At 38.1% G+C, this 144179-nt stretch overlaps 9 protein-coding genes and 1 pseudogene across 12 annotated transcripts; 3 read left to right on the top strand and 7 right to left on the bottom strand.

Annotated features, from left to right (window-relative positions):
- The first annotated feature begins 2445 nt into the window (after positions 1–2445).
- On the top strand, positions 2446–2949 carry LOC138869624 (uncharacterized). Its single transcript, XM_070147257.1, has one exon. It carries the CDS (start codon positions 2446–2448, stop codon positions 2947–2949), a length of 504 nt encoding a protein of 167 aa, XP_070003358.1.
- A 24164-nt stretch (positions 2950–27113) lies between these two features.
- Positions 27114–29324, bottom strand: LOC104235707 (uncharacterized). Of its 2 annotated transcripts, XM_009789519.2 has the most exons (5): positions 29245–29324; positions 28677–28790; positions 28365–28444; positions 27443–27567; positions 27114–27277 (listed from the first exon to the last, which is right to left on the bottom strand). In XM_009789519.2, exons 1-5 carry the CDS (start codon positions 29295–29297, stop codon positions 27206–27208), a joined length of 444 nt encoding a protein of 147 aa, XP_009787821.1. In that variant the 5' UTR covers positions 29298–29324; the 3' UTR covers positions 27114–27205. The 2 variants fall into 2 exon arrangements, with proteins under 2 accessions (XP_009787821.1, XP_009787820.1); XM_009789518.2 differs by lacking the exons at positions 27114–27277; positions 27443–27567 and adding an exon at positions 27658–28082.
- Positions 29325–31078: 1754 nt separating this feature from the next.
- Positions 31079–35013, top strand: LOC104235706 (protein FLOWERING LOCUS D). Its single transcript, XM_009789517.2, has 4 exons — positions 31079–32950; positions 33255–34016; positions 34152–34197; positions 34318–35013. The coding sequence occupies exons 1-4, from the start codon at positions 31225–31227 to the stop codon at positions 34718–34720; spliced, it is 2937 nt and encodes a 978-aa protein (XP_009787819.2). The 5' UTR covers positions 31079–31224; the 3' UTR covers positions 34721–35013.
- Positions 35014–46858: 11845 nt separating this feature from the next.
- LOC104235704 (uncharacterized) lies at positions 46859–51830 on the bottom strand. Of its 2 annotated transcripts, XM_009789515.2 has the most exons (3): positions 51694–51796; positions 50035–50107; positions 46859–47927 (listed from the first exon to the last, which is right to left on the bottom strand). In XM_009789515.2, exons 2-3 carry the CDS (start codon positions 50040–50042, stop codon positions 47114–47116), a joined length of 822 nt encoding a protein of 273 aa, XP_009787817.1. In that variant the 5' UTR covers positions 50043–50107; positions 51694–51796; the 3' UTR covers positions 46859–47113. The 2 variants fall into 2 exon arrangements, with proteins under 2 accessions (XP_009787817.1, XP_009787818.1); XM_009789516.2 differs by lacking the exon at positions 50035–50107 and having other exon boundaries at positions 51694–51830.
- Positions 51831–63680: 11850 nt separating this feature from the next.
- Positions 63681–67891, bottom strand: LOC104235703 (U11/U12 small nuclear ribonucleoprotein 31 kDa protein-like; annotated as a pseudogene).
- Positions 67892–72955: 5064 nt separating this feature from the next.
- On the top strand, positions 72956–74008 carry LOC138869623 (uncharacterized mitochondrial protein AtMg00810-like). Its single transcript, XM_070147256.1, has one exon. It carries the CDS (start codon positions 72956–72958, stop codon positions 74006–74008), a length of 1053 nt encoding a protein of 350 aa, XP_070003357.1.
- Positions 74009–79382: 5374 nt separating this feature from the next.
- LOC104219905 (serine carboxypeptidase-like) lies at positions 79383–89418 on the bottom strand. 2 transcript variants are annotated; one of them, XM_070145628.1, is made up of 9 exons: positions 89227–89418; positions 83775–83943; positions 81929–82048; positions 81067–81211; positions 80840–80990; positions 80559–80650; positions 79978–80236; positions 79759–79892; positions 79383–79681 (listed from the first exon to the last, which is right to left on the bottom strand). In XM_070145628.1, exons 2-9 carry the CDS (start codon positions 83792–83794, stop codon positions 79553–79555), a joined length of 1050 nt encoding a protein of 349 aa, XP_070001729.1. In that variant the 5' UTR covers positions 83795–83943; positions 89227–89418; the 3' UTR covers positions 79383–79552. The 2 variants fall into 2 exon arrangements, with proteins under 2 accessions (XP_070001729.1, XP_070001728.1); XM_070145627.1 differs by lacking the exon at positions 89227–89418 and adding an exon at positions 85140–86404.
- On the bottom strand, positions 86535–90301 carry LOC104219907 (U11/U12 small nuclear ribonucleoprotein 31 kDa protein-like). Its single transcript, XM_070145629.1, has one exon. It carries the CDS (start codon positions 90231–90233, stop codon positions 89445–89447), a length of 789 nt encoding a protein of 262 aa, XP_070001730.1. The 5' UTR covers positions 90234–90301; the 3' UTR covers positions 86535–89444.
- A 2910-nt stretch (positions 90302–93211) lies between these two features.
- LOC104224936 (serine carboxypeptidase-like) lies at positions 93212–99561 on the bottom strand. The gene is made up of 9 exons (XM_070145626.1): positions 99122–99561; positions 97602–97770; positions 95755–95874; positions 94893–95036; positions 94666–94816; positions 94385–94476; positions 93807–94065; positions 93588–93721; positions 93212–93510 (listed from the first exon to the last, which is right to left on the bottom strand). The coding sequence occupies exons 1-9, from the start codon at positions 99433–99435 to the stop codon at positions 93382–93384; spliced, it is 1512 nt and encodes a 503-aa protein (XP_070001727.1). The 5' UTR covers positions 99436–99561; the 3' UTR covers positions 93212–93381.
- A 9014-nt stretch (positions 99562–108575) lies between these two features.
- On the bottom strand, positions 108576–113544 carry LOC104224935 (uncharacterized). The gene is made up of 6 exons (XM_009776663.2): positions 113486–113544; positions 112826–112899; positions 110494–110674; positions 109470–109557; positions 109099–109165; positions 108576–108961 (listed from the first exon to the last, which is right to left on the bottom strand). Exons 3-6 carry the CDS (start codon positions 110615–110617, stop codon positions 108908–108910), a joined length of 333 nt encoding a protein of 110 aa, XP_009774965.1. The 5' UTR covers positions 110618–110674; positions 112826–112899; positions 113486–113544; the 3' UTR covers positions 108576–108907.
- Positions 113545–144179: the final 30635 nt, after the last annotated feature.

Genomic DNA, 144179 nt, shown 5'->3' with positions numbered 1-144179 from the left:
CTGACACAATATGGGAAACTGCAGAAGAAGAAGCACTAGCTGGGCTAAAGGATCTATTTTTGGAAGACGATGACATGTATTGTTGTGCCATAATTGAGGAGGAGGAGAAGGAAGAAGGCCTCACCATTTAGATTGTGGAAAAGGGAGATATTCTTAAAAACTGGACCGCCACACCATCCTGAGCCCGTAGAGTCCTTGAGTAGCTTGGCAGGATTTACTTCTATAGCCGTTTTAGGCATTTAAGATTTTCTGTAGTTTCGTTTTAATCTTTACTTGTTTCAAAATAAATGCTCGATTCATCGAGCCCTGTTTTGTCTGAACAATTTCTCAAGTTTAACCAAATGCATTTGCTCTTTATTATTCACTACTATCTTTTCTCTTTCCACAATGCTATTATTACTTTTCCTGATAAACCAGTAATTGTGACATGTAATGAGGCAACACAACATGAGAATAGTGACTTAGAGGAGGAAGATGAGATACCCAAGGAAATTGTCAGGGAGGTTGAGAATTTTGAGAACAAGCCTAAATCCAATTTGGACGAAACTGAAGCAGTAAATTTGGGAGATGCCGAGATCGTCAAGGAGACCCGCATCAGCATTCACTTGTCGCCAACAGAGAAAGAAGAGTACATTCATTTTCTAAAGGAGTATGAGGACATTTTCGCCTGGTCATATGATGACATTACCGGTTTGAGCACTTCCATAGTGGCTCACAAGTTGCCTACTAATCCCATGTGTCCGCCAGTCAAGCAGAAACTTAGAAAATTAAAACCAGACATGAGTTTGAAGATCAAGGAGGAAGTTACCAAGCAGATTAAAGCCAAAGTTCTCAGGGTGGTTGAGTACCCAACCTGGTTAGCTAACATTGTGCCAGTTCCGAAAAAAGACGGGAAGGTCAAGGTATGTGTTGATTATCAGGATTTAAACAGAGCAAGTCTCAAGGACGATTTTCCACTGCCAAATATACCTATCTTGATTGATAACTGCGCCAAGCATGAACTCCAATCCTTTATAGATTGCTTCACAGTTTATCACCATATTTGGATGGATGAAGATGTAGAGAAGACAACTTTTATTACACCATGGGGTGTATAATGTTACAAGATGATGTCGTTCGATCTGAAGAATGCTGGGGCCACCTACATGAGAGCCATGACAACCATCTTCCATGATATGATACACAAAGAAATAGAGGTGTATGTGGACGACGTCATTATCAAATCCAAGAGGGCCGCAGATCACATAACAGACTTGAGGAAATTCTTCGACAGGTTAAGGAGGTACAATTTGAAATTGAACCCCGTAAAGTGTGCATTCGGGGTTCCCGCAAGAAAGTTACTGGGATTCATTGTCAGTCGATGAGGGATCGAACTGGACCCGACTAAAGTCAAGGCTATTCAGGAGTTACCACCACCTAAGAGCAAAAAGGATGTGATGAGCTTCTTAGAGCGTCTCAACTATATCAGTCGCTTCATAGCACAGTCCATAGTCATATGTGAACCCATCTTCAAGATGCTAAGAAGGGATGTCGAAACGAGCTGGACCAAGGATTGCCAAAAAGCTTTTGATAAGATTAAAGAGTACCTGTCCACACCACCAATTGTAGTCCCACCAGAACCAGGACGACCTTTGCTACTCTATTTGTCTGTATTGGATGGAGCTTTCGGATGTGTTCTGGGACAACATGATGAGACAGGAATAAAGGAGCATGCCATATATTATTTGAGCAAGAAGTTCACACCCTATGAAGAATAGTATTCTCTGCTTGAACGCACTTGCTATGCTTTGACCTGGACAGTCCATAAATTGAGGCATTACATCTGTGCCTACACTACATACCTCATATCAAGGATGGATCCTCTGAAGTACATATTTCAGAAACCCATGCAGACTGGAAAGTTGGCCAAATGGCAGATACTGCTAAGTGAGTTCGATATCGTCTATGTAACTCAGAAGGCGATCAAGGGACAAGCATTGGCAGATCACCTTGCTGAAAATATGATGGGAGGAGAATATGAACCCTTGAAAACGTATTTTCCTGATGAAGAAGTATCATCTGTAGGAGAAGACATTACTGAAGCATATGATGGTCGGAGGATGTTCTTTGACGCAGCCGCAAATTTCAAAGGCATCAGAGCAGTTCTGGTATCAGAAACGGGTCAACATTATCCGATATCCCTATACCAACAACATGGCAAAGTATGAAGCTTGTATACTAGGGCTCAACATGGCAGTCGACATGAACATTCAAGAGTTATTGGCGATCGGTAACTCAGATTTGCTTGTGCACCAAGTACAAGGAGAGTGGGCCACCAAGAATTCCAAGATATTGCCATATCTGCACCATGTGAAGGAATTGAAAAGGAGGTTCACAAAGATAGAATTCTGACACGTGCCCAAAATTCAGAATGAGTTTGCCGATGCATTAGCCACTTTGTCATCCATGATACAACATCCAAATAAGAACTACATTGATCCCATCCCGGTGAGGATCCATAACCAGTCGGCGTATTGTGCTCATGTCGAGGAAGAAACAGATGGAAAGCCTTGGTTCCATGACATCAAAGAGTACTTATCAAAAGGAGAATACTTGGAGCATACAAATCACATTAAAAAACGCACGCTCTGGAGATTGTCGAATCATTTCTTCCATAGCGGAGGTAACTTGTACAGAAGAACTCCTGATTTGGGTTTACTAAGATGTGTCGACGCAAAGGAAGCCTCTCAGCTACTAGAGGATGTGCACGCTGGGACCTATGGTCCACACATGAATGGTTTCATTCTGGCTAAGAAGATACTCAGGGCAGGTTACTTTTGGATGACCATGGAGACGGATTGCATTCAGTATGTCCACAAATATTTTCAATGTCAAGTGCACGCTGACATGATAAAAGTGTCGTCAAATAAGCTCAATGCAACAAGCTCACCTTGTCCATTCGCCGCCTAGGGAATGAATGTTATTGGTCCGATTGAGCCCACTACTTCAAATGGACACATGTTTATTCTGGTAGCCATTGATTACTTCACAAAATGGGTAGAAGCTGCATTTTACAAAGCTTTAACCAAGAAAGTCATCGCAGACTTTGTCAAGGATCGTATTGTCTACCGATTCGGAGTTCCTGAGTCCATTATTACTGACAACGCCACCAATATCAATAGTGATCTAATGAAATCTATATGTGAAGCTTTCAAAATCAAGCACAAGAATTCTACAGCCTACAGACCTCAGATGAATGGAGCCGTAGAAGCCCCCAACAAAAACATTAAAAAGATACTAAGGAAAATGGTAGAGAACCACAAATAGTGGTATGAGATGTTACCCTTTGCTTTGTTAGAGTACTGCACCACAGTTCGCACGTCAACCGGGGCAATCCCCTATATGTTGGTTTATGGTAACGAGGTTGTCATCCCAATCGAGGTAGAAATTCCTTCTTTAAGAATCATACAAGAAGTTGAACTCAGCGATATAGAGTGGATAAGGAGCCGCTATGAACAATTGGCCCTTATTGATGGAAAGAGAATGAACGTAGTGTGTTACGACCAACTTTATTAGAACAGAATGTCCAGAGCTTTCAACAAAAAGATCAAACCAAGACAGTTCGCACCAGGGCAGCAGGTATTGAAGAAAATCTTCCCACATCAAGATGAAGCCAAAGGGAAATTCTCTCCCAACTAGCAAGGTCCGTACATGGTTCACAGAGTACTAATAGGAGGAGAACTCATACTTGCAGAAATGGACGTGGAGGTCTGGCCAAAACCGATCAATTCAGACGTAGTCAAGAGATACTATGCTTAGATACTTTACATTTCCTCTTCTGGTATAATTGAACTATGCTTGACCTGATTCCCGTTTAAGAGGGGATACGTAGGTAGCCTTATGGGTTCGATCATATCATAATAAAATTTTCATTTCCCCAAAAATCAGAAACTGGGGCGGAATTTTGAGGAGGGTCCTCAAAATTCCGGAGCAAGTCCAGCCAACACAATCACATGCCAGGAAGTCAGTAATCAGTCAAGGACTGGGGCAGAATTTTGAGAAGGATTCTCAAAATTTTGAAGAAGATTCAGCTGGGTACGTCATTCGCAAATGGTCAAAGATCATCTACCAAATTGGGGCAGAATTTTGAGGAGGACCCTCAAAATTCCAACAAGAGATAGCTGCAATGCCTTTGAAATATGTCACGGTCACTAGTTCATCAAAAAATTACTTGATATATCAATACGTTTCCAAAACAACTCTATTTTTTTATCAATAATTGCATATTTTCGAAAACTCTATTTCCATAAATAGTCAGGTGCTACCTAGGGGAGCTCGAAGTGGCTTTCAGAACAAAGCAGAGCAAGGCCAGCAGACGAAGCAAGAACCAACCTCCCCTTATAAAACTTACGATTTTCTTTGAGTGCAGGCACATTTGACGTAACGGTAGCATTCGCGAAACATGTATACACAAAGAAAATTCACTATCCATCCGGCCATCAGACACTGAATATATCTCTAGCTAAGTCATACACTACCCTTATCTGCTATTCACTCTTTACATGGGACTAATCATGTCCCCCCATATTTGCATAGGACTAATCCCTGGCCCCCACATTTGCATGAGGCTAATCCTTGCCTCCATATTTGCATGAGTCTAATCCTGGACTCCATATTATCCCTGACTCCACATTTTCATGAGGCTAATCCTTGCCTCCATATTTGCATGAGTCTAATCCCTGACTCCATATTTGCATGAGGCTAATCCTTGCCTCCATTGCGTGAGTCTAATCCTTGACTCCATATTTGAATGAGGCTAATCTTTGCCTCCATATTTGCATAAGTCTAATCCTTGACCTCATACTAGCATGAGGCTAATCCTTGCCTCCATATTTGCATGAATCTAATCCCTGACTCCATATTTGCATGAGGCTAATCCTTGCCTCCATATTTGCGTGAGTCTAATCCTTGACTCCATATTTGCATGAGGCTAATACTTGCCTCCATATTTGCATAAGTCTAATCCTTGACTATACTTGTATGGGTCTAATCCCTGACTCTATATTTGCATGAGGCTAATCCTTGCCTCCATATTTGCATAAGTCTAATCCTTGACTCCATATTTGCATGAGTCTAATCCTTGATTCCATACTTGCATGAGTCTAATACCTAATTCCATATTCGCATGAGGCTAATCCTTGCCCCCATATTTGCATAAGTCTAATCCTTGACTCCATATTTGCATGAGTCTAGTCCTTGACCTCATATTTGTATGAGGCTAATCCTTGCCTCCATATTTGCATGAGTCTAATCCTTGACTCCACATTTGCACGAGGCTAATCCTTGCCTCTCCATTTGCATAAGGTTAATCCTTGCCTCCCCACTTTCACGGGACTAAGCATTGTCCCTTTTTGCACAAATATTGCTCTATTTCTACTACTATCTATTTGTTTTTCAATCGGGCTAAGCTCTATCCTCTATTTCACAAGACTAAGCATTGTCTTGATCACATCATATTATTGCATATCATGGGCTAAAACTTCGCCAATCTATCCGAAGGCGTCATAGTCCAAAGGCATCATTCTCATAGTCGTAAGACACCATGTCATGGCCTGAGGATCTCTCGAACTTGCATATCATTATTCAAAGGCGTCATGGTTCGGAGGCACCATCTTCATGGCCCGAGAACATCATTTCATGGCCTGCAAATCCCTTATCATACGCTTCATGGCCCAGGACGTCATGGTCCAAGGACGTCATCTTTAATCGTCCAAAGACAACCCTCATGGTCCGAAGGGAATTTGCATCATGTTTAAAATTTTGCAAAATACGTTTGTAGCATCTTTTATATGCAGGTAACCAGTAAGCAACTGCTATCCTAGCATGAGAAATCTCACTCTAGTTCCCTCCAACTATCCCGAGCCTCAACCGCTCACCATAGCCACTTCCGCATCTCATGTCCGTTCTTGCAATAATTTCATCGGCATACTCCGCGGTTGAATCCAGAACTACACATGGACTGATTCTTGTAAAATCAGGGATATGTAGGCAACTCGAAAACCAAAGTTCGGTCTCTGTCTTTCAAAACATCCAGTCCAGTCAAAATTGGCCATCATTTCTTTACTCGAAAACTCTTTCATCCTTCCCGGGTAAAGAGGTGCAACTGTTGATACCCAATTTTTCCCTGTATATTTTTATATGCATAAATACCTTTAAAATATCATATAAGTGCATATATAAGCATGCACAAGGTTTTTATAATTTTTTCCATAATTTTAAGGATTTAAATTGATTTATTTCCTTCCCTTTTATTCATAAAATCCCTAATAATTATTTCCAAAATTATTGTTATAGTGATTTATTCATTTAATCTCTATACTTATGCTAAAATATGGTTAAAATATTTTTTATGCATTTTTATAATTGCATTTGGTATTTTTTAAGCTAAATTGCATATAATTGCAATGTTAGCCCATTTAATGGATAATTACATTTTATATGCGTAAAATTGGTCCCTATATTTTTAAAATGATAAATATATATTTTAAATTATTTTTGTACATAAAATTATTTTTCATAATTGTGTATTATTTATTATAAATTAAATAGGGAAAAATTGGTTATTTAAATTATGGCCAGATTTGGCTTTCAATTGTAGCCTAAATTGAACCCAACCCCAGCCCAATTTACTACTAAATTACCTGACCCAGACCCTATATACATTTTTCCAAACCCGGAACCCATTTACCCGATCCAACCTAAATCAAATCCTGGTTGTTGATCTTCTAGATCAACGGCCCATATGATTCCTTTCCTTTTTTAATCCCTAAGACCCCCTAACCCTACCTCATTTCCAAAAGACCGCCACCCTCATATTCTCTCATCTCCTCTGTTCTCTCAACCTAACCCTAAACCCCTTTCAACTGCCTCCCTTCTCCGGTCTTCTCTGGTGACCATCCTTCAACCCCAAGCCTCCAATGGCTCCTCCGTTGCCTTGGTCATCTTTTATGAGGCCTTCAAGGGCCCTGGGCCGTGACGACTTATATCTAGGGTTTGTGGTTTGGCTGTTCATGGCTACTCCGGTGTGATTTCGAGCAAAATTGCACTATATTTGTTATGATCTTTGAAGTTCTAAACATGTTCTTCATCTCTATTTGGGTTTCCTTTGAAACCCTAATATTTGTTTGCATCTCTTAGATCTGTGCTATTTTTAAATGATTCAAGTCTGTTCCTTCTATGTTTTGCACTGTTCTCGAACTTCTTTTGCAAAAATCATCGATTTCAAGTGGTTTTACTTTCTTTTAAAGTTAGGGTTTTTTTGGAACATCTTATACACTTTGGTTAAATCGATTCTTTATGTTTTAACTTCTAACCTTTGCATATCTTGACTGATTCTATGTTTTTACTCCCTTTTCAACTCGCCTATGTGGAAAACCCTAATTTTTTAGTTCCAATCTTGGGTTTCTGGGTTCTGTTTAATAATGTGTTCAGTAAATCTGTATGTTTCTATGATTCTATGACTTTTTGCCCTATCTTTGCTTGTTATGGTTCTTAATTGTGGTTATCCCTGCCTATTGTGTGATTTTGCCTTATTTGGTTCACCAATGTTTCTGATTCTTCACTTCAGGATCATGCTTAGCTTACTAATTCAGACTATGCTCTACATGAATCCCTAATTTTATATGTGATTCATGTCCTACTCGACCTCTTAGGGTTCTGATTTTGCTTACAATGTGCTTGTTCTTATAGAATGGTGCTCAATCAATGCTACCTCCTATTCTTGCATCCTTGAATCTTTGTGATTGATTTTTCACTGATTCCGTGTGTTATTTATGCTGATTTTTACCTTGTAGAATGCTTTCTGACCTTATTCTATGGTCAATCATGCTATTAATTGATTTCTTAAGACTTTCCTTGATTGAAATGTGTTAAACCTAGCCTTTATTACCTATTGTGTATTTGTACTATGCAGAAAATATTTACTTATTTGTCATGTTCAGCCTTATACGATTTCTTTCCTTACTTGTTATGTGTCTATGACCGTTTGAGGTTAACTCCTCAATTAAAGGGAGTACTTGCCTTGATTTTCTGATTGACTGATTCTGAGTTCCATAATTACTAATGGACTTTGATTTTTACCTTATTTACTACCTTCTTTCAAACTATAAGTACACTAGTCTTTCATTAGCACAACACACGAACTCTTGGTTCAAAAACTATTTCTCACTCTCAAACTTTTTGTTCTCTCTTTTGTACTACTTGCTACTACTTTAAGTTAGCCGGCTGCAAGCCAAGGCTAACCATTATGTTTTCTTGTTCTTTCATTCTGCTCACTGTCCTCTTTACTGGTATGTTCTAGTTTCAATTCAAAGTCCCAACAACAATATGATTTTCTTATTGCTTCAGTTCATTTTGTTTCTAGTTTGCTTCTACTTGTGGTTTTGTTGTGAAACATGTAGTTGATGGTTACATTATTAGCATATTATTATGTCTTTCCCTTCCTTGAGATCAATCTACTCCCCCTTATGTGTGTTTCTAAGCATGTCTTACCAATCATCTCTTACTTGTTATGTGTTTACCACCATGAATCCCCAAATCCCTATCACCCCCCCCGGTAAGTGATCTTGTCCTATGTGTCTGGTTTTGTGACTATGCATGTTCAACTATTTCTGAGCATGTCTATACCAATTCCTAGACCTTTGCTTGATTATGTGCTTGCAATCAAGTGTTCTATGTATCTCAAACCCCTTGACCCATGTTTGTGACTACTGAATTTACTTTGGTTTTGTGACTACTGGCTATGTACAAACCTATCCTAAGGTGTTTGGACTTATGTTCATTTCTTGAATCTCTTTCCAAACAGTCTCTGTTGTTTTACTACATTACTTTCAAACAGACTTCCTCTTTTAATACAGTTTTTACTAAAACCTCTCAACTTATGTCAATCACTTTCACTCTACTCTTAGTCAATAAGTTATTTCCCCTCCAGTATGTGTACTGCCTTGGGATCCTTTTGAGAACCCTCTGAACTCTGGCATACTGAGGCTAGCCTTTCCACACTGCACTTGTTCAATTTTTGGTTACCAAGTCTAGGTGTAAGCACTGCCCGGGATCCTTGAGATCCTTAGGGAACTTTGATGCACCTAGACTATGTCATTGTCTGAATTGAGGCATTTGAGGCCATTGGAGGCTTTGGGAAATCTGGGCCTAATCGGAGGCTCTCTATAGAATAGCTTCTTGATTTTTCTTTTACTTATGTAATTCATTCATTGTTCTGTAATAACTTGTAAATAGATATTGGGGTATTTAGTGAAAAGGGTGGGTATATACATGTTTATGGGGTAATTCGGGTAGAAATCATGTTCGTAAGACTTTACATTTAATCTAATTGCTTTACTAAGTAGAAATCATGTTTATAAGGCTTTACATTTTGTCATGTTTAGAAACCATGCCTATAGGTTCCAAATAATCATGCCTTCAAGGTCTTAAAATCGGATTAACTAATAGATGTCATGCCTATAGGACTTAATTCAGATTCTGTTACAATGAGTGTTATGTATGTTTGCATGCCTGCAAGTCTTTAAAATCAGTATCAAACGTAGATATCATGCTTATAGGAAATCATACTCGAATTCCTGCCTATTAATCTAAGCTAGTCTGAATAATTTAACTTAGTCCACGCTTAGTTCATTTCTGAATTGGTTTAACTAAGTATTCCATATTTCCTGAAACGAGACTTTTAAAACTACCTCAATCTCATTAGATATCATGCCTATAGGTGTTACAGAAAATCCGTTTAAAACCTGCTTTGTTTCACTATACAAATGTGCTAATCAATGCTTCGCGCATAGGCAAGCCCTTAGGGCGTTTTCAAAACTGCATTTCTGAAAACTGTTTCTATTGCTTAGTGTTTTCTGATCCTAATAGGCTTTAAAAAATCCATAGGCAACTGCTAGGGTCACTACTCCTGAGTTTCTAAAAAATAAGTTGTTTGTTTCTGCATATTCACCTAGATATCCTGCCTTAGGACAATGTCTGATAAAAGCCCTAAATTGTTCTTGAGTCGTGTTGTTATGTGCTTATTTGAGGAGGAAATTTTGAGCCTTTAATTGCTTCTTTCTATGTGCTGAAAGTCCTAAGTGTTTTGCTTGTCGCCTTAGAATTTTTGCCTTTTAAAATCTTAGGGGTCCGTCTAGAACCACTTATAGGTAGAGGTCCTAACTCCCTCTAGGACCATTAAGACGGGACGGGTAGCAGCACGCAATAGAGATTGCTGACCAAACACTCGCTTTGCATGACCAATAAGGGGATGAGAAGGGTAGAAATGGGATATGATGACTACACGCTAATGTCACGTATAGCCCCTCATTGAGGAGTGTTTACCGGACATTGTGTGGGGTCATCCTATAGGATAACCAACCTAGGACCCCTCTTTTACCAAAACTCCCTTTAAAAACTTTGTTTTACAATTTGCCCCAATCTTTATCTTATAACTTGAGTTATCCAATGTGCTTTACTTGCAACCTATTTGATTCAATTGTTTACTTGTAATGGACTAATTTGTGAATATAATTTCGACCGGGACCCACAGTTGTGGACCAAGAGGGGTGCCTAACACCTTCCCTTCGAGGTTTCTTCGAGCCCTTACCCTAATCTCTGGTAATGCAAACAAACCCAAGAATTACTCACTCTAGGTGCCCTAACGCACTATAATCCATTAGGTAGCGACACTTCAAATACCCAATTCCCAAAAGAAAATGAGTTATTACACTCCAAGGAATGTCAGAACCCGGACTTCCCCGTCAGGAAGGGGAAAAAAGGGGTGCAACAAAGGCTGTTGGTGTGATTCTTCTGATGTGGCCGCACCTATGGATTGGGAGCCACTGGTGCAATGATTGCAGGTGCGGAGGCTAGTCTAGGTGCAGATATTGGAGGTCTGGGGACTTCTCACAGAAGCGGATGTATGGCCGAACCTGCAAGCTCGAGGGTGCGGAGAGTCGATCGCAGGTGCGGACTGGGGCCTTAAGTGAAGATCGCAAATGCAGACATTTGGTCATAGATGCGGAGACCACAGACACAGTATTTAGATTGCAGATGCTGAACCCCTGGGAAGAAAGGGATATAAGAACCCCCCCCCCTCGCGAATTTTAGCCATTCTTCATCATTTTCATACGGGTTTGGAGCTTGTGGGAGAAATTTGAAGAGGGATTCAAAGGGGTGTTTATGGAGGTAAGCTGCTTGAACCTAAAACTTGATTATATGGTAAATTTTAACTGATTAAGCATGAAATTTGTGGGATTTAAGGGTGAAAATTTGGGAAATTAGGGGTTGAAACTTGAGACTAAGAATAGTGTGATTGAGGGGTCAAATGAAGTTAGTTTTTGATGAATTTAGTATGTATAGACTTGTGAGAGGATAAAGATTATGCTTTTGTAATTGTTATCAGATTCCAAGACATGGGCCTGAGGGTCGGGTTTGGCCAATTTTGGGGTTTTTGATGTAATTTGAGTATTTTGGCGTGGGTTTTGTCCCTTTAGCGTATATTGATGATATGAATCTGATTTTAAATAGATTCGGGGTGATTTGAGGCCGAGTCGAGCGGTAAGGGCATCATGGAGTAGATTCTTGTTCGGATTGAGATAAGTAATGATTGTAAATCTTGTCCTAAGAGTATGAAACCCCGAATTTCACATCGTTTCACTAATTTAAGTGGTGCACATGCTAGATGACGAGCATGTGGCGTGCACCGTTAGGGATTATGACTTGGTCTATCCCGTAACAAATGTAAGTTGCGTATTTGTCTGGAAACTATATGATATTTTGTATTTTTGAAAGTTTTACTATGTTTTGGGCTGAATGTCATATTTGGGCCTCGTGCCAAGTTATTTGGACCCTTAGGAGCTTTCTACTACTATTTCCTCATTGTTATGTTTTAATATTTGCACTCAGTCATACCATGTTTTCACTGATTGCATAACTCAGTCTTATTTACTCCATTTTGTTGCATAAAATGATATTTAGGGCTGAGCACTCTGTTTTATTGACAGCCCGAGTGGCTTGAGAGGTTTTTGACTAAGTGAGGTCGAGGGCCTGTGTTGTGAGGATATCAAGGGATCGGGCTATGTGCCACAACATGTTGTACTATTTTATGATATATGAGAGGCCACAGGCCTGATTGGTTATGCCACGAGATGGCATGTTCTAGCGTTTGGGTTGTCAGAGCACCTACAGAGTTTGTACACCCCAAAGAGCGCAGGTACCTACTGAGTGTGAGTGCCGAGTGACGAGTGACGAGTGATTGGGAGGCATGAATGGTTCTGAGGTTGCCCCAGGGACTGATTATGAGTGATTGTGAGGTATGCCCGAGGGGCTGATTCTGAATGATGTTATGCCCGAGGGGTGGTTTATGACACATGTTTTGTCCGAAATGCTATTTATGATTATTATTATTTTTACTCTAAACTTCTTGAATTTCTGTTGAAACTACTAGAAAAAAATTCTCAAATGATTTTTACTGAAATCGGCTTTTAAGCGTGAGGATTTGACATATATACTATTGGAAAAAAAGGTTGCACTTATTGTGAATTTATGACGTGTATTTATGTGTTTCTTACTGCTTAGACCTTATTTACATTTATTACTTACTGAGTTGGCATACTCACATTACTCAATGCACCTTAGGTGCATATCCAGGTATTTCTGACCTAGTAGCAAGTTTTGATTACTTAGTAGCAGGTCCATCAGAGTTAGTAAGGTTGCTTCCTGGCAATCGCAGCCCTGCTTTTCTCCCTCCTTATCCTCCCTTAGTTGTATTCAGTTACTTCCAGGCTATGTTAGTCTTGATGTTGTCAAATAGTTGTAGTAGATGATCATGACTAGTGACACCCCGATGTTGGGCTTTCTTTCCGCACTTTTGTTTTGATTTAAACTCCTTATGCAGGTTTATTGTTAAATAGGTTTGGTTTTATCTTAAAAATGAAAATATTGATTAGTTTTGGTAGTGTGTCGACTTTCCTAGTACCACGTTAGGCGCCATCACGACAAGGTCAGTTTTGGGTCGTGACAAGTTGGTATCAGAGCCTAGGTTACATATGTCTCATGAGTCATGAGCAGGTTTAGTAGAGTCTTGCGGATCAGTATGGAGACGTCTGTACTTATCTTCGAGAGGCTGCAGAACCTTTAGGAAATCTCACCTTCTTAAATTCTTATCATGCGACATTGATTCAGTTTGAAATGTAACTCTTGAAATTCCTTCCACACATTTGTATGCGCAGGTGAATGCTCGGTATCAATTGTGCATCGACGGCTTGTGATTTCCATAGGTGAGGTGTGAGATGTGATTTTAGCATGTTGATAATGGACCAGTATGGAGGACTTGAGGATGAGTTTTGTCTGTAGCTTGAGTGGTAAGATTTCGATTGTGTGAGTACGTGTATTTGGGACTTATATGTCCGTTTGTGTCCTTATTGGTGGGGTTTTGTGACTGGATGACTATGTGGTGAGTGATTTGATGGTGAGATGTGTTCAAATGTTTGATTATGACAAAAAGAATTGGTTTGGGATGTAACAAGAACTATTGAGTGTTTGACTTCTGCCTTGAGTTGGCATATGGCCTCTAGTTTTGAGTGTATTGAAGGACCTCTCATGCAGTTTAGTTGTGGAGCGAAGTGGATCTTCCTGTTGTGTTATGAGTTCCTGGTGATGTCTTTTGGGTTGGCCAATTCCCAAGTAGCGTTCATGTATTTGATTGATAGTGTATTTCAGTCATATTTGGATTCCTTCGTTATTATGTTCATTGATGACATCTTGGCATTCTCTTGCGGCCAGGAGGAGCATGGTCAGCATTTGAGAGTTGTATTGCAGAGATTGAGGGAGGAGAAGCTTTATGCAAAGTACTCCTAGTGTGGATTTTGGCTTAGTTCAGTAGCATTCTTGGGGCACGTGAAGTCCAATGAAGGTATCTAGGTGGTCGGATGATATGTGGAGAGAGCTTTCAGAAGCTCAAGATTGCTTTGACCACAACTCCAGTGTTAGTTCTGCCATCAGCTTCCGGTTCTTATATCGCGTATTGTGATGCCTTGAGGGTAGGCATTGGTTGTGTTTAAATGTAGGAGGGTAAAGTGATTGCATAACAACTATGATGTTTGGAAGGGTATAGAGAGATATCAGTTTGAGACTAAGCAGGCGGGGTTATTTCCTGCGGGGTGTCCTGGGGTTGTGTGATCCTTATGTGGTTTTGGTAGCAAGTCCTCCCTTATCAGTAAATGATATATGTCGCAATTTTAGTTTAGATCGCTTATGGAAGTTGGCACAATTATTACAATGGCGAATGAGAGATTTGCAGATGAATGAGATATTAGATGGTTTATGTTATATGAACTTATGAAGGATTTAGTTCAATCTCACCATAGTATTATGGCAGCAATAGAGTATGGTCATTGTGAGTTTTTGTGTATTTTGACCTATGGCTTTGAGCTAAGTAGGGGAGTCTACTATTGATAAGTTGGTTGCATGGCTAAGTGTCATATCAATTTTAGTTTGAGGTATACTGGCGAATCAGTTGTGGCTTACAGGGGTTGAGTTCGAGGATGACTCAAGTAAAGGAAATTTTGGATAGGGATTGTGTTATGCTTTATGGGTGTATAAGAATCATGGAATGACTTGAGTTGTTATTGGTAAAGGATGTAATGTGCATGGAGCAGGAATTTATTTGGTTGCATTAAGGTGGGATTACTTCCTGGGGTATTGGAGTACTAATGGAGCATAGATCATTTGGCCCGTTTGGTCAATCTAATTAAGGTTTGAGCAGAGCGGGTGACTTCTGAGAATGGTTCTAATGGATTCAAGATGTATATATAACAATTTGGGGATCTTCAGGATGTGTAATTGGCTAGAAACTGAGGTTTACATTGGAGGGTGTCAAGACTTATGGCATTTCTATATCATTATGGATTCTACATATCAGTATCAGGAAGGTGGAGGTAATGGCTTTAGATTCGTAGGAAGTATCTTTAGGGTAAGTATTTTGAATGTGGTTCTTGTGAGGATATTTGAGAGAGTATTCAGTGGCTTATGAGCCTTAGACTATGTGGTTTAATGCTTGGGTCTCGTGAGGTGAGTCTGGATTGAGGATTGTGGTATTATGGCAAGGAGAAGTATTAATTCGAAGGTAATTCAGAAGGAACTTGGATAAATATGACATCTTGGTAGTAGTTTGGATCGGTATGGTAAGGGATATAATTAGTTCTTTGGGTGCTTGTGAGGTAATGAGTTTCTACTGATTCGTGGCAATGCTCTTGGGTTTTGACAGCCCGCGTAGTTTAGTTGAGTTAGAGGGATTCCGTCTTGACGGATTAGTTCACTACAATAGGTTTCTGAGGATTCTTGATGGTCTCTACCATAGTTGAGATGTATATTTCCTATTAGTGCGTGGGGCATGTGGCATATTGTAATTTTCTCCAAAACAAAAATCAAAATGGAAAGTCTTAGCTGATTGAGTACGCAGTTGCTTGTGGCTCGGGATGGATTATGAATTTCTCATATTTATTGTAGGATGGCATGGTGTATGCGGTATGTTGTGTAGGGTTGAGATTTACATGTGTGAGGTCATAGTTCAGTTTTGGAAGGAAGGTCATAAATTCTTAGGCAGCATGAGCAGTTTCAAATGACTAGGTAAATGATATCACTAATTGGTGTGCCTTGATGAGGGTATACATTTCAGAAAGAGCAACGTGTTTGAGTTAAGGGTGCTTCATTGGTATTGCGGCGCTTTCTTATTGGATCGACTGCTAATATTCAAGTTTGCTTGGTCGCACAGAAGAATTATCGGGGTATCCTTAGTGGAATGATTGAGTATTAGAGTTGTGTTATATATTCGAGTGGTGGAGTTGGGATCAGATATGGTGATTCGTGCACTTCATGGCTTCAAGACTGAGAGTTCTCATAAATAGGTAATTTTATGGTTGTGGACTGTGAAGATGAGAGCATAGCTAGTCAGATGTTAGTATGTGTCATGATTAAGTCATTGTGAACTTTTGGAGAGTTATCTATCCATTACGGGTGACCAGAGTTGATTTAGGGTTCATTGGTAGGCCCAATATGGGTGTGTGTTCTGCACCGGGTCAGAATTGTTGACTCCGAATTGCTATTATTGAGGGATATACCATTCGATTGTCATTGAGCTTATTTGTGTTCTAGAGTGATCTATGAGTTACCCTTTAGTGTTGCGAGGAGTTGTAATTGTTGGTTATATGCATATATGGTGCGGTTCTATTTGGGCTTTATAGCGAGATTGGGTAAGGTAAGTAATTGGGTATTGCAGGATTGAGACGTATTGGTTATGTTCATTCAGGTTCGTGTGTCATGGTATCGTCCGATTCCCCATAGTTATGGCAATGTACTTTGAGTACTTTATGTCGAATTGCGCATGGTTATTGATTTGAGCAAGGTGGCTTGAAGTATTTCATGTGGACCAGCGTTTGGATGGGGTTACACATTGTAGCGGAGTTATGTATAGGTATGAAACTTGGTGTCGAATTCACGTGTTTTGGTTCTACGATGTGTGCTAGGCTCTTAGCAGGGTGTTGTGATACTTGTTAAGCTGGCGGGATCGTCCTCTCATGTGAATCTTTTCTATGATTTGAGTATGTTGGGATGTTGCTATTAGGTGCACGAGTTGCACAGGTTATGGCTTTGGATTGTATTGATGTGTCATGTCATCAGAGTGGTCGTGTTGGATGAGAAGAGGTCATTGGACCTAGAATGAATACTATCAGAATTGACTACAACATGGTTGGAAGGACAATATCGGAAGTCGGCTTAGAAATCTGCTATGGTCCTTGCCGAAGGAGAAGGAACTTCATGACTGGTTGATCTGAGGATTGATTATGACTTTTGCGTGTTTCTTTTATCATAGGTAGTACACAGAAGTGTTGGAATGAGGCCTTGTTGGTTAAGAGGTTCATTACCCATATTGGGTTGTTTGAGTAGCTGTTGTGATTAGAAGTTATCACTACTAGTGTTCGAGATATGTGGTATATCATGTGATTACATCTTGGTATATGGATATGGTTTGATTCAGCTTGTACGAACTTATGCAGTATATAAACGTGAGATTTTGATCTTATAGATAATTTTGACAGTGGAAATTTGGCTCTAAGATTTATGGGCTAGGATGGATTGCGAAATTTTCAGCTATGTTGTGCTATTGGACTTATATGGTATAGGGTGACAATTTTGATGGTTTTTGGAACAGCTCTAGGCATGTTTGAGGACGAATGTATGTTTAAGTGAGGGAGAATGTAACGACCCGAACGGTCATTTCGAGGGTTTTAGCCTCGTTTCCCCGTTTCTGCTTCATTATATGTGGTTCAGCTCTATTATGTCGTGTTAGGTTGGTTGGCACGGGTTCAGAGTGTTTTTGGAGGGAAATGAGACACTTAGTCTCTTAAGTTGGTTAATTAGTTGGAAAAGTCAACCGGAAGTTGACTTATAGGTAGATAATGTTAGAATTTGGTTTTTATGGTTCGAATAGAATCGTTAGGTGGTTTGGGACTTAGGAGTGTGTTCGGAATGTTATTCAGAGGTCTGTGGTAGAATTAGGCTTGAATTGGCAAAAATGGATTTTTTGGCAATTTCCGATCGGCAGTGGAAAATTAGATACCGGGATCGGAATGGAATTCTGGAAGTTGGAAGAGGTTCTTAGTGTCGTTTGTGACGCATTTGCAAAATTTTAGGTAATTCGGACGTGGTTTGGTTGGTTTCGGCATCGTTGGCAAATTTTAGAAGTTTAGAAATCCTTGGGCTTGAATTTCGGATTGATTTGGTGTTTTGATGTTTTTGAGTGTTCCGAGGGTTCGACTAAGTTCGTGGGATGATGTATTGGTGTATTTGGTTGAGGCCCCGAGGGGCTCGGGATTGATTTTGGATGGCTAACGGAAGTTGAAATTTGGAAAAATGCAGCAAAAAGGTTGCTGGTGTGATTCTTCTGTTGTGGTTGCACCTGCGAATGGGGAGCCGAAGGTGCGAAGGCTAGTCGCAGGTGAGGATGTTGGAGGTTTGGGGACTTTCCGCAGAAGCGGATGTGTGGCCGCACCTGCGAGCCCGCAGGTGCGGAGGGTCGATCGCACGTGCAGATTGGGCGCCTTAAGTGAAGACCGCAGATGCGGACATTTGGTCGCAAATGCGGGGACTACAGATGCGGTATTTGGACCGCAGATGCGAAACCCCTAGGTAGAAAGGTGTATAAGAACCCCCCCCCCCCACCACGAATTTTAGCCATTCTTCATCATTGTCATACGGGGTTGGAGTTTTTGGGAGTAATTTGAAGAGGGATTCAAATGGGTGTTCGTGGAGGTAAGCTGCTTGAACCTAAAACTTGATTCTATTGTAAATTTTAATTGATTACGCATGAAATTTGTGGGATTTAAGGGTGAAAAGTTGGGGAATTAGGGCTTGAAACTTGAGACTAAGAATTGGGTGATTGAGGGACCAAACGAAGTTAGTTGTTGATGAATTTAGTATATATGGACTCGTGAGAGAATAAGGACCTGGTGTTGTGTTTTTATCGAATTTCGAGACATGGGCCCGGGGGTCAGGTTTGGCCAATTTTGGGATTTTGATATAATTTGAATATTTTCGCGTGGGTTTTGTCCCTTTAGCGTATATTAATGATATGAATCTGATTTTGAATAGATTCAGGGTGATTTGAGACCAAGTCGAGCGGCAAGGGCATCACGTAGTAGATTCTCATTCGGATTGAGGTAAGTAATGATTGTAAATCTTGTCCTGAGGGTATGGAATCCCGAATTCCACATTGTTTCACTATTTTAAGTGGATCCCCTCCGGAGTCTGTATATCCTCAGTGAGTGCAGGTACCTACTGAGTGCGCGTGCCGAGTGACGAGTGATTGGGAGGCATGAGTGGTTGTGAGGTTTCCCGACAGACTGATTATGAGTGATTGTGAGGTATGCCCGAGTGGCTGATTCTGAGAGATGTTAAGGTCAAGGGGCGGTTTATGATACATATTTTGTCCGAGAGGCTATTTATGATTTTTTTGTCATTTTCACTCTAAACTTCTTGAATTTTTGTTGAAACTGTTGGAAAAATATTCTCAAATGATTTTTACTGAAATCGGCTTTTAAGCGTGAGGATTTGACATATATACTGTTGGAAAGAAAGGCTGCACTTATTGTGAATTTATGACGTGTATTTATGTGTTTCTTAATGCTCAGACCTTATTTATATTTATTACTTACTGAATTGGTGTACTCACATTACTCCCTGCACCTTGTGTGCAGATCCAGGTATTTCTGAACCCGGTAGCAGGTGTTGATTACTCAGTGGCAGGTCTATCGGAGTTAGTAAGGTAGCTGTCTGGCGATCGCCACCCAGCTTTTCTCCCTCCTTATCCTCCCTTAGTTGTATTCAGTTATTTCCAGGCTATGTTAGTTTTGATGTTGTCAGACAGTTGTAGTAGATGCTTATGACTAGTGACACCCTGATGTCGGGCTTTCTTTCTGCACTTTTGCTTTGATTTAAACTCCTTATGCAGGTTTATTGTTAAATATCTTTGGTTTTGTCTTAAAAATAAAAATATTGATTGGTTTTGGTAGTGTGTCGGCTTTCCTAGTACCACGTTAGGCGCCATCACGATAGGGTCAGTTTTGGGTCGTGACATTTCCTTCTTTATTAGACTTTTGCAAAATTAGTCACTTTAGACTCAAACTCTAATTAAATCCAATTTTAACCTATTCAATCTAGTTTACCACATTCTTAATTAACATTTCAAAACATCATGCAAGAAATGTCTAAAGTATTTGGCATTTCATATCTTAATAATGCAATTAATATGCAATTAGATGCTAAAAATGCAATTAAAGTCTAAAAATATAAAAGATGAAAGACAAAATATTTTCGACTCTTTTCATGATTTAAATGCCTTTAATTGTGCTAAAATGCAAGTAAATGCCATAAAAATGCAAACACTAAAAATAGAGAAACATCTTTAAAATTTCTATAAATCATAAATTAGAAAATTATTTTTAAAAATTTAGGAGAGCCTTTATGCAAGAAAAAAATTACGTGCTCACGCACTCCTTTCACTTCAATAATCAAAGACAATTAATTATTAAATAAATCAGAAGATGAGTAAAACATAATGGATGACATAATTAATTTACTTTGTTGAATGGCTGGCACATCCATAATATGCTCCTAGGACCATTTCTTCGTAAGCATATCTTGGCCTAAGTCTGCAAACTGACCAGTTTTCATCAAAATTCTAGGCATCATGAGTGCGAGGGGTTGTACCAGTTCTTCTAGTTTACCATCATCATACAAACTGACATTGTATCATAAATTCAAATCAAACGCTCTGCCAAGTGGAAAACAATAGGCTCAAAATATTTATTATCAATTTGTCACGCACAGTACAACAGCTTAACCTTGCACAACTCCACACCACCAGATTTTGACATACTTCCTTGAGGATATAACATTAGGGGTGTAAGGCACAAGTCTTGACAATCATCACATATCTCACAAAATTCCAAATCCTTTCCCTCTTTACTGGCATCCTTCTTGATCTTATCTCATGCAGTGCACATGCTGTTGCATAATGCAATATCCATAATAACATGACTTCGGGCATAAAGGCATGGACGTATTATGTTTCGTATACATATCAATGCCAAAAGTTCCTTCACAATGGTAAATATTATAAAAAATTATGTGTTAAATATGGAATTACTAAAAAAAGGAATATACGTGATTAAGGGACTTACAAAATTAAAATGGACGGGTTAGTATCGCACAACTGCTCCAAAAAAAATTTAGTTCTAGCTGCCAGTCAAGAAGTTTTTGGAAAACTTCTCCTTCTTGTCAAACCATTCACACAATAATTTCTTATCTTCCTCCAAAACTAGTTTGAGTATGTCTACCTTTGGTTTCCTCTTCTTTCTCTATTTCAGACTCTCAGCTTCCTCTTCTTGCTTGCAAAAATTAGAGCATTCCACAATCCACTTTGCAATCTTGTAACTTTGTACCAAGGTGACTCAACTTCTTTAGAAGGGCTCGTATTCTGATTTTCCATCTCCCCAAGGATCTTCAACACCTTATTCAATTTCTCGTTCACAGCCTTTAACTCTTACATCACGTCTGTATCACTTGGCTGAGCATTGCACATCCTGCATGGTCCTCCTCTACTGATATCAGAAAAAATACCAACTAATGGTGAACCAGGAATACTCCTCCCCAAAAGGTCATCATGAGCAATGTCAGCTCTATTATTAGTCTCCAAGCTCATTGTACCGGGTGCCTTTTTAATGTCAGCCACTCATTTCAAATCAATTGCTAGCCAGTCTATTATAGGATCTGCTAACTCTTCATCGTATGATACCAAATTCTTCATGTAGTCCATATCCATCTCACGTAGGATAGGAATAAGGTAAAGGTGCAACTCCTGAAATATAACATAGATAGAAGTCATTATTGCACTCCGTATATTACCAAACCAGGGTCATTAACTCTATGCTTAAAAGGATCCCAATAAAGGTCATATGTCACTTTCTTACTTTGTCATCTCAACATCCTTGGCAGCAGTAGTAGTACAACATTTGATTTCTCGGCACTACGACTAAATAACGGAATTGCTTCGTACGTCGATGTCTATATTTTTTCATGAACCAAAAAGTATTAGTTTTTTTCTGTAGTAAATAAAATAATAATACTCAACTACAAAGAAATTTTTAGAAGGTTTTTTTAATACTCACCATGAATGCCTGTGGGAAGTCGTACAGGGCATAACTAGCCGGTTTGGACTTTTTACCGAAGATATTATTTTCCTTCCTCTAACTAACATATGATTTGTACATTGGAAACATGTACTTTTTCAAGTGCTCAATTGTAAGCTCAAAATATTCCTTGCCCCATGGATATTTCATGAAAAATTTTAGATTGTCAGCCATACAAATTCACTTTTTATCGACATGTGCTATGTTATCCCTTGAAAGCAAGACAAAATAGACAGACTACAGCAATGCAATCTTAAACCTCTCGATTATGTCAAACCTCTTGGACTTTAACTATTTCAAAGCAGCTCTGCATCCACCCATTTCTTGCTAGACTGGCAAACTTTTTCGTAGAATGGTTGGCCATCATCCATCACTTTCTTCATAGCTTGTTTATTAGGTTTGGTGCCACAGTTCAATCCAGTCATCATAGCAAATTCCTTAAATCAACATGCTTGTCTCTAACTAAAAAAACCACAACTCGTGCTTCTTCGCTCAATAAATTCGGCGAATCAGTAGGAAATGGACAAATTATTCATTGAATTGTGTCTAGTGCTCTGAAAGTTTTGCAAACTGACCAAAACATCTACTATTGAACTTTTTCATTAATTTGATTGTTCTAAGTTTATCCTTGAACTCGTGGAATGCATTGATCCTAGGCCTCACATTTATCTTGGCCGAAAAATGTCTATGTTTTCTTTAAAAAGTCTTAAATTTATATTTGGATGTGTCGATCCCTCTTACAAGCACAAGAATTGATAGAGCATCATGGTCACCTTCAACTGCTGCTGTTTCACTTTCCAGTCCACCTTTACCATCTTTATCAACCTCCTGAGAAGCATCGTCACCATGTCATCATCTTCCACACCTAAATCTTTATCATTATTATTTTTTTCTTCGTCAACAATTATTTTTTCATATACATGTTCTTCCATTTGAGTTTGTGCTGCATTTATGCCCAAGTCTTCTTCCTCCTCCTCATCAACACCCTCTAATACTAACCTCCTTAAAACAGATTTTTTACTAACATGTATGTCCTCATCAACTAATCTAGACTTTGATCTTTTTTTTTTTTAATTATAGATTTTGATGGCTCTTTGTTCTTTTTTCTCCTATTATGCTTAGAAATCTCAGCATTTCCTTTACTATGGGAAGCTTTAGAAGTACCTACATTTCTTTTTTCTAGTAGCAGTTTTTGAAGGCTCGGCAATTACTTTGCTTGGTGATGCTTCTTTTTCTGCATTTTCTTTCCTGTTTGAAGGCTTTGAAGGCTGCGAAGGATTTGAAGGTTTTGTCAAATGAATATGCTTCTTTGCAACTTATTTCTTCCTCATGTACCTACATGCAAATATGCAATGGCACATTAATAATTATGATCATAATAAGAGAAATAAGCCAAATTCCAACAAACATCTATGACCAGAAAAATAATCGACCACAGGTTTATCATTAAATATTAGGTTGGCAGTTATGACGAAATTCTAAAATACAGAGCATAGAGGTAGTCCAAGAAGCAAATATAACTATCCACGCCATATAAGATATGGTTATTCACATCCCAATCGATCTTGAACATGCACATGAACAAATCACTCTACAAAACCTGAAATAAAAAATGTAAGAAACAAAAAAAAAAATTAGGATTTACCTTGACGCTTTTGAGCTTTAATACAGTACTTGATGGGTCTATAAAGACAATTACACCCAAAATTGAAGCTTGATTCTTGTCCTTTCTTGGCGGAAACCACCTTGGTCGATGTGGTTGAGTGACAGAGAGAAGAAGCAACAGAGAGAATAGAGATATGAGAGAGAAATGGGCCAAAAAATGAGAGGGAAGTAATGTTTTTCAAACTTTATTTGTGACCCACAAATTTTTAAAATGTTAAAAAGGCCCCATCCACCATAACTCACTCATTTAATCATTTTCCAACTCAAAAGAAATTGAGAAAGAAAATGGAAGGTCACTTGGCCAATTCAAGTATTGAGAAGGTCTTCTTGACAATTTCCCTCCTGTAACTTGCCCAAAAGCTTTTTACTTCTTAAAATTCTTATGATCAGTTTTGGGTGATTTGCACAAATAGCATCATTTTACGCCGTAATGTAAATTTTGTCTCCATTTAAAATAATTAGTGTAAATATAACTTCGGGTATAATTTTGGTACACAAATTTTGTAGGATGACAAACATTATTCACTAGTTACGCCAAATGGGGGCATACCTTTACTACAAAATATCTATAACTTTCACTAGATGGGCAAAACTTATCTTGTTAGTTAATTATAATAGGCGGATATATTTTTGGTACAAACTATTCATAAATTATGTTGGATTAGCAGAATTTGCCTGTATTGTTTAATTATTTACAAGTTTATTAGACTAGCAAGGCTTTATAATATCTCCATTCTAAATATCTTAATAAATTGTTTACAAAGTTTTGACAAATTAACAAAACTTGCCTCAGTTTTTCATATCTTTAATCAAGTTCTTTTATGTTCCACACATATTATTAGTCAATCCCAATGTTCACTTCATCGTCTACATCAAACGATTAGTTTTATCTAGTTCAACTGTTCAAGTAAGATAAATTGAAATCAACATCGGTTTGTAGTAAAAAATGAGACAAAAACAAAATTTAAGTACTTGCCATTATGAAAGAAAATCAGAAGGACGAATATGTAGCAATAAAATAGAAGAACTAGGAAAAGATTGAGTATTATATCCCCAATTGCTTAAACTTTTTTCTGGTTCGGATTGCTTAATCAACTTTGTGATAATTATACAAATTATTCAAAGATGTTTGAATAACTATAATGAAAATGATGAAAGAAACTTCTCTTATTTATGCTTAAATTTTAACCTATAAGTATTAATCGAATGATGACTTAGATAACATCAACCGGTATAAATAAAAATCTAATAGTTCATCATGTGGAAAAATCATAAATTAGACCATGCAGCCAAATTATTCCATAAATCCACATTCGCCGCCAACTTAAATTTTCAATTATTGTCCATTTTCTATTTTCTATCAGCATTTTCTATATACAAATATAGGATTTATCGTAAGCTATAAATATCCTTTAATTTTTATTTCTTTCATACAACAACTTAACTCTCTAAGTTGGTGATTGGAATTCACCATTCATATTTTAACACCTCTATTTACGTTCAATTTTTGCAATTTAGGACGATGCATTTGATATGTTATTTGTTTTTCTACAACGGCAACATGGTCTTGTTCACGATATTTTGTTTCTCAAAAGTTGACAAATATTAGGAAATTATTTAATTTTAATATTTATCAGTAATCAATTTGAATGGCAAACAATAACCAACACAATTTGATTAATAATAATAAAAAAACTCATAGGATAAAGGAATTAATGACTCGAGATATCTAAATGAGCAAAGAACTCAATGTAAATTGTGTAAGAATTTTTAATAAACATTTGAACGTGGTCATGCAGGAACAAGAACCTTAATTCGACATAGCTATTAAACTTTAAATGGAACACTCTTGAAGAAAATTCTTATTTTGTTCATGTACAAGGTACATTAACTATAAACTAGTCATTTGTCAAATTGGCGAACTCCATTATTGTTGATGCCGTTACCTTTTATTTTATGCTCAATTAACAGTTTTGACGGAATATGTTATCTATCCATCCACTGAGCTGTCAGTATCGAGACAAGTTCAGAATATTGACTAAGCGTAGACTAGCCTGTTCAGGGCAGTCACAGGTTTGTTAAAGCTAAAAAAACGGAAGTTAGCTTATCACTGACTACATCAAAAGCGAAATCCTCAACTTCAAATATAATGCGAGTTGGAACAATGATCTCAGATATATAGTTAAACGGAAAAGGGCCAAATATATCTCTCTACTTTTATTTATTGTTCAATCTCATCCCCCGTTATACTTTCCGTTCATATATATCTCTGTCATCCAACAAAGTTTTATATTTACCCTTATTTTAACGGATATGACACGTGGCATCCTTTAAGCACAAGACCTGACCCACAACTTAAAAAACCCATACCCACTTAAAAGTTAAAACTCACGACCAAAGTACCGCATTAAAGAATTCGGGTCGCGTTGGACACTTATGCTCTGAGATTTCTCCGATGACTAGTGATAGTCGTTTCCTTTATCTTGTGGGTTTTGGGGGACTGTGAAGGGGAGTAGAGGAGAGAGTGGGGCTAGACAGGGTCGGTTATTGACTGGAAATAATGGAGGATCAGTGGCTTTTCGAGTGATGGTGGTCGTTTCCCGGCCAGGTAAATGCCGGAAAAGAGGTGGAGGAAACGATGGACGCATAATACGACGTCGTTTTTGAAATTTTCACACTCTCAATGGGCTAATCTTCCTCCACTAACGGTCCGATTTTAGAGCCCTGTAAACATCGTAATTTCACTGGGTTGCTACTGCTCTTAATTCTCTTGAATGGGGTTGTCTATTTTATGTAAAGTTTTTGACTTAATTGTTTAATTGGATTGTTTCCTTCTTTAACTATTTGTTTGCTAGGTTTATCTGATTTTAATTTAGTCTTTTAGTTCATGATTTGTATTAATTTATTTGAAAAATTGGAAGATTAGTATATTACATGTTTGATCCTTATTTACTCACTAAATCTGATACTTTAATTATTGAAAGATTACAGTTTCGATCTGATGTTTTCTTAAGGTTGCAGCTCATTATAATGGTTGTTTTGGGGGGACTTGGGGGGGGGGGAATGAGTTTGAGTTTTAATTTTAGGAAAATTTTTAAAAGGGGAACCGGGTCGGATGGGTTATATTTTTTTGTTTTGTTTTAGGATTGGTTCTTTCAATTAGATGGTGCCACATGTCATGTCCGTTAAAATAGGGATAAATATAGAACTTTGTTGGACGGCAGGGGTATATATGAATGGAAAGTATAACAGGGGATGAGATTGAACAATAAACAAAAGTAGAGAGATATAATTGACCATTTTCCGATAGTTAAATCCAATGTTGCTAGATAAACTTTGAAACATTACTTGATCAAGTGAAATATTAGCCAATCTTACGGGCAAAGTAGCACTGATATCTAACATGAGTCGCATAAACACATGTTTAGGCACTGTGTATTACTTTTTTTTGTAAGAGGGGAAACCTACCGCCGCTATAATTTCTGCCACAGTCCTTGCTCTTCGGATGAGCACTCTGTGATAATCACTTTATGCGTAATATACAAAAGTTTGTTTAGGCATTTTATGATATGCCCACAACGAGTACGTAATAAACGCAAGACTTTAGAACTAACTAATGCTAAAACTATAAAAAGATTAAATTAAAAAATTCAATAACTTGAAATCCAATTTCGCGTTTATGCAAATGTGATAATGTTAGGATACTAAACGTTGCTAAAACCATAGCTGCCACTGCTGAAACAAGTGAGGCAGGTTGAGGCGCTAATCACTCATAACTCTAATGGCGGTTTTAATCTCACAAGTCTTTTTATTCTGTCTTTCTCTGTATTTTCGAGCAACCCCTTCAAAATACAAAAGGTAAACATATTAATTAGAAAACATTATGACACAATAAATGAAATAACAAACTCAAGTCTTTTGTAATTTATTCTATTACCACTTGCCAAAATAGAGAACATTAACTATTCAAATATATCTTTATTTGTATAAATTATGTGAAAACTTACCATACAAACAATTTCATCTAAACACAAGCATATTTTTCCATACTTGTCTAGGAAGAGACGTTCACTTGGAGGCTTTCCGCATGCATCTCTCACAATTGAAGTAATTACGTAGATTACTTCTGATACTTCAAAAGAAATCACAATATTAATTAAATGATAATCACATTGAAACTTTAATAACTTGGACAATAAAAATGGCTTTTGGTTCACTAGAATATTCGTGTACAACTAGAAACATTGAATAGTAAGTCATGTTTCATTAAAAATGGTTTAGTAATATGTTGGGTGAACGAATAAAGTCTCACGCTAATAGTTGAAAAGAGACATTTTAGGGAAATTGTATGGGTTTGGCCCAAAACGGACAATATCACACTATGCTAAAAGTATTTTTGTGCTGGTTTAGCTCAACAACTGATGTCAGAGCCCAGGTTCGATGGACGAGTACGACGGCAAAGTAATGTCATGGAGCTCGGTTTACTTCCCCTTACGGGCTTAGAGACGTACAAAGAAACAAAAGAAGCTAGTTTCGGGCTTCGGCTATCATAAATATTCTGATGAAGTGGGTACCACATACTAAATCTCGAAAGTTGGCACGTGGATCGTGGTAATGACCACGTGAAGCTTGGTTCAAGAGGGAGACCTGCAAATTGTGGTAGTGGGCCACGTGAAACTTAGTTCAATGGGAAGATTATTGGATGTGCGAACAAAGTCCTACACATTGGGAACTAAAAAATTGGGAACCTACATATAATGTGTAAAGATTTCTTAACGGTGTGAGATTTTTTGAGAAAAATCGTACATGTTTAGTTTAAAACGGACAATATCACACCATATTAAGCGTAACTTTAGGTTGATTAATTTGGACCCTAACAAAATGAAATGAAGCACAATAAATGATTAATACGAAGCTTAATATACTTACAAACAAGTTCATCGTATTCTTCTTTGCCAACCACATATATGCTGACACCTCCTAATATAGTGTATACCACAAAAACTGATCTGAAGAAGAAATAAAATTTTAAACATAAGCCATGTAAAATTAAAGACTAGTTGTAAATCTTCAAAATCTCTTTACATTAATTATTGTATTGCTGGAATATCGATAACATTGGTTAAATTAATAAATACCATATTATATAGAGTAACTAATTTGCAAGCAATCAATACTTAATTAATCTATTAAATTTAATGTCGTAAAATTAGGCAGAAAAATTGTTTAAATTTTACATACTTGTGACAAGCTACAAGAAGCTCTTCATTTTTGACCCCTTTAAGATTTTCTGCTCCCAATCTAACTAAGAAAGATCGCCAATGTAGACTTTCTTCTGTTGGAACTCCACTGAAACTGCATGCAAATAAAAGGATATAAATCGGACTTGTGTTAAATTAAGTGATTATTTCTTTGTTTACGAAGAAAAAGAGTTGCATTATAGTTGCTCAATGAGAAATAAAAATAAAAATTATTAGAATTGAAATTGATGAATGCCACATAAAATTACCTATACCCCATTCTATTGTTAAATTAAAGTTCATGTCTTTTTTTTTCTTAGATAATTTATTGTTTTGGGCGAGATGGACTGGTAATGTAAGGGAAAGGGAGAAGAAGAAGAAGAGGGAAAAATCATAAGATCGAACCCTACAAATTAAGATTTAAGATAAGCGATTTAAATTATCAATACAATAAGAGAACTGTATATTTTAAATGTTCATAAGGGAGAAAAACGAAAAGAAGAGAAGTTTATTACAAAATTGTTACCGTAAATTAACATGCAAAGAAAGAAGAGATTGAAGTTAATTACCGTTCTACAAGTATATTACCCTCAGAATTGGCTATTAGTATAGCAAGTAACATGTTGCTTCTTCTTCTTTCTTTCGAAAAAGAAATAAAATAACCAAAACTAGTAAAAAATTAAGGAGGAAATTGTCGCGTAACTTTTTATTTAATCTTCTATTTCGGATCAAAGTATTTCAAATCAACAGAATAAGACCAAGTCATCAGCAAGAGAGTAGGAAATTTTTTTTGTGTTAGACAGGTATAAATTTCATTATGGAGTGCAAAAATATAACAATTGAATTCTATAGGTCAAAAAACTACTATTTCTAAAACAATTTGGTTCCCTAATTTGCTATCGAATGCTCATATTGTACTTCTTTAATTTTGATTGTATCAAATACCATCGTTATATCTCTTTTCGCTTACAAGAAATAAAATTTAAACGAGTTTTCCTGATATGTGAAAGTGAGCGTAGAAAATGTTCAAAATATATAGAGTATACTTTAATATATAGCCATTGATCATTTTGATTTGCTTGTCCTTGGAAATATTTAATTTTATGGTCTAGGCATCGTAGAGAATTCAGAATTATTGTTTTAATTCTTTCAATTTAAATGGCATCGATAAAAATTTAGTATTTTGTAATGAAAACAATGTATAAAATTATAGCCAACTTTTGTGTTCCTCTTCTTGCTAATTTTTCTATATTTTTTTATATTTTTATTTTCTTTAAAAAATCTATTTTTGAAATAATAATATAATTGGAATAAGAAAGAAGCAGGAAAGACGCGCCTGCACACACATACATACAGTTTTCCTTAACTAACCTATAATAATAAATAATCCTAAATAGATTCCCTGATAATAGATGCTCATTTATCCTAAAATCGATCAAATATAATCTTTTGATCTTCTAGAGTATTATAACGTAAAATTAGGTTTATCAGGATTAGACATTTATCTATATCTCCAACGATCAAAGAAGAATAGATTTTCATGAAAGCAGAAAGTCTTGAACATTAGTTTGTCTTTAAATGCGGGAAGGGTGAATATTCAATTCGATGAACACATAATTCAACACATTAATTTGAATTGATTGATTGAATTATTTTATATAATCAAATTCGAAAATCAGTTCTATTTTGATCATTTCTTGGATTTTATCAATTTGCATTAAATTCATTTTCGATTTTAACGCCAACAGTTACCGATATACACAACCACTCTACCCTTGCTCTAGTCAGCTCTATCTTTTTCTCCAACCTTCGATGATCCTTCTGTGCGCAAACCATCAAAGTCAAGAAGAAGTGATGAAGACCGATCTTTTGGTATCGATATCAAACATCTTGCATAGATTTCCATAATCCTTTTATACCCCTAGCACTCTCCGTGTCAACATCATGCGTAGATTTCCAAATTCAATTTGTAACCCTAGCACTGTACACCCTACTCTAGTCAGGAATCTATCTCTTTCTCCAAACCTTTGATGATCCTCCTGCGCGCAAACCATCAAAGTCATGAAGAAGTACGAAGAATGATCTTATAATATCGGTGTCAACATCTTGCATAGATTCCAGAATCACTTGTAGCACTCTCCATGTCAACCAAACTAAAAATCACAGAATCATTGGTAAACAACAAATGAGTTACATCTCGAGTTTTTCGTGCTAATCTTAATCTATATAAATTTTTAACCATTTTAAAATGATTTAACAAAGCTGAAAATCCTTTTATGCTGAACAAGAAAGATAAAATTATTATATATTGCTTCATCTAATCAATGAAAGTACAATCAAAACCCATTTTTACCGTAATGCCATATACATATCTCATTCAACTTTATTATATACTTGTCACATATCCAACGTATGATTTTTTGCTTTCCTATGAATTGGTTTTTAAACCATTTGATATTGGATCACCCGCTCAAACCCGAATATATTTTCTTCATCGTCTCTCTTCTCTTTCCCAGTACTGTAACTGTTGCAAAAATACAGTAACAGCCATGGATTCTTCAAATGATAATTCTCCTCAATCTGTACCGTATATTACTAGTAACAATCCTCTTCAATTCACCATTCATTTGCCCAATTTAAACCCTAATTCTACTCCCAATTTCACTCCAATTTCAAACCCTAACCCTAATTCTAATTCAATTTCAGACGAGCTTCTTTCTCTCTCTATCCCGAGGAAAAGGAGACGAGGTAGGCCCCGAAATTTGCCTTTGAATCAGGTATATCACAATTTTCCCAATTCCTCAAACAACTTAATAAATTCGAATTTTGTGGGTAATTTAAATGCTGTTAGAACGATTACTGCTAATGATACTTTGGATGAGATTATTGTAATTAATAAAGAGGCAACGACTGAGGCGTTAATCGCTTTAACGGCTGGTTTTCCAGCTGATTCTTTGACTGATGAGGAAATTGAAGCTGGGGTTGTTTCTGCAGTGGGTGGTATTGAACAGGTTAATTATATTCTTATTAGGAACCATATAATTTCCAAATGGCGGGAAAATGTGTCCACTTGGATAACAAAAGAGATGTTCATCGATGTTATACCTAAGCATTGTAGTGGTCTGTTGGATTCTGCTTATAATTATGTGGTGTCGCGTGGGTATATTAATTTTGGAGTTGCACCGGTTGTGAAGGATAGGATTCCGGCTGAGCCGAGTAAGGGTAGCGTGATTATTATTGGGGCGGGACTTGCGGGGTTGGCTGCAGCGAGGCAGTTGATGTTGTTTGGGTTTAAGGTTACGGTTCTGGAGGGAAGAAAGCGTGCCGGTGGAAGGGTGTATACGAAAAAGATGGAAGGCGGGAATAAGGTGGCTGCTGCTGATTTAGGAGGTAGTGTGTTGACGGGGACGCTAGGGAATCCATTAGGTCTCTTGGCACGACAGCTATCTTACACGCTTCATAAGGTTAGAGACAAATGTCCACTTTATCGTGTGGATGGGAAGCCAGTTGATCCTGATTTGGATCAGAAGGTGGAGGCTGCTTATAACCTACTCTTGGAGAAGGCAAGCAAGCTCAGGCAGTTAATGGGAGAAGTTTCTCAGGATGTTTCTCTTGGAGCAGCATTGGAGACATTCCGTCAGGATTATGATGATGGAGTGAATGAAGAGGAGATGGGTTTATTTAATTGGCATCTTGCTAATCTGGAATATGCAAATGCAGGTCTGATTTCTAAGCTTTCTTTAGCATTTTGGGACCAAGATGACCCCTTTGACATGGGAGGGGATCACTGCTTCCTGCCCGGAGGAAATGGAAGACTAATTCAGGCATTGGCCGAAAATGTACCTATTCTTTATGAAAAAATTGGGCATACCATTCGTTATGGCAGCGATGGAGTACAGGTTGTCGCTGGGGGACAAGTATTTGAGGGAGATATGGCACTGTGCACTGTTCCCCTTGGAGTTCTGAAAGGTGGTTCTATTAAGTTCATTCCAGAGTTGCCTCAGCAGAAGCTTGATGGAATAAAAAGATTGGGATTTGGATTGTTAAATAAGGTTGCAATGCTTTTCCCATATGTGTTCTGGGGCACTGATCTCGATACCTTTGGGCATCTTACTGATAATTCTAGTAGCAGGGGTGAATTCTTTCTGTTCTATAGCTATGCAACTGTTGCTGGCGGTCCCTTATTGTTAGCTCTAGTTGCTGGAGAAGCTGCACACAAGTTTGAGACCATGCCTCCGACCAACGCAGTGACAAAAGTTCTTCAAATTCTAAAAGGTAAAATGCATTTTTTGTTGCAATTTTTTTCCATAATCTTGAAATTAAATTTCTCATTCTGTTATAAGGATATAATGCGGCATAGTAACAAGAAGAAAAGAACAATAATTTCAGGGCAGAAAGAATAAGAAAATTTTAGGAGATAATGTTATTTTCTCTTGGTTGTTTTGGTTAGGAAGAGATAGACATAGTAAAGCTTGTTGGAGATAATGTTACTTTTCAAAAGGCATTCTTGATACATGGAGCTTGCTGTTAAGGTTCTCGTTTCTGATGTATTAATGATAACTTTGAAAATTGCTATCAGGTATATATGAACCGCAAGGTATTGAAGTGCCGGAGCCGATCCAAACTGTCTGTACAAGATGGGGAAGTGATCCTTTCAGCTTGGGTTCTTACTCTAATGTTGCAGTAGGGGCATCAGGAGATGACTATGATATTTTAGCAGAAAGTGTGGGCGATGGCAGACTTTTCTTTGCTGGCGAGGCCACTAATAGGCGCTATCCAGCCACTATGCACGGAGCTTTTCTTAGTGGGCTTAGAGAAGCTGCGAATATGGCCCACCATGCTAAGCTCAGAACCATGAGTTTGAAGGTTGAGAAAAAGCCATCAAGGAATGCTTATTCTTATGCTTCTGTTCTGGCGGATTTATTTAGGGAGCCAGACTTGGAATTTGGTAGCTTTTCTATAATTTTCGCTAGAAAGAGTTCTGATCTCGAGTCACCGGCAATTTTGAGGGTGACTTTCAGTGGAACCCAAACGAGGAGTCATGATGGGATAAGGCCTAATCGACATCTTTCTAACAAGTTACTCTTTCAGCAGCTTCAGTCCCACTTCAATAACCAGCACGAGCTTCACGTTTATGCCTTGTTATCCAAGCAACAAGCCCTTGAGCTTAGAGAGGTCAGAGGTGGTGATCAGATGAGGCTGAATTTCCTTTCTGAGAAGCTTGGGGTGAAACTGGTTGGTAGAAAAGGTTTGGGTCCATTGGTTGATTCTATAATTGCCTCAATTAAGGCTGAGAGAGGCAGGCGCAAACCTGGGTCCAGGTGTCTTACACTTAAATCTGGTGAAATCATCTCTCTCTCTCTCTCTCACACACACACACACTCTCAATACAGAGGAAAGAGCAAGTAGCTTTATTGTTTCTTGTATTGAAGCCGTAGCACATATCAATTTAAGCGTAACAATTTTCCTTAAACAGGTGTCATGAAGTCAAAAGCCACCACTCTCAGGCAGAAAATAGTTCGGTATGAGCACCCACCCTTTCCTTTTCTCCTTCCTCTATTTATCTCTCTAGTTTGTTCTTTTCTTTTCTTGTTGGCAGTGAATCTCAACTTTTTCTGGATCCTGTTTTTGAATTGTTTCAGAAAGGCTAAAATAGTAGGGATAGGCAATAGAACCACTTCTTCCACTGCAGAGAGCAGCAGGATTAAAGCAGTTGGCAACAGCTCTACCTCGATCCCTCCAACAAATGTTACTTTGGAATCTAAACCAGTTTGCACTATTGAATTTATAGCTTCTCCAAGTTTGAATATTGGTGTAAATGACAACACGGGGTCAAATTCAGTGGGTAGTAGTTACCTATATCTGCTTCCGAATGCAGGCATTGGTGATAAGTTAGAGAGTAATATTGGTAATTCTACCCCTCCCTTTTTGGATGCTGGAGAAAAGACAGCAAGCAATATTAATGGCCCTATTTATGCCCAGAGTACATATGATGATAGCACGAATACATGTGCTCCGCCTCCCGGTGGAAATTCAGCTAGTTAGTACACAACATGTTGTAGTAGCAGACAACTATTGAAGCTATTGAGAGAACATCAAATGCCGATAGTGGTAAAGGCAACTGATGTTGGTGGACGTGGAGTCGATGACTTTTGAAGTACTAGAAGAGTTTATCCGCAAGAAATGTAACTCTCATCTGGAAGAGTCATCACATAAGAGTCTTAATGGAGTTTATTAGTTTGAAAATGAAAAAGAAAACTTTATAGAATGCATTGAGAAAAAGAGTTGCAAAACTCGACCAAGTTAAGTAAAAGAAATCTAAGTAAACACTTTCTTTAGAGTTGCGCAAGGTGTTGACCACAAGTAATGGCAGAGTCGATTGAACATTTTCTATCGGAAGCCTAAAGTAATTAAAAATATTGACAACAAAATTAGTAAAAATATATAAATTTTGACTGAATATATTGAAAATTTTATAAAACATGAGAAATTTTACTACCTAAAAACACACACACAAAAAGTAAACAAAAGAAAAAAAATGCTACCCCCCGTCGCCCCTCCCGCCTAGGTTGGTTCTTAGTTTTAAGATAAAATAAGTGATTTGGTTAAAGAATAGAGTAACCATTTCCCGTCCAACTTTACGTAAAAGATAGGGTGAAAATCATTTCCCTCCAATATTTCGATTAACTTTGAACAATTCACATTTTCTCTTATATCATACAGAACGTCTATCGCATAGCCTATGCCCGACTCTAAGTAATATTTTTTATTATATTTATATTTTTCACCTAGGTGCTTTAGCTATAATTTGAGAAAACTACATTAGTGTCTTGTGTTAATTATCTGACTTTTTCAATTAATAGAAAAAACTTCATTAATTTCTTGAATGGTGACAATAGCAATGCAGTTCTCCTTCCAAATTTTTATTTTTATTCCAATTTCTCAACTTTTTGGTAGTAGAACTTTACCTAATATTTAAGACTTTGAATTAAAAATTAAACCTTCATATATGTGGATAAAGTTTTTCTTACAAAAAGAACCAAGGTAGGGTATTGTAACACATTGTTAATATTTGTTAACTTGAAGTAAATCATACCATTACAAATAAAATAGGAAATTTCACCTCCTATAGCAAAGCTTTATACTTTATTTATTATAAATAAATATCCTTTTAAAATATTATTTTCTATAGCTACTTTTTAGGTTTTATAGCAAAACTAGTATACTTACCCGCGATGCACGGATCATTTCAAAGGAAAAAAGAGGGGGGGGGGGGATATTAGAAACAAAAATAAATTGCAGACTACATTTAGCAACCACAATCAGAGGAATTAAACCAAAAAAACAAATAGATGAATTTAATCGGGTTTTCTCTATAAAATTATTGATAGGGACCATCAATTATCAAGAGATGCTACATCATACTGGGGTAATGCTACACCATTACTTGGCTTTAAAAGCATTAGTCCACCTGAGAATACAAAAAAAAATTATCTCAAGTTGTGATCAGCAAAAACAAAAAACAGTTAAAAATATGTATAATCACAATAATTAAGGCATCACCTTCAGTTGTTTTGTACTTTGGATCAGAAGTATATGAGCACATGAGCAAATCAATCATGTTGGTCGATGATACAAATGAAGAATCATATCGATAACAAAAATCCTAGAAATACCTAATCCTTGTTAGCAAAATCTACAGTAAGAACATTAATTCTCATCAAGATTATGTGTCAATTACTGATATAGCAACCATCATATTGTTCCAATCGAAAACACCATCATTAGAAGCTACTTATTCCTTTACAGTCGAGGAACAAAGTTCCATGTTGCATACTTAAGGTAAGTTATTGCTACCTGTAGAAACAGATGTATATTGCAAACTATTAGATGAATTGATGGGTAAAATATTTGTTCCTCTTTCCTCTTTAATATTGGTCACCCTAGCGTGTGCTGCTAAATTTAGTATCTAATAAAAGAAATGCTAATAAGGGTATGTCATGCTGTAAAACCAGGTATCAACAAAGGCAAAAAAACAATGTTACCCAACTATAAGGCAATAAAAAGCTCTCTATTTATTAGCAAAAGACAACGATGTATTGGATTACTTGAACACAAAAACTTCAAGGCAAATACATTAAAAGGAACTTCTATCTTATGCACTTATGTAAAGATACGACTATAAAATTTGTCTCAAATTCAAAATAAAATCAACATAGATAATCAAAAAAAGGATATTCTTACATTCCCCATAAAAGGGTCTCAATCCAAAAGCAAAGCAACACCTCAACCTCACTATAGCCTCTAGTTGTGGTACAGTAAGTATTACTATTGTTTCCCTAGTTTCATTTGACTGCCGCCTCATATTCTGAAGTAGATAACAAAAGAAGTAAATATCAGTGAGAGATGTACAATATTTTTACAATTAAGAAAGTCTTGTACTGTTGCTGGAAATCTAATTCTGGACAATCCCCATAATGAGCTTGTTGATATACTTACCTACCTAATTTTGACATAACTTTGTTGTAACATTGAGGCTACAGAATATGAAAGTCGCGGATGACAATTGGTTGTACAATATTATATGTATCTGCAACAGGAACTCATTTGCTTCAACATGTAGACTATTAAAAATAAGATCGTTGCTTTATCATAACAACAACGTAAGACCATAAATAGGCTACATGGCAAAATAGGCTATTTCAAACTCAACAATTAAACCCTTTGATTGGTAAATTTTTCCTCTGAATCAAATGCAAAAACTTAATTTAGGCACATATATTTATGATAAAAAACTTGAGCAATAGCTCTCATGATTAGTGGATTCCACAGATTATTCCTCATTGATATAGGCACCTTTTTTCCGCCTGCTTGTTTTGCGCAAGCACGTCCTACTGGGGTAAATGTAGCACCCCATTTTTCTGCACTTGAGGATTTCACAACTTGCAAATTACTATAAAATATGACTATACGACATGACAACCTTTAAATTGTATATTGATTTGAAGTTATCACATTATTCCAAAAAAATAATATGAGTCTTGAAGTTGAAATTTTGCATTTAAACGCATATTACGCAAAGAAAAACTGAAAAAAATCTAGACAGACCATATTATGCATCATCAATAGCAACAGTAGCAACGAACAATAGATGGAAACAGAGGCAGATGGGCACAGAACTTTTGAGAATTGATGAGATTACAACTTTCAAAATATTTTCTTTAATCTCTCAAAAAATCTATTCCTTATTGATAGAAAGAAGATAATTACAATTCAAATACTGATTTGTGATGCAATTCTAATTTTGGCCATACCAGAATAAAGAGAAAAAAATGTTCTGTGGAGTTCCTGTGATCCAATAGATTGTTGCTCCGGCTCCGACAACTGAATCCCAAAAAGGGGGAAACCCAATATAAGGCTTGCTATGGAAAAAATGAAAAAAAAAAAGAATTTTATACAGAGATACATGACGTAAGCATGAAACTTTATACCTTCAAATCTTTATCACACTAGGTAAAACTCTCTCCCTTATTGATTTCTTCTCGCCCTTGGATTTAGCGATTTTAGGTTTTGGTTAAACGATTGTGGGGTTCAAACACATACTTAAATTATGAGATTCTTTTAAGTTTTGATTTAAGATAAGACACACTTCCACAACGTCAAGACAAAAACATGCTAGTATTACTGTTGATAATGTTAATCTCAACAAAAAATAAAAAGATACGTGCAATAAATCTCTAAGTCTCTTTGTGGCTGAAAGTTACCCGTAAAGGAGGCAGAATCTTGGCGTAGCAGAGGATTAATCGGAAAAGAAAATGTAGAGTTGAAGAGGATCTTAGAGAACAGTTATATGGATCCCGTCAGTTATATAACGCTTTGTTTTCCTACAATTACTGAGATCGTGCAGATTGTGGGAATTGGGATGTGTGTGTCCAAATTCACTTCAATTCCACGTATTTACACCTCAAGCTAGAGATTACTACTGTGTCTGTTAGCGTGTTTGTAGGTATAATAATATACGACAACAAATGTCAATGTCCGTACATGATGATTGTTCGTATGAAAAGGAAAAGAACCGATTAGTCGAAGTTACTTGCCGGAGTACACTCGCTCCTTACTTAAATCTGTAACTCCATTTTTTCTCTCTTCTTCTTCATCACCGTTACCACTGCCATCGCTGCCTCCACAGCCAATCTTTAACCTAAACCTTCTATAGAGCAAAATTATACCATCTCTTCGGATCTGAACAAATGTGAGAGAAAGAGGGGAAAGAGAACAGACACAGAGGTAGTATAATTTTGAGAAATCTTCAAAAGAATATATGTATTCAATGTATTGTAGAATGTATTCATATATATTTTTTAATTAATATAATTTATGTGTTCAGATGCATATATGTATTCAAATGTATCTGCAGTATGTATTCATATGTTTTTGCACTATAGATGACCTACTATGCTTCATGTATTCAATGTATTGTATGTATTTAATTGTATTCAATGTAATTATATAATTGCAATATATAAATCTATTTGTAAAGATACCACTAAAAAATATTTTAGTAAAGATACTACTAAAAAAAGAAAGGATGGATTGAATCTCTGAAGATTCCTCTGTTTTTGGGGGGGTTTCGGCCGAGAATCTTTTCTATAACTGAAAATACAAATTTTGCATGTTATAATTGAGTTTGTTGAGTTATATTAGGAGTCTATCGTATTAATTGATTCGCTTACTGTTTTTAAACAGCTGAAGACCTTTTTTTTTTGCAACTTTCCGTTACTGTATTCACGAATACAGCTCGCGTATACATTTGAATACAGTATATGTTTAGCTAGACTTTCTTGTTTTCCGCCGAGTTTTGCTACCGTATTCATGAATACAGTAGCTTGAATACATCGAATACACTCTAACAAGTGAAAACATAGCTATAGGAAGTAATTAAGTAACAAGTTAATAGCCAGGGGCGGACCCAAGTGGTGAAAGTGGGTTCAACTGAAACCGCTTCGTCAAAAAATAATATTGTGTATATGTATAAATTATGGCTAAAGCAAAGTAAATTTTGTATAGAAATTAATTTTGAACCCGCTTATACGGCTTATACCGCTTATGCTAGTTATGGACTTCTCCGACTGAACCCGCTTGCACAAAATCGTGGATCCGTAACTATTAATAGCAACTAAATAATAGTTGAAAATTTCTCAATAAAATATTACTTGCAAGTGTCCATCGTGAAGCTAAAGGTATTATGCGTTGTAGAGAATATAACGCTATACGCAATAAGAAAGACGGTCTAAGTTTTCTTATATTTGGATTTCTATTTTATAACCCAAACAAATTAGAAATTTAATTATTATATCAGGTTCAAAATAAACAGAGTTTCTTATCTAGACAATAAAGAACTACTCAAGAAATTATTTTATTCTAGCAATAATAAATTTATCTGCACGAAGATATTCCAGTCTACGTACCTAGAGACTAGTCAGATAAAGCTCATGCATAAGCTATACAATAAACCAAGAAAAAAAATGGATAAGAGATTACCATTGATCGTGCGTAACTATGCCTCCTAAGAGGTCTACTGGAGGTTGCAAATATAATCCGGTTTACAAGTCCGGAGTCGAATTCCACGTGAAATTAACGTAATAAATATAATAACTAGTTTTGCACGAATTCAAGTAATCAACCTTTAGAGATATTAAATAACGATTTGAATGTTTACTGATGATAGGATATAATTACGTATTTTAGTCGCTTATTACACTCTAATTTACTGCACTTTAATTGAGTTTGAGCTTTAATTGCTAGTCTTTGGCACTAATTGTATGTTTTATTCCTTGTAGGAGTGATTCCGAGTTATGTATATGTTATGGAATAAATTCAAGTGATTTGGAGCTTTGAAATCAAAGTAAAAGCCCAAGGAATTAAGCCGGGATCGTATTCAGGGATCAACGGATGATAGTTAAGAACGAACGAAGAATCGAGCAGGCATATTGCGCACTGTCTACTAAACTACATATAACTTTTTGTTCATAACTCCGTTCGGGCTACGCAATATAAATTTGGAAAGCTAATTCAAAGAGCTACAACTTTCATGTTTTACGTTTTTTCAAATTCCCAATAGAAGAGGGTGAAAAATGCGTGCAAGTTCGCGGCCGTGCACTGATCGCACATATGGGGCAGAAAGTGTGAAAAGTGCGCGGCCAAGTGCGCGGGCACACTTCCAGGTGCGCAACCGCACACGTTTTGTCCGGGAAAAGTGTCTTTTTTTGCGTAGGAGAAGATATAATTGTTTGGGCCCGATCTACTTGGTATATATACATGGTAAAACGGTATTTTAAGCACCTTGGACATAATTTTGACCTAAGGAGGTTAAGGAGAACTTTGGATGAGATCAGAGATTCGAACCTTAGGAGGCAAGAACACACTAGGAGCAAGGCGGAGAATTCTTCTACGAGTTTTTTACTTCTTTCTTCCTATTTCCATTATTGGTTTTGAATTTTAGTATTGTAGTTATGCATACTATTATGAATAACTAATTTGTTATTTAAGGTTTTGATGGAATCTATTGGAGGATGATTTTCTTGTTACGTTAATATAGATTTGCTGTAGTATTTTCTCTATTTATTCAACTATATTATTATTGTAGTTGGTTGAAGAGCTCTCAATCGACTGTGCCTATTTAGTGTGTATTACTCGGGAGAGAGTGCATATTTAGGTAGTTGTTGAACAACATCACTCCTAACGTATATGATGGATCAATACGGAGGATTTAAAGGTGGGATTAGGGATAACAAAATCTTGGTGCGATCCGAGTGAGCTGTACTTAATGCCAGCTATCGTAATTCAGGAGAATATGTCTAGTAAATTGTGGTTGTTACTCGGGAGAGAATTACAACACTCAGAGCACTCATGGTCGGTAGAGAAGACTTAGACAAATTTATAAAAAATATAGCGGAAAGGATTCAGATAATAGGGGAAATCATAACTCTAGACCTCCTAATCTTGTCTCTAACCCTTAGTATTTTTAGTTATTAATTTACTATTTTAATTTGTTAGTTAATTAGTTAAACACAAGAATCTTAATATCTATAAGTTAGGAATTGTTTGAGCTTGCCTTCTTAGTAATAGTCAATAATTGTAGCTAAGCCTTAGTTCTCTGTAGGATTTGACTCTGAATTTGTAAACCAGATTATATTTGCAACGACCGCTTAGTCCTTTTTATAAGGCATAGTTGGGCGTGATCAAATTCTGGCATCGTTGCCGGAAAACTAATGGTGTAGCTTTAGTTGTACATATTGCTAGGTTTCAAGCATGAACTTCTTCTTTTTTTTAGTATTTGATTATTTTTTAATTTTTTTTTGACTTGAGAGACATGGCATGTTGGAATTATGAGAGTTTTAATATTGGTAATTCTACTTTTGATCCGCCTTATGTATATAGTGGAGGAAACCACCCATGGCAAAATTATCAAAATATTCTCTACAGCGAGTTATGTGCACCAACTCAATCTTATGTGTGAAATGTGTGTGATATGTGTGGTAGTCAAGATGGTCAATTTCATGGTTGTGATTATATGTTTTGTCCTCTCCTAACCCCTTATTATGATGGTTCTACTTTTTCTTGTGAGGATAACAGGAACAAAAAACCTAGGGAAGCTGACCTGAAGGAGATCAAAGATATGTTAAAGTGCCATGTGGAACAATATGATGAGAAACCACGGCAGATACAAAGGCAAGAGGAAACTATTCACCACTTGGAGGCTCAAGCGAATAAACTAATTGAACCTTGTAAAACGCAACAAGCTTACACTGTGGATAGTAGCCGAGAAGAGCATGAATTGGCTGCAAAAATTGCCATTATAATGGAGGTTTAAAAATAAATACGAGGAGGTTCTAGTGGAGAAGGCCAGAGTATAACACCAATAAGCAACCGAACTAGATTTTGAGGATACCGATGTTGTAGAAGAGATACTAGAGTCAACCAAGGACATTGATGATACATGTTTAGTTGACTCTAGTGTCATTGGTATTGAGGATGTTGACAATCCTAATGTTCATGTAGTTGAGCGTATTGGTCCACACTCCAAGCATTTTTCCACATTGTGTTTGGATGATGATATAGAAATAGAGTCATCTGAGTCACTTGAGGAGTCAAGGAATAATGAACAAGATGCCTACATTCTGGAATTCTTCTTGCCATAAAGTCGGGAATACACATCTCATCTAAAGGCCAAGAAGTGCAGAATACTACATTATTTTATTGGGCCAGTCAGATTCGTTCCACCACCCCAGGAGCATGATCATAGAGCAAAATCAAAACTTGGGGTCCAATTCATAAGTTCAAAGTGGAGGCAGAAAGTGATTCATGCCGTGCCGCGACGTTAAATCAAGCGCTTGTTGGGAGGCAACCCAGCTTTACTACTTTATTTTATTTTTTTAATTGTATTATGTTTGTAGTATCGATTTTTGATTTTCTAGGAGCATAGAAAGCAAAGCTATTGGAAGGATGCAACAACAAATCAGATAGGTGGAACTAAGTGTGAGGTACCCGCACGAAGGACCAGGCATGTGAGAAGTCTGAGTACCCCATGAGCTGCTAGTACTTCGGCATTTGGCCTATCAGGGAGTTTGTGGGTGAGTTGTGAATAATGTGTGGTACTTGTAAGTCTGTTGAGGTGAAGATGTTACACTTTTGTGCTTAGTCTATTTTAAATAATCTTGGTGTGATGAGTTAGGAGAATTATTTAAAGAGGTCGTGTCTATATAAAGTATAGTTTGATTGCTAGAGGACGAGCATTGGTTTAGTGTGGGGTATTGATAATAGGCTATAATTACGTATTTTAGTCGCTTATTACACTCTAATTTACTGCGCTTTAATTGAGTTTGAGCTTTAATCGTTAGTGTTTGACACTAATTGTGTGTTGTATGCCTTGTAGGAGTGATTCCGAGCTATGTAGATATTATGAAATGAATTCAAGTGATTTGGAGCTTTGAAATCTGAGTAAAAGCCTAAGGAATTAAGCCGGTATCGTGTTCGGGGATCAACGGATGATAGTTAAGAACGAACGAAGAATCGAGCAGGCATACTGCGCACTGTCTACTAAAATACATATAACTTTTCGCTCAGAACTCTGTTTAGGCTCGACAATATTCTTTTGGAAAGCTAATTCAAAGCGCTACAACTTTCATGTTTTACGTTTTTTTAAATTCCCAACAGAAGAGGGTGAACATTGCACGGAAAATGCGCAGTCGCACACTAACCGTGCATATGGGGCAGAAAGTGTGAAAAGTGCGCGGGCACACTTCCAGGTGCGCGGCCGCGCACGTCCTGTCCTGAAAAAGTATCATTTTTTGCGTAGAAGAAGGTATAATTGTTTGGGCCCGACCCTACTTGGTATATATACATGGAAAAACAGTATTTTGAGGACTTTGGACATAATTTTGACCTAAGGAGGCTAAGGAGAACTTTGGAGGAGACCGAAGATTCGACCTAAGGAGGCAAGAACACACTAGGAGCAAGGCGGAGAATTCTTCTATGAGTTTTTCACTTCCTTCTTCCTATTTCCATTATTGGTTATGAATTCTAGTATTGTAGTTATGCATACTATTATGAATAGTTAATTTGTTATCTAGAGTTTTGATAGAACCTTTTGTAGGATAAATTCTTTTATGTTTTTATATTATTGAGCCGTAGCTTTTTCTCAAAAAAACAAAAACTAGTTTTGCACGAATTCAAGTAATCAACCTTCAGAAATATTAAATAACGATTTGAATGTTTACTAACTAAGAGCAAAATAATTGAAATGTAGTAATTTATTACTAACAGAGCAAATGTTGTCTATAAGATTTGGAAAAGTCTAGGGTTCTGATTTTTCCTATTGTAGGAATCCTCCCGGCTACATTTTCTATAAATTCGCCTAAGTATTCTCTACCGATCGTGAGTACTTTGGTGTCGTAATTCTCTTCCGAATAACTACCACAATTTACTAGACGTATTCTTCCGAACTACGCTAGCTGACATTAATTTACCGCTCACTATGATCACACCAAGGTTTCACTATTCCTAATCCCACCTTTAAACTTTTCGTAGTGATTCCTCATATACGTTAGGAGTGATGTTGTTCAACAACTACCTCGATGTGTACCTTTTTTCAAGCAATACACACTAAATAGGCACAGTCAATTGAGAGCTCTACAATCAATCATAATGAAAACATAGTTGAACAAGTAGAGAAAAATCAAAGGCTAATTTATATTAAACGTAATAGAAAATCATCCTCCAATAGGTTCCATCAAACCCAGATTGGAGAGTTTAGCTACTCATAAATGTATCAACAATCATCCTGATGTTCAGAGACATTAAACTACAAAGTAAAGAGATAAACGGAGGGAAAACTCGTTTGATTCTTGCTCCACAGTGCTCTGTAGCCTTTTTCTTCTCCAAAATAGTGTCCAACCCTTTTCCCACTCATTTAGGGAGATTTATATGTTAGGGCTGAAGTACTTGAGTCCAAATCCGGGTGGAGTCTCTTAACCCGCAACTTTTGATCACCGGGCTATAGACCTCGCGAGGCCAGGCTTATAGCGCGGTCAACCTGGATACAGAGCTGGCTACGCCTAGCCTGTAGCGCGGTCAAGCTGGCTATAGAGCTGGCTATACTTGACCTGTAGCACGGTAAAACGGGCTATAGAGTTGGCCATGCTTGGCCTGTAGCACGACTTGGGTACTTGGTGATTTGTTTGCTCTTTTCTTGCATTATCGTCCTCTTTTCGTGTAATTTTTATTCGACTCGTTCTTCCGATGCTCCTACACATAAAACAACATAATTTAGCTCAAATATCGTACAATTAATAACTAGACCAACAAAATGTAAGTAATATACTAAAAGTATAGCATTTTGGCCAAATATCAACCACCATCAGTGTTCTTTGATGTGAAAGTGTCCCGAGAATAGATTATTTCAACTAAAATTTCAGTTACGATACCAAAAGACCTAACTTACACTTCATACAGTATAAGTCATACCGTTCTATTCACTTCATTTACTGTATGATTTCATACTTCTTTCTGAGGAAAAGTAAAAACAAAAATCTAAGTATATCAATGGCTCAAGAGATGCAACCACGCTATGGAGGATCTTCTTTGCTGGTCTTATCAACCAAGGAATTTAAAAATCTTCCACTATACTATCAACTTCTATTTCTCCATTGTGTCTATTTCATTTCTTCATTTTTTTTGATAGGTATGATCTGCTTTCCTTATAACAATTAAAAATAAATAAATTCATAGATGCACAACCACTGTCTTGATTCAAAATTACTCGATCTTTCAGTCTTGCAAAAACTATTTCAAAGTTTGGACTAACACGAATACCTCATACACGAATGACTTTCAATGCATTTTAAGGCAGTGTTCGATATTGTTCACCTGCAACAAAATCATCAAGACATGGCGACAATGTTCCTTCATCCCAGACTCGAATGTTAGTGTGCAAATGCAAATAATACCCACACCCACACCATATGTTAACGCTAAACAAAATTCTACCACAATTTCCTCGGTTATTTGAAACTTGACCGTTTCAAAGACATATTTCGGATTGCTCCATCAACTTCAAGAAAATATAGCAGTGGATAACATATGAAGATACATATATATATCATGTGGTTTAATAGAGACCATTTCGCTTCTCTAGCTGATATGGATATGGTAAAGCTTGTAATGTAGGACAAGATCTTTGGGTCCCAACTTATCCTTTTTTTCTTGAAAACAGTGGTGTCTAGGCCGGAAAGGGGTGATTTAGGGGGCGCAAGGGTGATCACCCGAATCCCCTTAGCCGAAAAATTACACTGTGTATACAAGGCAAAATCTGGTTTTTGCCTCTATATATTATGTTTTGAATCCTCTTCACATAGCCCAAAAGCATGGCTTAGTGGTCAAAGGGGTTCAAAACTATTATGAGGTCATTGGTTCAATTCCCCCACTAGCTACAATCTCTTTAAATTTTTTAACTTATTCCTTTTTGAACCCCCTTAGCACTTAGCAAAAGTCCTGCCTCCGCCAGCTTGCACGCACCTAGACTAATTCATCCCAACCTTACATTTGAACTTTGATTAATGAGCCAATGCCCCATATTTAGAGACTAAATTCATAGGGGAGGGCCTAAAAAATGGCATAAGCTACTTGTAGATCACAACCATGGGAATCAGCTAATAGCAGTTTAAGTTTGCAAACAATACATTCCTCAGTGTACAAACACAACTTGAATTGTCATAAATTCAAGACTGTATTTTTTTCTTTTTCCTGTCTGCTATAAACGCCTCTACATTTATTCATCTAGTATAAAGTATATGAATCATAATACAAGAGAAGTTTCGTTCATAAGAATAGTGTCGTTGAGGTCATAGATTTATCAAGCTAAAGGACTTCACAAATTCCTTATTCTCCCAACCACTCTTCTAATTTCGCCTCTTTATCAGCTTTAAATTCTTCAAAGTTTTCAGATAAAGACAGCAGGTGATCATGAGACATGCTTTTGTTTACCTGTCCTTGTTGTATCTCATCAGCAGTTTGCCTTGACAAGCTTAAGTCTTCACTATTGGCCTGTCCAAGTGAGGAAGAAGAGCTCGCATCTGCAGCTAATAGCGTGTCATTTGTATGCGTTATAGATGGCTCATCCCTGTCCGATAAAGATGGTTCGCTCTTGGCTGGTCGAGATTCTCCAGACTCTAACTGAGGCCACTTGAAATTACTAGCCTTTTGTTTTGCTGACCTGAAAACAGTTGAAAGATAACCAGCAGCCCTCTCATCATCGTCTTCTGTACCTGTATTGCGACCCCAAGTAGCAGGACTCCAAGGGGTAGTAATACCTACTGGGAAACTTGAACGGGGTCCGCTAATTAATCCTTTTTTTGGTTGCTTCTTTGAAATGACAGCTAGACTATGTTTGAGATCTTTAATCATCTCGTTAGCAATCGGAAGGCCACACTCTTTCATTGACCCAATCACGATGATGGAATCCTCTAAGTCTTCTGTGTGCAGAGTCATTTCACGGGATTTCTCCTCAATATTGTTTTTGAGATTTACAAGGTTGGGCGCTGCTTTCTGGGTGTGCTGTTGAATATAGAAAAGCCCCACAGCAGGCTCGTTTGCAATGAACTTTATCATGTCTGTCAAGGATTCAGTTATCTCTACAAAGCCATCCACTGTGGAAAATTCATGCATTTTTTTGAAGTCCAACAGTTCATCATCACTGGTGGGGCAAGAAAATAATGAGAGAGCTTCTTCTTAATGAATAATCCAGCAGTTGGAAATGGAAAATTTTCTAACATGTAAGAATGAGAATAATTGAAGTTGGTGGTCAGAAAAAATAATTTTGCAGATATATACATGCAGGTATTAAATGTATCAAATGCCTATGGTAAATTTGCTTGTTCCTTGTAAATATGGGGGACTACACACCCTTTGTGTAGTTTGTTATAAATATACAAATATGTTACCTTCTCAAAAAAAAAAAAAAAAAAATTTGCTTGTTCCATTTGATGTAATAAATTTAACCCAACTTTTGTGGGCAAAAGTAATTTTTTTTCCTTTCATTTCTCTGGTAAACGGAGCAAATAAATATAGGTCGGAGTTACAGTAAACATGGCCGGTTCAAATACACAGCAATCAGGCAACCATATTAACTTCAATCCATAAGGCAACCTAATTTAAATTACTCATAGGACATCCCTGATCTTTATGAGTAAGTTGACAAGATAACGTAGTGGTTTGAATCACAAGCTGTGAAGTGCCATAAGTTCTTTCCGACTGGGATTAGGGGAGTTATGATATGGAAGAAATCTCAAACGTACTAATAGGAAAAGTTATGGCGCACCAGTCTTCAATGGTCAGCAACAGAGACAAACTGCTTCCCTATATATAATTGTTCCAAAAAGGAAACTCTAAATATTTCTTCTCTACAATAAAAAGTCATGCTAACTCAGGCTCTTTCTGCACACCAGAGGTAATATGAAATGCACTTTCCTGTCCCTAGCACGTAGCATTACAACTATCGGTTTTGCAGATCACTAATCTTTCACCAGCTCAAGACACCATGAACGAATATGGGCATCATCGATATAGCATACTAGTCGGTTACCACCAATGGAAAGGAGAGAGATGAGACTCTCCCATCAGCACGTTAACTTAAGACAGCTAAGTTCTATTCTGCTCAATCCAACATCTTTTTCAGGCAAAGAAAGCAGGAATTAAAAATATATGCAATTTTGAGTGATAGATTTAACTGGGGTAGCAACTAGATAACACATCCTGAAGAAAAAATGCATCAAAGAATGGAGTGGACTGGTAAGTAAGATCCAGAATTTAAGATCTATGATCCCGCAAAAAGAAAGCAGAAAAGACAATACACATGCACTCTTGACATTCTTTTGACAGATCCAACTGATCTAAGGAACAAGTACACCTAAAAGAAGGAAGTGATGAGATAAAACCACGGAAGACTTAAAGAAGCTACAGAAAATAGACATGACGTGCCAGATCACTTCAAGTTTCCTTTCCACATAAATAACCCCCAAAGTCATTTTCATTACAACTTTCTATTTGCTGCACTCTTTTGTCTCCTTCAATATCAGCTAGTAACCTTGAGACGGGTTTCTCTCTTGGCAGTTTAGCAGATAGACCAAGTAATATGAATTACAGGCACTTCTAAGAGGAGATTGAGAATAAGACGTGAAAATAGACTGTGATAACCACATACCAAAACGCTGATGAGAGAAACCACAAGGACAATGAATTGAAATCAACTTGTCAATGAAAAGAAATATAAAAGAAAACTGAAACAATACCCCTCCCCCCCCCCCCAAACCATAGAGAAGAAAACCATCCTTAGAATCATCAGCTATACCATGACAGACAAAGGATTACAGGGTTCAATTAACCAAAGCATAAACAACGCCCAAACAATTGTTTTATCTACCTCGAGAGCAATATATGTTTATATGTCTTGGTTCTTTCAATTTGAACATAAGTTACAGTCTCAAAACATCAGGAGCTTGAAACTTGATCAGAGTAGCATTTGACTTTACTATTGCAATTTGACTTGTTTCCATTTATTAACATTTCTATTTTTCTTTAGATCTTTAGATATTCATAAGCTGCATATGCAGTTGCATTTTTTTCCTTATCTTGTAAGAACATATTATGTATTCTTGGCACAACAACGAGCAATAACAGATAACTTTTATACAATGCAACTTATGGTCTAATAGAAATCTCAATTAAGTAAATATTTCCTAACCAAAAGTAAAAAGAGAGAAAAAGGATTATAGTTCCTAATTTTTTTCCCACAAGTATCTTACTTGAACATAGATCATGTCCACCGAATACTGACAAGCTGATTTGAGGTTGATAAAATACTATTATTTGCACAACCTGCAGAACAAAGTAGGTAACCATCATTTTAACATCCATAATTCATACTCCATTCGGTCAAATTTGGAAATATTTCCTTAAATATGCAGAGAGAAGAAACTGCAGGTGTTACATAACAAGGTCATCGATTCAGCACAGCTAATTCTACTATTCCAGTTTTTGCAAGAATCCACTTAGAACTGTTCTGGAAAGAAAACTAGCTGAGAGTAAAGTAACATAAAAAGAGATCTTTTTAAGAGGAGAAGGTTGAGATGGTTCGGACATATTAAGAGGAGAAGCACAGATGCCCCACTCCGGAGATGTGAGAGGTTGGCCTTGAGAGGTGAGAGGAGGGGTAGAGGTAGGCCAAAGAAGTCTCGGGGAGAGGTGATCAGGCGGGACATGACGCAGCTTGAGCTAACCGAGGACATGACCCTAGATAGAAGGGTGTGGAGGTTGAAGATTAGGACAGAAGATTAGTAGGTAGTCGTGCGTTTACCTTTGTCTTCTCTAGTTCGATATTATTAGTGCTAGTACGGTACCCTTTTTTTCCTTAGTTTGCTATTCACATGTCTTGTTCCGTTATTACTTGCTATCGGTAATTCCATAGTTTGCTAACAGTACTTCGTTCATATTCTCGTTTGCTGCCTTGGATTTAGTTTTCTAAATATATTATCTTGCTATTACTTGCTATCAGTACCCCTTTCCTATTCTCTGTTGCTATCTTCGATTTAGTTTTCTAATTATTTGTCTTGCTATCAGGGTTTCTTTCACCTTCTTTAGCCCCGAGAGTCTATCGGAAGCAGTCTCTCTGCACTTCCAAGGTAGGGATAAGGTTGTGTACATCCTACCCTCCCCAGACCCCACTTGTGGGATTATACTGGGTGGTTGTTGTTGTTGTTGTTTCTGCTTTGTTTACACCTTAAATTCAAGGTTTTTAAAAAAAACAAAGACAATACAAGTACAAAAGAACCAACAACAACTCAATGTAACCCCACAAAGTGGGGTCAGGGAGGGTAGAGTGTATGCAGACCTTACCCCTACCCAACGACAATAGAGAGACTGTTTTTGATAAACCCTCGTCTCAAAGAAAAATGAAAAAGAAACAGAAAAAACAAGCAGTAACAATAGCAAGCAAGATAAGATGATAGAGTAACTGAAGGGAAAGAAACAACATATAGTAAAAGAAATTTGCGGATACGAAGATACGAGACTAATACCAATGCTACGGGCAATGTACCGTTCACTGATTCTAAATTAGATCCTTTTTAGATTACATTCTTGATTTTTCCTCTATCAATGCAAATCTATAGCCTGTAAAACTGAAAGAGGAAGAAAAAGAAAAAACCAAGATTCTATTTGACCTCGAGAAAACCTAAATTACCACAAAAAACAAGTGAACAGTACACCTCAATTAATCAATCAATCAACGAATATCCAACAAAATATAACAGAAATCCACTTCGCAAAAAACAATTTTTTAGCTCAAATTTTCTATCAATTAGCCCAAATAAACAAAAACAACACAAGAATATTATCCTCTCTTTCCCTAAACTCCCATAGATAGCAGAATATATCAAAATAAAGTGTAAAGTCATATAACTTACAGATCAAACTAGAAAAGAATAAGCTAATCTGAATCTTCCTTCAGCCCGTTGATGCAACGTACAATTGTATATGTCTGTTTAATTAATGTAGTATTATTATTATATGTACAGAATTAGGTATTTGTCTGTACTTTGACGCAAGTGAAAATATCAGATTTTGAAACTTAACCCGAAAAGGACAGCTACTTTTCCTTTTCCTTTTCCTTTCTGGTCGTTGTTTTGATTACCGTTCCAAAATCCAAACTAGGATTTACATTCAACGGCTTTTTTACCGTCCATTGGTATCATTGTTGAGATAGGACTTTGAATAATAGGGTACAACCCAAATAGCCTAATGTACTGTAGCTGATTAGCTGGTTGACATTTTTGTTGAATGTCAATAATGGCCCCTGACTTGTAATTTATTAGTCAAAATTCCAACTATATACGAGGTAATATAACAAAACCACGGGATCAAATGGTTTTTCGGCTCTTTATAAACTTGTTTTTAGTTTTATAATTCTGTATTTTGTTTTTTTATACATAGGAGATTTACTTTTACACGTAAGAGATCTGTCTTTTACATAAAAGAGATCTAAAAATATCATTTTTTTAAATTTAAAATTATAAATGAGCATGATGTATAAATAGTACCACGCAACTGTGTGATGAAATGATAAATGTCTATTTGAAGTTAACCAATGTACTCGAGCTCGGGAATAGAGTTTCTTTTGACATGTAACGTTTTATCATATTTCCACGTTAAGTGATATCTAACAATGTTATAAAGTATAAGTTTTAATAGTACAAAAATGTAATTTTACAAAACAGTTGTATATTGCATGCCAAAATCTATACAAACAATGGTAACATTACTAGTTTGTATCCTTTGTAATGAAAGATGTAGAGGTGCATGCCACACTCACGAGGGCAGAGAAGTTGACGAAGCAGCGTGTTATAAATGAAGATAATCTCATGATGGGCACATTGAAAAAATTAGCAAATTACATATGGGACCCGACACGTGAAGAAGGGATTGGGCAAATGGAGAACTAATAAAATAGTAGTAGGCTAGATGAAATTAGGTATGCCATTATTGATAGAGTTGTTTTTGTTTCTCATCCCCTATTTATTTGACCAAAAGGCGTCGAGCTTTTTGTTAAATTAATTAATAATGAAATAGAGAGTGAATCTTAGTTAAACATAATAAATTCTAGATCTAATACTGGAAAACACCAACGATATGGACAATGTTTAAAAATAATGAATATCGGGTATGAGCTCAATGATTGTCAATAAATATATGATAAGAACATGCAATAAATGTAGACAATTGCAATAAATATAATAAGAGGGGATTTATCACCCAAATATTATATGACTTGGATGATTCTTCCACCTGACAGTAGCATGGAAGGATGGGAAATGAGGATGGATAAGGAATCTTTGGATCTTACAAATGTGGATTGAATAGCAAATGTTGAGCAATGTCGTCAGTGAACAAGACAACTTTTGTATATTATTTATAGTCAACCCTTTACAATGTGCTCTTATCAAAAAGTGAAGACCCCCCCCCCTCCTTTGTTCACTATCTCTTCCTATTTATAAGGGATTCCACAAGAAACCCTAAAAAATACAACATGTTTGTTTCTAATTCTATCCTACCGTTGATTCTTTATTCCATTCACTCGACCTCGGCAATACCCTTTCTGAAGGAGACTCCTCGCCATTGTGCCGTGGTCGACCACGTCCTCGGCCTTGTTTATACGCAGTTGTCAATCCGCCCAAATTTAAACCAATACAGTTAGTCCCTCCGCTTGTTGAGGTCGTGATCTTGCACGTCCTCGATAAGTGGACCCAGTCTGCATCTATTTAGAAGAAATTTGGTCGTGTTGAATAAGTCGAACCGGCCTAAGTCATCAAAATGACGTGGCTAGCAGGGCTGCGGTTGGTGTGGCTAACGTGGGTTGACGTCATGGCCACGCACGTCATCATTACGTGTCTTCCCGATGCAGTGTCTGTGCTTCTGTTGCTTCAATTTTTGTGCCATTGACGGTCCGTTGCTTCGATTCTGGTGTCACCCAACCCTATAAATAGATGGAGGGGGCTTCATTTTTGAAAATTTTCATCATTTTCCATTTTGCATGTGTGTTGCTCTTCTTTGGTCTTCTTCTCTGATCTCGGCTTTCATTTCCTTGCATCCTCTTCGATTCTAGTCCCTGACCTCCTACCCAGTTAATATCTTCTTCAGATTTTGTTGCACACATTTCGTTACGAAAATATTTCATAATCCCTTCATATTCACGACGAGGTCTCTGATGCCAATACTCCTTTATCAGTGGCCCTTCCTCTCGGCGGTGAGGAATTCATGATTGAAGAGGATGAAAGCTTCCCCACCGCGGAGGAGGTAGTCCCTAAGAACCCTTTGGTCAGACATGACTTTCCAAAGGAACCTGCTCCTGCTCCTACTCAGAAGCTTTCTGAGATGGGATTGCCTCAAATAACCGACCTTCGGTCTAAATATCGCATTCCTCCTCATGTCGAAATTGTTCCGTCCGGGGGTGACATCGTTGAGGTTCACCAACCGGGGTACTGTGCTTTCTACGTTTAGCCATTCTTAATTGGTTATTCTCTTCCTCTCCCCCATTAGCAGAGGAGTTTTGCCAATTTTATAATGTATGTCTGGCGCAACTCTCCCCTTATTTGTACAAAGTGTTTTTGATGCTGGCGAAATACGTAGAATTGGCCGGCTATAAGGTCAATGTTCGTCATTTGCTGCATATATTTTCGCCTAGGTTTTATAGAGGTACGTTGATACACCTGTGGTATCAAGGGATAAAAGGGTTGGTAGCCGGGATGGATGATAAAACGAATCAGCAGTTTTGGCAAAAGTACTTCTTCAGCAAGACCGAACACCTAGTGACGAATCCGACCGGATTTCCTGAACAATGGAATTACAATTGTAAGTACCTTGTTGTATACTCGTTTTTTTCTTTCTTTCATTACCAACTCATTCGCGGCTTTCTTGTTTTTAGCTAAGAGGCATGCGCCTTCTCCCATTTTTGACATTGAAGATTGGGTGACTCGCGTGTTACCCCACACCGTGGGAATTCACAATTGGGCGTCCTTTCACAAACGTTTCGGGCCCAAGACCCTATCCAGTAAGTGTTATTTCTAGCCTTCGACTTATTGCCGTTTACCATCGTTTTTTGATACGACCTCCCTTTGGTGTCAGGTCGACGAATTTCTAAAAAGGCGAAGGCTCCAGTGCCCGTATTTCGCCAAGTTATCACATCGACTGGCATGCAATTTGCCTTAGCTGAGTCCGCTTGAGGAGGTCGAACTCAAGTTCCGCCGACGAGGGACTCTGCCCCTCAAACTGTTGCCGTGCCGGATGAGATCTCTTCCTAGCACATATATCATCTTGTAGACGAACCATCTAATGGCTAGGAGACACCATCGAGGAAAAGCCGACGGGTAGAAACCAGGAAAGCCATTGTCGCTGACGTCGAGCCGGAAAAATTCATTGCTTTGGAAGCGGAATCTGCGCCTACACCAGACGTAGGGTCCGTTTCCACGGCAGGTGCCATTATGGAGAGGAGACCCTCTGAGGTTGAGGGGGTTCGTGATAGCAGAATGCTTACATGGGCCGTAGAAAGTGGCTCATCATCGGCGGCCCGGGGAAGTAGAACGGTCCATGCGGGGGACGACAACTCTAGCTCGAACATCGACCCTGAGGAGGCACGAACCTTCTTGGAGAGGAATACTCATATGGAGATAAGGACGGAGGGTCCTAATCGGCACATAGTCATTTTCGTGGACGGCGACCTTGTGGCCAACTCAGAACGGGCGGTGCCGGTATTTGCTCCCCTGTGTGCGGCTTCTGAAAATGCGGCGCTACAGGCGATGAACGATGCAGATCTGTCGTTGGGTATATCCGGCATGGCTCTACGAGTAAGTGTTTTTCTATGTTAGGATTTGTTTCGTATGCGTAATTTGCTTACACTGACTCCTCGTTTTGCATGCCAGACTCTTATCATGGGGATCGAGCATGACCGGCGAGAGGAGCGGTGGACGACCATTTTTAAGAAAATGACCTCCAAGTACAAGGAGTATCGTACTAAGCACTAAACGCTGGCCGACTTCCTTAGCCAGGATGGTGAATTTCAGTCGCTTCGTGATGGGCTCAAATAGAAGGACGATGAGCTGACGAAGAAGGATGAAGAGATAAGGGAAAGGGAAGATGAGCTTATGAGGGCCATCAGTAGGTGCAACGAGCTTGAGGCTGCACTAAAGGCCAAAGAGGATGAGCTCGAGGTAAGTAAAGGGGTGATGGCTGAGAACGTCGGCTTTCGGGTGCAGGTGGCATCCTTAACGGCTGAACTCGGGCAGAGGGAGGCAAAGGCTGTCGATCTAAGGAGTGAGCTGAGTGCCAAGGTCGAAGAATTGAGTCAGGGTGAGAAAGGCAGAATGGCCGCTATGGCTAAAGCGGCGGCCCTAGAAGACCCCCTCCGTGTTTGCAGGTCCGAGCGGGTTAATGAGGTGGAGACATCGGCGTTTAAGGTGGCGAGGTTGGAAGAATGGATCCAGGGTTTGGAGGCGGAGTTGTGGGTTAAACGAGTAAGTTGTTATCTTGAGGGCCGAGGAGACTCGAAGGCAGTCACAGCCGTCTACATCTCATACTTCTGCAGATCCCGGTGTGCCGCAGGAGTTGTATAAGATGTGGGTCCATGCCGAGGCTCAACTTGACGTGTGCAAATCTCTGAAGGCTGTCGGGAAAGTTTTCGAGGCGGAGCTTGAGGGCGTCTGTGTCAAGGCACGTGCAACCCGTGAAGCTTGTGGTTACGACCCTGGTACGCCTGGCGGGGATGAGGATGACGATGCCGCAGATAGGCTTGCCTCTGATCCTTGGTATGATGATGAATACGCCGATGGGGATGATGTGGCGTGAAGCTGTTGCACTTAGTTTTTTTTTTTGCTTTGTTATTTTTGTGAGGGCGTCCTCGAGCCCTTTGTAAAAAGTTTTGTAATCCGATAATTGAAATGGAACAATTCCCTTTTTGCTATGTATTTCTGGATTCCCTTTCTCTTTTCCTTGTTTTTGTTTTGCTATGTGGGGAAGCCCCTGATTTTTTGATTGTTTGTATATGTTTGATATTGGTTGAGTCGAACATAGACTGACTTGAGGTCGAGGTTTGATGAGGTCAAAACTCAAATGATTCGAGCGAGGTCAAATATAAAGTAATTCGAGCGAGGTCGAATGTAAAGTAATTCGAACGAGGTCGAATGGAAAGTAATTCAAGCGAGGTCGAATGTAAAGTAATTTGAGCGAGGCCGAATGTAAAATGTAAAGTGACTTGGTGGAGTGCAAAGATGCTGCTTTATTTCATTCATTGGAGAATATTACATGTTTCTGTTTGTTCCATGCATATATTGGAGAAGTTCCAGTGTACCTAGTCCCTTCATCGTTCGGCCTGGAGAAGTAGTCCGCAGGCGGGGTGATGAATTATACTTGAAATTCAAGACGTCCCCTTCGTCGCCTCATTAAAAACCTTCACGAGAAAATCCAATTGGGACAAAACCCGGGCGAGGGAAAAAAAGTACGACTTGAAGGGCGTACATTTTTAGAAGTTGAAGTATTTGAGGTGGGAGACGTTCCAATTGTTTTGTAGTAGCTTTCCCTCCATTGTTTCTAGTTGGAATGATCCTTTGTTTGCTGCTGTTGTGATTTTGTATGGCTCGTCCCAGTTGGTTCCTAGTTTAGCTTCTCTTGAATCTTTGCTCGCCTGTGTTTTGGCCTTGAGTACATAGTCTCCAATTTTGAGTAGTCGTACTTTGGCTTTTTTGTTGTAGTACCGTTCTGCTTGCTATTTTTAGGCTATCATTCTTATGTAAGCCATATCTCTTCGCTCCTCTGCTTCGTCGAGGTCTTGTTTCCTTTCCTCGTCGTTGCTTGGTCCACTTTCATTGGAGTATCTCAAACTAGGTTCTCCGACCTCGACTGGTATCATGGTGTCAATCCCATAGACTAGTGAATATGGCGTTTCTCTTGTCCTTGTTTTTGGCGTGGTGTGGTATGCCCACGGTACTTCTGGTAGCAATTCCAGCCATAGTTCTTTGGCGTCCTCAAGCTTTTTCTTCAAGATATTTAGTATTGTTTTGTTGGAGGATTCGTCCTGACCGTTACCAACAGGGTGATATGGCGTGGAGAGTATTCTCTAGATGTGTCATTTTTCGAAGAATTCGACGGTCTTTTTTCCAATGAATTGGGGTCTGTTGTCACAACTGATTTCTTTGGGTATGCTAAAGTGGCATATGATGTTTCTTCATATGAATGTGATAACTTCTTGTTCGTGTATTTGGGCGAATGCACCTACTTCTACCCACTTGGAACAATAGTTAGTTAAAACCAAAAGAAATTATATATTACCTCACCCAGTTGGAAGGGGTCTGACAATGTTCATTCCCCATTTGATGAACGGCCATGGCGATGTAACTAAGTGGAGGTGCTCACCTTTTTGGTGTATCATTGGAGCGTATTTCTGGCACTGCTCGCACTTTTTGACGTAGTCGGCGGCTTCCTTCTTCATTGTGGGCCAATAATAACACGCCCGAATGAGGCATCTGATGAGGGCTCAGTTGCCAGTATGGGCAACGCAGTGGCCTTCGTGTACTTCCTCGAGGACACATCTTGTTTGGTCTGGCCCTAGGCATTTTGCCAAGGGGCCTCCAAACGTTCTTTTGTATAGGTCATGGTTTATGATGTTATACTTGGTTGCCTGCATTCGAAGCTTTTTTGCTTCTTTTTTGTCTGATGGGAGTATTCCCTCCTGCAAGTATGTTATAATACGGTTGCGCCAGTCCCAAGTCAAAATTACAAAGTGGACCTCAAGTTGGTTTATTGATGAGTGGAGAAGGGTGGCCACGTTTTCTCTTGTAATATTTTTGGTGGCCGCTGCTAACTTGGCGAGGCCGTCTGCCTCGTTGTTTTGTGCTCGAGGTATCTGGTCGAGTCGACATTCATCAAATTATGGTAGTAGTTTATGAATTTCTGCCTAGTACTTTTGTAGCCTTTGTTATTTGATTTGGAAAGTCTATGTGACTTGGTTGACAATGAGTTGTGAGTCGCATTTGAGGATGACTCGTCGTGCTCCGTATTTGAGAGCTAGCTTTAGTCTTACAATTACGGCCTCATACTCGGCCTCATTGTTAGTCATATCGGGGCACTGTATGGATTGGCGGATGACTTCGCATGTTGGGACCTTGAGTACGAGTCCTAGTCCAGATCCTGATGCGTTGGAAGTGCCATCGGTGTATAAGACCCATAGGTCGGGTAACCTATGAGCGGTACAAGAAGTTTACTGCTTGACTTCGGGCATTATTTTGGCATTGAAATCGGCGACAAAGTCGGCGAGTACTTGCGATTTTATCATTGTTAGCGGTTGATATGCTATATCGTGCTCGCTCAATTATATGGCTCACTTGGCCAATCTCCCCGACAGTTTGGGTTTAGGTAGGATGCTCCTTAGGGGAAAGGTCATCACTACCGATTTGGGGTGGCATTGAAAATAGGGTCTAAGCTTTCGTGAAGCTATGACCAATGCCAAGGTCAATTTTTCGAGGTGGGGGTACCTTGTCACGGCGTCGACCAGGGTTTTGCTAATATAATAGATTGGAAATTGTGTACCTTTGTTTTCACAGACCAATACTACGCTTACTGCGACATCTAATACTGCTAAGTATATCAGGAGGCGCTCGCCAGGTTTTGCTTTGGCGAGTAGGGGGTGAGAACAAGTACGCCTTTAGTTCTCTTAAGGCCTCGATGCATTCTGAATTCCATTGGATCTCGTTGTCCTTTGTGAGCACGTTGAAGAATTTATGGCATCTGTCGGAGGATCGTGAGATGAACATCAACAGGTCAGCTATGGGGCCTGTTAGTTTTTGCACCTGTTTTTTGTTGTTCAATACTTCATGTATTCCCTCGATGGCCTTGATTTGGTCGGGGTTGACCTCGATGCCTCTTTGTGATACCAAGAAGCCGAGGAACTTGCCCAAAGTTACGCCGAAGTCACACTTTTCGGGGTTCAGCTTCATGCCGTATTGCCTTAGTATACCGAAGGCCTCTTTCAGGTGGTCGATATTGTCTTCCTTCCTTTTTGATTTGACCAACATATTGTCTGTGTAAACTTTCATTGTTTTGCTGAGTTGGTCCTTGAACATCTTGGTGACCAACCTTTGATAAGTCATCTCTACGTTCTTCAACCCGAATGGCATGACTCTGTAACAGTATATTCCCTGATGGGTGATAAAAGTAGTCTTTCCATGATCCTCCTTCTCCATGAGGATTTGGTTGTAACCTGAGTAGGTGTCCAAGAAGCTCAACAACTCGTGCCTTGCTGTTGCGTCGATGAGCTGATCAATATGAGGCAACGGAAAAGAGTCTTTCGGGTAGGCCTTGTTTAGGTCCGTGAAATCCATGCACATTCGCCAGTTCCCATTTTTCTTTTTCACCATGACTATGTTAGCAACCAATTGAGGGTATTTTGATTCTCAAATGGAACTGTTAGCGAGTAGCTTATCCACCTCATCGCTGATGGTCGCGTTGATTGCGGCGTTGAATTTTCTTCTTACTTGCCGTATTGGAGGGTAGAGTGGATCGATGTTCAACTTGTGTATGGCAACATCTTTCGGGATGCCTGGCATATCTGCATGGGAGAAAGTGAATAAATCGACGTTTTCAATTAAAAATTTATGAAATCTACCTGGATTTGAGAGTTTATGGCCAATGTAAGCCTTTTGTTGTTGTTGCTAATTGCTATTGTCTAGTTGGATGGGATCGAGGTCCTCTACCGTTGACCCAGCGGCTTCCATGTCGTCGGGGTCCCTGATGACGTCTTTTTGTTCGTTGAGTTCGGCCCCCGGTTTTGGTAATTGCTACGCTTCTGAGTTGTTCCCTTTAACTGTTGAGTGTATGTACAATCCTCAGCGATGCGATAGCATTCTTGGGTTGTGCGTTGTTCACCACGGATGCTAAATATCCCACATGGAGTAGGGAACTTGATTACTTGATACAGGCTGGACAGGATGACCCTCATGACGTGTATCCATGGTCGCCCTATGATGGCGTTGTAAGTTGTGTCCTGATTTATGACATGGAATGTTGTTTCTAGGGTGACGCCCCCGGCCAGAATGGGTAGCGTTATCTCTTATGAGGTTCACTCAACTACATTGTTAAAACTTATTAGTGTTATGCAATGTGGTACTATCTTGTCCTCGAGTCTCATCTGTGTGAGAACTCGAGGGTGGATAATACACGCGCCGCTTCCTCTACAATTATTCTTTTTACATCAGTATCTGAATACGTAAAGTAGTGACAAGAGCATCGAAGTGAGGAAAAGACAAATCGTGGGTATCTAACTTATCGAAGATGATACTGTCTTCGAGGTAATCATACCGTTCGTGGGTGATCGACCGCTTCAGTTTATGTGTGGTGGTAAATTTCACATGGTTGATTACTGCTTCATCGCCCCTACTAATGATCATTTGGATGGCACGGGCGGGGGAGGGTGGCTTTGGAGGGCCTTGGTGTTGTTCTCGTCCGCGGCCAAAGTTGGCTCGTCCTCGATCACTCATTAGCTTCGTCAGGTGCCCTTGGTGAAGCATGTTCACTACTTCTTGCCGTAGGGCTATGCAGTCTTCGGTTTTGTGTCCCCGCTCTTGGTGAAATTCATAGAGGACGTTCGACTTTCGGGTACTTGGGTCGGACTTCATTTTTTGTGGCAACTTCATCTTTGTGCCAAGCTTCTCTAGTGCATACACTATTTCTGAAGGGAAAACAAAAATATTGTGAGCAGATAAGAGTGGAGGCATACCTCTTTAGTTTCGGTGAGTCCCTGTATGCGGCCTGGACGCCCTTCCGCATGGCAAGGGGATGATGGGATGACTATTCTGACATATGGTTGATGCATGTCTCGGTTGAAGCATGGACCTGATTAGTCTCTTTGACCGTCATTACGACGGTCCCTCATCGACTCTGTTTGGACCGACGTTAACCATTAGGTTGGACCGTTAAGGTCATCCTCGTCTGCTCTCACCTTGGGGTAATAGGCGTTGTAAATTTCTTCCCAAGTGATGGGAGGGTATTTCATGAGCCGGCTTAATAACTTTCTGGTCGCTCTCAGCCCATTCATGTTCAATCCATTTTGGAAAGCTACCACCGCTATCCCTTCTGATACATTTGGTAAGCTTATTCTTACTCTGTTAAACCGAGTGAGGAAGTCCCTGAGTCCCTCGCAGGCGATTACCTAATGGCAAATATATCATTCACTCTGGCCTCTGCCTTCTTAGCCCCGACGTGGGCGGTGACGAACTTGTCGGCCATTTCTTCGAATGTTGTTATTGAACGTGCTGGTAATTGTGAGTACCAGGTTAAGGCTCCCCCCATTAGAGTCTCGCCAAACTTTTTCAGTAACACTGATGGTACATGCTCCTTTTAAAGGTCGTTGCCTTTTACTGTTGTGATATAATTAATGATGTGATCTTCGGGGTTTGTGGTATCGTCGTATATCTTCAAATACGATAGCATTTTAAAGGTCTTGGGTATGGCATATGGGATGTCTCCTCGTTGTACGGTTGTTCGACGAATCGGCCGACATCCCGTTTTGGTAGAAGTTTTGGGGCACCCGGTATCTTATTGACTCTTTCTTGATGTTCCCTCATCTGGTTGTGGAGTTATTTGTTCTCGTTTTTTATTTCTTCCATTTTCCTTAGAATGGCCGCATGTGCATCATTACCCATATCAACAACGGTGTGAGTGTTACCTGTTGGGGGAGCGGGTTGTTCGCCAACGACCGTTGTGGTATCTTCTGGCGCAGCGTTTCTATTCGCCCTTTGAACGGGTTTGTCGAGTATGTTATTTAGAGTAGTTGTCAGCCACTCCTCCAGTAATTTTTTCACTATTGGTGGCGCTTCCTCAGCTGTGGACGTGGAAGCTCCCCTTTCGCGTGAAGCGGTTACACTTCCATGAGGGGGAGGTAAATCACTTCGCCTGGGTGTAGCACTCGACGTCACATTCTCATCGTCTTCTATGTCATCCTTGTTGATGGTGTTTAAGATGTTGGTAATGACACCCACTATTGCTTTCTGTCTTTCATCTCCTTTTCCTGCCATTGTTAGTTCGTGCAAACGAGGAAAAGATGGATGTCCTTCTTTATGATCTAGAAGAAACTAAAATTTTACCTAAAACCTCCCCACAGACGGCGCCAAATTATTTGACCAAAAGGTGTAAGCTTTTTGTTAAACTAATTAATAATGAAATAGAAGTGAATCCTAGTTAAACATAATAAATTCTAGATCTAATACTGGAGAACACCAACGGTATGGACAATGTTTAAAAATAATGAATATCGGGTATGAGCTCAATGATTGTCAATAAATATATGATAAGAACATGCAATAAATGTAGACAATTGCAATAAATATAATAAGAGGGGATTTATCACCCAAATATTATATGACTTGGATGATTCTTCCACCTGACAGTAGCATAGAAGGATGGGATGTGAGGATGGATAAGGAATCTTTGGATCTTACAAACGTGGATTGAATAACATATGTTGAGAAATGTCGTCAATGAACAAGACAACGTTTGTATATTCTTTATAGTCAACCCTTTACAATGTGCTCTTATCAAAAAGTGAAGATCTCCCCTCCTCCCCCCTTTGTTCTCTATCTCTTCCTATTTATAAAGTATATCCCCAAGAAACCCTAAAAAGTACAACAGAAGGAATATTCCTTGTGTGTATTTCTAAATCTATCCTACTGTTGATTCTTTATTCCATTCACTCGACCTCGGCAATACCCCTTCTGAAGGATACACCTCGCCATTGTGTCGTGGCCGACCACGTCCTCGAACCTGTTTATCCGCAGTTGTCAAGCCGCCCAAATTTAGACCAATAACATATATGAAATTAGCAATTGATAGGTGAAGAAAACATAGGAACCATCCATATCATTAAGTTTAACAATTGACTATCTTTAATCATAAGACAATGATTACAACGGTTGAATTCCAGAGGAGTAAATGTATATAGTTCCATGTTGCTTTAGGCGTTTAGTTTCACACAGAACAAACCTGTAGGAAGTCATACAAGTCGTCGCTAACACCTGCTTCACTGTGACGGATGTCATGTCTGTCAGAACTGTAACTAAAGCAAGTACCTGTAGGTTGGTCCACATAGATAAGGTTTGATACCTGCAGAAATAACATGTCAATATCATTTCTTCAGGGTTGGAAAATCTATTAAGGTATTCAAGTGTCCTTGTAGGAGAAAAAGGAAAATTGATAATAAAAAAGAAAAATCTACTTCACAAGGAACAAATGTAAAACACAGGGCAAACTTGACACCGTAGGAGTCAGCAATAAAAGACCCAAACCACAAAAACCAAAACTCAAGGTCCTATGGAACATAAAGCACTTTCCTCTCTGCAGTCTTGAATTGCCATGCAGGAAAAATAAGTAGAACATTAAAACAGACAGAAGCATGACATGAAATCAGGGAAGTGCACTATCAGAGGTCTAATGAAAAAAATATGGGTGACATGTTTCCTTTGCAAAGCAATAAAACTTCAGTTAAAACACAAGGCCCCTTCTGGAAAAAAAGATTTTTGCAGTCTAGTTGATAATAACTACATAAATACTGAAAGTGTAACTATCTAAATGCTAAAACGGATAATTTCTCCTGACAGATGTATCATGTGCAAGAAAGAAATGGTCCCCACAGATTTTCTTCACATTGATGAAGTATCAATTTGTGGCTGTGAATTGGTTGCATTCATTTCAGGTTGATTACTGGTACATCTCGAAGAAGGATAATGATGAAGCTTGGATTATCAAAGCTTAATCACAAACCATACTAATGATTCTTCGACTTTTCGCAGCATTAAACTAGATATAGACATGTTATTAAATTTTATCTTAATTTTCTTTTCAAATAATCTTTTCAAAATTAAAAATGATAATAACAAGGACATGAGTTTCTTTCACTTTCTTACTTCAACATGGCATTATCTTTACTCGTATAAGCTTAGAAGATGATCAATCTAGACGAGATAATAATACATTAAAGTTCCATGAAGATGGTATGATCTTCAGTGCATAAAAATTTTGCATTTTGTCTCCCCAGACCCCACTTGTGGGATTATACTGGGTCGTTGTTGTTGTTGTCTTCTGGTAAATCTGAAGTTACATGCAACAAAAATGAGTGGAGGGAACACGACTTAAGGAAAGATATTCTAACTTCTAGTGTGTCCTGGATCTTACTCAGTGACGGTTTTTACATTCCAATGAAGATAACTTTGAACCGATTCTGAAACTTAGGAATGGACCTTAGAAACTTTGCCAGCTCCAATTCCCTGACCCAAAATGATGAGAATAAGGGATATAAGAAAGGCAACAACATGTTGCAACATCAAGAATTAAATTTCTATGCTCCTCCAGAATCAGATGAATCCAAATTCTTCACCACCAACCTCGGGTTCTAGCTATCCTACTTCTAAAACTAAGATCTTCCACATTGCCTCTCCTTACTAGCAAAAAGAGAAACAAGCAACTTGATAAGAAAACTCCCTTGCCTCCAGATGTAAACACAGAAGTAATGAATAGATCCCCTCAATCTGATGAGCTGAATGACAAGGAATATGAAGGTATAACATATACTAACAGATAACCAACAGAGAATGCAAAATGAGACATGTCAAGGTCATGTGTTCACAGGAAGGGTAAAGGGGCAAACTCTGGAAAGAGCATTAAAAAGTGACACCAAGACAAGCAATTGCTGACCACGCCTACTTTGGGATTGAGGCGTAATTGTTATGTCTTGTTGGTGGTTCCTTTTCTAACTTATTTTGCCCTCGAGGTTTCCAAGAGAAGTAAGGATAAGAAATAATGTTGAAGTCAAATGCACCGCCACACTTAGAGGACTTAGAATTCTCAAATGTTTCAACTTTCATCTAAGGCTCCAATAGAAGACCACAGGACAGATTCAATAATATATACCAAGGGACGACTCCACTGTAACAAAAAAAAGTGATCTTGCAATTCAACTTCAGGAGAGTTTGGTGCGCTAAAAACCAGTTAGAGAACTTAATTAAAGACCCAAGAAATCATGGTCAAAACCTGACTACCAAAAGCAACAGATTTCAATTCAATATGGGGGGGGGGGGGGAGCTGAGCTTGTAATCTCTACTTTTCAGAACCACATGAGTCCTTCAATAATGCTAGCATGATTTAGTTAGACCTAAACATGACATAATTCCAACTAGTTGGAGCAGGAGTCTTGGCACTTAGGAGCAACTTGAACTCCAAACTCATATGTAAAGAGGGACAAGTAAACAGAACCACATTGTCTATAAAGCTGAAACTTTTACCAAGTATAACATCTTGCCAGCAAGATACAGCTTATAACTAAATTAGTTCTATAATGCTACATACATACAACTACGATCTAGTTTAAAAATCAAAGATATCGGAGCATCATACTGATATTTACCAACAAAATCACACTATACTCAACAATTACCTTAACTGCACTTACATCATTTTATAGTTTAAGAAAGTAACACAACACACCAAATGAAAGGAGTGAATGCAAAACTTTCAATACCTTCAATTAACACTATAGAAAATCATTCCTCAACTAAATAAAGCTAAAAGCTCCTTTTTTTAAGACTGAGAAATCCATCTAGGGCCAACTCTTAGTACCAACCGCACCCTTCGAAACTCGGGATAATGGGCCCTCCCTTCTACCCTTCTTGACTTAAATACCAAACTTACTTAGCATGGTAAGCTATGGGGCAAAAAGATCCCATCTTTAATCAATCATCACTTTCATCATTAAAATAAACCTTCCTCTTTTTCTCCCTCCTTTTCTCCTTCTTAAATTCCTCATTATCATCTCCCTTCAATAACCTCTCTTCTGCTCCTCTATCCACTACTGAAGCCCAATTCTCATCATCAAAACCCTCTCCCCCTTCATCATCCCCCTCCCCATCCTCCTCCAACTCCCCACCCCCACCACCCCACTTCCCACCACCACCTCTCCGCCCTTTCTTTGATGGCTCGGGCCTTTCCCTAGGTCCAAACACATTCTTATGACACTCATACGATACATGCCCTTCTTCTCCACACTCATAACACCTACTCTTATCCTTATAAATCTTCTTCCTTATAAACTCCGCTGCACGGCCGTTATCCGAGGCGATTGACGCCGTTAGGGTTCGGCCATTAAGGACCTTTTTGTCAATTCCTTTCACGACTTTAGTTGCGTCTTCTCTTGAAACGAAGAGGATGAATGCTACTCCGCGGCTCTTACGTGTCACCCGGTCTTTAACGACGGTTACTTTAGCGACCTTGCCGAAAGTGGAGAAGATTGTGTGGAGGTCGGAGTTTGTGAGGGTATAATCGAGATTACTCGCTTACACTGTTGATTTTGATGGAGCTAGTCTGCCGTTGCCGCTGCCGCGCGAAGTGGAAGAGGTTTTGGATGTGGCGGAGGACGACGACGCCGGTAAAGGTACGGAGGAGTAGCGGTAGTAGAAAGTGTCGTCTTCTTCTTCGTCGCTGTACTTTTGCTTCCTTGACATTTTTACGATTTGTTTCCAAAAGGAATAACAGTTAACTACGGGGAGTAAGCCTTATTAGGGAATAAAAGGAAAATAATTAAACATTATAGGAATTTAACAAGAAAAGGACCGAATTTTACCAAAAGTGTATGACAATTATCAACTAATACGTTCAAAAAATAATTTAATTGATTATGTTTATATGTTAGGATGTGTTAATGGTCCAAAACTTAACAAACGACACTATTAAAAAGGATTAAAAATAATCACATACAATAAATTGTTGAAAGATTTGAGATTTTTACCCCGCATGAAACGTATCCAAAATCACATGAAAAGAGATTATCTTGAAAGATTAAAATTCCTCGACATCAATCCAAAACTAAGCTAAGAATGGAGCAAAATGAAAAATAGGAAGTTCATATTGACTGTCCTAACTAGTTCCAAACGATGTAATCTTTTTAGAAGAAAAACTTAAACTTATACATGTTTGGACATAGATTTCTAAATATTTTTTGAAAAAACTGATTTGGACGAGGTTGGATGTGAAATTAAAAAGAGATGTTTTTAATTCTATACACTATTGGAAACTTTATTATCCTAAATGTTCATGTTTAGTAAATTATCCTACCTACACAAGTTTTGTTTACAAAATATATACATTTCACCTTAAAAGACTCTCAGTCCATTATTAGTGCCTTCAATTAAGAGATTTAGTTACACCATTTTCCTTTTTTTGTCCTCTCTCCCCTCTTCTCTCATGATTTTGTTTGTTATACCCTTAATATCTAAGATCTTTTCTTCTCTTTGAATTTTCGATGTAAATTACTTCCTCTGAGTTTTTCTTACGTTTTCTTCGTGCTTGACGCCAAAAAAAGATGGACAATTAAAATCAAATCGTCAGTATATTGAATGGAAAAGTTTATTTATTGTAGAATATTTTTAAAATGATGATAATTAGCCCTTGACGCAAATTGGTGAAGAAAGTCGAGTCAAGTTCATGTCAGTTCTTGAAGCTAGCAGTAGTGCATATCACTTGGAAGGACAAAATCATGTAAAGAAAATACATGAGAATGGGAGTTACAGATACACAACAGTATCTTCTAAAGAGTTGTTCTGGGAAGCTGTGCTGAACAGTTTTGCTCTTTTTCTTCTAAAAAGGAAAGTTCTGCATTTAACCCAAAACTCTTTAGGTCTTTACTTTTAGCCATTCAAAAGGCCGGTGACGAAGGTCTTAAATACAACAACAATTGCAACTTAAATATATAATTTTTATACAAATTTTATACAATATGTCTTTTGTATATTTAGTATCTGATTTATACATAATAAAAACAAATTTTAGACAACTAATTGTATATTATACAATTTATCTATAACTTATCTACAATTTATATATATTATTTCTACTTAGTTATATATAACTACAACATAATACCACTTAAATACAAATTTTATACAATATGTCTTTTGTATATTTTGTATCTAATTTATACATAGTAAAAACAAGTTTCATACAACTAATTATATATTATACAATTTATCTATAACTTTCACACATTATTTTTACCCAGTTAAATACAACTACAATAACATACAACTTAAATACAAGCTTTATACAATATGTCTTTTGTATATTTTGTATCTGATTTATACATATTAAATAAATTTCATACAACTAATTATATATTATACAACTTATCTACAATTTTCGTATATTATTTCTACTCAGTTATATACAACTACAATATCATACAACTTAAATATAATTTTTATACAATATTGTTCAACTTCCATACAATAGTTAAATGAATACAAGAAAAATAAATAAACAATAGAATACAATTTTTCTACAATTTTACTACAATTCCTGCAATATAATGTATGTCATGTCTTCTTCTTCTTCGAGTTACAATCTGAAATTCAGCCAAAATCAAGTCTAATCTTCACCAAAACCTCTCAAAATTGAGATATAAACTCTGTTGACATACAAGCTGTCTATCACATGTATACACATGTACTACATCATAGCTAGCACATGTATATGAGTTGTATAGTAGGTGTAATTAGGTGTATGGCAACTAATAGATTAGGTGAATTAGTATTATAAATAGGCCTTGTAATCTTCTCTTCTAGATATGAAATATAAAACTTCTTTGGTTTCTAACATGGTATCAGAGCATTGAAGTTTTTTTATCAGTTTGTTGTTGGGAATTTTTTTTTCCCCATTTGAATTATTTTTGTTCAGAACAGTCTTTCGCTGTTTTGATTCTATTTCACTATTTCCGGCCATTTTTTGCCCCGACCGCTTCTTTACAGATTTTTCTACTCACTATTCCGACCAAAGTGGTACTGTCAGATTTTTTTTTTCCTGGCAACTCAAATTTTCCAAGATCACTGTTCCGGCACTATTCACTGTACTGCTCGCTGTTCACTGCACTGTTCACTGTTCAAATATTACTATTCACTATTCATTGTACTGTTCAAATATCACTGTTCACTATTCATTGTATTGTTCAAATATCACTGTTCATTGTTCACTGCACTGTTCAAATTTCACTGCACTGTTCTTGACTATTTGATTATGCTATTATTCGGGTGCAAGATGACTGAAACGAAACCTACCATTGATGTCATTCCGGTTATGTCCAAAATTACGGAGAATAAGTTCATGGGTTCCAATTACATGGATTGGAGTAAGACGATCTATCTCTATTTGCGGAGCATCGACAAAGAGAACCACTTGGTTGATGATCCACCCAAGGATGAGACTAAATCAGTCTGGTTAAAGGAGGATGCAAAATTGTTTCTCCAAATCAAGAATTCGATGCACAGTGAGGTAAATGATCTAGTTTCTCATTGTGATTATGTGAAGGATCTAATGGATTATTTAGATTTTTTGTACTCTGGCAAAGGAAACTTGTCTCGCATGTATGATGTGTGCCAGGCATTTTACCATCCATCCATGCAAGATCGCTCTCTCACCACTTACTTCTCAGAGTTTAAGAAGGTGTATGATGAGCTTAATGTTATATTGCCGTTTAGTCCAGATGTGAAGGTACAACAGGCTCAGCGTGAACAACTGGCGGTCATGAGTTTCTTTTCTAGTCTTTCTCCCGAATTTGAAGGGGCCAAATCGCAGATTTTATCTGGGACTGCTATCTCTTCCTTGAAAGAGGCCTTTACAAGAGTGTTGTATACTGAAAAGTCTCATCCAGGTCCGACAGCCACGATCGATAGTGGTGCTCTGCTTAGCCGCGTCCAAAAGAATAAGAGTCATAGTAATCGCAATCGGAGTAGTGATAGTCGAGACCTAAAGCAATGGGAAGTTAAATGTTTTTATTGTCATGAGCTCGGTCATATCATACGTTATTATGTGAAGCTTCAGAATAAGAACAAAAGATCTCAGTATGCCAACATCGCCACTTCCGAGACTATTTCACCATCTTAGTCATGATCTCCTCCGATCAATACTATCCTCGAGTCAGGTAAAACCACTAAGTGTCTCCTCTCTTCATCATCCAAATGGGTCATTGATTCTGGTGCCACAGATCATATGACAGGTAACTCTAAACTCTTTTCCACTTTTCAGTCACATACCCAATGTTCCACAGTTACTTTAGCCGATGGGTTTACCTCATATGTTTTAGGGTCTGGCACTGTTAACCCAACATCTTCTCTTTCCCTTAGTTCCGTCTTAAATTTGCCTGATTTTTCTTTCAATCTAATATCTGTCAATAAACTTACTCGTACTCTAAATTGTTGTGTCTCATTTTTTCCCAATTATTGTCTTTTTCAGGATCTTACGACAAAGCAGATTATTAGTAAAGGTTCTGAGTCTGGGGGTCTCTATGTTCTTGAATCACAGGTACCGAAATCCATTTCTTGTTCAACTGTGTTGTCTCCCTTTGATGTACACTGTCGATTGGGTCATCCATCCTTGTCTAGTTTGAAGAAGTTATATCCTCAGTTTCAGAGTATTTCCTCTTTAGATTGTGAGTCATGTCAGTTTGCTAAACACCATCGCCTTCCTAAAGTTTCTAGAGTCAATAAACGGGTCGACTTACCTTTTGAGTTAGTTCACACCGATGTTTGGGGTCCATGTCCTATTATCTCTAAAACTGGTTTTAGATATTTTGTTACCTTTGTGGATGATCATTCTCGTGTTACTTGGTTATATTTAATGAAAAATCGTTCGGAGTTGTTTTCAATTTTTTGTGCTTTTTGTGCTGAAATAAAAACTCATTTTAATGTTTCCGTTCGTAATTTAAGGAGTGACAATGCAAAAGAATATTTTTCGGATTTGTTTAAAGATTATATGGCTACAAATGGTATTCTACATCAATCTTCTTGTGTTGACACCCCTTCTCAAAATGGGGTTGCGGAACGAAAAAATAGACATCTTCTTGAAGTAGGCCGAGCACTCCTCTTTCAAATGAAAGTGCCAAAATATTTTTGGGCTGATACCGTCTCTACAGCTTATTTTTTAATAAATCGTATGCCATCTTCTGTACTTCATGGTAATATTCCTTACAACATTCTTTTTCCTCTAAGCCATTATTTCCTATTGAACCCAAAATATTTGGTTGTACTTGTTTTGTTCGTGATGTTCGTCCACAGGTAACTAAATTAGATCCAAAGGCCCTTAAGTGTGTGTTCTTAGGGTACTCACGTCTTCAGAAAGGTTATCGGTGTTATTCTCCAGATCTCAAAAGGTACTTAGTGTCTGCCGATGTCACATTCCATGAAAATTATCCGTTCTTTTCTTCATATGTTTATAACAGTCCTGAGGAAGAAGATGATACTTTGGTCTACACTGTCACACATCCAGTTAGTTCTCCAACACCTCTTCCTCAGTCACCCGTTTCCCTCGATCGACCATCCGAGCAGCCACCTGTTCTTCGTGTGTATACCAGGCAACAACAAACCTCAGAACCCGATCCTTTACCTACTTCTGCTTCGTCGGTAGATCCAACCTCCTGTGTTTCAGATTCTAGTTTGGATCTTCCTATTGCCATTCGTAAAGGTACACGACAATGTACTTATCCTATTTCTTCTTTTGTGTCTTATGACCATTTGTCTACTTCTTCTAGCTCGTTTATTGCATCATTAGATTCTGCTAGGATACCTAAAACTGTTTATGAAGCATTGTCCCACCCAGGTTGGCATGATGCAATGATAGAAGAGATGATGGCTTTAGATGAGAATGGTACTTGGGAGTTGGTCGATCTGCCCACTAACAAAAAGGCTATTGGGTGCAAGTGGGTATTTGCTGTTAAGTTTAACTCCGATGGGACAGTAGCTCGCCTTAAGGCACGCCTTGTTGCAAAAGGGTATGCACAGACCTATGGAGTCGACTATTTGGATACTTTTTCCCCGGTCGCCAAGTTAGCTTCTGTTCGATTATTCATTTCCATGGCAGCTACTTATGATTGGCCTCTGCATCAGCTTGATATAAAGAATGCTTTTCTACATGGAGATATTCAGGAATAAGTATATATGGAGCAACCACCTGGGTTTGTTGCTCAGGGGGGAGTGTGGAAAGGTATGTCGTCTTCGAAAATCTCTTTATGGGCTGAAACAGAGTCCCCGTGCTTGGTTTGGTAGATTTAGTGAGACTGTTCTAGAATATGGGATGAAGAAAAGCAATTGCGATCATACGATGTTTTATAAAAAGTCTAATGATGGTATTCTTTTATTGGTAGTATATGTTGATGACATCGTTATTACTGGAAGTGATATTACAGGAATTTCAACTCTAAAGTCTTTCCTTCACAATCAATTTCAGACGAAAGATTTAGGGCAACTAAAGTATTTTTTGGGAGTTGAAGTTACACGGAGCAAGAAAGGCATCTTCTTGTCCCAAAGGAAATATACTCTTGACTTGTTAGCTGAAACTGGAAAGTTGGGATCTAAACCATGCAGCATGCCAATGGTTCCTAACACACAACTCGTGAAAGAAGACGGTGAGTTATTCGAAGATCCAGAGAAATATAGGAGATTGGTTGGGAAACTGAACTATCTTACAGTAACTCGTCCCGATATCGCATACTCTGTCAGCATTGTGAGTCAGTTTATGTCTTCCCCAATAGTCAGGCATTGGGCGGCTCTGGAGCAGATTCTTTGTTATCTAAAGGGATCTCCAAGACGGGGTCTAGTATATAAGAATAATGAACACACTAACATTGAGTGTTTCACATATGCAGATTGGGCAGGGTCAAAAGCCGATAGGAGATCCACGACAGGATATTGCATTTTTGTTGGTGGAAACTTGATTTCGTGGAAGAGTAAGAAACAAAATGTCGTATCTCGATCTAGTGCGGAAGCAGAATACAGAGCTATGGCACAATCTGTGTGTGAGGTTGTATGGGTACATCAACTATTAAGTGAAGTTGGCTTCCAAACTACATTGCCAGCAAAGTTGTGGTGTGATAATCAAGCTGCTCTTCATATCTCCTCTAATCCTGTATTTCACGAAAGGACTAAGCACATTGAAATAGATTGTCACTTTGTTCGTGAAAAGATTCAACAAAAGCTCATCTCTACAGGTCATGTTAGAACTGGAGATCAATTGGGAGACATTTTCACAAAAGCTTTGAATAGAGCTCGAGTTGAATATATCTGTAACAAGTTGGGCATGATCAATGTATATGAGTTGTATAGTAGGTGTAATACAAGTTGTGTAGCACATGTATACACATGTACTACATCATAGCTAGCACATGTATATGAGTTGTATAGTAGGTGTAATTAGGTGTATGGCAACTAATAGATTAGGTGAATTAGTATTATAAATAGGCCTTGTAATCTTCTCTTCTAGATATGAAATATAGAACTTCTTTGGTTTCTAACAAACTCCAAACCATATTCCCAATTATTTGCAACAACACCCAATCCAAACAAATAATGATTTTTGAAAACCCAAATTCGAATTCAAAGCTTTTTAATTGCGGTCAATGGTGGAATTGCTGCTCTATTTTCCTTTGCTTTATATTACTGAAATTTGGGATTGAGAAACAGAGAGATACGTAGAGAGAATTCTCAATTCTTTGCAACATCCAATCCAAACAAACAATGTCTTTTGAAAACTCAAATTCGAATTCAAAGCTTCAAAGCTTTTTAATGGTTGTCAATGGTGGAGGGGTTACAGATTTTTGCTGGTTTTAGAAGAGGAAATCATAGGGTATGGTTTGATTCGTGGGTGAGGGGGTGGGATTTGGAGAGAGAAAGTTGGGGGAGTGGGAATATACGGTAGATTATCAAGCGCAATCGGTTGCCTTTCGCCCCTCGCGTTCGACGTGCGGGGTGAACCAAAAGCTGTAGTTGTGTCCCAGGTCGTCCTTGCTTTGCCTTGCGATGGCTTGGTCCATGACTAGTATGCTCGGACTCTCGGATTCGGTAAACGCAATGGGCATGGGGCCTTCATTGGCTCCTATTTGCCCAAAGAATGCTCCTTACGAATGACGGTCGTGCTCGTCTTGGACTTGGCGGTGCCCTTTGGGTCGGCCATGCTCATGCGATGCCGGCGTCAATAAGGAATGCTACCTGGTTGATCCTGCCAGTAGTCATATGCTTGTCTCAAAGATTAAGCCATGCATGTGTAATGTCATGGGCTGCTTTCCAGACATGCCCCATGACCCCTTGGCCGCGCCCCATGGCGGCCTAGCAAGCCTCACAATGCCTAGCGCCATGGTCGGCCCCGTGGTCTTGGCTGCGCCAAGTGACAAGCGCGCATGTGCCTCTGTCGCCCCACCGATGCCTCTCGCCAGCGCCCAAGGGCTGGCCAATGACAACAGCGCCGCGTGCCCTGACAATGCCGCGCGCGCAGATCCTAACCCGCAAGACAAAGTTGCTGCCATCGGACTTAGTTTTACCTTGTAATAATCTAAGTCCTTTTCATTGTAATCATAGGCTAGTTTTCATCATTTTCATTTCAGTGTGCTTCTACAGCTTTATTAGGGCTAGTCTTGTAATGTTGGTTTATTTTTTTTAAGCATTATTAAGGGGGACCAAACAATCAAACATTTCAATCAGCATTTTCTGGTGTCTCTCCCCCTCGACACCGCATCATTGTAATCATCATTTTCAGTCATCAATAAAATCATCATCAGCATTCAAAACCCAATTCTCTCTCAGCTTCCGCAATTGCTCACGACATTGGTTTTCCCGCACGGCACTGACAATCTAGTCTAGCGTGCGGCGAGGACCTCATTGGCGGACAGCAACCGCACTGACATCGGTTGCTTAGCCTTACGTTGCCCTTCCAAAGATCATCAGGAAGGCGTTGCGTAACAGTTGGTATCAGAGCCTAGGCTCGACATCGGACGAGGGAACACATTTGCCATCATCACCATTTCTGACCATGGTGAATCATGGGGAGCGTCTAGCATCCCTAGAAGAGACGGTTGACCGATTACGACCCATCGTGGATACGGTGCCTGATCAAAACAACAACCTAGTGCAAAGGTTGGACGACCTGGACCGCCGAATGCGGCAGGCCGAAAATGACATTGCAAACATCAGTCGTGACTCTGACGACGACCGACAAACGGCAGCCATCGAAACTGCCAATATTCATGGCAAATTTGAGGACCTCCAACAGGAGCATGCCGACGATTTAGCCCATCAGCAACAGGAGGCAGACAGACTGACTGCCATGCAGCAAACCATAAACGACTTGACTGACAAGCTCAACGTTGTCAATGCTGCCTTACAGAGCCTACTTCGAGAAGGCAACCATCACATCAGGGGTGCAGCAGACCTCACCCCCATTCCACAAAAGCTTAAGATACCGGAGCCAAAGCCATACGACGGATCCCGGGATGCTAAAGAAGTGGAAAACTTCATCTTCGACATCGAACAATACTTCGATGCCGTGGGCCATTTGGAGGAATCCAAAAAGGTAGCGACTGCTGCCATGTATCTTCAGGGCGATGCCAAACTTTGGTGGCGGGTCAAACACGAAGCCATCAAGGCCGGTGAAGATACTCTTCAGACATGGGACGAATTGAAGGTAGCCATACGCCTGCAGTTCTTTCCCGAAAATGTGGAATACAATGCAAGGAGAAAGCTACGGGACCTCCGCCACACCAGATCAGTGAGGGAGTACGTGCGCGAATTCTCCGCACTCATGCTAAACATACGCGACATGGGGGACAAAGACAAACTCTTCGCATTCATAGAAGGTTTGAAACCTCATGCCCGTATGGAACTACAGCGACAACGGGTAGACACCCTGCCCAAGGCCATTCAAGCTGCAGAATGCCTTGGCGATTATCATTTGGGAACTCAGAACGACAGGCCCCAGCCGTCTGTCCGAGGGGGATTCAACGGGCACCATCCCAGCAATGGTGGCCCAAGCAAAAGTGGGGGAGATCGGAGTGCATCCAAAACTAAGACTCCTCCCTCCAACAGCAACAGTGCTGCATCCATCAACAACAATCAGGGGAGAAAGCCTCCCTCAGAATGCCGTCATTGCGGCGGGGCACATTGGAACAATGAATGCCCAAACATCAAGGTCAATGCTCATCAGACTGTCGAGGATGAGACAGATGCATCAGACACATCAGAAGACGACCAGGTAGGCGCCTTCAATGCAATTGTTGGCTCTATCCCACATGCCTTAGCGGGGACCAGTGCATGTCCTCCTAAGAAAACATCAGTCCCGATCACCAAGAAAGGGAAAGAAAAGATGGACGAGAGACCTCCTAAACAAGCGAGGACCCTAATGTTCGTCGAATTGAAAGTGAACGGCAAGCCCCTTCATGCCTTGATAGACACGGGTGCCACCCACAACTACTTGTCATCAACGCAAGTAGAGCGCCTAGGTCTTGTTGTGCAAAAGAGCAAAGGCCGCGTCAAGGCTATCAACTCACCACCTCAGACATTGGGTGGAACAGCTACAAATGTCCCAGTGAAACTTGGCCCATACAAAGGAAGCATCGACATGCGCATCGCAATCATAGATGACTTCGACATCATAGTGGGTTTGGAGTTCATGAGGCAAACCAACACCATACCGGTACCATATGCCAACATGCTCCTGATGATGGGAGAAAAAGGGGCCAAGCTCTGCACCATACCATGTTTTCCCATAAAGATGGCCGCTGAAAACATCTCGGCCATGCAGTTGGAGAAGGTAGTCGAAAGACATGAACCCCTGGTTCCGACTACCCTTCGCAGCAACAATCAATCATCATGTCATCGGCCTCAAAAGACTGGTGACGCTCATCATCATGTGAAGACTTGTCAGCCATGCCACAAGGACAAGTCGGATCACTCATCACAGCCGGGACCCTCGCAGCCATTACATGTCCCTCAGAGACCATGGGAAAGTGTTTCCCTCAGATTCATCACGGGATTGCCCCAAGTCGGCAATCTTGCATCCATCATGGTTGTCATAGATCAGTTCTCAGACTATGCAACTTTCATAGCAGCCCCGCAAAACATCTCAGCAGAAGATACAGCTCGACTCTTCTTCTCGCACATTGTCAAACATTGGGGCCTGCCCAAAAACATTGTTAGTAGGCGCGACTCACGCTTCACTAGCAACTTTTGGACCCATCTCTTCAGGTGCTTTGGGTCAACATTGAGTCACAACACAGACATCCATCCACCATCGGATGGCCAGACAGACCGGTTCGATGACATGCTGGAGGAATATCTCCGCAACTTCGCAACCGGATCACAGAAGCATTGGGTGAAGCTCCTGGATGCTGCTCAACTGTGTTTCAATTCTCAAAAGAGCCATCATACAAACAAGAGCCCTTTTGAAATTGTTACCGGACAGCAACCGCTTCTCCCGCAAACGGTGAATGCCTCAACAGCGGGCAAAAAGGTTCACCGAACAAAAGCTTTGTTTTGCCCAACATCAACCAGGGGACAAAGTAATGCTATGCATCCCAAAGCGGTACTTGTTTGCAGAAAGGACCCATGACCCTCGCCTGCAACAAAAATACATCGGGCCCCTGCCCATTGAAAAACGCATTGGGAAGTCCACATACCAGGTAAAAACTCCATCCTGGTGGAAGATCCATCCAGTCTTCCATGTCAGCCGCATGAAATCATTGCTTCGCTACAACAGCAAGCTCAAACAACAGAGGGGCGCAGACCTCCCATCCAACAACCATCAGAAACATCATCATCATCATCATCATCATAAGGCTCCGAGGACGGCGCCAACTCAGGTGGGGGAGAATGTCATGGGCTGCTTTCCAGACATGCCCCATGACCCCTTGGCCGCGCCCCATGGCGGCCTAGCAAGCCTCACAATGCCTAGCGCCATGGTCGGCCCCGTGGTCTTGGCTGCGCCAAGTGACAAGCGCGCATGTGCCTCTGTCGCCCCACCGATGCCTCTCGCCAGCGCCCAAGGGCTGGCCAATGACAACAGCGCCGCGCGCCCTGACAATGCCGCGCGCGCAGATCCTGATGCCTCGCCAGCGCCCAGATGCTGCCATCGGACTTAGTTTTACCTTGTAATAATCTAAGTCCTTTTCATTGTAATCATAGGCTAGTTTTCATCATTTTCATTTCAGTGTGCTTCTACAGCTTTATTAGGGCTAGTCTTGTAATGTTGGTTTATTTTTTTAAGCATTATTAAGGGGGACCAAACAATCAGCATTTTCTGGTGTCTCTCCCCCTCGACACCACATCATTGTAATCATCATTTTCAGTCATCAATAAAATCATCATCAGCATTCAAAACCCAATTCTCTCTCAGCTTCCGCAATTGCTCACGACATTGGTTTTCCCGCACGGCACTGACAATCTAGTCTAGCGTGCGGCGAGGACCTCATTGGCGGACAGCAACCGCACTGACATCGGTTGCTTAGCCTTACGTTGCCCTTCCAAAGATCATCAGGAAGGCGTTGCGTAACAGTAAGTATGAACAAATTCAGACTGTGAAACTGCGAATGGCTCATTAAATCAGTTATAGTTCATTCATATAGTTGAATCTAGCTTAATTTGGGAATTGGGACTATAACGTAGTGTGATTGATTGTTTTATCACACTACTTCAACAGTACATAAGGAGGAGAACGCTAGGCAATATAGATATCTTCTTAGATATCCCACAATAATATATGCATATTTTCTAAATGCGTCTTCAGAATTTTATCATATCTCCAGAAAGTTTTAGTCATTGCTTTCATTCAAAAGTACAGTGGCAAAGAAAGTTTGGACAAGGCCACCAATCCTCAGTGGCTGCTAAAGAGGCCATCTAACATGAGGATGAGAGTAATATTTACATATATCAGAAATCATATTGAAGCAACCAAGTCTTCGGTCTCAGTCGTCTGCTGAGAAAGGGTGCCTCCAATCCATCTCTTCAGCATCTCTAAGGCAGCTTTAGGTTGATCCATTGGAACCATGTGTCCAGCATCGTGAACCTATTATACGACAAAACACAGTTAGCTCAAACACCCATCACTAGAAATTGAACAATAACATCGACAAAGAAAGGCACCTTAAGGAAACTCAGAGGCCCGTGGCTTTTCAACAACCCAGCTTCAGCACTGTCAACTTCAAAAGGGACATCGGGAGATGCTACAAACTCTTTCTGACCACTCCATTCCATAGCCTGAACCCATCTTGAGTTACCTGGTAAAGGAGATGTGTTACGACATATGAAATGTTTATGTGAAAAGTTTCCATCATTAAGCTTAAGAGTTGAGTCAAAGCTTACCAAGCCAGTTGCAAATAAGATCATATTCTCCAGCATAGACAAGCAACTTTATTCCATCCTCAAGCAAGGTTGGAATGCCAGCCTCAAGATTTCTCATCCAATCAACAAGCATGGCCTGGTACACAGTAGTACTGCATGAGAAAAACTCTATATCCTCAACTCCAAGAGCCTGCTTAACAGAATGCATATTCAGCAATTTCTCCATGTTTGAGAAGTCATAGCAGAGTGCTCCGACGCATTTCTTTCTGATGTCATAATGCTGCAGGTGAAAGCTCAATGGATCAGAAACATAGTTATTCAGTCATTTGTTCCAAACTTTGGAAGGCATGCCAAGGACAACGTCACCTTTTTTTTTTTTTTTTGAAAAGGTAACATATGGGACAATGTCACCTCTTGAGCAATTTAACATATTCAACATGAAATGATATGGGGTAGCAATTTAGGAAAAATAAATTTCTGGGATTATTTCTACTATTTCTGAGGCTAGTAACACCTATTTCTCTACGAAGTACAGAATAAGTATCACAGGCACTAGAATTAGTAGAAAATGGGAACACAGACAGAAGTGGCTGATAACTTACATTGATGTCAGCCCCAGCACGTGCACGAACAGCAGAGAATATAGAATTGCAAACAAAATAGGCAGCCAAGCAAGAGATTTTCCCATCAGTACCTAAAAGGATAAAAACAGACAGAGAAACTGAGAAGAAAACAAAGTACCGAGAATTGATTTGCTGTGGTCAAAGAACATCCAATTACTTCATCAGTCCCCTTCCCTTTTCTTTTTCACCCAGGCAAAGCTCGAATGAGTCAATTGATATGGAGGAAAGACAGATAGTAAACAGGAAATAAAATAATGTACCACAAAGGTTTATTGCAACTTCACAAACTGGAAGTATTTTGTTGATACGATCATGATCAGACTTCGAAACTAATCCCATGTCCAATGCATAGTCAGTATACGCAGCGTATTGTATTTTGGGATCCGTAAGCCCATTCCCAATGGCAAAACCCTGTTCAAATACTTTCAATGAAGTAAAGACACGTGAATAAGGAAATAAAAATTCAATAACTGAGGAAATGAGGTACCTTTAAGTTTATATGTAATCCTTCTTTAGCCTTGTTTCCCTTGTGTACTCTAGCAGCAAAAGCAGGAATATAGTGCCCAGCATAAGATTCTCCGGTTATGTAGAAGTCATTCTTCACAAGCTCAGGATGCTCTTCAAAAGAAAGCCTAAACCATTATTAATGATCACACCAACAAAAACAAGTCAGGATCGTATTGTCTCAGTTACACGTCAATTTAGAAAAATGCTCACTGCATCACATAGAAGAACGAAACTAAAATAGCCAATGCGCCACAAATGCTCAAGAGAATTCATAATCAAACTACATTCAGGAATGCCAATGTGTCACAAATGCTCAAGAGAATTCATAATCAAACCACATTCAGGAATGCCAATGTGTCACAACTGCAACAATAATGATTTTACTTAACGGAAAGGAATATCCGGAAACAGCCTCTCTAACCCCCCCCCCTCCCGGCAGGGGTAAGTTCTGCATACACTCTACCCTCCCCAGACCCCCACTAGTGGGATTATTACTGGGTTGATGTTTTTGTTGTTGTACTTAATGGAAAGGAATGCCATAAATGAATTTGTATCCTTGAGGATGTTCACAACCAGGACTGAAGTTGCTTCCACCTTTTTTCCATGTGAAATGTTTATTGCCCGTTAGAAGCAGGACAAATTGTCCGGTGCAAACCTCATGAATAACATACATGAAACTAGCAATTGATAGGTGAAGAAAACATAGGAAACCATCCATATCATTAAGTTTAACAATTGACTATCTTTCATCATAAGACAATGATTACAACGGTTGAATTCCAGAGGAGTAAATGTATATGGTTCCATGTTGCTTTAGGCGTTTAGTTTCACACAGAACAAACCTGTAGGAAGTCATACAAGTCGTCGCTAACACCTGCTTCACTGTGACGGATGTCATGTCTGTCAGAACTGTAACTAAAGCCAGTACCTGTAGGTTGGTCCACATAGATAAGGTTTGATACCTGCAGAAATAACATGTCAATATCATTTCTTCAGGTTTGGAAAATCTATTAAGGTATTCAAGTGTCCTTGTAGGAGAAAAAGGAAAATTGATAATAAAAAAGAAAAATCTACTTCACAAGGAACAAATGTGAAACACAGGGCAAACTTGACACCGTAGGAGTCAGCAATAAAAAACCCAAACCACAAAAACCAAAACTCAAGATCCTATGGAACATAAAGCACTTTCCTCTCTGCAGTCTTGAATTGCCATGCAGGTACTTTATTTCAGTAATGAGCAAAAAGAAGTAGAACATTAAAACAGACAGAAGCATGACATGAAATCAGGGAAGTGCACTATCAGACGTCTAATGAAAAAAATATGGCTGACATGTTTCCTTTGCAAAGCAATAAGATTTCAGTTAAAACACAAGGCCCCTTCTGGAAAAAAAAAAGGGTTTTGCAGTCTGGTTGATAATAACTACATAAATACTGAAAGTGTAACTATCTAAAGGCTAAAACGGATAATTTCTCCTGACAGATGTATCATGTGCAAGAAAGAAATGGTCCCCACAGATTTCTTCACATTGATGAAGTATCAATTTGTGGCTGTGAATTGGTTGCATTCATTTCAGGTTGATTACTGGTACATCTCGAAGAAGGATAATGATGAAGCTTGGATTATCAAAGCTTAATCACAAACCATACTGATGATTCTTCGACTTTTCGCAGCATTAAACAAGATATAGACATGTTATTAAGTTTTATCTTAATTTTCTTTTCAAATAATCTTTTCAAAATTAAAAATGATAATAACAAATAGGAACATCCACAACGAACAAGCTTTTTCACTAATTGGCACTTTGCAAATAAATTAGCAGTCTGCCAAACTACTTATCATGACTGGATAAAGGACATGCATAAGATGTTGTCAATGCAAAATCTAATAATCTATATGCCCATGCACCATTAAATTCTTAACTTTCACGTGCCATCGAGTAAAAGCAAGAGAAAATCTTCTTCTATCGAGCTGAATCATCTACTGAATAGCAAAGAAGGTAAACTGCTACTATTGCTTAAGCAAAACCATGTTCACATACCACAATAAACTGCTGTTAAATAGCGGAAACCATTACGTCTACGGCAAAGGGCCAAATATACCTCTGTACTATGAGAAAAGTTTTAAATATACCCTTCGTTAAACTTTAGGTCCAAATATACCCCTGCCGTAATACTATTGGTTCAAATATACCCCTCTTCTGTTAAGTTTGTCCAAGATGGACATCCAATCCTACGTGTCACTAATATTTGATGAGGTGGATGCCACATGGCATGCCACCTCAGCACCTCTAATCCATATATAAAAGATTAAAATTTGAAATATAATATTTTTCATGGTAGCGGTAATGGTGGCAATAATGGTGGAGGGGAATAAAATTTAGTGGTGGAAAAAAAATAGAAAGGAGGGGTAAAATGGGTTATGGGCATTGAGGTGGCAACCCATGTGGCATCTACCTGTGTCACGTAGTATTGGATGTCCACTTTGGGCAAACTTAATGGAAAAGGGGTATATTTGAACCAATAGTATAACGAGAGGGGTATATTTGGACTCAAAGTATAACGAGAGGTACATTTAAACCTTTTCTGATAGTACAGGGGTATATTTGGCCCTTTTCCGTTACGACAATAAGGTGATCTTAAAGTTAGTCGATTAGCTTTTTTTTTTATAAGGTAAAGTTAGTTGATTACCTTGTCCCACCCATATTCATTCAGCACAAGTGACAAATTATTTGCAATTGAGAAAGGTCCATTTTCATAGAAAAGGGCCAACTCACTGCTGCAACCAGGTCCTCCGCTCAACCAGATGACAACAGGATCGTCCTTACTGCCTTGTGATTCAAAGAAGAAATAGAACAACCTACAAAATGAAAGATAACACAGTTCAAGCTAAATAAGATCCCAACCAACAAATAAGGAGAAGCTAGTTGATACATTAGACAGGAAGACAAAGATATAAAGCCTAATTACTCCGGAGATGTATATTTTGGTAAATGCTCACGAAAGAGAAATATTTTAAATGAAACAATGTTGCAGCATTCCTTTCAATATTTCAACTGATTCGGCAACTTCTTAAGCGCATTGATTGACTTAAACAGATAAGTGGTCAAACTGTAAAAATCTGATGGTTCCCCACAAAAGCTACGTGTAATGACACTTGAAGGTAAGTGAAGCATACAGAATATTCTCCATTAATCAACCAGTCAAACACTTCCAAATTAATTGGGGTTGACTAAATGAATACTCTATAACAATTCTGCTATATTTAAATCCATTTTATCGCAATATCAAATAAACATCCTTTGAATTCATTTTAACACCAGTTACAACCGTTGTATTCGAATTTCCGAAGGGGAAAGTGAACTTGTAGGAGGATAGAGGAGCATGCAGGGGTCCACTGCATGATAGAAGACTACTGAGAGATTGCCTACATTCTGTAGATAACAAAAACCTATTGCACCACAATGCATTGTTGGACTTACAGTATTTTAATATAAGAGAAAAGAAAAAAACTGAAACTACAATTTGGTTGGATACCTATGATAATACAAATCGGTACAAGAATCACAAAAACCAGGAAGTGTATGAAGCAACAAATATGGTACTAGTCTGTTCCAAGTTGACGAACTTTCTATTTTGGGACGTCCGAGAACATTTGACACCATTTTGCTAGTATCTTCGCAATTTTCAAGATACTCTAATTCCTTTTTTTGAAAAGAATATAGACTTTGGACCTAACTCAACCTCAAAAGCTCGCTCATAAGGTGATGGTTGTTTATTCACTATATAAGGAGACAACAGTCCGCTCTCTCCACCAATTTGGGACACTTTAACACTGCCACATGCTGAGGCAGTGGACGCCTGGAGTGTGGATAACATAACATGCGGGCCCAACTTGGAGAAACACAAAGTCGACCTTACCCTACCACAACCTCAAGAACTAGCTCACGAGGTGAGTAACTGAGGATTGCTTGATACCATAGGAGAAAACACTTCATTCCCTCAACCAATGTGCGACACTATAACATTATCTGATAATCCTTTTTATCAAATTACCTTTTAAAGGTCTTGGGTATGGCATGTGGGATGCCTCCTCGCTGTACGGTTGTTCGACGAATTGGCTGATATCCCGTTTTGGTAGCAGTTTTAGGGCACCCGGTATCTTATTGACTCTTTCTTGATGTTCCCTCATCTGGTTGCAGAGTTATTTGTTCCCTCATCCCGAATGGCCGCAAGTGCATCATTACCTATATCAACAACGGTGTGAGTGTTACCTGTTGGGGGAGCGGGTTGTTCACCGACGGCCGCTGTGGTATCTGTTGGCGCGGCGTTTCTATTCGCCCTTTGAACAGGTTTGTCGAGTATGTTATTTAGAGTAGTTGTCAGCCACTCCTCCAGTAATTTTTTCACTGTTGGTGGCGCTTCCTCAGCTGTGGACGTGGAAGCTCCCCTTTCGCGTGAAGCGGTTACACTTCCATGAGGGGGAGGTAAATCACTTCGCCTGGGTGTAGCACTCGAGGTCACATTCTCATTGTCTTCTATGTCATCCTCGTTGATGGTGTTTAAGATGTTGGTAATGACACCCACTATTGCTTTCTGTCTTTCATCTCCTTTTCCTGCCATTGTTAGTTCGTGCAAACGAGGAAAAGATAGTTGTCCTTCTTTATGATCTAGAAGAAACTAAAATTTTAACTAAAACCTCCCCACAGACGGCGCCAAATTATTTGACCAAAAGGTGTCAAGCTTTTTGTTAAACTAATTAATAATGAAATAGAGAGTGAATCCTAGTTAAACATAATAAATTCTAGATCTAATACTGGAGAACACCAACGATATGGACAATGTTTAAAAATAATGAATATCGGGTATGAGCTCAATGATTGTCAATAAATATATGATAAGAACATGCAATAAATGTAGACAGGTGCAATAAATATAATAAGAGGGGATTTATCACCCAAATATTATATGACTTGGATGATTCTTCCACCTGACAGTAGCATGGAAGGATGGGATGTGAGGATGGATAAGGAATCTTTGGATCTTACAAACGTGGATTGAATAGCATATGTTGAGCAATGTTGTCAATGAACAAGACAACTTTTGTATATTCTTTATAGTCAACTCTTTAAAATGTGCTCTTATCAAAAAGTGAAGATCCCCCCCCCTTGATCTCTCTCTTCCTATTTATAAAGGATGGAATATTCCTTATGTCTATTTCTAAATCTATCCTACTGTTGATTCTTTATTCCATTCACTCGACCTCGGCAATACCCTTTCTGAAGGAGACTCCTCGCCATTGTGCCGTGGTCGACCACGTCCTCGAACCTGTTTATCCGCAGTTGTCAAGCCGCCCAAATTTAGACCAATACACTATTATGTATGCTCTGCATTCTCATCCCCTTCTTCTAGGTTACTATTCTTCTATCTTTCTGTAACTTTCCTTCTGTATTTTGGTTATTAATTGAACAATCAATCATCTTCTTTCATTGTGAGTGTTCATATTTGGAGGTTGTTACATAGCGAGTTAAATGAGAGGCTATATACTGTCAAAGGCAAGCCAATGAACTTCTCAATTAATAAAGAGACTCCCTTGATGTGAGCAGAATTATATGTTTGAATTATTAAAAAAGCAACGTGAACATCATTGACTTTGATCCTAAGGGTGGAAGGAGAATCACATCCAAACGGCCAGCGAATCTTGACCAAGTTGCTGGAAGAATGTTGTAGCTCAGTAAGAGATAAATTCAAGCAATCTTATGAATACATGAGTTAGCTCAAATTTATTGTTTCAATTTGGACTTATATAAATTTAGTAGGGTACTGTTCAATCAATTTTGTGGATGTTGTGCCTTGCTGAACTTTGCGTTTTATGTCAGTTTTGCCCCGTCGGTACCTAGAGATGTATTGCGGCAAAATTATTAAGCAAGCGGCTCTTCGTTCCTGCTTTGAGGAGTAGATTGAAGGGCTTATCGCTTCTCCTACTGCAAAGTAGGGTTAGGTATCAAATTTGCTGATAGAAATATGACTATTTCTTGTCAACTACTTACATTTCCATTTCTAAGGTTTCTAACAAAGAGACTTGTTACATACAATGGACTGAGTCAGGACCTAAATTATAGTTGTAAGCATGGATATGAGTTTCTTTCACTTTCTTACTTCAACATGGCATTATCTTTACTCGTATAAGCTTAGAATATGATCAAGCTAGACGAGGTAATAATACATTAAAGTTCCATGAAAATGGTATGATCTTCAGTGCATAAGAAATTTTGCATTTTGTCTTCTGGTAAATCTGATGTTATATGCAACAGAAATGAGTGGAGGGAACACGACTTAAGGAAAGATATTCTAACTTCTAGTGTGTCCTGGATCTTCCTCTGTGACGGTTTCTCCATTCCAATGAAGATAACTTTGAACCGATTCTGAAACTTAGGAATGGACCTTAGAAACTTTGCCAGCTCCAATTCCCTGACCCAAAATGATGAGAACAAGGGATATAAGAAAGGCAACAACATGTTGCAACATCAAGAATTAAATTTCTATGCTCCTCCAGAATCAGATGAATCCAAATTCTTCACCACCAACCTCGGGTTCTAGCTATCCTACTTCTAAAACTAAGATCTTCCACATTGCCTCTCCTTACTAGCAAAAAGAGAAACAAGCAACTTGATAAGAAAACTCCCTTGCCTCCAGATGTAAACACAGAAGTAATGAATAGATCCCCTCAATCTGATGAGCTGAATGACAAGGATTATGAAGGTATAACATATACTAACAGATTACCAACAGAGAATGCAAAATGAGACATGTCAAGGTCATGTGTTCACAGGAAGGGTAAAGGGGCAAACTCTGGAAAGAGCATTAAAAAGTGACACCAAGACTAAGCAAACTGCTGCAAAATTGGGGATGTTAGATTAAACTAAAACCCGGTTATAAATGCAAGAGCATCATCATATTCTGCATACTTATTTCTTGCAGGACTGGTGTCACGGGCATTTTCTGAGTGCTAGAAAGTGCAACATGAGGCGAAACAAACATTAACTCTGAATTACAGCCAACCTGCTCTACTCATTGTTGGATCACAATTATTTGCAAATAGTAAAATGTAAGTGGATGCAAATGCATCAGCTATAGATATATATATAGAAAATGAAATTCCAATGCCAATACTATTCTCCACCACCAGGAAAAAAAAGTCTACTCTGTAGAGCTATTAAGAATACTCATATGAACTCTCTGAATGTTGGGCTCGAATGGAATAAAATATATAAAGGATTCATATTGCTGACCACGCCTACTTTGGGATTGAGGAGTAATTGTTATGTCCTGTTGGTGGTTCCTTTTCTAACTTATCTTGCCCTCTCTATCACTACTTAATAAGTAAAAAAATGAGGACGACGTTTCCAAGAGAAGTAAGGATAAGAAATAATGTTGAAGTCAAATGCACCGCCACACCTAGAGGACTTAGAATTCTCAAATGTTTCAACTTTCATCTAAGGTTCCAATAGAAGACCACAGGACAGATTCAATAATATATACCAAGGGACGACTCCATTATAACAAAAAAAAGTGATCTTGCAATTCAACTTCAGGAAAGTTTGGTGCGCTAAAAACCAGTTAGAGAACTTAATTAAAGACCCAAGAAATCATGGTCAAAACCTGATTGCGAAAAGCAACAGATTTCAATTCAATATGGGGGAAAAACTGAGCTTGTAATCTCTACTCTTCAGAACCACATGAGTCCTTCAATAATGCTAGCATGATTTAGTTAGACCTACACATGACATAATTCCGACTAGTTAGATCAGGAGTCTTGGCACTTAGGAGCAACTTGAACTCCAAACTCATATGTAAAGAGGGACAAGTAAACAGAACCACATTGTCTATAAAGCTGGAACTTTTACCAAGTATAACATCTTGCCAGCAAGATACAGCTTATAACTAAATTAGTTCTATAATGCTACATACATACAACTACGATCTAGTTTAAAAATCATAGATATCCGAGCATCATACTGATATTTACCAACAAAATCAAACTATACTCAACAATTACCTTAACTACACTGACATCATTTTATAGTTTAAGAAAGTAACACAACACACCAAATGAAAGGAGTGAATGCAAAACTTTCAATACCTTCAATTAACACTATAGAAAATCATTCCTCAACTAAATAAAGCTAAAAGCTCCTTTTTTTAAGACTGAGAAATCCATCTAGGGCCAACTCTTAGTACCAACCGCACCCTTCGAAACTCGGGATAATGGGCCCTCCCTTCTACCCTTCTACCCTTCTTACTTAAATACCAAACTTACTTAGCATGGTAAGCTATGGGGCAAAAAGATCCCATCTTTAATCAATCATCTTCATCACTTTCATCACTAAAATAACCCTTCCTCTTTTTCTCCCTCCTTTTCTCCTTCTTAAATTCCTCATTATCATCTCCCTTCAATAACCTCTCTCCTGCTCCTCTATCCACTACTGAAGCCCAATTCTCATCATCAAAACCCTCTCCCCCTTCATCATCCCCCTCCCCATCCTCCTCCAACTCCCCACCCCCACCACCCCACTTCCCTCCACCACCACCACCACCTCTCCGCCCTTTCTTTGACGGCTCGGGCCTTTCCCTAGGTCCAAACACATTCTTATGACACTCATACGATAAATGCCCTTCTTCTCCACACTCATAACACCTACTCTTATCCTTATAAATCTTCTTCCTTATAAACTCCGCTGCACGGCCGTTATCCGAGGCGATTGACGCCGTTAGGGTTCGGCCATTAAGGACCTTTTTGTCAATTCCTTTCACGGCTTTAGTTGCGTCTTCTCTTGAAACGAAGAGGATGAACGCTACTCCGCGGCTCTTACGTGTCACCCGGTCTTTAACGACGGTTACTTTAGCGACCTTGCCGAAAGTGGAGAAGATTGTGTGGAGGTCGGAGTTTGTGAGGGTATAATCGAGATTACTCACGTACACTGTTGATTTTGATGGAGCTAGTCCGCCGCTGCCGCTGCCGCTGCCGCGCGAAGTGGAAGAGGTTTTGGATGTGGCGGAGGACGACGGCGCCGGTGAAGGTGCGGAGGAGTAGCGGTAGTAGAAAGTGTCGTCTTCTTCTTCGTCGCTGTGCTTTTTCTTCCTTGACATTTTTACGATTTGTTTCCAGACGAATAACAGTTAGCTGCGGGGAGTAAGCCTTATTAGGGAAATAATTTAACATTATAGGAATTTAACAAGAAAAGGACCGAATTTTACCAAAAGTGTATGACAATTATCAACTAATACGTTCAAAAAATAATTTAATTGATTATGTTTAGATGTTAGGATATGTTAATGGTCCAAAACTTAACAAACAACACTATTAAAAAGATTAAAAATAATCATATACAATAAATTGTTCATAACAGATAAAAAAATTGAGATTTTTACCCCCGTATACAACGTATCCAAAATCACATGAAAAGAGATTATCTTGAAAGATTAAAATTCCTCGACATCAATCCAAAACTAAGCTAAGAATGGAGCAAAATGAAAAATAGGAAATCCATATTGACTGTCCTAACTAGTTCCAAACGATGTAATCTTTTTAGAAGGAAAACTTAAACTTATATTTTTGGACATAAATTTCTAAATATTTTTTGAAAAAACTGATTTGGACGAGATTGGATGTGAAAGTAAAAAGAGATTTTTTTAATTTCTGTATACTATTGGAAACTTTATTACCCTAAATGTTCGTGTTTAGTAAATTATCCTACCTACACAAGTTTTGTTTACAAAATATATACATTTCACCTTAAAAGACTCTCAATCCATTATTAGTGCATTCAATTAAGGGATTTAATTACACCATTTTCCTTTTTTTTTGTCCTCTCTCCCCTATTCTCTCATGATTTTGTTTGGTATACCCTTAATATCTAAGATCTTTTCTTTTCTTTGAATTTTTGATGTAAATTACTTCCTCTGAGTTTTTCTTACGTTTTCTCCGTGCTTGACGCCAAAAAAAGATGGACAATTAAAATCAAATCGTCAATATATTGAATGGAAAAGTTTATTTATTGTAGAATATTTTTAAAATAATGACAATTAGCCCTTGACGCAAATTGGTGAAGAAAGTCGAGTCAAGTTCATGTCAGTTCTTGAAGCTAGCAGTAGTGCATATCACTTGGAAGGACAAAATCATGTAAAGAAAATACATGAGAATGGGAGTTACAGATACACAACAGTATCTTCCAAAGAGTTGCTCTGAGAAACTGTGCTGAACAGTTTTGCTCTTTTTCTTCTAAAAAGGAAAGTTCTGCATTTAACCCAAAGCTCTTTAGGTCTTTACTTTTAGCCATTCAAAAGGCCGGTGACGAAGGTCTTAAATACAACAACAATTACAACTTAAATATATAATTTTTATACAATTTTATACAATATGTCTTTTGTATATTTTGTATCTGATTTATACATAGTAAAAAAAACATTCAGACAACTAATTGTATATTATACAATTTATCTATAACTTATCTACAATTTATATATATTATTTCTACTTAGTTATATATAACTACAACATAATACCACTTAAATACAAATTTTATACAATATGTCTTTTGTATATTTTGTATCTAATTTATACATAGTAAAAACAAATTTCATACAACTAATTATATATTATACAATTTATCTATAACTTTCACACATTATTTTTACCCAGTTAAATACAACTACAATAACATACAACTTAAATACAAGCTTTATACAATATGTCTTTTGTATATTTTGTATCTGATTTATACATGGTAAAAATAAATTTCATACAACTAATTATATATTATACAACTTATCTACAATTTTCGTACATTATTTCTACTCAGTTATATACAACTACAATATCATACAACTTAAATATAATTTTTATACAATATTGTTCAACTTTCATACAATAGTTAAATGAATACAAGAAAAATAAATAAACAACATAATACAATTTTTCTACAATTTTACTACAATTTTTGCAATATAATGTATGTCATGTCTTCTTCTTCTTCAAGTTATAATCTGAAATTCAGCCAAAATCAAGTCTAATCTTCACCAAAACCTCTCAAAATTGAGATATAAACTCCAAACCATATTCCCAATTATTTGCAACAACACCCAATCCAAACAAATAATGATTTTTGAAAACCCAAATTCGAATTCAAAGCTTTTTAATGGCGGTCAATGGTGGAATTGTTGCTCTATTTTCCTTTGCTTTATATTACTGAAATTTGGGATTGAGAGACAGAGAGATACGTAGAGAGAATTCTCAATTCTTTGCAACATCCAATCCAAACAAACAATGTCTTTTGAAAACCCAAATTCGAATTCAAAGCTTCAAAGCTTTTTAATGGTTGTCAATGGTGGAGGGGTTACAGATTTTCGCTGGTTTTAGAAGAGGAAATCATCGGGTATGGTTTGATACGTGGGTGAGGGGGTGGGATTTGGAGAAAGAAAGTTGGGGGGAGTGGGAATATACGGTAGAGTTAAATTAGGAGACTAATTAATACCATTAAAACCCCTAAAATGTACATAAATGGTAATTAGGTATATAAAAGGTAATTATATTAGTAAAAGTTAAGCATTGATGGTAATATAGTTTACTATATGGCATAGGAAGGTAAATATCCCGATTAAAAATGTGCTTGGACATAAATTTTGATGCAAGTGTTGACATGTTAAAAAGTCCTATTTTCAACTAAAAAGTCTAAAATGGTCATCATTTGGCCCAAAAAGTATCTCAAGCTATATTTTGGCATTTGAAGTTTGGTTTTCAAAATCTCCCAATTCTATAAACAAATACATGTTGGAATTTATTTATTTTTTGGAAAAAATATGGCCAAACGCCTACTTAGATTGAGCGCAAGAATTATACAAGGACATATATAAGAATGTCTACGCAAGTTAGTATTGGATGCAACAAATTTGAATCGAACAGAATTGACTGTAGATCATTCATATAGTTGAATCTAGCTTAATTTGGGAATTGGGACTATAACGTAGTGTGATTGATTGTTTTATCACACTACTTCAACAGTACATAAGGAGGAGAACGCTAGGCAATATAGATATCTTCTTAGATATCCCACAATAATATATGCATATTTTCTAAATGCGTCTTCAGAATTTTATCATATCTCCAGAAAGTTTTAGTCATTGCTTTCATTCAAAAGTACAGTGGCAAAGAAAGTTTGGACAAGGCCACCAATCCTCAGTGGCTGCTAAAGAGGCCATCTAACATGAGGATGAGAGTAATATTTACATATATCAGAAATCATATTGAAGCAACCAAGTCTTCGGTCTCAGTCGTCTGCTGAGAAAGGGTGCCTCCAATCCATCTCTTCAGCATCTCTAAGGCAGCTTTAGGTTGATCCATTGGAACCATGTGTCCAGCATCGTGAACCTATTATACGACACAACACAGTTAGCTCAAACACCCATCACTAGAAATTGAACAATAACATCGACAAAGAAAGGCACCTTCAGGAAACTCAGAGGCCCGTGGCTTTTCAACAACCCAGCTTCAGCACTGTCAACTTCAAAAGGGACATCGGGAGATGCTACAAACTCTTTCTGACCACTCCATTCCATAGCCTGAACCCATCTTGAGTTACCTGGTAAAGGAGATGTGTTACGACATATGAAATGTTTATGTGAAAAGTTTCCATCATTAAGCTTAAGAGTTAAGTCAAAGCTTACCAAGCCAGTTGCAAATAAGATCATATTCTCCAGCATAGACAAGCAACTTTATTCCATCCTCAAGCAAGGTTGGAATGCCAGCCTCAAGATTTCTCATCCAATCAACAAGCATGGCCTGGTACACAGTAGTACTGCATGAGACAAACTCTATATCCTCAACTCCAAGAGCCTGCTTAACAGAATGCATATTCAGCAATTTCTCCATGTTTGAGAAGTCATAGCAGAGTGCTCCGACGCATTTCTTTCTGATGTCATAATGCTGCAGGTGAAAGCTCAATGGATCAGAAACATAGTTATTCAGTCATTTGTTCCAAACTTTGGAAGGCATGCCAAGGACAACGTCACCTTTTTTTTTTTTTGAAAAGGTAACATATGGGACAATGTCACCTCTTGAGCAATTTAACATATTCAACATGAAATGATATGGGGTAGCAATTTAGGAAAAATAAATTTCTGGGATTATTTCTACTATTTCTGAGGCTAGTAACACCTATTTCTCTACGAAGTACAGAATAAGTATCACAGGCACTAGAATTAGTAGAAAATGGGAACACAGACAGAAGTGGCTGATAACTTACATTGATGTCAGCCCCAGCACGTGCACGAACAGCAGAGAATATAGAATTGCAAACAAAATAGGCAGCCAAGCAAGAGATTTTCCCATCAGTACCTAAAAGGATAAAAACAGACAGAGAAACTGAGAAGAAAACAAAGTACCGAGAATTGATTTGCTGTGGTCAAAGAACATCCAATTACTTCATCAGTCCCCTTCCCTTTTCTTTTTCACCCAGGCAAAGCTCGAATGAGTCAATTGATATGGAGGAAAGACAGATAGTAAACAGGAAATAAAATAATGTACCACAAAGGTTTATTGCAACTTCACAAACTGGAAGTATTTTGTTGATACGATCATGATCAGACTTCGAAATTAATCCCATGTCCAATGCATAGTCAGTATACGCAGCGTATTGTATTTTGGGATCCGTAAGCCCATTCCCAATGGCAAAACCCTGTTCAAATACTTTCAATGAAGTAAAGACACGTGAATAAGGAAATAAAAATTCAATAACTGGGGAAATGAGGTACCTTTAAGTTTATATGTAATCCTTCTTTAGCCTTGTTTCCCTTGTGTACTCTAGCAGCAAAAGCAGGAATATAGTGCCCAGCATAAGATTCTCCGGTTATGTAGAAGTCATTCTTCACAAGCTCAGGATGCTCTTCAAAGAAAGCCTAAACCATTATTAATGATCACACAAACAAAAACAAGTCAGGATCGTATTGTCTCAGTTACACATCAATTTAGAAAAATGCTCACTGCATCACATAGAAGAACGAAACTAAAATAGCCAATGCGCCACAAATGCTCAAGAGAATTCATAATCAAACTACATTCAGGAATGCCAATGTGTCACAAATGCTCAAGAGAATTCATAATCAAACCACATTCAGGAATGCCAATGTGTCACAACTGCAACAATAATGATTTTACTTAACGGAAAGGAATATCCGGAAACAGCCTCTCTAACCCCCCCCCCCTCCCGGCAGGGGTAAGTTCTGCATACACTCTACCCTCCCCAGGCCCCCACTAGTGGGATTATTACTGGGTTGATGTTTTTGTTGTTGTACTTAACGGAAAGGAATGCCATAAATGAATTTGTATCCTTGAGGATGTTCACAACCAGGACTGAAGTTGCTTCCACCTTTTTTCCATGTGAAATGTTTATTGCCCGTTAGAAGCAGGACAAAATGTCCGGTGCAAACCTCATGAATAACATACATGAAACTAGCAATTGATAGGTGAAGAAAACATAGGAAACCATCCATATCATTAAGTTTAACAATTGACTATCTTTCATCATAAGACAATGATTACAACGGTTGAATTCCAGAGGAGTAAATGTATATGGTTCCATGTTGCTTTAGGCGTTTAGTTTCACACAGAACAAACCTGTAGGAAGTCATACAAGTCGTCGCTAACACCTGCTTCACTGTGACGGATGTCATGTCTGTCAGAACTGTAACTAAAGCCAGTACCTGTAGGTTGGTCCACATAGATAAGGTTTGATACCTGCAGAAATAACATGTCAATATCATTTCTTCAGGTTTGGAAAATCTATTAAGGTATTCAAGTGTCCTTGTAGGAGAAAAAGGAAAATTGATAATAAAAAAGAAAAATCTACTTCACAAGGAACAAATGTGAAACACAGGGCAAACTTGACACCGTAGGAGTCAGCAATTAAAGACCCGAACCACAAAAACCAAAACTCAAGATCCTATGGAACATAAAGCACTTTCCTCTCTGCAGTCTTGAATTGCCATGCAGGTACTTTATTTCAGTAATGAGCGAAAAGAAGTAGAACATTAAAACAGACAGAAGCATGACATGAAATCAGGGAAGTGCACTATCAGAGGTCTAATGAAAAAAATATGGCTGACATGTTTCCTTTGCAAAGCAATAAGATTTCAGTTAAAACACAAGGCCCCTTCTGGAAAAAAAAAGTTTTTGCAGTCTGGTTGATAATAACTACATAAATACTGAAAGTGTAACTATCTAAATGCTAAAACGGATAATTTCTCCTGACAGATGTATCATGTGCAAGAAAGAAATGGTCCCCACAGATTTTCTTCACATTGATGAAGTATCAATTTGTGGCTGTGAATTGGTTGCATTCATTTCAGGTTGATTACTGGTACATCTCGAAGAAGGATAATGATGAAGCTTGGATTATCAAAGCTTAATCACAAACCATACTGATGATTCTTCGACTTTTCGCAGCATTAAACTAGATATAGACATGTTATTAAGTTTTATCTTAATTTTCTTTTCAAATAATCTTTTCAAAATTAAAAATGATAATAACAAATAGGAACATCCACAACGAACAAGCTTTTTCACTAATTGGCACTTTGCAAATAAATTAGCAGTCTGCCAAACTACTTATCATGACTGGATAAAGGACATGCATAAGATGTTGTCAATGCAAAATCTAATAATCTATATGCCCATGCACCATTATATTCTTAACTTTCACGTGCCATCGAGTAAAAGCAAGAGAAAATCTTCTTCTATCGAGCTGAATCATCTACTGAATAGCAAAGAAGGTAAACTGCTACTATTGCTTAAGCAAAATCATGTTCACATACCACAATAAACTGCTGTTAAATAGCGGAAACCATTACGTCTACGGCAAAGGGCCAAATATACCTCTGTACTATGAGAAAAGGTTTAAATATACCCTTCGTTAAACTTTAGGTCCAAATATACCCCCTGCCGTAATACTATTGGTTCAAATATACCCCTCTTCTGTTAAGTTTGTCCAAGATGGACATCCAATCCTACGTGTCACTAATATTTGATGAGGTGGATGCCACATGGCATGCCACCTCAGCACCTCTAATCCATATATAAAAGATTAAAATTTGAAATATAATATTTTTCATGGTAGCGGTAATGGTGGCAATAATGGTGGAGGGGAATAATATTTTATTGGTGGAAAAAAAATAGAAAGGAGGGGTAAAATGGGTTATGGGCATTGAGGTGGCAACCCATGTGGCATCTACCTGTGCCACGTAGTATTGGATGTCCACTTTGGGCAAACTTAATGGAAAAGGGGTATATTTGAACCAATAGTATAACGAGAGGGGTATATTTGGACTCAAAGTATAACGAGAGGTACATTTAAACCTTTTCTGATAGTACAGGGATATATTTGGCCCTTTTCCGTTACGACTATAAGGTGATCTTAAAGTTAGTCGATTAGCTTTTTTTTTTATAAGGTAAAGTTAGTTGATTACCTTGTCCCACCCATATTCATTCAGCACAAGTGACAAATTATTTGCAATTGAGAAAGGTCCATTTTCATAGAAAAGGGCCAACTCACTGCTGCAACCAGGTCCTCCGCTCAACCAGATGACAACAGGATCGTCCTTACTGCCTTGTGATTCAAAGAAGAAATAGAACAACCTACAAAATGAAAGATAACACAGTTCAAGCTAAATAAGATCCCAACCAACAAATAAGGAGAAGCTAGTTGATACATTAGACAGGAAGACAAAGATATAAAGCCTAATTACTCTGGAGATGTATATTTTGGTAAATGCTCACAAAAGAGAAATATTTTAAATGAAACAATGTTGCAGCATTCCTTTCAATATTTCAACTGATTCGGCAACTTCTTAAGCGCATTGATTGACTTAAACAGATAAGTGGTCAAACTGTAAAAATCTGATGGTTCCCCACAAAAGCTACGTGTAATGACACTTGAAGGTAAGTGAAGCATACAGAATATTCTCCATTAATCAACCAGTCAAACACTTCCAAATTAATTGGGGTTGACTAAATGAATACTCTATAACAATTCTGCTATATTTAAATCCATTTTATCGCAATATCAAATAAACATCCTTTGAATTCATTTTAACACCAGTTACAACCGTTGTATTCGAATTTCCGAAGTGGAAAGTGAACTTGTAGGAGGATAGAGGAGCATGCAGGGGTCCACTGCATGATAGAAAACTACTGAGAGATTGCCTACATTCTGTAGATAACAAAAACCTATTGCACCACAATGCATTGTTGGACCTGACAGTATTTTAACATAAGAGAAAAGAAAAAAACTGAAACTACAATTTGGTTGGATACCTATGATAATACAAATCGGAACAAGAATCACAAAAACCAGGAAGTGTATGAAGCAACAAATATGATACTAGTCTGTTCCAAGTTGACGAACTTTCTATTTTGGGACGTCCGAGAACATTTGACACCATTTTGCTAGTATCTTCGCAATTTTCAAGATACTCTAATTCCTTTTTTTGAAAAGAATATAGACTTTGGACCTAACTCAACCTCAAAAGCTAGCTCATGAGGTCATGGTTGTTTATTCACTATATAAGGAGACAACAGTCCGCTCTCTCCACCAATTTGGGACACTTTAACACTGCCACATGCTGAGGCAGTGGACGCCTGGAGTGTGGATAACATAACATGCGGGCCCAACTTGGAGAAACACAAAGTCGACCTTACCCTACCACAACCTCAAGAACTAGCTCACGAGGTGAGGAACTGAGGATTGCTTGATACCATAGGAGACAACACTTCATTCCCTCAACCAATGTGCGACACTATAACATTATCTGATAATCCTTTTTATCAAATTACCTTTTGTACATTTATGGAAATATGTTCTTAGAATACTTCTTACTCTAATAATTAAATCCAATCAACATCTTAAATTCCGTGCTCAATTAAACACTGCCATAAAAATCGAGACAGACATTGACAAAAAAAATTAATCTAGGGTTTGAAAAGGTACCTAGCAGCATGAGAATGCTTAATCTTATAATAACCGGCATGATGCCCCAAATCTTCAAAGGATATTATACTAGAATTCGCCAAATTAGGGAACGAGAATCGCTTCTCGACGATTCTAGAAGCAGCGGTGGGAAATGGATCCCGATCGACGATATTATCGGATTCTTTTGGGAACAAATTGAGCTCGTGTATCAACTTCTCAGCTTGCTTCGATGCTAACTTCGAAGATATTGAAACCTTCGCGAATGAAGAAGGAGAAAGAAGAAGAAGAGTGAGAAAAAGCGAAACCGAAAGTGAAAGCTTCATTTGCGCCATGTTTGAGGATTGAAGCAAAAGTGTGAGGAGAAATAAATATCCCAAATGTGTTTGCGTGCGAGAGAGAGAGAGGAGTGAGCCACGAAGAAGAGTGCGCTTTCCAAGAAACTGCTGAATCTTTTCCAATGTCTGGAAATTAGGAAAAGCAAAATAAAAAGAAAAAGTAAAACGCAACAATTTATTTGCTGCAACTCTTCCACCTTAACGTAAAATGGGAATGTTGGAAGATTTATTTTATTACGTTTTATAAATGTTCATTTTGGTATATGTTGAATTATTTTTTGAAAAAATCGGAAACTTTTCTTAAATAATGTTGGTTGAAATAGTTTTCCAGAAAATAAAAAAATTTGCGCATGCATTTCGAGACAAGCAAAAAGTGTTTGAAATACATAAGGTGGTAGCGTCAATTTAACTAATCTTCGAAGTTAACTTGGAGATCAACTTAATATTTAAAATTAAAATATAGATTTTTAAAAATTACAAAAAAAGTATTATAAATTGCATATAAAATAAATACAATTACTTTAAGGAGAATTTGTTGGCTCCTCTTTTTACTGTCCAAATCAACAATTAGAGACGGAGCCAAGATTTCAAATTTATAGATTCAAGATTTTAATCGCCTTAAGTTATTGGGTTCTAAATTAATAATTTATACATATTCGATAAATATTTTAAGATAAATACAAAGTTCGAACCAAAGCTACTGAATTTGACCGAACCCACGCTCGGCTCCGTAGCTCCGCCCCAGTCAGCAATAAACAAAATTATCTCAGACTTTTACAGTTTCATTAAATGAAATATTCACCACTCTACTGCTCTCTCCATTCCAAGTTACTTGACATTTTCCGTTTCTCGAAATTAAAATTATATGAATTTTGATTAATATTTTAATAAAAAGATTCATCGAATCATAGTGATAGGGTCACGCTTTGGGCGAGCGAGAACGTAGCTGAAACTGCTTCAGTTAAGAGTTTGCTATTCTTGGAGGATACCAATAATGACTTGTTTGGATTTTGGCCTAATGATATTTTTATTTGGGAACTTTTAATTATTTAAATATTACTTTGATCAACATACGTACATAGAAGTTAACCAAGGCTCGAGGTGTTACAATACTATTAAAGAAAAATTTTCATAAAACTCTATCTTTTAGTGATAATTAGCTATATATAGATATCATTTGCTATATTTTGGATTGTAGATACGTTTTCTGTTGTTATAAGATGTATTAGATATATTTAAGTTATTGTATTCATGAATACAGTAGCAAAAATAGGCGTGAATCGGAGAAGTCCAGCTAATCAGTTGTGGTATTCGAGTGTATTCGATTGTATTCATGGCATGAAACATGGGATTACAGCTAGACAGATTATTGTATTCGACTTTATTCACGACGTGAAACAGGGGATTATACTGTTTTTAAGGAAAGTGAATCAATTAACATAATAGACTCCTAATATAACTCAACAAACTCAATTATAACACACAAAATTTGTATTTCCAGTTATAAAAAAAGATTCTCAACCGAAAAATACACCAAAAACATAGCAATCTTCAGAGAAATTATATAATACATCTGAATACATAAATTATATTAATTAAAAAATATATATGAATACATTCATGGCATATAGCGAGACATTGAATACAATGAAATACATAGAATACAGCGGAATACATTGAAATACAATTTAAAAAAAGACAGTGAATACAATGAAATACATGGAATACAGCGAGATATATTGAATTACAATGGAAAAAAAACAATGAAATACATGAAAATACAGCGTGATACATTGAAAATACATTGAAATATATTAACAGAAATTCAAGCTGCTCAGCCCCAAACTCCGTCGTCTTTATTAACCCTAATTTCAGGCGAATCCGCCGTTGAGAAAAAAAATTTGAATCTCACTGTTCCCACGCGTCCTGTACAGTAGCCGAGCAAAAATCATGGCAGGACGTTGCGTATCGTTTTCGAGGATTCGTCTCTCTACCAGCGATGGACTAGTTCTTCAACTTCTGTGCTTTGTATTATCTTTGACTGGTCCCCCCTTTTGTATACGATCAGATTGATTTGTTTGAACTCATGGGTTTTTCTGGGTCTTGTTATTGTAGAAGTCTTCTAAGATTGTCTTTTTTTTCCGGAAAAATGCCTAAAAATACCACTCAACTTTCAGAAAAAGTCTATCTATGCCATCCGTTAAAAAAATGCTCATTCCATAAACTGTCGTTACACATATGGCTCACCTATGCCATTATTGACTAACGGCTCAATTTTTATTTGGCTCATCCATGTCATTGTCGTTAGTCAATAATGGCATGGATGGGCCAAATGTGTGACGGCAGTGGCATAAAATGAACATTTTTTTAATGGATGGCATGGATAGGCCTTTTCTGAAAGTTAAGTGGCATTTTTAGGCCTTTTCCGTTTTTTTCCCTTTCCTATTAAAGTTACAGCCAAAAATAAAAATGGGGAGTTAGAGGAATTTACTGGGAAGTCTGAAGAAGAAACTGTGGGAGGAATTGTGGAGAATTTTGATCTTCCAGAGAAGAAACTTATGAATATAGGTGAGAATTTTGATCTTTTAGAGAATAGCGTGTATCAAATTAGAGAGATAGAACATGGAGTGAGAAGTTTACATCAAATACAGTAATTATGTGAGAGAAAAATCTGAAAAATGAGAAAGAAAGATAATAAATAGCGTATGTAATGGCTTAAGGGTAGGAGGTAACCATAAATAGAATTTTTGCTATAAACATTAAAAGGCATCTATAGAATATAATTTTTTTAAATGATATTTATTTAAAATAAATAAGGTGTTAACATTTGTTATATGAGGTAACCACAGGCCTTATATATATATACACACAGAAAACTATATGCCAAAATAATAATAATACTAATATATATAGGTTTAGAAAGAATGAAATAATTAAACATGAGCACCTTTAATTAGTAGTAACGGAGCACTCTTGTTGGAAGTGGGATTGTCGCCAAGGGGACTCAAAAATACAAAAAAAATAAACACGCAAAGAATTTAAAGGGAATTCATCATTTAATATGTACACGTTTAAAAAGAAATTAACCGTATATACACAATTTATTTTTCGAGCGAACTAAGTTGGGCTGAAGCCCCTTCCATTCACCTAGCTCCGCCCCTGCTCTTAGTAGTGTCATCCGGCCATCTCGACCAAAGACAAGAGCGTACATCCAATTTTCTTAGTAGTCTTCAATTAATTAGTCGTTTAATACTTTGAAACTTACCACCGAATTAACAAATGGACCAATTGATAATTGTTCTTAGTTCCCTATAAATGTGCAAGCAATGAATACCATAAATCATAGAACTACTTTATTTGAGCAATTTCATATGGCTAAATCTCAAATTTTCTCCATTCTGTTTTTCTGTTTCCTCCTCCTTGCATCAAAAGGTGTATAAGAATCATCCGATTACCCCTTATTGTCCTCGTCATCTTTGTTACTGTTACTCTTTTTTATAATTATTCGGTACACGAATTTTACTAGCTCGATTAATTTGAATTTACGCTGGGTAAGACCCATTAAAGGGGGAAGAATATTTTTTCCACTCTCAGGGCGCCAATTCGAAACCTCTTATTAAGGGTGGAGGGATTCTAATTTCTATCCATCCCACCGTAATCCTTGGTGGTATTATTGTTGCTTTATATTATCGTAGATGGGGTAGAATGTGAAGTTATTTAGATTCTAATTGAGGGTGTTACGCGTAATTATTCGTTCACTGACGAGAAAATTCCATCTGCTAGCAAGATGAGAAAAATAATCTTTGATTATTGTCTAGAAAGTACCTATACCAAAACAATGATTTTTTAGGTTTATGCCTAAGTATAAAAGTAATACCTATTTGTATTAGTTTCAACCCCTGCTTAGCACACAAGGCACATAGGTATTCATGATTTTAACTTGATAGTTCAATTTCTATAATTTTATCATTGAACTCATTGTACTTTTTAAATTAAAAGGTTTAAAATATATTAATATTTATTGAAATTTTAGTAATTTTTACATCTATATTAAATTTCGTATTACAGTTACTGGGTTAAGTTGAATTCGTAATTTAGTAGCTATACAAGACATCCCGATTGCCATACATAAAATGATTAAAGTTTATCATGAATGAGTTAATTTTATGATGGTTGTCAGCCTATCGTAACCTTTCATCATGAATTGGCTAGTTTTATGAGGGCTATCAGCCCGTCGTAATCCTTAATTTTGCCTATAGTAATCCTTCTTTTTTATCCGGGATTGAGACGACAACATGAGCAATCTCACTTAGGAACATACATAAAATCAATAAAATTACTAATTAAATATGTGGATCTTGATTTTGTGCAGAGATAACAAGTGTGGAAGCTCAAGACTGCAAAAGATACAGTGGTACATTTGGAGGGCCTTGCTTTTTGGTCAGATTTGGTGAGTGTCAAAAAAAATGCACCAAATTAGAGGGAGCTTTACGTGGAGAATGTGAAGGATACAAGTGCTATTGCTACTTTTGCTGAATGAGTAATTATATTACTCGTTTGGCCAGAAAATAAAGACAGCAACTTTGTAGCATTTCAACCTCTTGATTACGTTCGACTATATTCATGGAGTGAAACATGAGATTACAGCTGGACAGATTATTGTATTCGACTGTATTCACGGCGTGAAATAGGGGATTACACTATTTTTAAAACGAAAAGTGAATCAATTAACATAATAAACTCCTAATATAACTCAACAAACTCAATTATAACACACAAATTTTGTATTTTCAGTTATAAAAAAGATTCTCAACCGAAAATACCCCAAAAACATAGCAATATTCAGAAAAATTATATAATACATCTGAATACATAAATTATATTAATTAAAAAAACTTATGAATACATTCATGGCATATAGCGAGACAGTGAATACAATGAAATACATAGAATACAGTGGGATACATTGAAATACAATGAGAAAAAAAGACAGTGAATACAATGAAATACATGGAATACAACGAAATACATTGAATTACAATGAAAAAAAGACAATGAATACAATGAAATACATGAAAATACATTAAAATATATTAACAGAAAATCAAGTTGCTCAGCCCCAAACTCCATCGTCTTTGTTCAAGAACAAACCAACCGAATTATATGTCGGCGGCTGCTGTCTTTGCAATCTTTAGGTTGCCAATGCCATTTAGTATAAAAATTATCAGGTCTACCATTCTCGGAACAATGAAAGTCTTCATCCAAGAACTTACAATCCTTTGATTTATACAGTGGATAACTTTTATCCCAAACCCAATTCCAATAAAAAAGATCACAACTTTCTCCTTCCTTTTCCAAAAATTCCAACTTTTCAGTCTTGTTATATGGAACAGACGATCCATTGAGCCCAATCCACGTAGCAAACAAGGATGTACAAACGAGGCCCTTTGTTTACTTTTCTGTAATCCAACAAAAACAGACATAAGAATAAGCAAACAACGAAGAAAAAGCAGCCAAGTACACCTGGTGATGGCTCAAAAAGCTTCAAGCATTTGAATTTCTTGAAAATTTTAAATTGGTTCATTGTGCTGAAGAATCTAGGAGATGGGCTTTTCACAAATCCGGTGGAAGGAGGAGGAGATCGAAAATTTTAATGGGATGGGGGAAGAGAATATGATGTATCAAAGTAGAGAGAGAAAGAAAATAGTGTAACTGATTAGCGTATTTAGTGGCTCAGGGCTAGTAGGTAACCAAAATTAAATATTTTGCTATAAACCTTAAAAGGTATCTATAGAATATAATTTTTTTAAATAGTATTTATTTAAAATAAATAAGGTGTTAAGCTTTGCTATAAGAGGTAAAAATTCCAAAAAAAAATTATGGAATGACAGTAAATATGTTTATGTGCTACTTGTTTTCCATGTCTTTCTTTATATGCATAACCACATCATAATATTTTTTTAATAAACCATATGATATCCAAAATTTACTAGTTCGACAAATTTCGATTTGGGCCGCGTAAGGCCCATTTAAGGGGAAGTACTGCGTAGTAGGAATTTCTCTATTGCCATGGGTGCTTTTGCATCTATACTCGGTTTTGGGGTTACAATTGAATTTATACCCACTTTACAAAAAAGTTGCAAGTCTATTCACTTTACGATCAACTTCAGACTTATCGGGTCTGAAGTGAAAAAATTGCACTTCAAATGCACTTAAGGCCAAATAGGTCTGAAGTGCAATTAATGGTTCATGCACTTAAGGCCAATACGTCTGAAGTGAAAAATTACATTTCAGATGCATTGAAGGCCAAAAGGTCTAAAGTGCAACAAACGTTTTCCTACCCTTAAGGCCAATAAGTCTGAAGTGAAAATTTGCACTTTAGATGCAGTTAAGGCCAAAAGACCTGAAGTGCAACCAACGTTTTCCTGCACTTAAGGCCAAATAGGCCTGAAGTGCAAATTGTCCAGAAACGGAAATTTGTTTTTCGAATTTTATACGATTTAATACCTAAATCTACTCCAAATGAGCTCAAATTTGAAACATAACATCCAAATATCATAAAGAACAACTTGCAATCACCAATTTGTCAAAATAACAATAAATCTAACGAACCCATTTTGCAATTAAGAAAAAAAAACATAAGCAATAGTAAAAATGAAGCGCCACAACAACTCACCGCCGTAAAACATCATAAACTACCTTAAAATATGTTCACAAACACCATATAAAATAATTGTTACCCGAAGAAGAAGGACGAGGAGGAGGAGGAGGAGACGAAAGAGGGAAAAGGCCTAAAGTTATTTAAACAGTGGGTACAAGTTAAAAAAAATCAAAAAGTGGGTATAAATTAAATGGGAGCGACCAAATAGGGTGTCTCATGCAATTTTTACGTCATTAATGCAAGATTTATGGTTAAGGGCGGGGAAATCACATTTATTCCACCACATCTTGTGGTGGTACACCGTAATTAGTGGCGGCAAAATGGATAAAACAAATAATTATCCATCCACATTATCTATTAAAAAATAGGCTGGATAATGAATTTTTTAAAAATGGGTCAAATATGGATAAGATCCATTTAAAAAATGAATGCTTAATGGATAACTAATTGGTTTGACGTTTACATTTGCAAAGATTCAAATTGGGGGTCCATCAAATTTGTGAGAACAAAAATTCTCCCAAAGTGATCACATCCAATGGATTGTTCATCGATTAATTCATTTTCTATCCGTATTAAGTATGGGCGGGTAAGATATTTTATCCGTTTTTGCATTACCCATTTTCGACTCTCCCATATCCGATCCGCCCTGCCCGTTTGCCACCTCTAAATATAATACTCAATTAGCTATTAGACGTCCTCCTCTCTCTCTCTCTCTTTTTAAATAACGAAAAGATAGTAAAAAGGATCCGATGTGAAAGAATAGATCAGAGATAGTAACCTTGACAATTCTGAAATAGATGTTGTTCCTTGACAAGTCAAACGATAAAGAAATGCAAAATAAGGAACGAAAAGTAAATAAGTTAATTGTGTTGTAGTTAGAGTCGAGAATTGTTGGTTATGACACTTGAATAACGGTATAAACGAAATGACTCAACAATTGTGCTCTAATAAACTCAATTAATTGTTAAGATAGGGAAAAAAAAAATGCTTGTTAGGACAATTGTTGTAACTCTTCTCTTTAACCAGAAAATATATACATATCGATTTCCTAAAATAACTATGGAAAAAGAAAGCTAAAATAGGTAATGTGCCTAGTGAAAATGCAGCGTATATGTGCAGTCCTATAAGAATATTTTGCCATTGAGTGAAAAATTTACTTTGGTTTCAGGAAAAAGCTGTTGAGTCGCGCATGACTCAAAGATGGGTAGCTTGACTCTTCTATGACCTTAGGGCAATGGGGAGAAATTCAAAAATAGCCAAATTTATAACTGGTTGTTCAAAAATAGTCCAGTTTCAAAAGTAATCGAAATTTAGCCACTTTTCATGTAAAGATAAATCTGAGCGAAAACACTGTTCAAACCCCGGAAAATACGCCAGTATATTATACTGAAGTTCCAGCATAAGTATGCTTGAACTCCAGCATATTATACTGGAGTTCCAGGATAATAGGTAAACTAGAACTCCAGCATAATATACTGGAGTTCCAACAAGTATAATTGTCCAATATAATATACTGGGGTTTGGAGCATCGGTGCTCCTAGTCTCCAGTATATTATACTGGAACCAGCAAAGTATACCGGTCCAGCATAATATGTTGGAGTTCATACACAGGTGCACCGAACTCTAGTATATTATGCTGGACCGGTCTCTGTTGCAGCAAAATAGTGGTTATTTTTCATTGACTTCGTAAACGCTGGCTATTTTTGAATGACCAGTCCGAAAACTGGCTATACCGAGCTATTTTTACAGGGCAATGCTCACCTCATGAACTACCTTTTAGGGTTGAGTTAGACTTAAGGTCCATTTATCAAAAGCGTGATTGGAAGACTTTTGTCATGTCAACTAAGACGTGTTTGGATTGACTTTTAAAAAGTAATTTATAAGCTAAAAGCCAGAAGTCATAAATTGGTAATGCCTAACTTTTGATTTTTGGCTTATTTTTGTACTTTTCATGCCTAAAAGTAAGTGCTTCTAAGCACTTTTCATCATTGTAAATACCACAACAACTAAAAAAAAATACTTAAAAGCCAATAAACACTTAGGGGTCGTTTGGTTTGAATACGGCTTATGACAGGATTAGTTATCCTGGTATTGTTTTTATCCATTGTTTGGTATATTATATTAAAAATGACAATTGCATAATTTCTAAGAAGAAGATATAAGTTATCCCGGTACTAATTACCCCACCCTCTACAAGGTATAAGTTGTCCCGGTACTAATTTTAATCCCAGGATAACTTATAGCATGTTTGCTAACCAAACAAAGTATTAAGGTGGTATTAAATTTTTATACCAGCATTATACCTTCTTATATCTCATACCAAACAACCCCTTAAAATAAGTCAATCCAGACACCCTCTAAATCAACGCGACATAAACAGGGTCAACAGTCAATTGTTTTTGTTATTAAGAGAAAAACAATACTTGATAAGCTACACCAAAAAATAGCTTATTACCACAACATATACACACACAAATAAATGAAAACATAGCTAATTTGGGATTATTAAGAATCTGTTTCAAAGATTCAGTACTTATGGTGTGATACATTATTGTTTGATACAACATGATTCAGTGGACTCTCCGAGGTTTCGTCCACCTATTAATGATACTAGGCAATGACTACACAAATGGTACAACACAAAACGGAAGTTCTATAAAGATCAATGACTAGAAGAATTTGCTAAAAGTTGAATGTCAAGCTAAATATCTTAGGGGTCAAAAGACTGTCGAAGGTGCACAAGTAATTTCCCACGTCTGCACAATAATCTGCAAGAGATACCTGGATGAAATCGTCTTCTAAATTATCTTAGTCGAAAAGCCCCTCATCGTGCCAGATATCAACTAAAAAATCTACCATTTCCTGTGAAAACCAGAGACTAATCCAATTAATACTAGCACTAGCCAAATGGCCGTCATTCTTGTAAACAGCAAAAGAGCAGACTTCAGATAGAATAATATATGTAAAAGGAAGTGATATACAATTTCCAGATTGCTTACAGTTAAAGGAATTGGCTCGGAGAAAGGCTCAGTTGTAGAGAGCAAGTCTTCATAGGTCGTTGACCAACTGCATGAGTAATTCGTGGAGTTTCAGTCTAAATGGTAAGAAATAAGAGCAGTAATGAAAGATTTGACCCAAGTTAAAGACGGAACATGTTTTCTTCGCTTATTGCCTCACTACATTGCATACAATAAACCCAATATGGCACGCCCTTCCGCGCATAGCGGGAGCTTAGTGCATCGTACTGCCATTTATTGCCACGCTACCAAGAGTACTAGGTCGTCACTACCAAAGTACTGATAACTCCAGCTCTCATGAATAAAACAAGAATGCGAACTCTCTGTATATTGTGGGTGCAAACTAGAATTACCTTATAATTGGATCCTTGGGCACCCGTTCTGACCTCATTGATAGATCTCCAACCCATTTTCTTCTGTTCTCGTGCCATGCAATAGCAGCTGCACCATTTAACAGCTATACCATATTAGTAACAAAAGAAGAATCAGAATGTCTAAACTCACAAATTTTAGATCAGCTTTTTTCCTGGGATCACCAAGAATAGAAAATCTGTGTTTATGTAAAAGAAGGTTACAGCCACCCTCAGTTTTCAGGTTGCTCATTTTTATTGAGTGCATTAAGGTAACTCCTCTAGCGAAAAGAGCTTCTCCGCTGAAGTATATCCTCTTCCCTTAATCCGGGGACAGCAAACTGGAGGAAGCTGGCTAATGTGAGGAATTTTTCTTTCAATGTAAAGAACAAGAAGGCTGAAGATTACTGTGCGATAGTTGATATCAGCACAGCGGTATGGTTAAGAGTCCTCATTACATTTAAACTACAAAAAAACGGATTTTCTTTTTGACAAGGGAAATTGCAAACAAAACAATAAAAGAAACTGATGACCTCAAGCCAGTTTGTTGTCGAGATATAAGCCAACCAACACTAACAAAAAAATGCATTTGAAGACGAAGAGTGTCTGTGCTTCTTGGCATATAATGTGCTGGAATGGCGGAGTTATTAGCTACAGACTTTTACCAAGTGTATATCCCACTACAGAGTCTAAGTTAAATGTATTACACACAGAATAGAAGCTTTCCAGAGAGAAGCTTTCTACAGAAAAAAATGTTGTTGCCAAATAGACTACAACGACCTATCTCTCAACCTTTTGAGGTTTGAGTAAAGATCCAAAACCGGCTGACTGATTGAGAGGAGCATTAAAACAGGTTCCTCACTCAACAGGAAAATGAATTTAGTCTAGATTATTTTCTTAAGTCCTTCTCAGCCGTAGAATAAACAGAGCATGTTCACCAACAAGTGAAACTCCTTAACTAAAACATTTGCCTCAATCAGTTGAAGAGATTTGTTTTCTTAATTGTCATAAAGGTCAGAGAACAAACCGTGATTGACAAATACAGGAGGGCTTTTGTTATTTTCTGGAGGCTTCTTTGTCTCTCTTGTAGATGTATATCTTTCTACGGGCAGCTTCTCAATATAACATGAATTTCCAGTATCTACTTCCATGACCGTCGGAACTGGAAAATCATTCCCTTCCCAGATGATTACAAAGCAACTACTGACCTGCACATATATTATAAGATCTCTTTGAGACCGTATCAGAAGGTACTGGATATGAATTGCTGATAAGTCATGCACAGATCATACTCTGACTAAATCATACTGTAAATAAATAAATAAAATTGTTGCCGAAGAGAAATATAGAATATACCAAGTAAAAGCAGAAAAAAACAGCTATACTCTTTCTGCCCATACATTTTGCTTTTAGGTAGAAAACATCAAATTATTATAGTGTAACATCATGCCTTGAATGCCAATAGTTTTGTACGACCTGATGTTAACCTTAAACTTACCGACAAACTTAAATCTAGGTCATTCCTGCTTATTCTTTTATAAAGCTGAAATATAGAAGCAAATTCTACCTAAACTCAATTTATAGCTAAATTGCTTTGATCTCAGGTACTTAATTGAAGAACAGCAGATGTCATCCCCAGGTGCATTCACAATTAAACTCAAGCTTATTTTGAGAAAAAAAAAATGCTTCATTTGAAAGAACGGCTGAAGTTTCTTAAGTAATTCCCAACAGCTGCTTAGATGCAGTGGCATTTCACTTGTGCTAATTTAACTTCTATATCTTGATTAAAAAGTATCAATGCTCGTTGCAATTGGTCAGTCAAATCCTTCAATTTAGCTTTTAGTTCTACAATCTACATCCAAGAGAATAAATGAAGGAAAGGGGAGAACATCACCATTAGCTATGCCAGAAAGTAGAAGGATTAAGAATGTTATGTATTTCAAGAGCTAGATTAGTTGACGATCAACAACTGTGAATAGACTCAGCCAAAAAAAAATGATGTAATTGGACTAAAAATGATTATGTAAGTCATTAATTAGGTGTAGTTAGAGTCATACAGAAAAAATGAATTAGCTAAGCGTCAGATCAATAGGTCTAGATCATGTAATTAATTGGGAAATAAGGAGGTAACTATGGTCACTCCCACCTTCATCTTTGTATACAAAACCCAAGCCAAATCTGATATTTTAATTCTGCTCACCATTTCGGATTACATAAAAAAAAAGGGATCTATTATTAGTTAAGCCTTGCAGGATTTAGATCCTTTTGTTTCCACTTAATGGGAGTCTTAATTTGAATTATCCATACCCCACCCTATTAGTGCATATGATTTTTTTCCTTTTACACTTATTTGTGCTTTACTTTAGGGTTTATGCAAATGCGACCTTCCAGCCTCCTCCAAATAACTACCACCACCATCCAACTTCACCACTGGCCACCATCACCACCAGCCACAGCCACCACCGTCCACTGCACAACCATCACCAGCCACTACTTACAATCACCACCAACCACTACGTTCCGCTAACCACATCCACCAGCCAAGTCCACTTCCACCAACCATCACTCAAGCAGCCACCACCGCTCAATCATCACGAAGCCACAACCACCACCTCACAATCTTCACCATTGACCACCACAGCCGCTAGCTACTTCCGCCGCTAACTTTTAGAGGATTTATTATAAAAATCCTTTTTAAAACACCGTGCAAATTAAGTTTTTTTAAAAGAATATTTTGTGAATATAAATTTTAATTACTCCCTCCATCCCAATTTATGTGAAAGTGTTGACTGGGCACGGAGTTTAAGAAATAAACGAAGACTTTTGAAACTTGTGGTCTAAAATAAATCATAGAAATTTGTATGGTTAGAAATCATCTCATTAAGGGCAAAAGGAAAAACTTAAAGTTGAATAGTTACTAAATATAGAAAGGTGTTATTCTTTTTGGGACTGACTAAAAAGGAAAGAGTGTAACATAATTTGGGACGGAGGGAGTATTAATTAAATTGAACTTATATTTATTAATTTTCAGATTAAAAACGATATACTTTTAGATGCTGAGAAAACAATCACCTTAATTATCCAGTGCTTAGGATTTATAGACGACATCTTAATGATTAGATGTCAATTCACATTCAGACACTATAATCTTGAACAAAAGAAAAACAACACACGGTGCCTTAGCTCTCCCACGGGCAACAAGATCTGATACAATATATTTCCCATCATTAGACACAACTTATAACTATACGATGGAAACATTAGCTTCACGTTCCATAGACTAATCATGAGTTACTATCTAGTTAGTTTGAGTTTCAAAACCGGTAACATTGACATCCTTAAATGATTTACAAATTTACCTTTTCAGTCTCGAACGGAACTTCTGCAAACTGCCCTAGATTAACAACTCCGCCGCACAGGACAAGGCATTCATCTAAACCAAACAAGTGCAAATACTTTTAATTATGTGAATACATAATCTAAATGTAGATAATAAAAATATTAAAATTGCAACTATCCTCCAACTACACTATATTGCATCCAAGTCAACCTAAAATCAAAAAAGACAAATTACATCAATCTTTTCAATAACTCTACAGCCAAAAAACCAATTTTACTTCCCATTCAGCTCCCAAAAAACATAATTTTTGTTTTTAAATTGAAAAACTTGATAGACAAGTCAAGCCCTGATGATCTCAGCAATTTAGTGTGTACCCAATTTATCATACATTGAAGTTATAAAACTTAAACAATTAAGAAATCCTACAACTATTTCAATCAAACACAAAAACCCAGTTAAACTCACAACTCAATTAACATATAAAAGCAAATGGCATCAACTGAACAATTATAGATCAATGCAACATACCAAGTGCATGCAAGATTAACCAAATATAACAAAAAATATTATAGACAAAAATAAAAAAGAAATAAACAAACAATAAAAATGCAAGAAAGAAAAAAGGAAACAGAAAAATAAGAAAGGAAAAAACGAAAAGAAAATGATAAGTAAAGAGTACCTTTCACTGCGAAGACAACCAAGAGAAAAGGGAGGAAAGAAAGAAAGAAAGTAGGAGGCCAACTGGGTATTTATAGAACAAGTTCTTTAAAGGGTCCCACGAGGGAATTATAATATCATTTTCTTGACTTTTCATTTTTTCCCTCTTATTCCATATAATTGTGGATAATGGTAAGTACGTTTTCATTCTTAAATAGGCGTCTCATATTCGAATTCTAAGAATATAATTATTATTACCATAGAACCACATTACTGGGGGCGGAGGTATTATTTTAGTTACGGGTTTGGACGAACCAAGTAACTTTTGTTTAGCCCTTATATCTGCATAAGAAAATTTATTAAATATGTAACGAAAATGAATTATGGGTTCAGTGGCATTGAGAACCCACAAACTTTAAATCTTGGTTTCGCATATGCACATTACCTTCTAACCTTGGTGGAGCCATGTATAACTAAGGTGTGTCAACTGACACTCCTTCGCCAGAAAATTACACTTTCGCTAGGTAAAAAATTCTATTTTATGCATATATATATTTTATATTGAATTTCTAGACTTTTTCGTGTGTTTAATTTTTTAATTTTTTGACACTTCTTAATAAAAAATCTAGCTTCGCCATAGTCCTCTAAAGTAGAATTTTCCGACGTAAGTCCAAATTAGTCGAGCCCTAAAATAAATAAATAAATAAATAGCAAAGAAAATCATTTTTGCTCTTTACTCTTTTTTAATTTTATTTTTTATTTTTTTCTGTCTTGATTTGGTAGCATCATGTTTTCAGTTGTCCACAGTTTGGTTGCTCAGATTCATACCGTCAATTTCAACGTCTCTCTCTAAATGACGTGGCTTTTGTCTTTGTGAGCGGATAAAGTTATGTTATATGAATTGACTGAAAACACCTTGCACCAACCTTGTTGACAGGGGTATTTTTGTCTTTCCCGCTTGTTGTGATTTGGCATGAAAGTTTAATAGAATCTAATTGGATCTATGGTGGGACAACGAAAAATAATTTTTGGTCTTTATTGATTGTTGAGTCATGTCAACAAAAAGTGTAAGGAACTAGTATTGAAAATATTAAAAAATATTAATGATATTAAACTAAGACAAATTTTTATAAGACGACGCAAATGATGTCGCTATTTTTCATAATCTATTTTTAAGTTATACTTTACCTCTCTATAACAACTTTTTACCCATAACAGTAACAACCATATTTATAGCAGAATACTCTTTGTAAAATTACTCATCTATAACATCCATATGGGATTTTTAAGATTACTACAATAATTGTAAAATGCACACAATCTTTTCCATTAAACAAAGTTTCTATCTTGCGTAAGGCATAAGATTTGAAGATTGCACATAATATCTTTTCTACTGGATAAATTACAAAAAATATTTAGGTAAAAAATTTAACAGATAAGCTATTAGATTGTCTTCAAGGGAAAGCTATTGGATACTTCTTTGCTGAAAATTTGGACACGAACCTTCGCCAATTCAAGTGTTACGTCGCTAGTAATAGAATGAAATATACGGAACAAGCTACAATTATAAAGTTCTTCCATCAATCTTGAAAGAATTTATTTTTCTATGTAACTTTATAATATCTGCCTTAGAGTTTAAATCTTTATACGTTAGTTATGAATTTATTAATAATGTATTAGTTTTCTTCAATATTTAACTAGTGAAATATGTATATCTTTTGAGATTTTAAATTTGAATAATTTTCTTATCTTTTATATGTAACATTAGAAAAGGAAAAATAATTAATTTTTGGATAATTTTATCTATAGCAACCAAAAAATATTTAAACGTCATATGCTTTTATAAGTGTATAACCATCATTCACTATAAAAGGCAACAAATATCTGAAAAAATGAGGTTGTTATAGAGAGGGTTGACTGTAATTTTAAGAGATAATTATCGTCTCCCACCAATACAGATGCCGATTAACTCTATCTCCCAAGGTAGGATAGATAGAAAGAAGTAATATAATGTTTTTGCCTCTGCTGGAATTTGAATCGAAAACTTCATGGTTCTCAACTCACTTCATTCACGCCCTTAAATGCATTTGATCCAAAATAAGGAAGTATCTTTTTTTCAAACTAATTTGGCTCAAAACAAAAGGCTTTAGAATATTTAAAATATTACTTATTTTCTTTTTCAAATATTCTCTTACTCAAATAAATGATCTAAAAGGTTTGAGCCTTGAGGAGATATAAAAGGGTTGGTCAAATGGTTCTTAAGGTATATGTCACAAAATATTTTTCTTAATTAATGTTTCAAACCTTAGATAACACTATATTTAAAACGAAGGAATTATTAGTTAATTTTATATAATAATTGATCAAATAGCGGACTCTAAATTACTTGAAGTTATAATAATAGTGACCATTTGTGTACTTGTGGTCGGAGACGAAATCAAGATTTAAAGTTTATGAGTTTTGAATTTGTTACTGGATTCATATCTCATCTTAGTTACTGGATTCGCGGCTAAATATATATCAATATAGAATAAATTTTTAATAAAAATACATGATAAACAGAAGTTATTGGATTCATTCAAACCAGTAGTTAATAATCTGGCTCTGCCTATGTTTGTAGTGTGATTTAAAAATAACGGACGCTAGTCTTTTGTGCCGCATTTGTTAGGTAGATTGGTTTTTATTTTTTATATTATTATTATTTTTAATTCTGTTACATCAATACAAAAGAGTCCTTCAAACGTGTAGCACGAGGTAAATATATTTGTTTTCGTAAATACTTCCTTTTTTCAACAATCCCTACAAGAATCTGTCATTGACAAATCTTATGTTAATCATCATAAAGCAGACAATGATGACAAAATAATAAGTAATTCAAAAATGGAAATACATAAATAGCAAAATAAATACCAAACTTTTTTGTTACCAAAAACATTAAATAGAAAACTTTAAAAACTTAAGGTATATGCTTTTGCTAGTTTGGCAAAAGTTGTCAAATTAGCTGAGTAGCATAGGTTTGTTTGTTTAGTCAATTAATTTACTAGAGTTTCAACCACCAATAGTTAATGGTTGGGTGTTGATACTATTAAAACTATAAATTTATTGTGTGGTATTTTATGAGAATCATAGTTTACTCATATATACTCGAAGCTTCCATGGATAAGGTTAATATTGAAAACTACAACTTACCAAAATAAAGTTTAATTAATTTAGTTCTAAGAGTTCATGATCAATAAACAAACTTATATCTTCTAATAGTTATTTAATTGATTAATTCTTTTTATAGTAGCTTACTGAGTCCGTTGTTAATCATGCTTCTTTCGTGGTGCATTATTCGAGCCAAACAAGAAATGTTATCTTTTCTTTTACTTTTTGTTTTGTCTGTTTGTATATTATTGAGAAATTTTTATAAAGTATCGCAGTTTAGAACCTAATTATCATACGTATTCAATTGTTACAGTATCATACGTAATTATTGTTCAATTATTATTAGTTTGTATCACTTGTATTCAGACACGCAACGAATACAACGTGTATCGTTTGCGCGTAATGAATACAACCAAAGTGACATATAAAAATATATAAAAATAGAATACTCTCCTTTGAGAGTCAAGACCTCCGCTTATTAAACGGACGCTCTAATCAACTAAACTTCTGTTTTAGTTAAATAATTAATCTCTTATTTCAGTATTACGGATAAATTTGCTATAAATTTTAAATACTGTTACGAATAATACTTTTCTAATTTTGCTATAAAATTAAAATACAGTTACGAATGGTAATTTTCTAAAGCATAACTACAAATAATAAATGTGGTATATATATTTGCTATTTCGTCGTAATTTTTCGTGGTTTTCTATGGCCCAACCAGTTCTGACCAGTACCAATATACATTCTTTCACGTCCCAAACTATCTCCTAGACATGACTGACACCCAGCTAACATCACCTGCGCCAGGCAAACCATATTTTCTTACCTTATCCATTAATTTGCAGTATTTGATTATTCAAATGAGTATCCAAATAATCTGACAATTAATTACGAACAATTAATATCTTGAAATATTATACTGAAACTCTAGCACATATCCCACATTAGACCATGGAGCATCTAAGAGAATTACAAAAGACATCATATGAATAAATAATAAAGACTCTTTTGGCAGCCTCCAGGAACAATGTGGCGGCTCACCTCAATACCTGAATCAACTATAGTGAACTCGTCAGCTACTAGCTCCGTCTTCACCAATAGAATCTGCATGGACATGCAGGTAAGGAGTGAGTTATACGTAAATATAACCCAGTAAGATCCTCGACCCGCCACACTGAATACCTCTGGAACAAATGTTAGAAAATACAAACACACAAAGAGCACAAAAATAATATGCACGGAAATCTTGCACCATATAATTACTTTATAAGGTCCAAACAATTATTCAACATCATACTAAATATACCTCAACACAATCTACACTAAGGACTTGTCATTAACGGCAGTGCAGGAAATTAACCAAACACCCCAACGAGTCCACGACAGCATACACAATGCCCCAAATCTACCACGATGACATACACAATGTCTCAATCTATCACGGCGGCATACACAATGCCCCAAATATATAGCGGCAGCATACATAATGCCCTAAATCTATTATGGCAGCATACACAATGCCCCAAATCTATCACGGCGGCATACACAATGCCCCAAATATATAGCGGCGGCATACACAATGCCCCAAATCTATCACGACAGCATACACAATGCCCCAAATCTATCACGGCGGCATACATAATGCCCCAAATATATAGCGACGGCATACACAATGCCCCAAATATATTACGGCAGTGAAAAAATAATTTCTAATGCGCCAACGCCATAGCACAAGGCTACACCACATCACACTACACTACAAATCACTTATTAAATAATTTTAGTTTTTTTAAAAAAATAATATATATTTGCGGCTAGTCAAAGACCACCGATTCTGCCAAGGGCACGCTCGTTCCAACACATGGACCACGCAAAAAAAATATACTTTCAAAATGGATCTTAGAAAAGCAAGCACCCAAAGCTTAAAGTCTCACTTACCTCGCTAACGGATAGTTTTCAAATCTTGCAACATTTAGAACGCCAACCAAACAACCTCCAATAGCCTCAATCTGGTGAATATTTAAACTTCATTCCTTTACAAAAGATTCTCCACAAAAGCTTATTCAAAATCAGTGCTAATAGTGAATACTCGTTTGTGCCGTCAACCTGCATTATTTGGTTTCTTCTTATATTTTTTTTCCTTCTCCTAATTAGAAACTTAAGTTTCAACTATATACCCTAGACAAATCTCACCTGATCAACTAGTAAATTGTGGGCCTGGCCCACTTTATTATTTATAATTAACTAATCAAAATTACGTATTTCAAATTCTTAATTTATAATGTGCAATTAGCCCACTAGCCACTTATTTAATACATTGTATCATATATTATAATAAATTTTTCTCTACTAGCTTAAGCCCAATAACTAAAAAAAATTAATTCTTCAATCTCACAATTCTTAAGTATATAAAAAGAATTCAGATTATTACATTCTCCCCCACTAAGAAGAACATTCGTCCTCGAATGTTATGCAAGCTATACCCTAGAAAAGTGAGGTATGAACACTTCGTCATTACACTCATCTTATCTTTTTATATTTATACTACATACGCCTCGTGCAACTCATTTAGAAAATTATTAACAACTGTAACTATCTCAAGTGTCGGAATCTCTACTCTAGTACTTTAAATTGTAGTTAGATATATTGAACACTTTCTAATCATCTCATGCAAACTTTCGTATAAGGAACTTCCTCGTCCATGGCAATCGTGAATATCCTTATGTGTTATCTAAGACCACAAGAAACAACAAATCTAATATCATTTACCTGACAATTGTGCATCACATAATACGATACTAATTAGTCCATGCACATAATAATATTAAAGTCAGACATCGGCAACACTAGTAGAGCGACTACGGTGACCCTTCCTTAAACAAATATCACTTCTCCTCTATATACTCCATCCACAAATACAGTCTCCCCGCTAGGATCATCACCATGTATGAGTACTAAATATGACAAAATCAGTTCATCCATGCCCAAGTTCACTTAGGTGTTAACTTTACAAACCATAACAAATTCGCAACTATCCCTCTGTCCTAATTGTGATCCCACATGCCCGATGAACAAAATCAATAATAGTAGGCTTCCCCACGTGGGTAAAATTATACTTTTTCAGTTCTCGCATCACTTCGTCAATATTCAAACTTCCTTAACTCATAGAGTACTAGATACAACATCATGACAATTGCCAGAACAAAACACTGAATTCGATAACATTTGTATCAATTCTTTTCATGTATTTAAACTCTTCGAATTGTCTATCTCTCTTTAACACGGCGCATGACAGTCTCTATACTATACGTCTTACCCTTATTTTAATAGCTAATCATGTCGTTATTCGCTGAGTTTCATACTCAGACTTTTACTATATTGGTGCATTAAGCGTTATACTTGTCACACCTCCTTTTTCTACCTACACCCCGGAAAAGGGTATAGGTAAATGGAGTTTTTCCAATTAAAGGACAATCGAAATGGGATTTATTTTAAGAAATTCAGAGTCGCCACTTGGGAAATTTATGGTATCCCAAGTCACCGATTGATTTCTGAATCGAGGAAAATATGACTCTGTATAACAGTCCGCGAACCAGAAATCCGAGTAAGGAATTTTGTTAATCCAGAAGAAGGTGTTAGGCATTTCCGGGTTCCGTGGTTCTAGCACGGTCGCTTAACTGTCGTATTTAGCTTATTTATCTGATTGAGCTTTTATTTAATTTTTTAAAGAAAGTTGAAAGTCGTTTAAAACGTGTCTTTGGATCGCGTCATATGAAATGCACCTGCCATCCGGAACACATTTTTATTCAACGTTTTGGGATTTGATTTGGGTTACATGAAATGCACACCCGATTTTAGGAAGGTGAATTATTAAAAGCGCGCCTAAAGTAACTAACGCGTTATTATCTTTGGGGAAGGCCATGAAATTCGCTAAACGGCCCATCCCGAATTCTAAATATTTTAATATCACCATCTATCAAGGGCCCCACAATTTGTGTATTTTTGTTTGGCGAGACTCATCTCATTCATTATTTAAAAGGTAAACCTAAAAGCAACTATGATTTTCTATTTGTATTTTTTGTCTCCCATCACAAAACACAGGTCCTAGTTTAATTATAGTTTAAATGTTACTATATTTGGACCCTTGACTCTCATTCAAAATTCAGCAATGCTTTGGGTCTCAAGCTTAGCCCAGTAGAGTAATACACAGTAAAATTCAAATTGAACTTCCGATCCAGGCTTAACATTCTGATTCAGGTGTGTTTTTGCATACACACTCAGTTCGTGCATTTGACAGGCTAACGGACTTATTCTGAAATTGTCAACAGCCAATTAATCACACATTATGAAATTTATTTGAACCTAGGAGTGCAACAACAAACTGAGCCAATCACTTTTTTTAAAAAAAAAAATTGCCAGACGTATGTGATTTCATGTAGTTGTAAGTACACCATTTCCAAATTTAAACAAATCCAAACATTCTGATGCTTCTGTTTTTTGATTGAATTATCGTCACTAACTAATTGCCTACTCTGAAATTAACCATTGTGGCAGAACAAACCACAAGCTAATCACCACTTTATACTAGTACTAATGGTTATAGTGATATAAGCCCAAAAACTAACACGTTTGAATTAGCAAACTAACAAAATCGCCACCATTCAGCACAACCCTGTTAATTGAAAACGAAAACACTACTAAATGTTTTATCTCAGTTCTGAATTGTTTTTAACAGATTTGCGAAAAACAACTAACAAGAACCTAACTAATACTAACGTGACCTATTCTGTTAACCTAACAGGGAAAATTCATGTGAATCTAACAAGTAGCAGTTTATACAGTCCATTTTTCAGTCCAATTAAACAAAGTAAACACAAATCAAAACTAAAACTAAGCAAGTACAAATTGTCTATTATCTATCCTCTTATAGCAGTTTGAATACGCATGTTCTAGGATAAATAGCTCATTTCAGCATTTCAATTCAACATTTACATCAGATCAGCCTTGAGCGTGTACCTGGGATTAGAATAAACGAGAAGAGAAGAGGATCAGCAGCAGCAGATTCACAATCCAAACAGCCCAGAAAGCAGAATCAATAATCCAGAGGCGTTTAAGTCAAACAAGGCTCACAGATCAACTCAAAGCAACTTCAAATTAACCACACAGACTCGAGAATGAACCCAGAACTCCTCTGAAACTACAATTCTTCAATGAAGCCGTGCATTTTTGGATTTTTCGCAGATTTTGTGTTGTTTTTGTTTTTTTTTTATTAGTTTTTTTCTGAAGAAAGCTAGGATCTAAAGGAATTTGGATCTGAATTTGAATTTTCAAATCTGTGAGGCTTGAGGAGTATTTTGGGGGAATTTTTTGGGGTTCCCCAACCTTGTGCATTAAGGCACTTAGGCATGCCTTTTATAGGCAGAGCTGAGGGCAACCCTTATTTTCTGTTTTCTATGTCAGTCCCTATCTATTTATTCAATTAGTCCCTTATTTCTTAGCTTGTGACTCAAGTTAGCACCTTACAATTACTGAAAACCTACACTTGACCCTATTCTAGAAGATTCTGGGGCCTTCTATTCTAACCTACAACTTTCATGTCCAATTTCAATTACCTAAACTGCCCCTGAACTTATTTTGCAACTACCATCCTGACACATGAAGTTCCTTGGCCTGAACTTAACTGTGGTTAATCAATAAACCAAATTATCCATCTATATCCAACCAAGTTCAAGTTCAAATCCTAAATCCAAACTGAATATTTAGCTTCAAGTTACCATTTACCATCAACAGTCCAAACACTTCATCAAGCGACCATCACAAATTCAATATGAAATCAGATTGTATCATCTTAAATAATTAAAGCACAATTAAACCTATTAAGGAACTGTTATTGACAACTAAACCAAAATGAAACAATTAACTAACTAAAACGAGAACTGAATCCTAGCAACATCAATCATCTTGGAGAAACAGAATGCCAAAAATTTAACTAAACTAAACACTAAACAAGAATCAACCCTTAACTAATGACGAACTAACAATTAATAGATTTCGGACAACAATCCAAATAGTAACAAATTCAACTACTAACCCTAGATAGATAACATTGAACCCAAATCCATTAATGACACAAAGAAAACATGTGGAAGAAAACAATATGAATAAAACAACAGAGAAGAAAAAAAACAAAAGAAAAATTCTAAGAAACTCACTAGTCTGAAATTCGGCCAATTTCAATGATATTCGAGGGCCAATAACGTTGAATTCGTCACGAGGAGAGCCCGAGGACCATGTAGTACCAATTTGAAGTAATTCGGAGCACTTAGGGTTCTTGGTCAGACTTCGATTGAAGATTAGAAACAAACGGGGAACATTCGAAGTGAAATGGGCATGGATTCGTGATGTAGGGAGGGAGGTGAACACCTGATGTGAATTTGATGTCATTTGGACGAGGTGGCGTCATGGCCGGAAAAGTTTCGATCTGAGATTCGAACCGATTGGATGGGATTCAAGAAAAACTAATATAGGGGTTGGGAAGAGGCGAGAAAGATGGTTCTAGGGTGTAGTTTTGGATGTGAAAGGGGCATCGCCGCCGCCGGCGACGATTTCCGGCCGGCGGCGTTACGGGATTTGGTTTAGGGTATGATGAAGGAGATGAGACGGGGGGGGGGGAGGGGTTGTGGTGAAGGGGTTCGGACAGTTATATATCAAATTTTGGTCAATTCTCAACCGTTGATCTAGGTTACCCTGACGGTCTGGATTAATAAGCAACGAAACGACGTTGTTTTGGTTTAGTAACAGGTGGACCGGGTATTGGGGTGGGTTGGGCTGCTACTGGGTCGTGTATTTGAGTTTGAAGAAGTGAATTAAATGACCCAACTTGGGTCTCTCATTTTTTGTATTTCAATTTGTATTTCTGTATTTTCTGATTTACAAAAATGCAAAAATTAAAATAAAGTCCTAATTAAATCCTAAAATTATTTAAAATCTACTTCGCGAAGAATTCACAATTGAACAATTAAAAATGCAAAAGTGGGCTATTTTGTCATTTTCTTTGTTTTCAAGAAACTTAAACTACTACTTAATCCTAAAATATTAAATCTCAAACAAATGCCAAATGTATTTTGTATCTTTCATATGAATTAAAAATGCACAAATAAAATGTAAACAATTGACAGAAAATAACACAAAATTCACAAAATTGCAAAATGATGAAAGGAATCAATTTGTTTGAATTTTTGGGAATAATTCATATATAGGGTAAAAATCATGTGCTCACAACTGTCCCTCTTTGCCCAGAAACATGAAGAGTTTTCATGCAAAGATAAGTAAGCGGAAACGAACGATTTTTACCCGTTTGAATATTCGGTGTGAAGCATTTTTGAAAAGTTTGACCGCACCCTACTTCAGAGGTTGCCTACATATCTTGGGCTAAACAGGAATCAGGTCAGTGTAGTTTGCGAGTGTCTGGTAGCTGAGACTACCAGGAGCTGTGATTTTACTGCGATTACTGCTGCTACTACTTGCTGGCCTCCCTTATTACACCATGTCAAAATAAAAGAAGCTAAAATTAAGCTATGATGTATGAATTACAAGAAATCCTATCTAAGTTCTTCAAACTTGTTCTTGTACCTCCTTGTTGCCTTGTTGTCTTGTGTTCTCTTGGTAAAATCCCTTGTTACCATTACAAACTACAAATTGAGGTGTTGTTCCTTTCTTCAAATTGCTGAACTTGAATGTATTCCCCCTGTTGTACGGGTGGGCTCCCGACTTCAAAGCTCGAAATGGATTCTCCTATTCTCCGGGCGGACTCCTGACTCTGAACTTGAAATGTATTCCCTGCTCTCCAAGCGGGATCCTGACTTCTGAACTTGAAATGTATTCCCTGCTTTCCAGGCGGGCTCCTGACTTCTGAACTTAAAATGTGTTCCCTGCTTTCCAGGTGGGCTCCTGACTGCTGCATTTGAAAGTATTCTCTGCTCTCCAGGAGGGCTCCTGACTTCAAAATAGACAAAATAAAGAATTTGAAAGCTAAAACTTAAATTGTACTCCCTTGTTCTTCAGGCGGGCTCCTGACTGCTGTGCTGGAATGTATTCCCTGCTCTTCAGGCGGGCTCCTGACTGCTGTGCTGGACTGTATTCCCTGCTCTTCAGGCGGGCTCCTGACTGCTGCATTTGAAAGTATTCCCTGCTCTCCAGGTGAGCTCTTGACTTCACAAAAATAGACAAAACAAAGACAATTTTCTGCCCCAGTTTGGTAATTGTTTGGTGACTGCCTTTCTCCACAGAGAGTTCCTCTGAAACAAACAAACTTTTCTGCCCCTGTTTCAATCAAAGAAAATTTGTCAGTTCAAAAATGGTGGTTAGTTGGTGCCATTCTTGCTGGAGATCTTTCTGCTGCATTGTTTTGTTCCAACTGGCTTCCCGAACTGGCCCTGAACCGTTTCAACTTTCCGACTAACCTTCGAATCCCCTGATCGAGTGTTCCATACTCATGCTGTTGTTTTGCCTCTGACCCCTTTATCCGAACCTTTGCGTCTCCCATGACATTACCAAACCATTCCACAGATGAAACTTCCGGTGATTCCCTGTAACCCCCCTCTCACATCACGTTATCCTTAGTACGCCCTGACCACGCTGTGCTTTGCAAATTTGGAAGCTGGTAGTGAACTTTGACTTGCTTTGAACAAGACTGACATTAAAACATCTTAGACAAATGAACCCAAAAAAACTGAAATGCAATGACTTTGCGGGTTAAGGATAAGAAGAATCCAAAACCAGATGACTGCTACAAAAGGAAAAAGGGAAAGAAACTTATCTGACCGGAACAGCTGGTACCAATGGTCATGACATGCATTTCGGACTAATCGGCCCAATTTGTCCAACTACCCAGCTCTTAGTCGCCACACTTTGTTGTCCCAGAATTTCCATCACTTGATTACTTTACCCAAACCTTTAACCTTGTTCATCCTGCGGTGCCTTGAAAGATTTTCACCAGCATACCTCTTTCATTTATTCATCTCTAAACTCCCTTTCGCCTTACGGTGCCCGTGAGGATTTTCACCAATAAGACTCTCTCATTTTAATTTCTCTCAACTCTCATCGCCTTACGGTGCCCGCGAGGGTTTTCACCAATAAGACTCTCTCATTTTAATTTCTCTCAACTCCCATCGCCTTACGGTGCCCGTGAGGGTTTTCACCAATAAGACTCTCTCATTTTAATTTCTCTCCTTGCTTGTACCAGAGTGTTGCCCCTGATGGGAATTACTTTTACCTACTTGACTTGGCATTCCCCAAAGACTGATCAGAAGGTCTTTCTTTGGACCATAATGTGGGCTTTGGACGGGGTTATAAAGAAAAGGTATGAAAGGCTCAAACCAATTTCAAAATGGATTAAAATTACAACTTTCGGAATCCAATTTCTTTCACAACAACCACAGCTTCTGCCCCACTTTCTTGCTTGGGGACTTTTGGATTTTTATCTTGGTATGACTGAACCTCAGCGAGGCTGCCTACGTACCCTTGCGGGATCAAGTCAAACGTAGTTCACGTCATAGAGACTACGTTGTTTTGTTTTTTCTTTTCTGCTCTTCTTTTCCTTCCTTTTCTTCATTTTCTTTTCTTTTTCCTTTCTTTTCTTTCTTCTTTTCACTTTCAATTTCCTTCTTATTTTCTTTTCCTTCTTTTCTTCCTTTCTTTTCACTTTTCTTTCTTTTTCTTTTTTCTTTTCATTTTTTTTTCCGCACTCGCATTTCTTAATGGTGCCATTGATTCCGAAAGAGGGATATGAAAGAGAATAAGGCTCAAAGGGGATGACAAGGGGTAAAAGTGTTTAGATAGCAGAACAAAACGCTTTCGTCATTTCAATCTTTAAAATATGCCAAATACAAACAAGTACAATTAAAATAAAGAACTCATACATAGTATCTCTTGACCGCATCGGAATTGATGGTCATTTCTACACATTTTCCTTCCACATCTGTCAGATATAATGCACCATTACACTCTGGTTATGACGAATGGTCCCTGCCAATTGGAGCAAACTTTCCTTTTGCTTCGGCCCAATGAGGCAAAATATGTCTCAACACTAACTGTCCCACCTCAAACTTCCTCGGACGCACTTTCTTGTTGTACGCTCTTGCCATTCTTTGCTGGTACAGCTGACCATGACACACAGATGCCAATCCCTTCTTGTCAATCAAACTCAACTGCTCAAGGCGGCTTTTCACCCATTCATCATCATCGATCTCAGCCTCTGCAATGATTCGAAGAGACGGGATTTCCACTTCTGCGGGTATCACTGCTTCCGTGCCATACACCAAAGAGTAAGGAGTTGCCCCCACCGAAGTACGAACAGTGGTGCGGTATCCCAATAATGCAAAAGGAAGCTTTTCATGCCACTGTCTAGATCCTTCCACCATTTTCCGGAGTATTTTCTTTATATTCTTATTGGCCGCCTCAATCGCACCATTTGCCTTAGGGCGGTATGGAGTAGAATGACAATGAGTAATCTTGAACTGCTCACATGTCTCCTTCATCAAATGACTGTTGAGATTAGCTCCATTGTCTGTAATGATCACTTTGGGTATCCCGAACCGACAAATAATGTTTGAATGCACAAAGTCCACTACAGCTTTTTTGGTCACGGACTTGAATGTTTTAGCCTCTACCCACTTGGTAAAATAATCTATAGCCACCAAAATGAACCTGTGCGCATTTGACGCTACTGGCTCGATTGGCCCGATAACATCCATGCCCCATGCAACAAAAGGCCATGGTGCGTACATCGTGTGTAATTCTGAGGGTGGAGAATGAATCAAATCTCCATGCACCTAACACTGATGACATTTGCATACATAGCTGATGCAATACCGCTCCATCGTGAGCCAATAATAACCTACTCGGAGAATCTTCTTTGCTAAAACATACCTGCTTATATGAGGTCCACAAACTCCGGCATGTACCTCAGTCATGATAGATATGGCCTGTCTCGCATCAATGCATCTCAACAACCCGAGGTCTGGAGTTCTTTTGTACAACACTCCTCCACTAAGGAAAAACCCGCTTGCCAACCGTCGAATTGTTTGTTTCTAATCACTTGTGGCCCGTATCGGATACACACCCATCCTTATATATTCCTTGATGTCATGAAACCACGGCTCACCGTCAAGTTCCTCTTCCACCACATTACAATAAGCGTGCTGATCGCGGACCTGAATCTGCAAAGGGTCCACATAAGCCTTATCCGGATGGTGTAACATCGGCGTCAGAGTAGCCAACGCATCAGCCACTTCATTATGAATCCTTGGAATGTGTTTGAATTCTATTGACTGAAACCGCTGACAAAGCTCATACAAACATTGTCTGTACGGTATAAGCTTTAAGTCTCGTGTTTCCTATTTTTCTTGAATTTGGTGTACCAGTAGGTCCGAGTCACCCATGACCAAGACTTCCTGGACACCCATATCTATAGCTAATCTCAACCCCAAGATACATGCCTCATATTCTGCCATATTGTTCGTACAATAGAAATGAAGTTGAGCTGTAACGAGGTAATGTTGCCCTATTTCAGAAATAAGTACCGCTCCTATTCCCACGTCTTTCATGTTTGCAACCCCATCAAAGAAAAGTTTCCATCCAGGCTTCTCAACTTGTTCCCACTCTTCAACATGCATCACCTCTTCATCAGGGAAATAAGTCTTCAAAGGTTCATAATCTTCATCAACCGGATTCTCGGCCAGATGGTCCGCCAAGGCCTGTGCTTTCATCGCATTCTGAGTCACGTAGACAATGTCAAATTTTGTGAGCAGGATCTGCCACTTTGCAAGACTCCCTGTGGGCATAGGCTTCTGAAAGATATACTTTAACAGATCCAAACGAGATATGAGGTAAGTAGTATAAGATTATAAATAGTGTTTCAGCTTCTGTGCCACCCAAGTTAGGGCGCAACACGTCCTTTCAAGATGAGTATACTTAACCTCGTAGGGTGTGAACTTCTTGCTGAGGTAATAAATGGCCTGCTCCTTCCTTCCAGTGATATCATGTTGACCCAATACACATCCAAACGAATTGTCCAATACCGTTAAATATAGAATCAAAGGTCATCCTGGTTCTGGCGGAACCAACACAGGTGGATTTGACAAATACCCCTTTATCTTATCAAACGCCTCCTGACATTCATTTGTCCACTTGACCGCATGTTACAACCCATATCCACATATGTTAGTTCATGCCATATATTAGTTAACATAAATCCAAGAAGGAATTATCTTTGAGATGATAAGAAGTTAATCCTATTGGTCTTAAGTGATACAAGAGTGTATAAGGGTGATTAACAAGTATTAGAAGTTAAATGAATCAAGGATGTTGTAACTCGTATTTTCAGGTAAATCTAGCGGTGCTTAATACACTCAAGAGGTCATGTATTAAGGTATTTTAATCATATAATATCTGTATCATAAGTCTTGAAGTTAAACGAGTTATGAAACAAAAGTCGACAAAAGTTGTCGCAACTTAGGTTCATAATTTTACTTAAACATTAGGTCAAACGTTTCTAATCTTTTCTCCTAATTTACAAGGAATTACGGGGTAATATACCAACAATATATGAGTCTAGTTTCCAATGCATTAAACCGTTCATCGATACGATCTCGGAGTAGAGAGATATTCGCATTTTCGCGAGACTGCGCCAAGCACCTTTCTATGGGGCCCACTAAGGCGGTTTAAGATATTTGGACCTATATAGGATGCCTCCAACCTGTTTTAAGTCATTTCTTCTCACTATTTTCAGACTTTAGAACCCTAGGAACATCCTCTCAAGGTTATCTCAAGATTCAAGACCCAAAAAAGGGCAAACAAGACAAATCAAGTGTCGGGAATTCCGTGGCGCTAGTAAGTCTCTTATTCTTCTTGTTGTTGCTCATTTTTGTGTCGTTCCAACTCATGTGGGAGGTTGTTTTAAAGGGTTTATGTTCTGTAAATACTCTCTCATGTTCTTTATATCAATACTAGGTGATTTCAAGCCTTCTAAAGTAATTCTAGTGCCGAAAAACACTAATTGATCGCTAGTTTCGCTTTTTTGTTGTTGTGGCAGCATTGGAGGGATATTTCATGGAAATTTAAGGTCAAATTGGAGTTTTTCTTTCTGTATAAAGGTAAGGAACCTCTTACTCTATATGTATTTAAGATTATCCAAGTTGCGGCTAAGCCATTGAAGCTAGAACTTGTGAAATATATATCGAAAGGCTTGGTAGTAATGTTATTGTTTTGTGGACTGTTTTGCGTTGTTGTTGGGCTGCGTATTTTACTACTATCTTGTGGAGTTTTGGAGGAGGAAGGGTGTGGAGAAACACCATATATATGTAGGGTTATGGGCTGATAGTTATTCGTAACATTTCCAGGTTGTTTGACACGACTACGGTGGTCGTCGTATGTATGGAGTGATTAGGCTGTGTGTGGACTATTTTGGGAGGCTCAATATGTTTATTATTGATGTTGTTTGGGCTGTTTGGTGATTGTTTTGAATGGTGTGAGGTCATATATATAGGGGAGGTGCTGTCCGTTTCATCGTAAAATAGGTTGTGGTCGATACATAATAGTTATGACGCTTAAATGATAACGATAGTATCGTTTCTCTTATTGTAGACTAAGGAGTTTTGACAATTGCATAGCTTGAGATTGGGGCAGTATATACAAGGTATGTGAGGCTATCCCTTTCCTTCTTTTGCACGACTCCGATTGTACATAATGTAATGAACGAGCTTCCAAGATACTCTACTCTTAGAAGCTAGCAGTACTTACATTGTTTTCCCTCTTATGGAACGATTGATGTTAATGTTGCTTCTCTTATTCTTATGTTATCAATGTTGTTGGTACTTCCTAATTCTTATAAGGTTCATAGTGAAGAGTTAGTCCTAATAACGTGTACAGAGGATACCGACCTTACGTCACTCCAAAAGGTTTAGAATGTGATTCCATGAGTCGAGCATGCATTATATATATGTATCTATTTTACTCTACCGAGCCACGCTATAGTTGGCCGGGTACGACACCTATTGTGCAACCACTGATCAGTTGGGTTTTACCGAGCTCCACGTGGCCGGGTACGATTCTACCGAGCCTATTATGGCCGGGTACGATATGATGGAGCCTATTATGGCCGGGTACGATATGATGATGATGATGCCCACAGAGGCGAATGTTTTAAAGGTTTATGTATTTATACATATGTATCATGCATTTCATGTCAGTAGCCCTCAGAGGTACTAAGATGTTACAGGTTGTATATTCTCTATCCTTGCTTACATTACTGATCGTATTTATGGTTCCCTGCCTTACATACTCAGTACTTTATTCGTACTGACGTCCTTTTATTTGTGGACGCTGCATGTCGTGCTGCAGGTCCTGATAGACAGGCAGGTGCAGCTCCCCCACCACAGTAGGCTGTCCAGTTCAGCGGTGATTGGCGAGATCCCTTCTCCGGACTTGCCTTGGTCTTGGTATGCATTTTTGTTATAGACATTATGGGTATGTCGGGGCCCTGTTCCGGCTATGTTGCAGCACTTATGTTCCTTTAGAGGCTCATAGACAGGTGTCGACTCATGTATAGTTTGGTATGCCTTGTCGGCTAGTTTTTGTTGTATAGTCTTTCATGGTAGCGTGGTAGCTCATACCTTATATATAGTTTCTTGATTGTCTGGTCATCCCATATTATATATGTTCATGCCATCAGTTTTTATTGTTGGTTGTCCATGATCCATGTCTACCATTTATATTGATCTCGTCAGCCGTAAAAGATAATAAAGAAGGTTAGATAAAATGTACGTTGGTGCTCGGCAAGTATGGTCGGGTGCTAGTCATGGCCCTCCAGTTTGGGTCGTGACAAACTTGGTATCAGAGTCAGGTTGTCCTAGGGGTTGTCTATAAGCCGTGTCTAGTAGAGTCTTGATTATGGATGTGTAGCGCGCCACATTTATAATCAGGAGGCTACATGACATCTAGGATTGTTACCTTCTTCCTGAATCTAGATCGTGCGTAGAGTTGAGTCGTAAGTGTTTGTATCTAATATTCACCTTGTTTTTTTCCAGTGATGCCTTCGACTAGGAAGCAAACGATTAGTAGACAGCTTGATACAGCAACGGGAGAGGGTACCAGTTAGGTGCCCCAAGCCAGAGCAGGATAAAGTGAGGCTCAGAGTGAGATACCCTCTCATACCTCATCTACTCCATCTCTTCCAGAGGATATTAGAAGGCACCCAGTGCCTCCAGTTCCTCTGTCTGGCACTACAGACCAGGATATGCAGAGTGCTTTGCAGTTGTTGACTAGCTTGGTAGCTGCTCAGGCTCAGAGGCAGAATACAGGTGCTGCTGATAAACCAGTTAGTACAAGAGTTCATGATTTTATTAATTTAGACCCTCCAGTGTTTACCGGATCAGACCCCAAGGAGGACCCACAGACTTTTATTGACCAGGTTCATCGTACACTTCGGGTTATGCATGTTAGTGATACAGAGGCAGTAGAGTTGGCTTCTTATCGGCTACGGGATTTAGCGGTTCTCTGGTATGATAGTTGGGAGAGATCCAGGGGTCCGAACCCTCCTCCAGCTGTGTGGAAGGAATTTTCTGAGGCCTTTCTTCGTCACTACTTGCCAGTTGAGATACGACGAGCTAGAGCTGATAAGTTCTTGAACCTTAGACAAGGTAATATGAGTGTGCGAGAGTACAATATGCAGTTTGATTCTTTGGCAAGGTATGCTCCCCATATGGTGGCCGAGATGAGTGATAGGGTGCATATGTTCGTGAATGGGTTGGGACCACATCTGATAAATGAGTGTACGACAGCCTCCTTGGTGGAGGGCATGGATATTTCCCGTATTCAAGCTTATGCCCAGACCCTAGAGGATCGTAAGCGCCAGCAGAGGGCAGTTAGGGAGCAGGATAGGGGCCAGCATAAGAGGGCGAGATTTGCAGGGTATTCTGATGACTTCAGAGGCCGCATCAGGCCACAGTTTTCGAGGAGTTCGGCGCCACCTGTAGCTAGTGCTCCTCCACAGTTTCAGAGGCCTCGATATGATCGATCCTATTCTGGTCCAGGTCAGAGTTCGCGGGCATCTGGCTCGCAACATCACAGGGATACTAGTCAGATGAGACCCCCAACACCACATTGTGATCAGTGCGGCAAGGCCCACTTTGGACTGTGTCGTCGAGGTTCTGATGCATGCTATTCGTGCGGGCAGCCTGGCCATATGATGCGGGATTGTCCTAATAGAGGAGGTGATGGTATGGCTCAGCCGACTGGATCTGTGTCTGGTTCTTCCTCATCAGTTCGACCTCCAGCACGGGGTTTTCAGCAGTCGACAGGTCGTGGTAGGGGTAGAGGTGCAGTGCCGAGTTCGAGTGGTGCTCAAAATCGAACCTATGCTCTAGTAGGTCGACAGGATCTCGAGTCGTCTCCAGATGTTGTTACAGGTATTATATCTGTGTTTTCTTATGATGTATATGCGCTGATTGATCCGGGATCTACATTATCATATGTTACACCCTTTGTGGCTAATAAGTTTGGCATTGAACCTGAATTGATAAGTAAACCCCTTGCGGTATCTACTCCGATAGGAGATTCTGTGATTGCTAGAAGGGTATATAGAGGTTGCACTGTGATGATTTGTAGTCGTCAAACCTCGGCAAATTTATTTGAGTTAGAAATGGTTGATTTTGATGTGATAATGGGAATGGACTGGTTGGCCTCATGCTATGCAAATGTTGATTGTCATACGAAGATGGTTAGGTTCCAATTTCCGGGTGAACCCGTCATTGAATGGAAAGGGAACATTGCTACACCGAAAGGTAGGTTTATTTCATATCTTAAGGCAAGAAAAATGATCTCAAAAGGTTATATTTATCATCTCGTTCACGTTAGGGATGCGGAACCGCCTACTTTACAATCAATCCCTGTGGTCAACGAATTCCCAGATGTTTTCCCAGATGAACTCCCAGGCCTTCCTCCTGAAAGGGAGATTGAGTTTAGCATTGATGTGTTGCCTGACACTCAACCGATCTCTATTCCTCCATACAGAATGGCCCCGGCAGAGTTGCGAGAGTTGAAGGTGCAGTTGAAGGACTTGCTGGATAAGGGCTTTATTAGGCCTAGCACTTCACCTTGGGGTGCACCAGTCCTATTCGTGCGGAAGAAAGACGGGTCGTTACGGATGTGTATCGACTATCGACAGTTGAATAAGTCTACTATAAAGAACAAGTATCCACTTCCAAGAATTGATGACCTGTTTGACCAACTCCAGGGTGCCAAGTATTTCTCCAAGATTGATTTACGTTCAGGGTATCATCAGGTGAGGGTTAGGGAGAAGGATATTCCAAAGACGGCCTTCCGGACAAGATATGGGCACTTTGAGTTCTTGGTGATGTCGTTCGGGCTAACAAATGCCCCAGCAGCTTTTATGGATCTCATGAATACTATATTCAGGCCCTATCTTGATGTGTTCGTGATTGTATTCATTGATGACATTCTAGTGTATTCTCGTTCGGAGGCGGAACATGCGGGCCACTTGCGGATAGTATTACAGACGCTTCAGGATCGTAAGTTATATGCTAAGCTCTCCAAATGTGAATTCTGGCTGAACTCAGTAGCATTCCTTGGCCATGTGATATCTGATGAGGGTATTAGTGTCGACACTCAGAAGATCGATGCAGTAAAGAATTGGCCGAGACCTACAACACCATCAGAAGTCCGCAGCTTCCTAGGGCTAGCAGGATATTATAGGCGGTTTGTAGAAGGATTTTCCTCTATATCATCACCATTGACTAAGTTAACACAAAAAGCTACCAAATTCCAGTGGTCTGACACTTGTGAACGTAGTTTTCAGGAGCTGAAGAATCGATTGACATCTGCACCAGTGCTCACTCTTCCTGAAGGAATAGAAGGTTATGTGGTATATTGTGATGCCTCAGGTATAGGTTTGGGGTGCGTATTGATGCAGCGTGGGAAGGTGATTGCTTATGCATCAAGACAATTGAATAAGCATGAAAAGAATTATCCAACCCATGATTTGGAATTGGCTGCAATAATATATGCTTTGAAGATATGGCGCCACTACTTATACGGCGTCCATATTGACATCTACACAGATCACAAGAGTTTACATACATCTTCAAGCAGAAAGAGTTGAATTTAAGGTAGCGTAGGTGGCTTGAATTACTGAAAGACTACGACGTCGAGATATTGTATCATCCCGGTAAAGCCAATATTGTGGCAGATGCTCTCAGCCATAAATCAATGGGAAGCTTAGTACATATTGAGGCAGGTAGATGGGGGTTGACTAAAGAGCTTCATCAGCTAGCCAATATGAGAATCAGATTGTTAGACTCTGATGACGGAGGTGTTACTGTACAGAATACATCAGAATCATCTTTGGTAGCCGAGGTAAAAGCACGGCAATATGAAGATCCTATCTTAGTACGATTAAGAGAAAGCATTCAACAGTGTAAAAGTATGGCTTTTGGGATCGGAAAAGATGGGGCACTGAGATACCAGAGCCGATTGTGTGTGCCTAATGTGGCAGGGTTGCGAGAGAAGATTATGAATGAGATTCATCAATCCCGATATTCCATCCATCCCGGCTCGACAAAGATGTATCATGATGTCAAGGAGCAGTATTGGTGGGATAATATGAAGAAGTCTATTGCAGAATTTGTAGCCCAGTGTCCCAATTGTCAACAAGTAAAGATAGAACATCAGAAACCCGGTGGATTGCTTCAAAATATAGAGATTCCGACCTGGAAGTGGGAGGTGATTAATATGGACTTCATTATTGGATTACCTCGCTCTTATCATAAGTTTGACTCCATCTGGGTGATAATTGATCGACTTACAAAATGTGCCCATTTTCTGCTAGTGAAGACAACTTACACGGCTGAAGATTATGCGAAGTTGTATATAAAGGAGATTGTTAGGCTTTATGGTGTGCCCGTATCTATTATATCAGACCGAGGAGCTCAATTTACGGCTAACTTTTGGAGGTCTTTCCATAAGGGTTTAGGTACACAAGTAAATCTCAGCACTGCATTTCATCCGTAGACTGACGGACAGGCTAAACATACCATTCAAACACTGGAAGATATGCTACAAGCATGTGTTCTAGATTTTAAGGGGAATTGGGATGACCATCTTCCACTCATAGAATTCGCCTACAATAATAGCTACCATTCCAGTATTAAAATGGCCCCATACGAGGCACTATACGGGAGGAGATGTTGATCACCAGTTGGATGGTTTGAAGTCGGTGAAACAGAATTATATGGGCCAGATTTGATTCACCAAGCTATTGAGAAGGTGAAAGTGATACAGGAGCGATTGAGGACGGCACAAAGCAGGCAAAAATCTTATTCTGATGTCCGACGTCGTGATCTAGAGTTTGAGGTTGGTGATTGGGTTTTCCTGAGGATCTCACCAATGAAGGGTATTATGCGTTTTGGGAAGAAAGGTAAGCTGAGTCCAAGGTATATCGGGCCGTATAAAATTCTTCGACGAATTGGACAGGTTGCTTATGAGTTAGAATTGCCATCCGAATTGGAATTTGTCCACCCGGTATTCCATGTATCTATGTTGAGAAAATGTATTGGAGACCCTTCTCGAGTCATCCCTATCAAAGATGTACAAGTTACAGAGGACCTATCATATGAAGAAGTGCCAGTGGCGATATTAGATCGGCAAGTCCGCAAGCTGAGAACAAAAGATGTAGCTTCCGTCAAAGTATTGTGGAGGAACAAATGACATGGGAAGCAGAAGAGGAGATGAAGTCTAAATACCCTTACCTATTCCAGAATGAAGATAACAAGGATGCTGGTGGAAGACAGGATACATTGGAAGGTGAAACGGCTCTATGAGGTAAGCAATAATTTGAGAATACTCCTCCTTAATACAAAATGGTGATATGTAGATAATGTAAATATGCATAATGCTTTGTGTAGCCTTGTGAAGCCATATGTTGGGCTTAATTACTTGCAAGTTTTGCTAGTGACCATTTTATAGGGGAAAATTGATCGGAAATTTCCATTGGAATCCACGATGATTTAAACTCCCCATAAACCCTTACATTCGAGGACGAATGTTCCTAAGGGGGGAGGGTGTTACAACCCATATCCACATGTGTTAGTTCATGCCATATATTAGTTAACATAAATCCAAGAAGGAATTATCTTTGAGATGATAAGAAGTCAATCCTATTGGTCTTAAGTGATACAAGAGTGTATAAGGGTGATTAACAAATATTAGAAGTTAAATGAATCAAGGATGTTGTAACTCGTATTTTTAGGTAAATCTAGCGGTGCTTAATACACTCAAGAGGTCATGTATTAAGGTATTTTAATCATATAATATCTGTATCATAAGTCTTGAAGTCAAATGAGTTATGAAACAAAAGTCGACAAAAGTTGTCGCAACTTAGGTTCATAATTTTACTTAAACATTAGGTCAAATGTTTCTAATCTTTTCTCCTAATTTACAAGGAATTAAGGGGTGATCTACCAACAAAATTAAAGATCTATGAGTTTAGTTTTCAACGCATTAAACCGTTCATCGATACGATCTCAGAGTAGAGAGATATTCGCAATTTTGCGAAACCGCGCCAAACACCTCTCTATGGGGCCCACTAAGGCGGTTTAAGATATTTGGACCTATATAGGATGCCTCCAACCCGTTTTAAGTCATTTCTTCTCACTATTTTCAGACCTTAGAACCCTAGGAACATCCTCTCAAGGTTCTCTCAAGATTCAAGACCCAAAAAAGGGCAAACAACACAAATCAAGTGTCGGGAATTCCGTGGCGCTAGTAAGTCTCTTGTTCTTCTTGTTGTTGCTCATTTTTGTGTCGTTCCAGCTCGTGTGGGAGGTTTTTTTAAAGGGTTTATGTTCTGTAAATACTCCCTCATGTTCTTAATATCAATCCTAGGTGATTTCAAGCCTTCTAAAGTGATTCTAGTGCCGAAAAACACTAATTGATCGCTAGTTTCGCTTTTTTGTTGTTGTGGCAGCATTGGAGGGATATTTCATGGAAATTTAAGGTCAAATTGGAGTTGTTCTTTCTGTATAAAGGTAAGTAACCTCTTACTCTATATGTATTTAAGATTATCCAAGTTGCGGCTAAGCCATTGAAGCTAGAACTTGTGATATATATATCGAAAGGCTTGGTAGTAATGTTATTGTTTTGTGGGCTGTTTTGAGTTGCTGTTGGGCTGCGTATTTTACTACTGTTTTGTGGAGTTTTGGAGGAGTAAGGGTGTGGATAAACACCATATATATGTAGGGTTGTGGGATGATAGTTATTCGTAACATTTCCGGGTCGTTTGACACGACTACGGTGGTCGTCGTATGTATGGAGTGATTAGGCTGTGCGTGGACTATTTTGGGAGGCTCAATATGTTTATTATTGATGTTGTTTGGGATGTTTGGTGATTGTTTTGAATGGTTTGAAGTCATATATATAGGGGAGGTGTTGTCCGTTTCATCGTAAAATAGGTTGTGGTCGATACATAATAGTTATGACGCTTAAATGATAACGATAGTATCGTTTCTCTTATTGTAGACTAAGGAGTTTTGACAATTGCATAGCTTGAGATTGGGGCAGTATATACAAGGTATGTGAGGCTATCCCTTTCCTTCTTTTGCACGACTCCGATTGTACATAATGTAATGAACGAGCTTCCAAGATACTCTACTCTTAGAAGCTAGCAGTACTTACATTGTTTTCCCTCTTATGGAACGATTGATGTTAATGTTGCTTCTCTTATTCTTATGTTATCAATGTTGTTGGTACTTCCTGATTCTTATAAGGTTCATAGTGAAGAGTTAGTCCTAATAACGTGTACAGAGGATACCGACCTTACGTCACTCCGAAAGGTTTAGAATGTGATTCCATGAGTCGAGCATGCATTATATATATGTATCTATTTTACTCTACCGAGCCACGCTATAGTTGGCCGGGTACGGCACCTATTGTGCAACCACTGATCAGTTGGGTTTTACCGAGCTCCACGTGGCCGGGTACGATTCTACCGAGCCTATTATGGCCGGGTACGATATGATGATGATGATGCCCACAGAGGCGAATGCTTTAAAGGTTTATGTATTTATACATATGTATCATGCATTTCATGTAAGTAGCCCTCAGAGGTACTAAGATGTTACAGGTTGTATATTCTCTATCCTTGCTTACATTACTGATCGTATTTATGGTTCCTTGCCTTACATACTCAGTACTTTATTCGTACTGACGTCCTTTTATTTGTGGACGCTGCATGTCGTGCTGCAGGTCCTGATAGACAGGCAGGTGCAGCTCCCCCACCACAGTAGACTGTCCAGTTCAGCGGTGATTGGCGAGATCCCTTCTCCGGACTTGCCTTGGTCTTGGTATGCAATTTTTGTTATAGACATTATGGGTATGTCGGGGCCCTGTTCCGGCTATGTTGCAACACTTATGTTCTTTTAGATTGTCTGGCCATCTCATATTATATATGTTTATGCCATTAGTTTTTATTGTTGGTTGTCCATGATCTATGTCTACCATTTATATTGATCTCATCAGCCGTAAAATATAATAAAGAAGGTTAGATAAAATGTACGTTGGTGCTCAACAAGTATGGTCGGGTGCTAGTCATGGCCCTCCAGTTTGGGTCGTGACACCGCAACGTTTTTCTTTAACAACTTAAAGATAGGTTCACAAGTTGTCGTGAGCTGGGCGATGAACCTACTGAAATAATCCAATCTTCCCAGCAAACTCATCACCTCGGTCTTGTTCCTTGGATGTGGCAATTCATGGATGGCTTTAACTTTTGATGGATCCAGTTCAATACCCCGGCGGCTGACTACGAACCCCAACAACTTTCCAGACAGCACCCCGAACGCGCATGTTGCAGGATTAAGCTTGAGATTGTACCTGCGAAGCCTTTGGAAGAACTTTCTTAGATCCTTGACATGTTCAGATTGCTGTCTAGACTTTACAATCACATCGTCCACATACACCTCGATTTCCTTGTGTAAGCACGTGATTTTTGCTTTACGGACATTCGCTCCAAAAGAAAATAAAAATAGTGACAAATGGCTTCGTTGTACAATTGTTCGAGTTTTCATGTGTTGTTAGTCACTTGTGGATCTGTCCATTCTTTTTTTTTGCATTTAATCATTAACAAACAAAATACAAAATATATGTATTAGGATGGTTAAACCATAATTCGGTCAGTAAAAGAAAATTCAAAAAATATATATGTGCACCGTTCGCCCTAGGCTCTTAGCTAACCTACGTAAATATTTTTGTGATAATTGTGTTAAAATGTTGCATTGTTGTTTAATTCCGTTACCTTATTATTTGTTATTTTTATTTTGTTTAAAAGAAAAGAAAAAATAATAAGAAAGAAAACAAAAGCAAAAGAGTAGGGAAAATCGGTTTGGGCCAAGAAATGAAACAAAATAGGCCCAAGACCAGGACACAGATCCAGTCCAAACACAGGCTGCCCGGACACGTCCCAAACGACGTCGTATCAGCGCCTCAATCTGAGCCGTTGATTCATGGCAATCAAACGGTCCAATACAGCCCCTGCTAAGTCGAAACGACGTCGTTTCAGGCAAGTTAATCTGGGCCGTTCATTCCCATTGATCCAACGGATCCAGGCCTTCCTCTAAACCCGTCAACATGACCCGATCCAATCCCCTACCCGGTCATAACCCACTATCATCTCCCGAACGACGTCGTCCCTCCTCAATGGTTAGATCCTGGCCCTTGATCTCAATTGATCCAATGGCCAGGATCTAAACCCTCAATACATATATAAACCTAACCCCCTTACCCCACGCCCCAAGCCACACCCCCCCCTCGGCCACTATTCACCATCTTCCCCAGGCTCCCTTTCCTCTCAAACCCTAGCAGCCTAGGTTTCCCACCATAAGCCTGGCAACCACAGTTCCGATGACCACCAAAATAACACCCCCGATGCACCCGACCATCCTGAACACGAATCCACTAACCACAAGCCTCGAATCACTTCCGTTCGTCTCGAATCTTCGTTTGAAGATTTGAGTCGAACCTGGACCTATGCCAAACCACCCCATCTTCATGCTAGACACTCTCCTGACCTTCCTCGTGACCAAACCAAGCTTGGTTTGGTCCGAATCCACCCACAACTCCCAAAAATCCAGATCTGGAAATCCAGACTTCTGAAGCACATGCACCTGGGGAACCCGGCCAGTTTTGACATAGGTTTGAGGTCTAATAGACCTTAACCAAGGTGTTCTCATGTGAGAACACCCTGATTAAGGTTTGTTCGGCCTCAAAGGTTCGAAGTCGAGTTTGATTTGGGTCTGTTTGGTTTAAACATTTTGGTAAGTTTTCCGTTCTTTTGTTTTATTTCCAAATAAGTTGTCAGCATATCTCTTTGTGTTTGTTTGTTATTTTGTTACTTCTTCCAGATTTCTTTCATCTCTGTTAAAGACCCTTTATTTGGTCGATTGTCTTCTGTTTGTTCTGAATACACTCTGTGATAAACATGATCGTCAGTTAGATTAATCGTCAAAGGAACTAATTCATATAGGCCCAGTAATTTAATAAAAGTTGTCTGATACCCTTTAGGTCCCCGAACGTGTTGTTTATATGAGCGACTGATTATTACCTGCTATAATTAGTATAGTCGACTCGATAAATGTCGTCGATTAGTTTTCTATAACTAATGGATCGAAGGAGCTAGGAGTTTCACATAACTAATTAAACTCGGACACTGGCTGGATGACCTAGTAATGTTTGAAATGGTCTGTTGGCATTATAAAAATGACTAAAAGGGTTCAGTCTAGGCAGTCCTGAGTTCGAGTTTTCATCAGTGCAAAAATGCCCTAATGCTGCAATAGGCAGGGGCAGTAATAATCAAGGTTAACGGGGGTATTCTGGGGTGTTTAAAAAGAACAGAAGTAATTAGTTTAAGTGAGCTGACAAAAAGGGTACTAACTTAGGATTAAACTAATACCAATGGGGGAACAAGACACAAGGGTATGGGGGCTCAAAATGAATAAACAAATGAGCCCATAATTCTGGATTAAACAAAACCAGGCGTGGGGAATAAAGGGAGCTGACACCAAGCATGCTGAGCATGGGCTTAAAAGAGTATGGGCATTCTGCCAATTGGCAGGCAGGGCAGCTCAGCTGTAATGGTGCATTTGGCCTATAAATAGGCCATTTGATAACTAAAACAGGGGCTGAAGTTTAAGGGTCTTAGGCTGGACATTTTTGAGTCTGGAGAGAAAGAAAAAAAAAAACAAAAAGAAAATTTCAGAATATTGTAACAAAACACTGTCTGAAAACTGCTTAGGAGTTCAAGTTAGCCAAGCTGTCTTTGCTAATTGTTGTTGGTTATTTGCCGAGCTGTTTGTGATTGTTGAACTGCTGGTGCTGTTATATTGAATACTCTGGTTTTCTGTTGGTTCATCATTCTGTTTCTGGGACTGCTTGTTTGTTGCTCGACCACTTGTGAGCTTCATCATTGTGGCTGGTTGTTGTTGCTGTGTTGTTGGTGTTATCTGCTGTTGCTGTATTCACTGCATATTGCTTAGCTGATCATTCCTTTCTTCTTTGTCCTCCTTACCAGGTACACAATCGATACCACTAATGTAACTGAGAGTTTGAACATAAATGCAAAAGAGAGGACCTGCAGATTGTTTATATACACGTGGACTGTTGTGTTAAATGTCATGTAGTATATAGTAGTTACATTTTTGTTTGGATAATAGAAGTAGCCTACATGCTTAGTGTATCAATGCAGGTTAATGCATGCTAGTCATGTATGTGTGCTGTTAGGTGAAAAAAACATTCCCAGTGTAATAAGTTGTACCTTTAGACTTAGTCTGAGGGTGTAATATATTCTCTAATGTAAGCCAAATAGGAAAACTATCCACTTTAGTTAAAATTCTTTCTCCTTTTGCCAGATTGTCCCATATAAATTGATAAACTCATTTCACAGAACAAAGAATCAGTCCTAGGCCTCAATCTCATGAAGGCCGAGCCCAAATCGAAACAAATCAGTTAGGCCCATATCGAAAAAGGGGGCCTAAGTCTGGCCATCTCGCATGAGCTAGGTTTGGGCCCATAATTTTCGGCTAGTTATCCATAATCGCAGTCACATTTTATTATTCTGTAAAAGCATTTTAAATCCTGTTATAAGTAAACTCGCAATCATGTAATTAATTAGGACTGTCTACCGTTTTCAATTGATAGAGACGAACACGACAAGAAACGTAGTTGCTATAGGATATCCTTTTAAAATAAGAACGAGATGAGCCTCGATGAAAATAAACAAAACACGCAGATGCGGGGCCCTTGTTAAATGTAAATCATTGAAGCATTTAGTTTCCCGGACGGGTTGTTTAGCAAATCTCACAACCTTCCTAAAATGACAACACGTTAGTCTCTTTAGGATACGCTTTAATAAACTTTACCTTCTTAAACTCGGGTGCACATTTATGTGACCCAAATCCAAATCTCGACGGATTCGAAATGCCTCTCTAATCACGGGTACATTGACTGTGACGTGGTTCGAGATGCATGTCCATGACGTTGCAAATTCATTAGAAATAAAGAACGAGGTGAGCCTCGCCAAATAAAAATACAAATTGCGGGGCCCTCAATAAATATTGCTTTAAAAATTGTTTAGGCTTCGGGATGGACCGTTTAGTAAAATTCCACGGTCCTACCCAAAATAAATACGCTAGTCGCTTTAGGCGCGCCTTTAATAATTTAATTTCCTTAAACTCGGGTGCACATTGATGTGACCCAAATCCAAATCTCAACGGAGTCAAAGTGTGTCGACGACCACGGGTACATTGATTGTAACGCGGTTCGAGATACATTTTCACAACGTTGCAATTCTTGATAAAAACAGTAAATGATAAAAGCGGTTAAAAGTTAAATTTTGCACATAAGTTCACACTTGTATAAAATCAGATAATCAAGCCGAATATAACAGTTGAGCGACCGTGCTAGAACCACGGAACTCGGGAATGCCTAACACCTTCTCCCGGGTTAACAGAATTCCTTATCCGGATTTCTGGTACGCAGACCATAATATAGAGTCATTCTTTTCCTCGATTCGGGATTAAAATTGGTGACTTGGGACACCCTAAATCTCCCAAGTGGCGACTCTGAATAATTAAACCAATCCCGTTTCGATTGTCCTTTAATTGGAAAAAACTCCCCTGCGCCCCCGCGGGCGCGTAAAAAGGAGGTGTGACAGCTCTGGCGACTCTGCTGGGGATCTGTAACCCAGAACCACTGGTTCAGGGTTAAGAATTCGAGCTTAAAATAATTGTTATTATTTGGCTTTATTTATTATCTGGTTTTTTACGTGTTTGAGCCTAATGTGCTAAATGCTGCTTTTACTGCTTTGATATTATTTGGACTGTATATATAAACTGTGCCGAAACCCTTCTCTTCTTACCTCCGGGGAGAAGCTCGCTGGTCGAGACTCCCTATTCTGTTAGTGTCAATACCCGAAATAAGAAAGAGGACGGATAAGTTACGAAGCC

This window comes from Nicotiana sylvestris, chromosome 5 (genome assembly GCF_000393655.2).
Source record: "Nicotiana sylvestris chromosome 5, ASM39365v2, whole genome shotgun sequence".
Lineage (NCBI taxonomy): Eukaryota > Viridiplantae > Streptophyta > Magnoliopsida > Solanales > Solanaceae > Nicotiana > Nicotiana sylvestris.
The sequence above is the reverse complement of the archived record's forward strand: the minus strand, read 5'-3'. Positions and strand labels throughout refer to the sequence as shown.

Excerpts from the sequence above, each read along its gene's own strand:
- LOC138869624 (XM_070147257.1), top strand. The coding sequence starts at position 2,446 with ATGATACAACATCCAAATAAGAACTACATTGATCCCATCCCGGTGAGG.
- LOC104235707 (XM_009789518.2), bottom strand. The coding sequence starts at position 29,297 with ATGTTACTTGCTATACTAATAGCCAATTCTGAGGGTAATATACTTGTA. Across the intron at positions 28,791-29,244 it reads GGTAATATACTTGTAGAACG|TTTCAGTGGAGTTCCAACAG; the intron begins GTAATTAACTTC and ends ATTTGCATGCAG. Across the intron at positions 28,445-28,676 it reads CTTCTTGTAGCTTGTCACAA|ATCAGTTTTTGTGGTATACA; the intron begins GTATGTAAAATT and ends TTTCTTCTTCAG.
- LOC104235706 (XM_009789517.2), top strand. The coding sequence starts at position 31,225 with ATGGATTCTTCAAATGATAATTCTCCTCAATCTGTACCGTATATTACT. Across the intron at positions 34,017-34,151 it reads GTGTCTTACACTTAAATCTG|GTGTCATGAAGTCAAAAGCC; the intron begins GTGAAATCATCT and ends TTCCTTAAACAG. Across the intron at positions 34,198-34,317 it reads CTCAGGCAGAAAATAGTTCG|AAAGGCTAAAATAGTAGGGA; the intron begins GTATGAGCACCC and ends GAATTGTTTCAG.
- LOC138869623 (XM_070147256.1), top strand. The coding sequence starts at position 72,956 with ATGTTTTATAAAAAGTCTAATGATGGTATTCTTTTATTGGTAGTATAT.
- LOC104219905 (XM_070145628.1), bottom strand. The coding sequence starts at position 83,794 with ATGAATATGGGTGGGACAAG. Across the intron at positions 82,049-83,774 it reads ATGAATATGGGTGGGACAAG|GTATCAAACCTTATCTATGT; the intron begins GTAATCAACTAA and ends TTATTTCTGCAG. Across the intron at positions 80,651-80,839 it reads AGTTGCAATAAACCTTTGTG|GTACTGATGGGAAAATCTCT; the intron begins GTACATTATTTT and ends TTATCCTTTTAG.
- LOC104219907 (XM_070145629.1), bottom strand. The coding sequence starts at position 90,233 with ATGTCAAGGAAGAAAAAGCACAGCGACGAAGAAGAAGACGACACTTTC.
- LOC104224936 (XM_070145626.1), bottom strand. The coding sequence starts at position 99,435 with ATGGCGCAAATGAAGCTTTCACTTTCGGTTTCGCTTTTTCTCACTCTT. Across the intron at positions 95,875-97,601 it reads ATGAATATGGGTGGGACAAG|GTATCAAACCTTATCTATGT; the intron begins GTAATCAACTAA and ends TTATTTCTGCAG. Across the intron at positions 93,511-93,587 it reads GGCCTCTGAGTTTCCTGAAG|GTTCACGATGCTGGACACAT; the intron begins GTGCCTTTCTTT and ends GTCGTATAATAG.
- LOC104224935 (XM_009776663.2), bottom strand. The coding sequence starts at position 110,617 with ATGGAAGTAGATACTGGAAATTCATGTTATATTGAGAAGCTGCCCGTA. Across the intron at positions 109,166-109,469 it reads CCCAAGGATCCAATTATAAG|TTGGTCAACGACCTATGAAG; the intron begins GTAATTCTAGTT and ends TTACTCATGCAG. Across the intron at positions 108,962-109,098 it reads CCGAGCCAATTCCTTTAACT|GAAATGGTAGATTTTTTAGT; the intron begins GTAAGCAATCTG and ends TGGTTTTCACAG.